This window comes from Mytilus californianus, unplaced genomic scaffold (genome assembly GCF_021869535.1).
Source record: "Mytilus californianus isolate M0D057914Y unplaced genomic scaffold, xbMytCali1.0.p SCAF_24, whole genome shotgun sequence".
Lineage (NCBI taxonomy): Eukaryota > Metazoa > Mollusca > Bivalvia > Mytilida > Mytilidae > Mytilus > Mytilus californianus.
The window spans coordinates 2,970,977-3,088,624 of record NW_026262673.1 but is presented as its reverse complement, the minus strand read 5'-3'; the positions used below and the strand labels follow the sequence as shown (position 1 = coordinate 3,088,624).

General features: G+C 33.8%; 9 protein-coding genes across 9 annotated transcripts; all 9 read right to left on the bottom strand.

Annotated features, from left to right (window-relative positions):
• Window positions 1-16,792: 16,792 nt before the first annotated feature.
• LOC127732370 (uncharacterized) lies at window positions 16,793-23,740 on the bottom strand. The gene is made up of 3 exons (XM_052241403.1): window positions 22,879-23,740; window positions 21,619-21,684; window positions 16,793-17,341 (listed from the first exon to the last, which is right to left on the bottom strand). The coding sequence occupies exons 1-3, from the start codon at window positions 23,738-23,740 to the stop codon at window positions 16,959-16,961; spliced, it is 1,311 nt and encodes a 436-aa protein (XP_052097363.1). The 3' UTR covers window positions 16,793-16,958.
• Window positions 23,741-28,217: 4,477 nt separating this feature from the next.
• Window positions 28,218-31,932, bottom strand: LOC127732369 (uncharacterized). Its single transcript, XM_052241402.1, has 3 exons — window positions 31,056-31,932; window positions 29,424-29,489; window positions 28,218-28,896 (listed from the first exon to the last, which is right to left on the bottom strand). The coding sequence occupies exons 1-3, from the start codon at window positions 31,930-31,932 to the stop codon at window positions 28,595-28,597; spliced, it is 1,245 nt and encodes a 414-aa protein (XP_052097362.1). The 3' UTR covers window positions 28,218-28,594.
• Window positions 31,933-37,415: 5,483 nt separating this feature from the next.
• Window positions 37,416-40,580, bottom strand: LOC127732386 (slit homolog 1 protein-like). Its single transcript, XM_052241419.1, has 3 exons — window positions 39,771-40,580; window positions 38,917-38,973; window positions 37,416-37,815 (listed from the first exon to the last, which is right to left on the bottom strand). Exons 1-3 carry the CDS (start codon window positions 40,300-40,302, stop codon window positions 37,565-37,567), a joined length of 840 nt encoding a protein of 279 aa, XP_052097379.1. The 5' UTR covers window positions 40,303-40,580; the 3' UTR covers window positions 37,416-37,564.
• A 2,556-nt stretch (window positions 40,581-43,136) lies between these two features.
• On the bottom strand, window positions 43,137-44,143 carry LOC127732368 (uncharacterized). The gene is made up of 2 exons (XM_052241401.1): window positions 43,255-44,143; window positions 43,137-43,156 (listed from the first exon to the last, which is right to left on the bottom strand). The coding sequence occupies exons 1-2, from the start codon at window positions 44,141-44,143 to the stop codon at window positions 43,137-43,139; spliced, it is 909 nt and encodes a 302-aa protein (XP_052097361.1).
• Window positions 44,144-50,321: 6,178 nt separating this feature from the next.
• Window positions 50,322-54,589, bottom strand: LOC127732428 (uncharacterized). The gene is made up of 2 exons (XM_052241464.1): window positions 54,512-54,589; window positions 50,322-52,083 (listed from the first exon to the last, which is right to left on the bottom strand). Exon 2 carries the CDS (start codon window positions 52,073-52,075, stop codon window positions 50,390-50,392), a length of 1,686 nt encoding a protein of 561 aa, XP_052097424.1. The 5' UTR covers window positions 52,076-52,083; window positions 54,512-54,589; the 3' UTR covers window positions 50,322-50,389.
• Window positions 54,590-69,685: 15,096 nt separating this feature from the next.
• Window positions 69,686-72,436, bottom strand: LOC127732385 (SLIT and NTRK-like protein 4). Its single transcript, XM_052241417.1, has 3 exons — window positions 71,448-72,436; window positions 70,635-70,700; window positions 69,686-70,114 (listed from the first exon to the last, which is right to left on the bottom strand). The coding sequence occupies exons 1-3, from the start codon at window positions 72,322-72,324 to the stop codon at window positions 69,858-69,860; spliced, it is 1,200 nt and encodes a 399-aa protein (XP_052097377.1). The 5' UTR covers window positions 72,325-72,436; the 3' UTR covers window positions 69,686-69,857.
• Window positions 72,437-79,551: 7,115 nt separating this feature from the next.
• Window positions 79,552-81,888, bottom strand: LOC127732367 (carboxypeptidase N subunit 2-like). The gene is made up of 3 exons (XM_052241399.1): window positions 81,411-81,888; window positions 80,604-80,669; window positions 79,552-79,837 (listed from the first exon to the last, which is right to left on the bottom strand). Exons 1-3 carry the CDS (start codon window positions 81,886-81,888, stop codon window positions 79,617-79,619), a joined length of 765 nt encoding a protein of 254 aa, XP_052097359.1. The 3' UTR covers window positions 79,552-79,616.
• Window positions 81,889-84,560: 2,672 nt separating this feature from the next.
• On the bottom strand, window positions 84,561-87,574 carry LOC127732366 (uncharacterized). The gene is made up of 3 exons (XM_052241398.1): window positions 86,695-87,574; window positions 86,182-86,250; window positions 84,561-84,919 (listed from the first exon to the last, which is right to left on the bottom strand). The coding sequence occupies exons 1-3, from the start codon at window positions 87,572-87,574 to the stop codon at window positions 84,663-84,665; spliced, it is 1,206 nt and encodes a 401-aa protein (XP_052097358.1). The 3' UTR covers window positions 84,561-84,662.
• Window positions 87,575-103,968: 16,394 nt separating this feature from the next.
• LOC127732384 (uncharacterized) lies at window positions 103,969-114,807 on the bottom strand. Its single transcript, XM_052241416.1, has 7 exons — window positions 114,708-114,807; window positions 110,436-110,651; window positions 109,199-109,305; window positions 107,283-107,391; window positions 106,595-106,706; window positions 105,276-105,356; window positions 103,969-104,245 (listed from the first exon to the last, which is right to left on the bottom strand). The coding sequence occupies exons 1-7, from the start codon at window positions 114,756-114,758 to the stop codon at window positions 104,115-104,117; spliced, it is 807 nt and encodes a 268-aa protein (XP_052097376.1). The 5' UTR covers window positions 114,759-114,807; the 3' UTR covers window positions 103,969-104,114.
• Between the last annotated feature and the right edge of the window lie 2,841 nt (window positions 114,808-117,648).

Below are 117,648 nucleotides of genomic sequence, written 5' to 3'. Positions count from 1 at the left end.
ATTTTCGTCTATTTCATTTAAATTTCTTGGCGTTTTTGGAGTGTCCGTTTTGTGTTGGTTTTCTTTAGTTTCCTCACTTGCCTTGGTTTTTTCGCGATAGACATCTATATTATCCTGAACAAACTCTTCGATTTTATTTATCTTATTTCGAAGGATACCTGCAAGTTTGTCAGCCATAACATTTCGGATGCCTCTGACTTTTTCGATTCTTTCCTCTTCATTTTTCTCTTTACAGTGAAGATATATGATAATTCCGAAACCAAATATTGTCAGGATCAAAATTAAGAACGCAGTTGCGAAGTTAACTACATCGAGAGCTGTAATACATATTTCCCCGATGTGGAAACCTGGAATTAGTTTTATTAAAAAGACATATGAAATGACAAATTTGAAAATACACATTTACATTTGTTTATCGACTATTGTTCAATTGATGAAGAATTATTCTATTTGTTTTAAAACATCATATCGTGTTAGTCATTCTTCATTGAAGAGCGTTGCCGGTTTGATTTATTTTCCTTTATTCTATGTCAAGTTAATTTTTACTTTTTGTTTTCCTTCTTTTGATACTTTTCTCGATACTTTGAATAAGTTTTTTTCTGTGACTGTGTGCCGGTTGGTAGGGGAGGCGTAATTTAGTACATGTTTTTATTCTTATGTATATTCTAATGTACATATGTATTTTTTTAATGCGTTACTGTTCTTGTTATTGTTAGATTGTTCATACATACTTAATGAACATCTTATAAAGTTAATAAGATATCTAATATACCGGTATTATAGATAACATGCAAATACATTTGCACGTAAAAATCATCACGTTTGCGCAGCTTTTGATTACGTTTGCGCGCATCCATTTTAGAGGTTAACACAGGTAAATTTACTTAAACACAAATAAATTATTCAAATCTATTTATTTATCTATTTACAAGTGCCCCTTCCGTTAGTATTTGCCCCCCTGTGCGGCTGTTGAATTATTCAGTAAAATTAGGAAACAAAATACTATTCGCTATCCAATATTCGGAATTAAGTTACATATAATTGTATATTCCTTAAGCGGTAACGGGGTTTTTCCTAATCACTTAATATATTTGTTTTAAACCAATATACAAGTATATAGTTTGAAATTATAAATATGTTCAAAATAATGACAGTCGGCATATTTATAATGAATTATCTTTATATCTATATGTATTACCTGTAACACGAATGCGTGCAAGTGCAATAAAAAGCTGCGCGCAAATGTAATGCGCTCGAAAGCATAGGTACACGTGAAAGAAGCCTACATAATATCCAAAAGATCAACAGCTGATATTTATTGATTAACATGTTCAAATCGTACGTAGCTTCAAAAAGGTTTAAAGAAACTTCACTTCGTTATATTACTCCTTCTAGTTTTTTTTATAATTAATGTTCTTACCTATTTTCCCATCACATGGAAATACACAGTTATTCTGATAAAATGACGAGGCTCTTGTATCTGGAATTATTTAACAACATATAACAAACGTTAATACAGTCAAATGATATAAGTGCCTGTCACAAGTCAGTAGCCTGTAATCCAATGGAGGTCGTTGGAGGCTGTTTACCATATTTGTTTTTCCATAAATCAGGCCTTTTGTTTTCTCGTTTGAATTTGTTATACATTTTGTTATGTCATGACCTTTTATAGCTTACAAAATTGGTAATTAAAAAAAAAACAAAGTACGTACATTTTAATTTGTAATAATTATTATAATTTTCATTTAATGCCCAATCATAGAAGATGTAAAAGATGTAAAATACTGTTTTAGGGGAACGCTTCTCTGAGCTGACGTTGGGTTGTTGTCTCATTGACATAAACCCCACAACTATAATTTAATTTTGGATATAACGCGTCTTCTGATTGGCTGACGTTGTTTTGTTTATCAGCTCATAGACATAATTTTGTCATGTGACCGTGACGTCATCAACGTTTTTTCATGGTTTACTCCGGTTTAAAATGGAATTTAGAATTAAATTATAAGAAATGACTGTAATATTTTTTCTGTCTATTCGAAATAACATAAAAAATGTGGTGCACACTTTAAAATAACCCGCTACGCGGATTATTCAGTGTGCACGACATTTTTGATGTTATTTCTTCATAGACAGAAAAAATATTACAGTCATTCCTTAAATGTTCGTAAAGAATCCCTGAATACACAAAAAATATGATTGTATAGAATGCACATATTGTAAGTTTGAAGCAATACGAATGCAACTGAATGTTTGTTAAGTAATCTTTTGCAGATTAGCTGACAAACTGTTAACTACGAACTTACTAGTATATCCTGCTGGTGTAGAACATACAATATCTCCGTTAAAAGTTATATTGTTGTTAGAGGCGTAAGTCAGAAACCAGAGATTACTACACTTGCAATCCCATTGTACTCCCCAAATGGTCACGTGTTCCAAAGCATGGAGGTTTTCGAATATAGATTCAGGAATGCTTGTAATGTCGTTATAACTAAGCGTAAGGTTATATAATTGTGGCACGCCCTGAAATGTATCCTTACCAATTGTTGTAATGTGGTTATTTTCGAGGATAATGGTTGTGGCATTGTTAATGTTAAACAGAGCACCAGGTGCTAGCTGTCCAGAAGTAATTTGGCTGTTTCGTATTGTAAATGATCCCTTCAGCGTAGGCGCACTTGTGATTTTCTTAACATTTAATCCTTGAAAGCTGTTTGCCACCATGTTAGTTATAGAGCCTCCTTCAATTGTAAAAGAGTTAACAACACCAAAATGAGCAAACACTTGGACAGGCAGAGACAATATGTTACAGTCTGTAATGATCACCTCGTCTATCCAATCAAAGTCGTCAAACGTGTCCATGAAAATGATCAAATCGCTATTTACAAAACACATTATCTGCAAAGACGGAGAGAATCTTCCGTCAAATAGTGCAGCACTTGTTGAACTAAACCCACTAAAAGTTGGTCCATTTGGTGCAGTGGCTGGTAGTTCCCCTGCAACGTCTTCCAATACAATTCGTTGTGGTTGTACGGTGAAGGCACTGTACACAAGAGGCAGAGACCAGTATCTAGCATTACACGTGTAAAGTACATTACTTGCATCATAGGAACAGCCGACGGGATTTGATAAAACACCAGGTAGATATAACAGTATCAAAATGCATCCAACATTCATTTCATTTCTTATACCATAAACAAAAAGATTCTAGTAGTCTTATGTACATAATGAAATGTAGGATGTACTTTAAGTTTCTCTTTAGAATTCTTTTGTAACCTGTTTCTGACCTATAAGTCGAATGTAGGGTAGCACCATAATCTTATGCATGCATATATCAGATTAAATTGGCCTTATTATAATCCAACATATAGTTTTGGATTATCGTTATTACCGATTTGATAATTAAAATTATAAGCAAATATAAACCATTTTAAATTATGCAGGTCGAACTAATTAAAATTAGGGCATATAAATGAAATATTTGCCACTGGACGTCAAGCAAAACCCCAATAAAATCTCAGAATTAGAACGAGCTATTTATAATATATCGTTAGCAAATCTACTTTTTCAACAATCATAAGGGTTTACAAGTTGCGCGTCAACTCAATACTCATTTAAGACAATCCTGCTTTAAAAAAAAAAACTGTGAATGTAAGTTATTTAACATTTTTTGAATAATTAGTTTAAAGCTTAAAACCGGAGAAACTACATAATGGTCTTAATTTTCTCAGTGTTTTGTTTTTATAATTGCTCGATGAATTTCTTACCCAATAAAGAGAGAACTACACTAATGGTGTGAGTCTAACCTTCCTGTGGCGGTGTTAAGAGTGTGTTCTGCATGTAGCTGGGGTTAGTGGAAGACACCATAAGGACAATCATACATCATACGTATAACAGGCAATGTCATGGCAAAAAAAAAAACGACGAAAGAAAAGCAAGTATACAAAATATTACACAGAAATCTTTTTCTGCCAGTTTCTGATAGCAAGACCAAAATACTCAGCTACTAAAATGAAATCATACCGGTTGCTTTACAAAAGATACGCAAGATGCAAGATGGTTTTGTTTCATACTTTTTATTAAAAAAGTGATCATGATGTCATTCCAGTAATTAATAATTTATATTTGTTTTAGCCTTATTACGTTCATTAAAATATAAACATCACGACAAAAACATGTATTTGTAACTTCATGTAAAGGGCAAGGACAAAAATAAATCTCCAAAAAAAAGCCAACGTAAAAAATTGAAAACAACACGTTTAATAATGTCATGCGTCCGAAGCGCTTTTCTGGATATACCTTCATCAGGAACGCTCAAGGCCAAACATTTGAAATCCGAGGGATGTATAAGTACCGAAACAGTTGAAGAGCTATATGACAAAAATACTTAAAACAAATAGCCAAATTCATCTAAGGTCAACTTTGCCTGAGGGAGTTGAAACCTTAGTTTCTTTATAATTTCAAAATTTATAAACAGACAATTTTAGAAAGGTTTGTTATAAATCATGTCAGTACCGAAGTACTGACTACTGAGCTGATGATACCCTCGGGGACTGATAATCCACCAGCAGAGGTATCGACCCAGTGATGTAAAAAATTGAAAACAACACGTTTAATAATTTCATACGTAACATACACATGAAGCATTGAACAAAGGGATACAAGAATAAAACATGTCAAATTGTACCATAGGTATCAAAGAGTACACGACTTCGTTACTGACAGACATATATGTTGAGTTTACTGACAGACATATATGTTGAGTTTACTGACAGACATATATGTTGAGTTTACTCATACAATGTGTTGTTCTTCCCGTCGGATTGTGACAGACATGTATGTTGAGTTTACTGACAGACATATATGTTGAGTTTACTGACAGACATATATGTTGAGTTTACTCATACAATGTGTTGTTCTTCTCGTCGGATTGTAACAGACATATATGTTGAGTTTACTCATACAATGTGTTGTTCTTCTCGTCGGATTGTAACAGACATATATGTTGAGTTTACTCATACAACGTGTTGTTCTTCTCGTTGGATTGTAACAGACATATATGTTGAGTTTACTCATACAATGTGTTGTTCTTCTCGTTGGATTGTAACAGACATATATGTTGAGTTTACTCATAAAATGTGTTGTTCTTCTCGTCGGATTGTAACAGACATATATGTTGAGTTTACTCATACAATGTGTTGTTCTTCTCGTCGGATTGTAACAGACATATATGTTGGGTTTACTCATACAATGTGTTGTTTTTCTCGTCGGATTGTAACAGACATATATGTTGAGTTTACTCATACAATGTGTTGTTCTTCTCGTCGGATTGTAACAGTATTCAAATAAGGCATTTATTATAAGACTTATAATATATTGAAGCTTTTATTTTCTATACTTCAAGTGAATTGGATGACCAGATATTCCACAATGAGCTGAATCAAATAAATTGCATAACACCAAGGCCAATATAATCATAGCTCTATTGGCACTAATAACCTTTATTTCATGTCATAAAGCATAAATACAGTTTGCAACAAAAACCATACACAATTTCAAACAAACTTATATCTTGTCTTCAGTTCTGAATGATTTTCTTAGTTTCATTTTTTGCATACCAGAAAGAGGTTTTTCTTAAACACGTATATATGGGGCGTATAAAAATCAGAAGTATGAAAAGTTTTACGTTCTAATTAAAATACCATTTCTATTTATTTACTGAATCTTTAAAAGTTGCATTTGGAAAAGTCAGATGGTTTTTGCATGTTTAGATTTTTGTTTTATATCTATCAGCATCGACTAGGTCTTATATTAAATTTTAGTTTATAATATTTTACAATCCTGAAAAGGTCAAAATCGCAAAACCTTGTAGGCATGATAGCCAAATTGATCGATTTATCGGTCGACAAACATTCAATTGAATCTAACGCCAACAACAAAGTTTTTTTGTAGTTTATAGTTAATATAATTTATTACAATATAGTAGTATATGTGACACATGTGAAACAGGATTTGCTTACCCATTAATGGCACCTGGAATGACCCACCCCTATTTTTTTGTTGGGTTTGTATTGCTCAATATTTAGTTTTCTATGGTGTTTTGTGTACAGTGACTGATGTTTGTACCGTCTTGTTTGGTTTTTTTTCCATGGCGTTTTCAGTTTGTTTTCGACTTATGAGTTTAAATATCACTTTTGGTATCGTGTGCTTCTCTTTTAAGTAAACAAAAGTTCTAAAAATCAACTTTACCTTTTTTATCATTTCCATTGGTTAACGATAATAATTTAATTTTCTGAAGTAGTTTATTTATAGATTTATTAGCAATCAATGAAGATTGGCATATAAGTATCAATAAATCAATGACGGTAATATCTTATTCAGATTTGAAACATTCCTAATGTTGATTGATTTTGTTGCTGTGTACGACCTTAAAACTCTAGTCCAGGTTTACTTCCCCTTGGAGCAGCAACCCATATACCCGAAACAACAGGAATATTCTCTAAATCTCTTAATATCTTTTCTTCCAGAGCTTGTGTAAGTCTTTCTCCTCGTAAAGCTGATAGATCCTGTAGTTCATAATCTTCATCATAATCTTCTAGATCTGATTCATTGTCACTATATATTTCTTGAGATGTTTCATTCCATTGTTTTGTATCCTCGGGTAACGGATTGTTTGATTGGTTGGTCCATTGCTTTGTATCCTCTGGTAAAGGATTATTTGATTGGTTAGCCGTAATCTGTTTCGATAAGGCTCTTGCTATCATAAGCTTCCGTTTTGCACCTAACCAGTTATGGGAATAGCTCTTGTTTTCCGTAGTTTCTTCATTTTTTGCAATTTTCGCCGCTAATGCTTTAGCAAACTTATCTTCTCGTGTATCGATGTTTGGAACTTCTATCATTTCACGTATATGTTGTTCATTTCTCTTTATATACAGTAACAACTGTATGAGAAATACTAAACTTATAACAGTGAAAGTTATGATAGGTACAGTCAGTATGTACGTTACCATGTCAACTGCCTTTACACACGTGTCAGACGAGGCAAAACCTGAAAAGGATTAATGTATAGAAACAAAAGAAGTTGGAGCGTACACACACGTCAATAATTCAGGAACTTAACATCGAACTAAATCTAAAGATGAGACATGCAGAAATAAACTTAAAGATTTTATTCGTTATGGTTTCATCGTACAACATGCCACGGGGATAATTACAGCATGATATGCTAACCTTTCTACCCCACAGGTAAAGTATGGTATAAATGTATTGGTACCTCCCATTCCCGACACTAATGAGGCGATCGGTTTGGCTGTGCAGGATCTACATTTAGATTTTATTTTACCTGCCATCCCGGTCAAACCATTATTTAAAACATCCAAAATGGATTCATTGCTAATTTTTCTTGTCCTGATTATACATGAAATATTTGTCATTAAATGTTTAGCATACAACATTCAATCAATTTTCCTTGTCTTGTTTGATGACACTTTCTCGGTCGACACACCTAGTAGATTTTCTACTTTTGGAGTTCATTTTATCTTCTCAGTTTTTTGTTGGTTTATTTTTTACATAGAATTGTATTCATTTTATGTATAGATGAGATTTGAAAAGTTTAATTCAAATTCGTCCACGTCTTCAGTTTCTTTCCCCCAATGAACGTTGCTCGCTAAGAATTGATGTGTTTTAAAACTTAACTATTGAGTCGTCGCTATGTTTTAGTTTAGTTTACTAACTCTTTCCTTTTATGCTCTCAAAATATTTATATTTTTGGCTTTCCAAATTTTTACGTGCGATCGTCCTGACCGAAAAATAATATCCAGAAACGCATGCTTTGAGCATGAAAATCAAAATCATTGAACTAAATCGTTATTAGCATCGGCATTGTTTGATGATCTTTAATTTTGTTAGGTTGCTGTCTCATCATTGTTTTATGCCGTTTGGTTTTTATTTTATGACGTTTACTGCATCTTTATGTTAATTAATTAAACTCATACATTTCTGCTCAATAACAAATCATTGCAACTTTCATCGAGTTGAGAATATTTTAACGCAGCACAATTAGGAATGGGAGCTTTAACATAGTAGATCAACGAAACTAAACAAACCTGTTTCTCCTTGACATACATCATAACTCAAACAATAGGCTGTATAATATGACCCCACTCTTCTATCTAAAATATACAAAACAAATCTGAATACTTATGTTCAAAAGAGGGACACATTATATGTTTGAATATAAGTGTTATCATTAATAAGAATCTAGAGTCTTTTACTAACCAAGCCCACAAGTGTGGGATATTGCCACGATTGCTTCGGTAACTTGTGTATTTTTATGAATTATATTCTCTTGAACTAATGAGTAACCCTGAGTCCGCTGAACTAATGAGTAACCCTGAGTCCGCTGAACTAATGAGTAACCCTGAGTCCGCTGAACTAATGAGTAACCCTGAGTCCGCTGAACTAATGAGTAACCCTGTGTCCGCTGAACTAATGAGTAACCTGTGTCCGCTGAACTAATGAGTAACCCTGAGTCCGCTGAACTAATGAGTAACCCTGAGTCCGTTGAACTAATGAGTAACCCTGAGTCCGCTGAACTAATGAGTAACCCTGTGTCCGCTGAACTAATGAGTAACCCTGAGTCCGCTGAACTAATGAGTAACCCTGTGTCCGCTGAACTAATGAGTAACCCTGAGTCCGCTGAACTAATGAGTAACCCTGTGTCCGCTGAACTAATGAGTAACCCTGAGTCCGCTGAACTAATGAGTAACCCTGTGTCCGCTTCTTTTCCCGCATTGAAGCCATATTGACCCAGGGGCGGATCCAGCCATTTTTTAAAGGGGGGTTCCAACCATAAGTCCCCATTCAAAAGCATTTATCGTCAAAAACTGAGGAGGGGTTTCAACCCCCGGAATCCCTCTAGATCCGCAAACATTTCGGTATAGTTATACTATACTTTTAAAATGTATTTGGTTTTGCAAACTTACATTCAGGAATTACATAAATTATAGAAAAAATCAGAAATACTTCAAGCAATCATCTATATATTAGGGCAACAACTCAAATTAAACGAAATTCAGACTCAATCTGTAAATTTTTACCATATGACCATCTAATTAATATCTATATAAACATAAGGAAATGTGGTATGATTGGCAATGAGACAACTATACACCAAAGTCTAAATGAAGTGGATGTAAATAGTTTATCTAGCCATTACATAAACATTTCAAAAAGTAGTTTCCTGTGAGAAACGGCCGCAACTTCTGCAGAAACCACTCGACCAAAATAAAACCCGTGCTTTGTCTATAATTGTAACGTTTTATTGATAACAAAAAAAAAAACTGCGGGAAATTTAAGTATGACAGACCGACAGACGGATTCCTAACTGGTAGGGCTTATAATTAAAGTGTTATATATAATCAGCTGTCGTCTACGGTGGGTTTAGTCAACGTATCTCGACTTTGTCTATTCAACACTCATATGTTAGTATGTTTTTATACTTGGCTGATAATTTTACTTACTAGCTTGAACTACGGGCGATGAACATATTATATCTCCGTCCAGGATTATATTGTTGTTGATGACGTAAGGGACAATCCAGAGATCGCTACAGGTACATATCCAGGGCATACCCCACAAAGACAGGAACTCCAAAGAATGCGATGATGCAAACAGTAGACTTGGAAGACTCGCCAAATTGTTGTTACTGATTGTTAAATTTGTCAAGTATGGATTAGAATAAAACGTATCTTTGGTAACTGACGTTATGTTGATGTTGTCGAGTACCAAAGTTGTTACATTGTATATATTATAGAAAACTCCAAATGGAAAATTTTGAGAAATAATCTGGGTATTTTGTAATACGAATTCTCCTTTTGGCGTCAGAGAAGCTGGCATTGGTTTTACGTCAAGTCCATTAAAACTATCTGCTACCATATTGTCTATTGACCCTCCTTGGATGATAAACGAGTTCACCTCACTAAAATACGAAAATACTTGCACCGGAAGTGATAAAATATTACAGTCCTGAATAATGACCTCGTCAATAAATCCTAAATCTTGGAATGTATCCTTAAATATTATCAGATTTGTGTTTGCATAGCACATGATGTGGAATGACGCTGGAAATCTGTTGTCAAATAATGAAGTGTCAATAGCACTAAATCCTGTAAATGTTGGACCGTTAGGGGCAGACGCCGGAAGTTCTCCATCAACATCTTTCAGCAAAAGTCGCTGTGGTTGATTTGTGAAGGAGGAAAAACCTAACGGAAGAGCCCAAAGTCTGGCATTACAAGTGTAAAGTACTGTGTCTGTGTTGTAAGTGCATCCTGTTGGATCTGAGAAAATTGTTGGTAGACATAGAACTATTAAAATGCACGACAATTCCATCATATATAAAACAGTATTAGTATTCTCAAAACTTCACAATGAATTATTATGTCACTGTGTATTTTTGTCCTCTTTCATATACAAATCTATTTTTGAAACGTTTAAATTTTAATCCAAAGAAATTTTGAAGACTCGAGAATGGGTTTTTGTAATTAGTTTAATGCGGATTATCTAGATATACATTCATAGGCAAATATTAACCTTAATTTTTATAACGTTATATTTGCACATATATCTAAACCTTTTTTTTTTCATTTGCTTTGTATATTTAAACAGACTAGCATCAAATTAAAATAATATAAAAATATCCCAACCCCAATAAAAAATATTACCAAATGCTACCGTAAAATTTCTTAAATAATACATTTAAGGTCCTCTGTGAGAATTGTGGATGATGGCCCAAACTGTTGTTAAACATTGCAGCCGGCATTAAACAAAAAAATTAGTAAACTTCTTAAATATCACTGCATGGAAGAACTAATTTTCAACTAATTCTGATTAACAGATTTTCCCCCTCGGTATGACCACCAGTGTTTGTTGATAACCCCATCACGATCAAATACGGCAGTCTTTGTTACTGGAAATAAAAAAAATGTTGAAAAACAAAATTCAGACTTAAGTTTTAATGTCAAGATTACCTTCTAGTTGATAGATAGTTGCTGCTTACAAGGAAGTAATCGAACCAAGTCTTCTATGTGATGAAGTTCAAATCATCCTTTCGAAACTTTTGCGGACTCCATCCCGACTTGGCATGAATTAACATGCAGTTACTAACATGCCAGCTCATGACTTAAATTAAATTGATTGAAAAATATTGAAAGATAATGTCTTCATCATATGAAAATCAACCACAATCCCTCCCGTTAGGGGTTTAGTATCTATACGAGAACATAACCCGTTTCATGTACATATTATGTACTTATTATCTACATACATGATATTGGAGTTATCGCCCTTACATCAAATATTCTTACATATAGCGGCCATGTATGAAATTTTTGTCACTTTTTTCTCTGGAACTACAAACTAAGGCTTTCTGAGATTCAGAATCAAGTTCAAGTTCATGTTATAAAAATACGGAGATGTGTTATGATTGCCAATGAGACAACTATACACCAAAGTTCAAAATAATTGGATGTAAGCAATTATAGGCAAACGTGTATATATGGCCTTCAACAATGAGAAAAACCCATACTGTATTGTACATTTATGTGGCAGAAGCCTCTAATTGTCGTCATATTTTTTTTTCGTTATTGTTAAGCTTTAAATTATGCCATTCTGTTTCTAGTCTAAATAGTGTCATATTTTTTCATGTCATGTCTTATAACACAAGAAATTTTCTCATTTAATTTCATCGTCATTGTAACCTTAAGTCTAATAGTATTGACCGTTAACTTATGTGGTATCTTTGCGGAAGGTGACTACGAACACCTTACACACCTTACACTTATACGCTTATAGTATATACAATCCTATCCCCTTTACCTCGGTCGTGACATTATTCACCAAAAGTTTACTTGTCAGGAATAACACGATGACAGTATCTGAGATCCATCATGGTTTTTGTCAGGCCTCGTTTTTATCTTTAGTTTGCTGTTGGATATTTTGTGAACTGTTATTTGTCTATCATCGTGTCTCGTTTTTCCATATTTTATATGTATTTGGATTTTCGTTTAGCCATGTTTTATATACATTCGTTATGGCCATGTTTTATATGTATTCGTTTGACCATTGTTTTATATGCATTTGTTTGACTATATTTTATATGTATTCGTTTGGCCATGTTTTATATGCGTTCGTTTGGCAATGTTTTATATGTATTCGTTTGGCCATGTTTTATATCTATTCGTTTTGGCCATGTTTTATATGTATTCGTTTGATCATGATTTATATGTATTCTTTTGGCCATGTTTTATATGCATTCGTTTGACTATATTTTATATGTATTCGTTTGGCCATGTTTTATATGCATTTGTTTGGCAATGTTTTATATGTATTCGTTTGGCCATGTTTTATATCTATTCGTTTTAGTCATGTTTTATATCTATTCGTTTTGGTCATGATTTATATGTATTCGTTTTGCCATGTTTTATATGTATTCGTTTGGTCATGTTTTATATGTATTCGTTTGGCCATGTTTTATATGCATTCGGTTGGCCATGTTTTATATGTATTCGTTTGGCCATGTTTTATATATATTCGTTTGGCCATGTTTTGTATGTATTCGTTTGGCCATGTTTTATATGTATTCGTTTGGACATGTTTTATATGTATTCGTTTGGCCATGTTTTTTTATGTATTTGTTTGGCCATGTTTTATATGTATTCGTTTGGCCATGTTTTATATGTATTCATTTGGCCATGTTTTATATGCATTCGTTTGACTATATTTTATATGTATTCGTTTGGCCATGTTTTATATGCATTTGTTTGGCAATGTTTTATATGTATTCGTTTGGCCATGTTTTATATCTATTCGTTTTAGTCATGTTTTATATCTATTCGTTTTGGTCATGATTTATATGTATTCGTTTTGCCATGTTTTATATGTATTCGTTTGGCCATGTTTTATATGTATTCATTTGGCCATGTTTTATATGCATTCGTTTGACTATATTTTATATCTATTCGTTTGGCCATGTTTTATATGCATTTGTTTGGCAATGTTTTATATGTATTCGTTTGGCCATGTTTTATATCTATTCGTTTTAGTCATGTTTTATATCTATTCGTTTTGTTCATGATTTATATGTATTCGTTTTGCCATGTTTTATATGTATTCGTTTGGTCATGTTTTATATGTATTCGTTTGGCCATGTTTTATATGTATTCGTTTGGCCATGCTTGTATGTATTCGTTTGGCCATGTTTTATATATATTCGTTTGGCCATGTTTTGTATGTATTCGTTTGGCCATTTTTATATGTATTCGTTTGGCCATGTTTTATATGTATTCGTTTGGCCATGTTTTTTATGTATTTATTTGGCCATGTTTTATATGTATTCGTTTGGCCATGTTTTATATGTATTCATTTGGCCATGTTTTATATGAATTCGTTTGGCCATGTTTTATATGTATTCGTTTGGCCATGCTTATATGTATTCGTTTGGCCATGTTTTATATGTATTCGGTTGGCCATGATTTATATGTATTCGTTTGGCCATGTTTTATATGTATTCGTTTGGCCATGTCTTATATGTATTCGTTTTGCCATGTTTTATATGTATTCGTTTGGCCATGTTTTATATGTATTCATTTGGCCATGTTTTATTTGCATTCGTTTGACTATATTTTATATCTATTCGTTTGGCCATGTTTTATATGCATTTGTTTGGCCATGTTTTATATCTGTTCGTTTTAGTCATGTTTTATATCTATTCGTTTTGGCCATGTTTTATATGTATTCGGTTGGCCATGTTTTGTATGTATTCGTTTGGCCATGTTTTATATGTATTCGTTTGGCCATGTCTTATATGTATTCGTTTTGCCATGTTTTATATGTATTCGTTTGGCCATGTTTTATATGTATTCATTTGGCCATTTTTTATATGCATTCGTTTGACTATATTTTATATCTATTCGTTTGGCCATGTTTTATATGCATTTGTTTGGCAATGTTTTATATGTATTCGTTTGGCCATGTTTTATATCTATTCGTTTTAGTCATGTTTTATATCTATTCGTTTTGGTCATGATTTATATGTATTCGTTTTGCCATGTTTTATATGTATTCGTTTGGTCATGTTTTATATGTATTCGTTTGGCCATGTTTTATATGTATTCGTTTGGCCATGCTTGTATGTATTCGTTTGGCCATGTTTTATATATATTCGTTTGGCCATGTTTTGTATGTATTCGTTTGGCCATTTTTATATGTATTCGTTTGGCCATGTTTTATATGTATTCGTTTGGCCATGTTTTTTATGTATTTGTTAGGCCATGTTTTATATGTATTCGTTTGGCCATGTTTTATATGTATTCATTTGGCCATGTTTTATATGAATTAGTTTGGCCATGTTTTATATGTATTCGTTTGGCCATGCTTATATGTATTCGTTTGGCCATATTTTATATGTATTCGGTTGGCCATGTTTTGTATGTATTCGTTTGGCCATGTTTTATATGTATTCGTTTGGCCATGTCTTATATGTATTCGTTTTGCCATGTTTTATATGTATTCTTTTGGCCATGTTTTATATGAATTCGGTTGGTCATGATTTATATGTATTCGTTTGGCAATGTTTTATATGTATTCATTTGGCCATGTTTTATATGTATTCGTTTGGCAATGTTTCGTATGTATTCGTTTGGCAATTTTATACATGTAATCGTTTGGCCATGTTTTTTATGTATTCGTTTGGCCACGTTTTATATGTATTCGTTTAGCTATGTTTTATATGTATTCGTTTGGCCATGTTTTAGATGTATTCGTTTGGCCATGTTTAAGATGTATTCGTATGGCCATGTTTTATATGTATATTGATTTCGGTTGATTTCCTATGTTTTTTCTACATTTTTCGCATGCTCTTTTTGTAAGACTTGTGTACAATACATTTGGTTGAATTTATTTGTATGTATATCTTAAGTCTGGATAATGGCTTAATGTTGCCTTTATGGATAATTTCTTTCAGAACTTCTTCATGGTGTTTTTATGCTAGTATTTTTTCAGAAACTTTTTCTTTTACTGTGTTGAACATTTTTCAAAAGAGGCGAAAGCTACAAACTTGAAAATCAAACTCATTAATCGAGAAAAAAAAACTGACAATGTCATGACAAAAAATCTCAACACGATCAAAAGACAAATAACATGATACAAAACTTAACATAGAAAATCGATGAATGTCGACTAGAAGATGAGGTATGATTGACAATGAGACAATTATCCACCAGAGACCAAATGACGTAGACGTTATCAACTATATGATTGCCAATGAGACAATTATCTCCCAGAGACCAAATGACGTAGATGCTATCAACTATACGATTTGCAAATGAGACAATTATCCACTAGAGACCAAATGACGTAGACGTTATCAACTATATGATTGCCAACGAGACAATTATCCCCCAGAGACCAAATGACGTAGATGCTATCAACTATATGATTGCAAATGAGACAATTATCCCCCAGAGACCAAATGACGTAGATGCTATCAACTATATGATTGCAAATGAGACAATTATCCCCCAGAGACCAAATGACGTAGATGCTATCAACTATATGATTGCAAATGAGACAATTATCCACCAGAGACCAAATGACGTAAATATTATCAATTATACGATTGTCAATGAGACAATTATCCCCCAGACCAAATGACGTAGATGCTATCAACTATATGATTGCCAATGAGACAATAATCCCCCAGAGACCAAATGACGTAGATGTTATCAACCATACGATTGCCAATGAGACAATTTTCCGCAAGAGACCAAATGACGTAGATGCTATCAACTATACGATTGCCAATGAGACAATTATCCACTAGAGACCAAATGACGTAGACATGATCAACTATACGATTGCCAATGAGACAATTATCCCCCAGAGACCAAATGAGGTAGACGTTATCATCTATACGATTGCCAATGATACAATTATCCCCCAGTGACCAAATGACGTAGATGCTATCAACTATACGATTGCCAATGAGACAATTATCCACTATAGACCAAATGACGTAGATGCTATCAACTATATGATTGCCAATGAGACAATTATCCACTATAGACCAATTGACGTAGATGTTATCAACTATACGATAGCCAATGAGACAATTATCGACCAGTGACAAAATGACGTAGACGTTATCAACTATACGATTGCCAATGAGACAATTATCTCCCACAGACCAAATGACGTAGATGCTATCAACTATATGATTGCCAATGAGACAATTATCCACTATAGACCAATTGACGTAGATGTTATCAACTATACGATAGCCAATGAGACAATTATCGACCAGTGACAAAATGACGTAGACGTTATCAACTATACGATTGCCAATGAGACAATTATCTCCCACAGACCAAATGACGTAGATGTTTTCATCTATATGATTGTAAATGAGACAATTATCCCCCAGAGACCAAATGACGTAGATGCTATCAACTATACGATTGCCAATGAGACAATTATCTCCCACAGACCAAATGACGTAGATGTTTTCATCTATATGATTGTAAATGAGACAATTATCTCCCAGAGACCAAATGACGTAGATGTTTTCATCTATATGATTGACAATGAGACAATTATCCACAATAGACCAAATGACGTAGACTCTATCAACTATAGGTCATAAGCATAGTTTTTGTACATTGTAGATGTCTTCTGACTATCTGTGTCGTTTATTTGCTATCTCATTAACTCAAGATATAAATTTTATTTTATTCATATGGTGATTAAAGAACGCAATGCCATATGATTCGTAATAGATTTATAAATATTTACTGAAACGAACATAGTTTATATGCATTAACTAAATAAAACAAAGGTTTTAGCGTAGCTAAATATCAAGCTTCAAATTCCAAGTATTATCTGTATTCAGTTGTTAAATTTTTAAGATAGAGCTAAAAATCAAAATTATGGATCGACGGATCCGACCTAGGTGATCTAAGGATATTCTGTGATACTCTTCGTTCTGAGGGATCAGACGGTTCGCGTGTTCGTCGGTCATGCCTTCGTTCTGATTGATTTTCACTCCGTCTCCTGTTTGGATCCCTGTTGGATTTCCTCTTTGATCCATCATCATCGATCTTGTTCCAAGTAGAACCACTTAACTTCCGGCCTTGTCTGGGTTCTTCGTTCTTTTCAAGCAGCCCGGCAGCTTTCGCTTTCCTGTATGAATGGACAGTCAAACCGAATGCTACACATGATAAAATACAAACAATCAGTGTGAAGCCATAGGTCAGCATGTGTACCAGTGTCATACAATTTCCTCCCATCGCTATACCTGAAGATACAACAATCGGATTTGTAAAACAACACTGTTTATGTAGCGGTACAAAATGTACGAAATGAATTAACATATGCTTTGAGCTCTCAATTAGTTTCAATCAGTTAGTATTGATACAAGAACTAGATATCACAATTTCATATTAAAATCAAATATGTAAACCGCTTGTCGGATTCACTATCCTCGAGTCATATCTATGTTCAGAATATAACGATCTGAACGAATAGTAATTGCCATATCTACTATCACTGAAAATCAAAAGATTCTCATTTTCAGTTGTTTAATATAGAATACCTGGTTTATCTATCTTTGGTTTTCTATTTCTTAACCTTCCCCTAACCTGGTTTGGTTACAGAATACTTATAAATTACAGAATACTTGGTTTATCTATCTTTTTCTTAACCTTCCCGTAACCTGGTTTGGTTACAGAATACTTATAAATTACAGAATACTTGGTTTATCTATCTTTTTCTTAACCTTTCCCTAACCTGGTTTGGTAACAGAATACTTATAAATTACAGAATACTTGGTTTATCTATCTTTTTCTTAACCTTCCCGTAACCTGGTTTGGTTACCTTAACCTTCCCCTAACCTGGTTTGGTTACCTTAACCTTCCCCTAACCTGGTTTGGTTACCTTAACCTTCCCCTAACCTGGTTTGGTTACCTTAACCTTCCACTAACCTGGTTTGGTTACCTTAACCTTCCCCTAACCTGGTTTGGTTACCTTCCCCTTCCCCTAACCTGGTTTGGTTACCTTCCCCTTCCCCTAACCTGGTTTGGTTACCTTAACCTTCCCCTAACCTGGTTTGGTTCCTTAAAGTAGTTTACATCCTCGTAGTTAAGACACTGGTGGATAGTTGGTAGATAGTTTTCTCATTGGCAATCATGCCACATCTTCTTACTTTATACAGCAGTACAACATTAGAACAAACCGTAAAAATCAAGTTGAAAACGTATCTTTTTCCACCTGTTTTACAGCAAAATAATATTTTATTAAGAACACTTCTTAAAAATTATGAAATTCAAAATTAATTATCACAATAGTAATTATAAAATTCATAATTAATTATCACAATAGTAATTATAAAATTCATAATTAATTATCACAATTATAGTAATTATAAAATTCATAATTTGTGACTCTCTTAATATAATGCAAAACTTAGGTGAACTTGTTTTCAAATATTGCACACACAAGAGAATAGTAGATTTTACATAGGAAATGAATTAATGGTCAACCTGCTAAAACAGATAGACCACTTTCTCTTTTTTACTTTAATTCTGAAAAAAAAATGTATTCTTACAAGAGCTATATCCCTTTGGGAAGTCTTAGTACCTTCAACAAGGGCAACAGAAATTAAACATCCGAATTATTTGCAAAGAATTCCGCTCAAACCGGTGCAAGGGGCCGTCTAAACTTGCTGTGATGTAAGTGTTTTTTTGCTCCGTGTTGAAATCTTACTGTGACTTTCAGATGAAGAACAGCAACAAAAGCGCTGTACGATTGCTGTTTGTGTGTTTTTTTTTTTGCTGTGCATGTACCGACTTTGTGTCATAGATGGATACCCTATATCGTTTGTTTTTCTATTATATTAATTTGACATTGTATGTACATATTTTAAACTTCGTTAACATTTTTGAAATGTTGTCAGAAATGTACAAACAAGTTGTTTTCTTTAAAAAAAGAAATGTTATCGTGAACCTAAATGGCTGTTTGGTATATAATATAAAAATAAGAAGATGTGGTATGATTGCCAATGAGGCAACTCTCCACAAGAGACCAAATTAACACAGACACTAACAACTATAGGTCACCGTACGGCCTTCAACATTACAAGGTTGAAGTTTGAAGGCGCGCCAACCCTCCCCCTAATCTGGGTCAGTGGTGTAACAGTACAACATAAGAACAAACTATAATTATATCTCTGTTTTGTGTATTTTTCCTTTGATCTTTTTTGTGATAATTTTTCATATCATGCTACTCGCTTGAGATAGAAAATTATCGTCAGAAACTAAGAGCGCACGTGTCAATTACACTGGTTTATATGGTTTGTTCATTGGCTATCATATTCAAGATATGATTGATCTCAATTTATTTATAACCAAGGCAACAACTCCAATCTAGTCTAAGAGTAGAAACAATTTGAAACCTCAACTTTATACTTAAACTAGTTTGTTTAAACAAATCTCACTTTTTCATTTCATAACTTGTCCTTTTGTTTATTAGCCTAAATATAATGAAGTTGTTGATTTGTTGTTTTATACGATTGTGTGACAAACAGAAGAAAACACGAATAACAATTCAGTATAGCTCATGTCCAGTACGTAATTTAAAAATCCTGTTTTTGCAATCGCATGACCGTTGAATACGGATATTCATTTTAAGATAAATAATTTGTTACTAAGATGTGCAATTTTTTGCTTATGAATACAAATGTTTTTGTATCGCCTAATTTTTAAAGATATCGTCATATTTTTTCGCTTAAAACGCTCTAGACCTCTTTGTGTTAGGGATGAGGGATCGATAAATACCCTGCCAAGTCCGGTCTGTGTTTTTGTTAAATGTTTTTCTGCTTTGTATCGATCTGATGAGTGAAGCATTTTTCAACTGATTTTTATAGTTTGTTCTTATGTTGTGCTGTAACACCACTGTCCCAGGTTAGGGGGGGATTGAGCGCTCTCAAACATCCCCGCCATATTCTTTATGTGCCTGTCCCAAGTCAGGAACCTGTAGTTCAGTGGTTGTCGTTGGTTCATGTCTGTCATATTTGTTTTTTGGTAAACTATTTTGTTATAAATTAGGCCGTTTTTTCTCATTTGAATTGTTTCATATTTTTCATGTCGGGGCCTTTTATAGCCGACTATACGGTATGGGTTTTTCTCATTGTTGAAGGCCGTACGGTTTCCTATAATTGATTACATATATATACAATTTCTTTTAACTTTGGTGGATAGTTGTTCCATTTGCAATCATGCCACATCTCCTTATTTTTATAAAGATCCTCTAAATTCGCTTATGAATACAGATTGCCTCAACTCCTTGAAAACAAATTTACGGAATCCCCAGAAACTAGCACTGATTCTTCTTCAGGTTGGACATGAAGTTGTGCACCTGCTACTTTAACTTTTAGTCTGATATTTTGTGTATGTGTTAGGTGTGTGTGTTGGGGTGGGGGGGGGGGGGGGGGGGGGGGGTCAAATACCACAAAGAATATCACTCATAGTGTCTGAAAATTGTTCATATTAATAGAATTATTATAAGGACTCCAACACATATTCATTTATGCACTGTTTCAATAAATTCTGTATTTTACACACCTTGCAAATTTTGTCGCAATGTCCAGGGTTAATTTGCATTTTTTTTTATAAGATTAAGTATGGTAATTTGTATATATAAAAAGAGGAAGATGTGTTATGATTGCCAATGAAACAACTCATGAAACTGCCTGTCATCGAGTTGTTGTTATTGCTTTTGCTCCTTATTTATATGTTGATAGAAAGATAAAGCTTTTTAAAATTACTAAAAATGGAAGTTCGTTATATCATCTATGACTCTAAAAAAAAATTTATAACTTAAAAATAAAATGTTTCATTGTAGCATCTTATATATATGCATTTTACACATCTCAACGATTCTAATTCAGTTTGTTTTTCTTTAATCTATTTTCTATTTAATTTGATTTGTATTTTGATAACGATAAAGGAGAGTTTGTTCCGATATTTTTCCAATTAAAGTAATGAACTTCTAATAATAATTCCATTTTTGCTATTTTAAATGAAAAAGGAACAATTTTAGAAACTTCTTGTTTGTTCGCATCTTTCCTGGGCGTAGAATTTTAACTGCTGCTTAAACATATTTTGCTCTTTTTTAATCACGCTAAAATGGCTCAGTTTTAAAACGCCCTCCCTATCCATTGACCGTGACTTAATCTGCAATGTGAACCCCATGCAGCTTGTAATTTAGAAAACTTAACATATGCGACGCTAATTTAATTAACTACTGATGTAGGATATTAGTCCGCCTCGATTAACACTTATCTCTATAGCAACTGTAAAACGCTAATGCATATTCATTAGATCAATTAATTACCTATTACGCAGGCGGCTATAGAAAGAACAGATGTATTTCGAAAAGACAGAAGGCATTTCCGGTATTCCGAAAGACTACAACATCAATTAATATATATGCGTGAACCCTCAGGGTTCACGAAAAAATGATCTTTTACAAAACGTAGGTTCTGGTCACATAGCATGAAGAACAAATAATATTTACCGATCTGACCATCACATACGATATACTCGACACACGTGCTCTGGTAGTATGTTGTAGCTCTCTTATCTGAAATAGAAAACTGATTGATAAACTATCGTTCACAGCCGAGTAGATATCCCTAATGTGTCACAAGTTGAGGCACTCAAATATAATATGTAGACAAAAATATCTTTGCTGTGTTATTCAACATGTTGCAATTTTAAACATGGCATAACTTTTAGTGTTAGATTAATATTGAAGAGCAGAGAATCATAGAATAAAGGCATTGTTGTCTCTTTGATACATTCCCCATTTCCAATTTTATTAGAACTATGGAGTTATTTAATGTATGCAAAGAACTGAATTTTCAAAGATTTTTGTGTGTGAAAGAAGGGATTTGTTTTTACCTCAAGAAACTGCACCACACAGGGCTTTTCAGGATATGAATCTCACTTCGTACCCAGAAAATTTTACCACATATGAGAAAAGGTCTCAGCTTTGAAACGAGCCATTATACATATCAAAGTTTACGATACGGACAGATGAATTGAGGAAAAGGCTATCATTGCCGTTAATTTATAATAACATAGTTACCCAACACGTGCAATATATCAAATAAGCTCTTGTTAATTATCAATAAATTTAAGCACAATTTAGAGAATCGACGAAAAAACACCCGGTTCGGTTTTGATGTTACGGGCCTTGTTTTAAAATTGGGTTGGAATGTGCCAATTCGTCATAAAGGTTAACATTATAAAAAAAAAAATTTGGGCCGAATTGTCTACATTTGACGAACTTTAAATATTTATTTGTAATTGCACACTTTTCTGAATTATGGAGTTATGTGTAACTATAATTATGAAAAAAAGCAACTTTAAGCAACGTATACTAAATAATATTTATTGTCTTTGACCAATTTACGTGAGATTACCACAGTAAAATAAAGAATTGATGGACAAAAGCTGACTTGCGATGTTTTCGATTTTTCATTTTGGAAACGAAATGATATTAAAAAAAACATGTGAATTTCAAAAAGGAGAATGTAAATTTCATATGATATACGATAATTCCAGATCGGTTTTATCAAATGGACAGAAATGTGCTACCGAAGATATCGCAACCTCATTTTGATGAGTTTATGGTTTATGGTTAGCGTGTTTAGTCAAACAATGATACACGTATATCATGACGTCACGTCAGGGCTCTTTTAAGATTACTTATATTATAGCATTTTTTTAATATACATCTACATAAAAAAAGAAGAATGAAATCAGAACTTACTTAAATAATCAGCTGGGTCTTGGCAAACGATATCCCCGCCAATGGTAATGTTATTTTCTTTGGAATACTCTATAAACCAGAGATACCCGCATGTGCAGAACCAGCTGATTCCATACAAATCCACTTGAGACAATGCATCTAGGCCTGTAAACATATTAGTCTCTAGTTTAGTCATTATGTTGTCATTTAGAGAGATGTACTTCAGCTTTTTTAGAGCAGAAAACATGTCGGCATGCAGCACCATTAAATGTGCACGTTCAAGGCGCACTCGTTCCACTTCAAGCAAATTAAACAGAGCCCCGGTTGCCATTGTGCTACCTACTACCTGTGAGTTTATGATGGCGAATTCTCCGAGTGGTTCACTGTATTGGGTCATCTTTTTCACATTTAGTCCCTTGAAACCATCAGGATGCATGTTAGTTATGGATCCACCGGTGATATGAAACAAATTAACATCGCCAAATCCGGAAAAAACGTCCGATGGAATCGATAGTAATCCACAATCGATAATCTTAACCTCGTCAATAAAGGAGAAATCAGTAAAAGCAGCACTATCTAGAATAATATCAGAGTTTGCATAACATATCATATAAAGACTTGGAACATATTTTGAATCGAAGTTTCCTGTGTTGATACTCGTGAATCCGGAAAACGTATTTGCTGCTATTGTTCCGGATAGTTCTTCCAAAACTATTCGCTGTGGTTCTACGCTGTCAAAGTCAGCGTAGGCCAAAGGCAGAGACCAACTTCTTGCACTACAAGTATAAAGAATTTGTGTTGAATCGTAAGTACAGCCAACAGGAAGTGCAGACAATGGTGTCAACACACAGAAACATAAAGACGCCACTATTGCGGAATACATCTTTTGTCTTTTTTACTTCCTGATAGTATTACTAATTACAACAGATCCACATCTTATCATTCAATTGTGGGGTAAATACTTAACATAAAGAATTCTTTATTGATTTGGTTTAGTGTAGATCTGGATTAAAGCTGTATCCGATTACTGTTTTAACTTACTATTTTAATCATTTGAACATGCCAAGATTAAATGGTGATACACAATATTACACCGGTAAATTGCTGTAACAACTTGTATAAGCTAGTGGGCGTCTTTCTATTTGCTGTTTTATATACAAACCAAAAAGAACTTGAAAAAACTTTCGTCCATTACAGACATTATTTCTTCATAGCCAAATAAAATCTGAGATATAAAAAGAGGACTTTTTACTTATTAAAAGAATCAAGTTTTAAAACCAAACAGTTAATATCTAAATTTAGGGTAGTGATCATAACCTAGAAGTTGAAACGGGAAGACATAAGAATATAGCCCGAGACCAAAGAGCTTATCGATCATATAGGACAAAAAGTAATCTTTAGAGTTACGAAAATGAACATGATGAAGTTACATATAAAATTAAGAAGATGTGGTATGATCGCCAATGAGACAACTCTCCACAAGAGAGCAATTGATATAGAAGTTAACAACTATAGGCCAACGTACGGCCTTTAACAATGAGGAAAACCCACACCGCATAGTCAGCTATAAAAGGCCCCAAAATGACAAATGTAAAAAATTCAAACGAGAAAACTAACGGCCCTATTTATGTACAAAATAGTGAGCGAAAAACAAATATGATATTCAGCAACAAACGGCAACCACTGAATTGCATGCTCCTAACTCGGGACAGACAAATACATAATGTGGCGGGGTTAAAATAGTTTGAAGACGCCAACCCTCCCCTATACTGGGACATTGGTGTAACAGTACAGCATAAGAACAAACCATGAAAATCACTTGAAAAGGGCGTAACTCATCAGAAAGATAGAAAGCAGAAAGACATCTAACAAAAACACAGAACGGACGGGTCAAGGTATTTTTACATCCTCACAACAACCATTAAAAGTTACTATCATGTTCTTTTTGATATGTCTAAACTTGTAATTCTTGACTGTTGTGTTTTTACTGTGTTATACATTGTGATTTTGCTTGACCCATTTGGGTGTAATTTGCGATTTATTTTTTAATTGACAGAATATTGAATTACAGCTTGTACTTATTTCATCCTATTATTTTGTTTAACAGAGTAGATCGCCAACAACGACACCACTTGTGTGTTAATCAGACAAATTTTACACAGTTCTCTGCAACTGAAACCGTTCTTATTCATTGCATATAAATCAGTCCTACTTCATCCTTCCGTTGTCTGCTTATTTTTCACTATCATTTTATTAGTTAAAGGGCTGCCGCGTTTGCGAAAGTACAAACAGTTCTGTACGGTTTAAAAACTAAATACTAGTAGTAGTAGAATTGAGATCAATACACTAATCAGTTTTCTTAAAGTTCAGTTGAATAAAACTTTGGCAACTTACTTTGAGGCGATAGTATCCTAAAAAACGTATCCTTTCGAGTGACGTAGAATTCTGGCCGTGATGTGGTCAATATACGTTATATTTCATTTAATTTGATTTCGAACAGGGATAGAGTTCATAATCGTTACGCCGGTGCATATATGATGAAAAACATCAAAAGACAAGCAAACTGGTACCATTAAAACGTTTAATCCCGCTGCAAATGTTTGCACCTGTCCAAAGTCAGGAATCTGATTACAGTAGTTGTCGTCTGTTTATGTAGTTCATACGTGTTTCTCGTTTCTCGTTTTTATATAGATTAGACCGTTGGTTTTCCCGTTTGAATGGTTTTACACTTAGTCTAGTAATTTTTTGGGGCCCTTTATAGCTTGCTGTTCGATGTGAGCCAATGCTCCGTGTTGAAGGCCGTACCTTGACCTATAATGGTTTACTTTTATAAATTGTAACTTGGATGGAGAGTTGTCTCATTGGCACTCATACCACATCTTCCTATATCTATGATTTAAGAAAATTCATCCCCTTTAAATGTCAAAAATCTATACCATGCACTTATCCTATGTTATAGATTCTAACATACTGTGGCCATCTGTTTGCAGCGCTTTTTCTTTATCATGTTTGGAGAAACGTTCAAAACTGAAAGAATGCAACAACTAATTTTTAAATATTGATAAATATAAATTATATTATTATGTGGATAAACCTTTTCATAGTGACTCCAACCTAACAGCATAAAAAGATCAACAATGGAAATATATATATATATCTTAGGTTACATAATGTATGATGATGATTGGTGGATGTTTAACGTTAAGTGTCATATTAAATAATACTTTTTCAGGTATGCAGGACGAGAATTAACATGTTATATGAATATGAACCCTGTTTTGTACTAGACAGACATGCTGACCGAGTTTTTACGTCCTAGTTTACAAGCTAAGTACCATCTTCAGTAAGAAATGTCACCTTACTCGCACGTATGGCTCCAAATGGATTCTTATCCTCGGCCTCCCATAATTAAAATCATTTCCTGGAATAAACCAGAAACCAGGAACATCATTTATATATATGTTAGCAAGAGTAGGGCTTAAAGAATCCACCTACCCAAACTCCTCTGTGTATACCAAATTAGTCAGTAAAACAGTTATTAATTTTCAGTACTGAATTTGCCTTATCAGTTATATCATTAATTTCGTAATAACTTACGACTAAAACGCAATTTTTAATATTTTCTATATGCGTTTTATCTTCAGGTTCTTTCAAAGTGCCTTGAAACTGGAAGTGTTCAATTTTGGGGTTCAAAATTATTGTTGCTACATGTACATGTACTAATGTTAGTATTGGCAAAATTATCATCTTCTTTCAACAATTGCTTGAATTCAATCTTGAGGGTTTTGATGTCCATAACCGAACAGCCATTTGAACAATTTTAGGATCAACGGTGCCAGAGGGTGTTGTAACCTCAACTTTTATCTTACCTCCAATACATTTATAGGAATATGATTGGTCAAAAGTAACCGCGTGGAGACCGTGTATATTTCATATTAGGTTAGTAGTCGGGGCTTATTTCAATCCACGGTTAATAGTGGTGTTACGTCCCTTTATAAAAACAAAACGGTGTTGAGGAAAAATCTGAAAGGTTTCAACAGACGAAGAAATTGATGATGAACGATTGGAATAAATTCATAAAACACATTTAAAGCTAACAAGTTGTTATTGTTGGCATTTGTTTTTGTATAGACCAGTGGAAGTAGGTTCTTAATACTAAGTATAGAAGACGTAATCACTTTGATAGGCCACTAGTCTAAATATCATATGTTAAAATAGTCGGTAAGATAAATTCGTTACACAGTGTGCTATTGACCTAATACGATATATATGGGGTCAGTAAGTTCCATGTGGGGATTCGAGCTTCGCTCTCACCTCATATGGAATTTACTGACCTTATATATACCGTATTAGGTCACTAGCACACTATGTAGCTAATAATACACAGGGATAAGCCAACCTCCTATTGGTTTTCAGAAATCGCTAGAACAATTAAGAATTAAGAATTACTCCTGAAAGACGATGATATGAGCATCCTTTAACCATAATCTGGTAGTCTTTTGGCTCGCCCAAAATATAACCCAAAATATATTATTGATAGTTTTTTGACAAGTTTCATATTTATATTAATGTTTGCTTACATGTATGTTTGAGAGAAGATGAAATCATCAACCATCGTAATTGAGAGGGGGCATAGCTGTTTCAAGAACCAATGTTTGGATATCACATGATTTTGGGGCATTCTTATCAAATGCTTTGTTTAAATGTGGCTCCATGTTTGAAAATATATGTAGTCATCATATTTAATTCCAAAACAAAATCACAAACCAATAAATCGACTAGAAGAAATTTGTTCTTCAAATTATTTTTAAGACTTTTTATTTAATTTTATATCATGTTTTATTTTCTTGTAATGGTGGCAACTGTACATATAGTGGCCTAAGTACTTCATCTACAGTAACGGTATTGTGAGTTCGAACCCTGCACGTGGCAGGAGCGTTCGATTCTAATTTTAATTGACTAGGATTGTAGGTTTTACTGCCAAAGGTCGTTGGTTATCGCCGAGCACTCCGGATTCCTCCACCAATAAAAACTGATCACCATGTTTTAGCTAAATAGTGGCGTTAATACCAACAATCAATCAATCGATCAATTAAAGTGATGTTAATTTGAAGACGGGTATCGCACAAAGCGTTTCAAAATTACCCCCAAAAGATTAAAACCAAGTATGTTTTTACTTAGTCATTGTGTTTCAGAGGAAAAGATTAACTATATTTACAACAGACTTATAAAGATACACGACAGGCGACATTGATGGAAAAACTTCACAAAAAAACTTAACTGAAGCTGCAATACATTTCACTATCAAACTTGTTAAAACTAGCATTTTCCTTGCCTTGAGAGAAGTAACAACACTAAAATTGCAAACAGAATATAATTATAAATAAAATCATACACATGAATTCGTCAATTAAAACAACAATTAATGGCAACGAACAGTAATACAAATAAAATGTTCACCTAGGATTAGAGGTTATTTCGAGAGTACTAAAATTCGTTGATTAAAGAATACATTTGTGATTTTAATGATCGTGAACACTTGGTTTAATGGTTTTGACGAAATCTGCATAAAAGTTAATAAGGAAAACTGTATTTTATTAAACTTTGAAATTCCGCTTTTTACCAAACAAAACCATGCAAATTATTACGCAACGAATGCATCAACAGTTAATAATCATTTTACATTAACATGTATTATCATTTAGTTCTTTATACATGTAGTTGTATATCACGTTGATTAAGCTTCCGTATCTATGGCATCCATGTTACTAATAGTAGCTCCAGATTGTTTCTTAGGCAACGGACCAGCCTGTAATTCTTCTAAAGACGGCGGCTCTCGTTGATTACCAGAAATTCTGTTTTGGCTCATGTTCCTGCTAGGCGATTGTTCAGGCTTGTTTGGTTCTATGGTATCACTGACTTGCCGCTTCGTGTGGATAATAAGACCAAGAGCTGCACAGGATATGACGAGCGTGATTAACAAGAGAATGTAGTTGATCAGCTCGAACATACTCACACACGTACTACCAATACCAATACCTATCATTAAAGAAAAATATTTCTAATAGTTTGCAGAAAATAATGTATTACAAGTACCGACTTAGTGCAACGTTGTTTAATATAATTATACAGGCGCGGACTCAGACCGGAGCACACCTGGTGCCTTCCCCCTAAAACAAGACAACAAATGTAACTTAAAGGTAAAATTTCAGCCATATTTTTTGTCAAAATATAGTTCTCTAACTTCTTATTCTTAGGAGCCCCCCACCCCCATCAAAACCAAATCCTGGATTCGCGTCTGTTATACATTTAACATGTTTATCATTTTCAATGTACCTCTGTTTGGCTGCTTAAAAAGCCTGATATTTTTCATCCTGTTATCTTTTTCTAGTTTAATTGTCAATGAAATAATTCTTAACTTGCTTTTAGTCTTGTAAGCAAAATTTTAGAATATAGACACTTGACCTTGTTATGTCATTGTGTTGTTGGGTTTCTGTCTCATTGGTGTATACCTTGAATCTGCTTTTATTAAAATTCACAGAACCCTAAATTTTACAGCGCTTTACCTGTTATACTACCACAGACCCCATCTGTCACACACGTGTCCAAGTTGTACTTTGTTGCACGTTTATCTGAAAGAGAAAAGTCGCAATTAAATATTATATCAACATTAGCAATGTATAAACAATATTGCATTACTGTGGAAAAAGGTCCTCGTTTTGACCTTAATTTAGTACCTGATTGATAATTTGTACCTTTATTAACATTTCAAATTATAGGTAAATCATTTCCTTAATGAATATAGGTTAATTTTTGCTATAAATTGTACTGAAAAGCAAATGTATGGAATAATACACAATAAGCTGTACAATACAATAAAGTACCAGAATGAGTATAACTTTGACAAATTACTTTCGTAATCAACTAAGGGATTGCTACAGACAATTACTTACGTTGGTAAACAACAGGAGTGCTACGGACAATGTTACTTATTTACTTAAAAAACAGGAGTGCTACAGACAATGTCACTTACTTTTGTAATCAACAGGAGTGCTACAGACAATGTCACTTACTTTTGTAATCAACAGGAGTGCTACAGACAATGTAACTTATTTTTGTAATCAACAGGAGTGCTACAGACAATTTAACTTACTTTTGTAATCAACAGGAGTACTACAGACAATGTAACTTACTTTTGTTATTAAAAAGAGTGCTACAGACAATGTCATTTACTTTCGTAATCAACAGGAGTGCTACAGACAAGGTTATTTACGTTGGTAATCAACAGGAGTACTACAGAAAATATCAGTTACCTTCGTAATCAACGGGAGTGCTACAGACAATGTCACCTACTTTCATAATCAAAAGTAGTGCTACAGACAATATCACTTACTTTTGTAAATCAACAGGAGTGCTACAGACAATGTAACTTACTTCCGCAATCAACAAGAGCGTATCAGACAATGGAACTTACGTTGGTAATCAACAAGAGTGCTACAAACAATGTCACTTACTTTCGTAATTATTATGAGTGCTATAGACAATATTACTTACCTTCGTAATGAACAGGAGTTCTACAGACAAGTTTATTTACGTTTGTTATCAACATGAGTGCTGCACAAAATATCACTAACCTTCTAATCAACAGGAGTGCTACAGACAATGTCACTTACTTTCGTAACCAATAGGAATGCTACAGACAATGTTACTTACTTTCGTAATCAAAAGGAGTGCTACAAACAATGTTACTTGCGTTGGTTATTAACAGGAATGCTACAGACAATATCATTTACTTTCATAATCAACAGGAGTGCTACAGATAATATCGCTTACTTTCGTAATCAACAGGAGTGCTACAGATAATGTCACTTACTTCCGTAATCAGCAAGAGTGCTACCGACAATGTAACTTTCTTTCGTAATCAACAGGAGTGCTACAGACAATGTAACTTTCTTTCGTAATCAACAGGAGTGCTACAGACAATGTAACTTACTTTCGTAATCAACAGGAGTGCTACAGACAATGTAACTTACTTCCGTAATCAACAGGAGTGCTAGAGACAATGTAACTCACTTTCGTAATCAACAGGAGTGCTACAGACAATTTAATGTCACTTACTTTCGTAATCAACAGGAGTGCTACAGACAATATCACTTACTTTCGTAATCAACAGGAGTGCTACAAACAATATCACTTACTTTCGTAATCAACGGGAGTGCTACAGACAATGTCACCGTTCATAGTGATATTGTTCTCTGTTAGATAGTCCAAGAACCAGAGGTTGTCGCAGGAACAGTCCCAGCTGATGCCATACATATCAACTGTGGCGAGGCCAAAGACATTGGCAAACATGTTGTTCGGGATGGTTGTAAATGTGTTATAGTTCAGGGAAGCATAATTCAACTTTGATAAAGCATAGAACATGTCGGATGTTACTGTTGATAGGTGCGCGTTTTCAATCATCACTCGTTCTATATTTGGCATATTAAACAAAGCTCCGAACGCCAATGCGCCGGAAGTCAGCTCTGAATTAATAATTGCGAACTCTCCTTTAGGATTCGGTACTGTTGTCATTCGATTTACGTTCAGATCTTTGAAACTATCAGCCACCATATTAGAAATGGATCCGCCTTCAATGTGGAACAAGTTGACATCTCCAAAGTAAGAGAATGCTTCAACAGGAATGGATAGAATATCACAGTTTAGGATTTTGACTTCTTCAATGTAACTGAAATCGGCAAACGCTTCTTTGTCCAAAATCAACTGCCCTCCGAAATAACACATGATATACAGGGCTGGCGCATAGTCTGGGTCAAAAGTAGCAGTGTTAATACTACTGAATCCCGAAAATGCAGGTCCATTTGGTGCACTTGATGAGATTTCACCATCAACATCTTTCAGCATCAGTCTTTGCGGCTGAGCTGTGGTAAAGTCAGAAAAAACAAGAGGCAAACTCCAACTTCTTGCGTTGCAGGTGAATAAGATTGTCGATGCATCATAGGTACAACCGGTAGGGTCCCCGGATGATGATGACAAAACAGATATTACAAAAAGAACATGAAAATGAAGACCCATTGTTTTTGTAGTGAAATTATCTTATTATCTTCTGACGAAATATTCCGCCATATTGAAAGCAATACATTAAAAATTCAACCCTTTAAAGGTTAGGATATAAAATACACATAATTCTAATTAAATCCGATTAAGTGAAATATTGGCACAGTGGTAAAATTACAGTAATTTTAAATAATAAGGTCAAAAGATAATATTTAATAAAAATACACCTTAATACGAGAGATTAAATAAACAATAGAATCGTGTTGATTCAGAAATAATGTTAAATAATTGTAGTGTTTCATGTACATTAACATGATTAAATAGATAAACCCCTTATGTCGAAATTGACCTGTTTAGATATACATTCTAGTTATAGCTAGGAGTTGTTATTTATTGTTACTAAATCACATTAAAGTTATTTAAAAAATATGTAAGGAATAACAGAACTGAGGTTGAAAAAGTTGGGGATTTAAAGATCGCAAATGTAGACGCTTCCTGTGTTCGTCACTTCGTCACACACAATTGTGGTCGTATTTATCCCAAGAAAAACGAATCTGAGCTTTCTGAAATTTGGTATTAAGATTCATGTGAGCATGCTACATGTATTATACTGTGGGATGCGTTGTCGCATCAATCGATTATATGTCATATATGTATTTAGTCAGGTAAATACTTTCTTATAGAGGGAACATAATAAATGAGTCAATAGCTGAAAGTACGTCCTATAGTAATTAGCTTCCACGTTAGCTTCGTCCGTCCGTTCATCACAAATCCTTTTCGCTCTTTAACTTTCAATCCCGTTGGAGTTTGGTACTGCAACTTGGCAATTCAATCCAGCACTTCTAGAAGGTGTGTTGCAAACACATATACAGTGAAGTTCAAGGTCAATACTTAGTTCCAACTAATTTTAAAATTATGTCTGCTCTCTAACATTCAAACCCATTGGAAATTTGTCATGAAACTTAAAACGAATATCAACCATTACTAGGACGTGTGTCACGTAGAAAGAAGAAATCCTTACAATGAAGGTCAAATTCAAAAACTTTAGTTCAACTTAGTCATCCTTGGACATTTTAAGAAAAGTCGTTTCCGGTTTAGAACCACTTGGAGATAGAAAATGAAACTTGGCATAATATAAACCCCTTATTAAAGATTAGTCGGTTGCATGGATAAACCATATAGAAAAGGCATGAACAATAATTTAGTTCAACTTAACCATCACATATGTACAAAACTTATTTCAGCTTTATATCTCATTGCAGTTTAATTTTGGGGTTGAAATAAGCGTGAGTAAGAAAATGTCTACCTCCCATAATATAAATATATTTAGATCAAACAACCCATCATAATATTAATTTATATGTTAACTCGAGCAGGGCCCTCTGTGGTGGCTCCAATCACTAACTCGAGCAGGGCCCTCTGTGGTGGCTCCAATCACTAACTCGAGCAGGGCCCTCTGTGGTGGCTCCAATCACTAACTCGAGCAGGGCCCTCTGTGGTGGCTCCAATCACTATCATGTCGTTATCATTTCTGTCATCTTTCTTTATTGTATCTTCTTCTGCATAAGAATAAGGAGATGTGGCATGATTACCCATGAGACAACTATCCACCAAGGTTAAAATGAAGTGAATGTAAGCTATCATAGGCAACCGTACGGCCTTCAACAATGAGAAATTCACATACCGCATAGTCGGCTTTAATAGGCCCCGACATGAAAAATATGAAATAATTCAATTCAGAAAACTAACGGTCTAATTTATAACAAAACAATTTACGAAAAACAAATATGAAAACCATACACCAACGACAACCACGGAACTACCGACTCCTGGCTTGGGGACAGGCATATAAAGAATGTTGCGGGTTTAACATGTTTGTACCTTTTAAAAAACTTATGTCCAGTGATTGAGATGAACAAGGGAAAGTTTGATAACAAAAAGAGTAACGTTACTATATAAAAGTCCTCATAAGCATACTGATGATTCATAAGCCGTTTGTGTGCGTATTGGTCCTTGTTGAGCAAAACATTACAATTAAGAATATAACCTACCGACTCATTCCACCGAAAATATCAGGTATACAAACAAACATAGTAGTTCATAAGTGTTTCTCGTTTCTCGTTTTTGTCGAGCCTTCGACTTTTGTCGAAAAAGCGAGACATAGCGATCCTACATTCCGTCGTCGTCGTCGTCGTCGTCGTCGTCGTCGTCGGCGGCGTCCACAAATATTCACTCTGTGGTTAAAGTTTTTGAAATTTTAATAACTTTCTTAAACTATCCTGGATTTCTACCAAACTTTGACAGAAGCTTGTTTATGATCATAAGATAATATTCAAAAGTAAATTTTGTAAAAAAAAAATTCCATTTTTTCCGTATTTTACTTATAAATGGACTTAGTTTTTCTGCCAAGAAACATTACATTCACTCTGTGGTTAAAGTTTTTGAAATTTTAATAACTTTCTTAAACTATCCTGGATTTCTACCAAACTTGGAAAGAAGCTTGTTTATGATCATAAGATAGTATCCAGAAGTAAATTTTGTAAAAAAAAAAATCCATTTTTTCCGTATTTTACTTATAAATGGACTTAGTTTTTCTGCCAAGAAACATTACATTCACTCTGTGGTTGAAGTTTTTGAAATTTTAATAACTTTCTTAAACTATCCTGGATTTCTACCAAACATGGAAAGAAGCTTGTTTATGATCATAAGATAGTATCCAGAAGTAAATTTTGTAAAAAAAAAAATCCATTTTTTCCGTATTTTACTTATAAATGGACTTAGTTTTTCTGCCAGTTAACATTACATTCACTCAGTGGTTAAAGTTTTTAAAATTTGAACAACTTTCTTAAACTATCCTGGATTTGTACCAAACTTGGACAGAAGCTTGTTTATGATTAAAAGCTAGTATCTAGAAGGAAATTTTGTTAAAATTTTGTTTGATTTTTTCCGTATTTTACTTATAAATGGACTTTGTTTTTCTTCCAGTTAACATTACATACAGTCTGCAGTTTAAGTTTTTAAAACATTTATTAGATTCATAAACTATCCTGGATTTTTACCAAACTTGGACAGAAGCTACTAACAATCAAAAGATAGTATAGAGAGGAATATTTTTATTTATTTTTTTCCTCATTTTTGTTGAGCCTGCGATTAACAGCAAAAGTAGGCGAGACACTGGGTTCCGCGGAACCCTTACGAATTTTTATATAGATTAGACCGTTGGTTTTTCCGTTTGAATGGTTTTACACTAGTAATTTTTTGGGGCCCTTTATAGCTTGCTGTTCGGTGTGAGCCAATGCTCCGTGTTGAAGGCCATACCTTGACCTATAATGGATTACTTTTATAAATTGTAACTTGGATGGAGAGTTGTCTCATTGGCACTCATACCACATCTTCCTATATCTATAGACCAGATATATAGACTTGATACAGACACAAAGACTAAACGTTTTGAATGTTGGCCGACAAGGAGAAATGCACAGGCTCTTTATGATATTCATGATATTTGAACGAAACAATAGAACGACATATGGACTCGATATTTGCAAAACAAGGAGACATTTCAAGCTTTTTACAGACAATATCATTACATTGTTTTATCTTAAAAGTAGATCGACAATAGATAGATACATGTCATATTTGACATGAGGAGCAGGAGCCGTCGTTCATTTTTAACAAATCTAACGCCTCCTTATTTTTTTGACTGTATCAAATAAAGCTATCTAGGTCATGTGCATTTAGTATTTTTGTCTTTCATATAAAATAAGCAGATTTGGTATGATTGCTAATAGAAACTATTCAAAATAGTCCAAATGAAGCGGATTTAAGCAAATTTGCATGTCTATCTTTTCAGAATGTTAGGAATACTGACTTTCCGTGATGATATTGGACCAACAAGCACAACGATACAAACTGTTTGTCTTGATATATATGCCTACAAATAGAACGAATTTGGTTTTTTTTCCTGACAACTGTCGTCTCATTACTTGTTTTGAGTTGTTGTAGATGTCATTACCTCATTTTGTTTTTCTCTGTCTGGGTTTGATTCAAATGTCATGTTTCCGCTTTTTTTCTAGATTTCAGAATTGGTAAAATTTTCCGGTGAGCGCTCGTCTTAAGACCATATCATAGTGGAGTGTCAGTGATATAAACTGTATGTTTTATTAATATTAGTTCATTCACATGTTTTGGAGTTTAGTGTCCATTTTCACTGAACTAGTGCATGTATATATTTTTGTTTAGGGGCCAGCTGAAGCCCGCCTCCGGCTGCGGGATTTTCTCGCTGTGTTGAAGACCCATTGGTATCCTTGGGCTGTTTTCTGCTCTTTGATCGGGTTGTTGTTTCTCTAGTTTATGCCATATGTTTTTTAGAATATGATAATGTCTGATCAGGTATTCCACACGACAGTCGTTTTTGTTATCCTTCCACATTATTTTTATCTACGCAAAGCTTTGGATATTTCAACATTTATATTACTAGAGACCAGTTTTATCTTTCTTAAACCCTTTAAAACTAATAAATGGTATACAAAGGTAGAGAAAATGTCAAGGAGAAAAGTGATATTGCAAGGTTATTTTTAAAAAAGTGATATTACCAAGTTATTTTTAGAATAGTAATATTGCACGGTTATTTTGTGAATATCTGACACAATCGAAGCAACCAATCAAATATAGGGCGCACTACTTCTGGCTTATTGGCAATACTAATATAACAATTGTAGCATTTGTATGTAGTCGATACGAGGATATATATCGACCTAAAGAAGTATATCGACCTAGGACTTCGTCCTCAGTCAATTTACTTCTTTCATGTCGATATATTCTCGTATCGACCTCGTACAAAGGCAATAATTGTATAATATCACACTTCGTGTATGTACTTAAAGGTTGTGACACAATTTGTCGTCTTACTCTGAAAAGTACCAAAATTAAAGCTTATTAGATAAACTAATTTTGAAAGATGTTTGCTCGATTTTGAAGTAATTTCATAAACAAATAATCATTGTTTAGTTGTCACATTGGCAATCATACCACATTTCCTTATTTTATACCAGTAGATATATTACCAGACTTCCATTGGGTGTGGTAGTAGAGTACCATTTAATTCAGTTGGCCTAACAATGGATTACTTTGTCAGAAGTCTCGATTTGAACTTCGGCTGATACAGTGGTAATTTGGAATGCAAAGCATGCTTTACTGTTTAAGCTGAATAATGTATTAATTTTTTTTTAGATATATGTATAATTATGTAAAGTTGTGGAAATGTCAAATGAAAAGTGTATTATTGTATACTGCTGTTTGCCTTTTTGGTTTTTTTCTTTTTTGCCATGACGTTGTCAGTTTGTTTTCGACTTTTGAGTTTGAAAGTCCCTTTGGTATCTTTCACCTCTCTTTAATGTTAAGATTCAATATGTTCATTAACTTTTGGATCTTGACTACTAGTGAGACTTGTATATTCCTATATGACGGTTATAAATGGAAACAGAAATCTATCACGGGTATTTACATTTGGAAACATACTTATATAATTATATATAGTTAAAATACATGTTTTTTTTCCATTTACATTATAACAAAATAAATATATAGTTTCCAGTAGTCCATGTCCAGCCACGAACAGCAATCGATCTATCTATTAAAGTTTAAGATATCATGCCCAACCATGTACAGCTTGCGATCCTTTCATTGGAGGTTTGACTGATCTATTTGTACCCATAACGTCCTTGGCTTTAGACCATCCACTGTTTCTGTTCTTTTCCAAGTTAGAGGTTGCTGTCATGAGCTGACGTCGGGTGTGGCAAATGATAACCAGTGCTATTGCCGCTATCACTAAGGTAACAAAGCTCAGAACACTACCAACAAGCTCATACACAGTCATACAGGTTGATCCAATGGCTATATCTAAACAGAGAAGTTACACTTATATTATACTATATATATTATTCTGAACAATCTGACTGCATTTAAGTTTCTAAAAAATCATATAATTAGGTCCAACAGCTATATATATATATATAGGCATTAAATGTATATAAAATTATATTTGAATCGATATTTTGCAGTTGCCTCATGCATATAAAGTAGCCATCAGAAGGAAATAGTCGTCATGTGCACTCAATGCATATAATGTAGCTATAAGAAGGCAATATTTGTTAAAATAGCAAGAAATAACAATATGATTAAAACACAGGTCTTGTGTCTAAGCTATTCTTACAAGGATCTGAAAATAATCCGTTATATTTTCAGTTTTTTTAAGACCTTTCGGGATTCTCTGGTCTTACCAGATTCATACACACCTTCAACAATTTGAAGACTGAAACTTCATTGGCTGTTATAATCATTACCAGAACAGAAAGTAAAATCGAGTGTTGTCAGATCCTTGCTACCTTAGCTTGGACACATGATTTGCATTTTAGTCTACACAAAGTACTTTCTCTCTCATTATCTTATATAAATAAATAAATATTCGTTTTAATATAATGTCACATATTGATTGACAAAATATTTACATATCACAGTATTCAATAATACAACCACTACCCAGTCAAAATTTGACTTATGAGACACTTAACACATGCTATATGTACATATCAATATAGTTTCACAATAAAATTCATAAAATTATCATCAAAAAAGTTAAAACATGTTTATATATATATATATATATATATATAGATTATTATTTTGTTTACTTAACAGAACAGTTTCATCTTTTAAATAGTTTATCCGAAGAAACCGTATAAATTAAAAAAAAACAACATTGGTTTACTGAAACAATTTATCAGTATATTTATTTTAAAAACATGGGGCTTTATAAATTCAAAGACTTTGAACATATCGAATATATTACTGTTTATATACTAACCTACTAACCTGTACAACTCATATCGACTCATGTTACTGCTTATATACTAACCTGTTTTGGTCATATCGACTCATGTTACTGCTTATATACTAACCTGTACAGCTCATATCGACTCATGTTACTGTGTATATACTAACCTGCACAGCTCACACTAGTAGCACAAGAATCTGTATAGTATTTTGTCGCTTTCTTGTCTGAAATAACAATTACAATTACACTTTAGATGCATCCAAGGTCTTAATTTGAAGACAACTGAATGAAGAAAGAGTAAACAATCTCACATCAAATAGACCATCTCAAAAAAGGCATCACACTATCAGTTACAATGGAAACAGTGACGAACAAAAAACTTTAAAACGTCCAGAATCACTGTTCGGTTACTGTTTTAAATATTTTTCAGATCGGGACGATATCTTGTTAACACACATGTCTATTGTTTAAGACCATTACTTTGACCTCTAGAAGTCGTTTGGTTTAAGTTGTTGTTGGATTTCTGTCGCATTGGCGTATACCTTATATCCCCCTTTATACATTGGTTTTCTAGGATGGAGCATAATTTGATTCTATAAGATTCCTTAGAGAATAAAACATCATAATTTATCTTTATTGCGCAAGTTAAACTGGTTTAACCAACCTCATGCTATGCATGGTAGCACGCCAGGTTATCAGTTTATTGTTTAGATGAGTGTTGATGGTTGTTGATGTCAGATAATTCAAAAATACATTTTATGGATTTTTAAAACTGGATTTCGTGTCGTGACCATCTTTTTTAACTTTATCTTGTAAATTTGTATATATAATCAAATATTAAATTAATGTTTAATCAGAAGAACTTTAATAAAACAACATTGTATATTTTTTGCAAACATTTTGATCTTTTCCAATTTTAGCTTTTGTACAAATACTTGTACTGTTATTAATTATAGTATCATTTTGACTTAAAAAAAACCCCTTAGAATTTAAAAAAAGATGTTTATGCAATGTTACTTACTTTGATAGGCAGCTGGTGAATTACAGATGGGACCTGCCGATCGAATAGAGTTCTGAGACACGGCCTGTAGAAATGCTAGGGAGGTACAAGAACAATCATACGGTATCCCGTCAAGGTTTATATCAGATAGACCCTTCAGGCTGCTAAAAATAGCACTGTCTAGAGTGGTGATAGAGTTATCCGCAAGAGATAAGTCGTCTACAGCCACTGCCAGATTGTAAAGTGAACTGTCAATAGCTGTTACGCCGGCGTTCTCTACACGAATCGACTTTACTGTTGTCAAAGCGTCAAATGTCCCGGCTGGTATGGAAGTCGGGGTAATCGTACAATCTTTAATGACAAGTTCTCCTTTCGGTTCTGGAGTTGTTGTCACGGGTTCCACTATGAGTCCAGTTAGAAAGTCACTTGAATATGAAGCAATGGAACCCCCTTCAAATCGCAAAGAATTGAGTGTTCCGAAAGGAGACAGCATACCGGAAGTCAACGATACTATGTTGCAGAAACTGAATGTCACCTCCTGGAGATAACCCATATCTGTGAAGGATACACTTGATAGCGTTAACGAATTTGACGAAGAACATTCCAGTTCGAGGCTTGCTGGATAATTGGCGTCAAAAGAACCAGTCGAGAAGCTGGAGAATCCTGACAATTGAGAGGTGAATGTTCCTGTAACACTTGTGATCTTCAATCTCTGTGGCAGAGGACTGGAGAAAGAACTATAGGCTAGAGGTGCAGTGTAGCTTCCTACAACACAAGTATATAGTCCGGTTGATGTCAATGTGCCATCGTAGGAACAGCCGGTGGGTTGAGCACTCGATGAATATTTGACAAGTAGAAGAAACAGTAGTACTTTCATTAAATTGTTGTTTGTTTTCATCGTGTAAAACTAAAAACGCAAGTTGGTACTACAAAAACTGACTTCAACTTTCAAAGAATGTACAGAAACATTTATGAATCCATATTTTAAATATGTCAATGGCTGCTCAGTATAAAAGTTGGATCTTAAAACTTGTGGAATATTATAGAAAGGTTTAGTCAGATTAACAAGGATTATCGTAAACTCATTATTCTAAATATATGTTATGAATTAGTTTGTTGTGTTTATCTTACAGTAAAAATGTTTGTCAATTTAAATATCGCGTTTATTGTTTTGTACATAAATTATGTCGTTAGTTTTCTCCTTTTAATTGTTTTGCATTTTTCTTTTCGAGCCCTTTATAGCTTGCTATGCGATATAGGTTTCGCACTTTGTTGAATTTGGTAACCTATAGATGTTAACTTCTAGGTCATTTGGTCTCTGGTATAGAGTTGATTCATTGGCAATCAAACCACATCTTCTTAATTTTGTAGCATATATTACATTTTATCAACAAAAAAAAAAAAAAAAACAAAAAAAAAAAAAACCGGATAAACACAAAATTAGTATCGTGTTTATCCAAAATGTAAAAAAATGAATTTTCCGTAAAACACAGTAAAAGGTGAATTGATTTTTATCTGACGTTAATTATGGCTTTATATTTATTTCGAGGTCACTTGATGAAACCGGTTTATTCCAGAGACGTATCGGTTTCAAATGAAGATGTATCAAAGTTTCTTTTGTTCATTATGTTGTTCTATTAAATAGTACTCTTTGGATGTTATCATCGACGACTCATCGCCTCTTATTCATACTACTTAATATATAACCAACAAAAAACCGGCATTTTGATAGGCATGAAAGAAACAAACAAACATTAAAAATAAGTATTCGTGATTTTTTTTTATATATTGTTCCCATGGATATATGCATCAATATGCTTATATTACTTTATGCAAGTAACAATCATAATCAGAAAATTTCCGTGAATCCATCCGTTTTCATAAAACCTCAATATTTGGATTTCATTGGAGGTTTTTCTCCTCGGCGACCACGATTTGTAGCCCTCATAGCAGTTTTCATTTTTGACCATCTATTCGGTTGTCTTCTCCTTGATGTTATTGCAGCAGTAGTAATTTGTCGTTTTGAATGACATATCATTGCCAAGGCAACACATGCGACGATCAGTGCCAGGCCTAGTAAAACGAATCCTACGATTTCTATTGCAGTATAACAAGACAGACCTACAATTAAATTTAAAGTAAATAATAAAAGTCTGCCACCCAATTTTATTGATTGCAATTTGAAGCATTAAATCGAAGATAACATTTTTCTAAAACTAAGAATTAAACACAACAGTTAAATCGCACCAGTATACATTGTATATTACTTTATTTGTTCATTGCTTTTTCCTTAACGTCCAGTGGCAAACATTTCATTCTTTCACGAAGAGAAAATATCTATCAGATACGTAAACCTTTTCATCAGTATGAAGAGCGGACAATTTGGACGACCACTGAAAAAATGGATTTTTGGGTAGAACAAAGAGGAGTAAGTTCGGTAAGGGCCTTTTTTATCTCGAATTTTATGTCCATTGTTTCAAAATATTAAGCGTTTCAAGTTGATGAATATACATGTACAAAGTGAGAAAAAATCCTAGGTCTATTTTTATGTTTTTTTTTTATATAATGCTTTGACTTTACACAACAAATAGGTCAAATAGAGATTTGGGGGAACGTTGACAAAAAGAGGCGGATGATACCAAAGGGAAATATATGGGGGCCTCGGTGGCCAAGTGGTCTATATATTGATCTACTTTATCACAAGCCTGTCAACACTTAGGATATGAGATCGAACCCCGTACATGGCATGTGCGTTCGACTCAAATCTTCCTTGAAAAGAATTGCTAGTTTTCCTGCCAAAGGTTAGAGAGTATCTCCGGTTACTCTGGCTTCTTGCAACAATACAACTCAAAGGTCTATATGATATAGTAAATAGTGATTAAAGTGGGGTTAAACACTAACAATCAATGAATCAGTAAACCGAACGAATATTCTTATAAGTCAAAGACAAACTGATGATTGCGGGGTCTAAAAATTTTGTGCGCATTCAATCCTCAATCTAACCTTGGGTAGTAGTGTAACAGTTCAGCATAAAATCAAACTGTGAAATTCAGTTGATCCCTCAGATCAGCACAGATCACAAAAAACAATTGAATGTGAAGGAAAACGAAATTTAGATTTACCTGAACAACTTGACACAGTAGCACAGGTCTCAGCGTAAAACTTTGTTGCCTTTTTATCTACAAAAATATAGAGCATTCTCTTTTATATACAACTTAAGATATTGATGTAATTTACCTCATTTTCTGATCAATAGTTTATGTTTTAAAAGATAATATATATAATTGCGAGTAGCAAGGCAACCTCAGTAAGAATCCAAACAGATAACTGGATATGAGACCAGTCTATTTAAAGTAAAATATATTTTTGTCAGTTAAAGCTCCATCACTATTTCAAAAGCTTATTTTCTAAAATTTTACGAATGCTTTTAAAAGATAAGAATTCAAAACTAACACTCGAATGATTTTACTAACGAATTTCCTTTTTTTTTTGGAATATAACGTACCTTGGTAACTAGCTGGTGTGTTACAAATCAAGTCAGACGGCAGTTTCACAGAGTTTTCATTAGAATACGTTAGAACGTCTAAATTTGAACAGGAACAGTCATATGCAAGTCCACCTAGGTCAATGGACGACAGACTTTTTATACTTGTGAAGAGGTTACTCTCCAATGACGTAATAGAGTTGTCAACCAGGGATATATAATTGAGCTGAGTTGTTAGACTAAAGGCTGAAGCATCAATAGCTGTAACACCAGCTTTATCTAATTTTATTGTTCGTATTGACGTTTGTCCGTCGAACACACCTGCGGGTATTGTAGTTGGAGTAATCGAACAATCCTTTATAATAAGTTCTCCCGTAGGTTCTGCAACAGCAAGTGGTTCTATTGTAACAGATGTCAAAAAGTCTGCCGAATAAGAAGCTATGGACCCGTGTTCAAATATCAATGAGTTCAGACTTCCGAATGGTCCCAGCATGCCATTTGATAAGGAAACTATGTTACAATAAGAAAATTTAACTTCTTGTAGATAACTCATATCGGTGAAGGTACTTGTTGTAAGAGTTATCGAACCTGACGTTGTACAGACTAGGTCGAGGTAAGCTGGGTAATTTTTGTCGAACAAACCAGAGGTAAAGCTAGAAAATCCAGAAAACGCACTTCCACTGGCTGGTAAGTTTCCGTTTAAATTCGTTATCATCAGTCTTTGTGGAAGAGGACTTGAAAATCCTGAGTAAGTCAAAGGTTCGGTGTAGCTTCCAAATACACAAGTATAAATCCCCGTTGATGAAAAGGCGCTGTCATAACTGCAACCGGTTGGAGATGTTCCATTTATTATTTGAAACAATAACGTAAAGTAGAAAGTAAATGGAAAGAGTTTCCAATGCCTGATCATTTTAGACAACAACACAGATATAATAAAGAATAACATTATAAAATGTAAACTTATAGGTTTAATCTCTTTTGTCCAGTCTGCAATTTATTTTGCACTTTAATGCGATTAAACAAAACAAATAAATTTAGGATTAAGTATAAACGCCGTTTATGCATTTGGTTTGAATAATTTTTTTTATACCATTAGATACATGCCTGTCTTACCATATAATTAGATACATATAAAAATAAGAAGATGTGGTATGATTGCCAATGAGACATCTATCCACTAAAGTTCAAATGAAGTTGATGTAAGCAATGTCTTACCATTAGATACATGCCTGTCTTACCATTAGATAAATGCCTGTCTTAGAAAAAATACGAAATTTAAAAATCAAAAATGGATGATAACAATTACTGTATAAAATAAAATTGAAAATGGAAATGGGGAATATGTCAAAGAGACAACAACCCGGCCAAAGAGCAGAAAACAACCGAAGGCCACCAATGGGTCCTCAACGCAGCGAGAAAATCCCGCACCCGGAGGTGGTCCTCAGCTGGCCCCTAAATAAAAATGTGTACTAGTTCAGTGAAAATGGACGTCATACTAAACTCCAAGACATATAAATGAACTAAAATTAAAAAAACATACAATACTAACAAAGGTAAGAGGCTCCTGACTTGGGACAGGCGCAAAAATGCGGCGGGGTTAAACATGTTTTGTGAGATCTCAACCCTCCCCCTATACCTCTAGCCAATGTAGAATAAAAAAAAAAACACACAGCGATACAAACAGTAAAACTCAGTTCAAAAGAAGTCCGAGTCCGATGTCAAAATAGGTAACAAAAGAAACAAAGCAAAATGACAATGATACATTAATTAACAAAGGACTACTAGCAGTTACTGACATGCCAGCTTCAGACCTCAATTAAACTGGTTGAAAGATTATGTCTTCATCATATGAAAATCAAGTACAATCCCTCCCGTGAGGGGTTTAGTATCATACTATCATAAAATATATGAGAAGAACATAACCCGTATCATGCCAACAACTGGTTTTAGAATAAATGTGTTTATTTCCGATGCAAAGACCCTATGAGTGAATCAATATTAATACCAAAATATGCAATCCTTAATGACTTGACAACAGTATCGTAACTGTATCCCTTCCGAATAATTCTGTTTAAGGGTTTGGTTAGCTTTTGAGGTGAATGCCGACATTTTTGGGCTTTGTATAGAATATTACCATAAAAGATTGGATGTGAAATACCTGAACGTATAAGATGTCTGCATGTTAATTCATATTTACATTTTTAATTTTGGATGTAACACGTCTTCTGATTGGTTGAAAGTTTGTTGTCTTCGCGGGTTATTCAGTGTGCACCACATTTTTGATGTTATTTCTTCACAGACAGAAAAAGATATTACAGTCATTCCTTGAATAAAATATATTTCTCATAAAAGTATCTATTATAATTTATGAATAAAAAGTAATATTGGGTATTTGCAAATGAGGCAGCAATCCAACAACTCAACATACATAATTTAAGACATCTAGTGTTATAAAAGCTGTTAATCCCCACGAGTCTAGAAAAGAACTGAATAAGAGTAAACTATCAAAGATATGCCGTCAACACTAAATTACCAAAAAATGAAAAGAAAACCCCAAAATCATAAGATATGACACTAGAAGACGACAGACACTGACGTAGTTCCTGACTAGATTTTCACTTTAAATCACAATTAGAGATTGATGACTATTGAAATCACGTTTATCCCACTCGGACCTTGGATACCACTTATGCAGTTGAGCTTGCTTTATATATCAACTTACATTTAGACAAAGAGTTCACCCTTATTTTTTGTGCTGTTTGTGATACTCAGTATTCAGTTTTATGTAGAGTGCTTTGTCGTTTTGACAATGGGATTGTGTGTTTAGAATTTCCCTGTATATCCATTTTACATCATATTGTCTATTTTGTTAACGTGAGCTTTTGCCTCTTCATCCGTTTTCAAAACTCTTCTTCTCTGAACCTAAATCTAGACAGAACAATTCTTAAAGAGAGGCGAAAGAAACCAAAGAGACATTCAAACCTATAAGTTGAAATAGATTGACAACGCCATGGAAAAAAAAGAAAAAGATCAAAATACAAACAACAAGGATTTTTTTGTAATTTTTATATAAAGGCAATAGTAGTATACCGCTGTTCAATAGTCATGAAACAAATCCGGGTCACAAACCAAAACTGAGGGAAACACATCAACTATAAGAGAAAACAACACGGAAAACAGAAACACTGAACTGCTACAAAAACAAACGCCAACATACATAGAAACGGACTATGTGATAATAACTGCCATATTCCTGACTTGGTACAGGACATTTTAAGAAAAAATGGTGGGTTGAACCTGGTTTTATGGCTAGCCAAACCTCCCGCTTATATGGCAATATTAAAAATACCGCTAAAATGACATATTACGTGATAAGAATACAGTACGAATAAATGCAAGAACATTCCGGACAGAGAAATACATAAATAAATAATATAACAGTACATTTCAACATGTAAACCACAGAATAACAACGAACACCTAAAATTAATTTACGACAGAACACAAATACAGCACAATAGAATAATGAACTGTGCGTCACACGAATGTATCAACGCCACAAAAAGTGACGTCACAGGTAAATTTCTAAAAATAGAATATAAAATTTATGTTTTGGTATGAGCGTTCCTAATGAAGCCAAACCCAGAAAAACGCTTCGGACGCATCAAATTTATGGAGAGTTATTTTTGTTTTTGTATAAAGTTTCTGGGTGTTGTGTTCTCTGACCACCTAACCTGGTCGCTCGTGAAAAATAGAAAGTTATAGAGAAATGCAAATAATTATCTTTATTTTGATATGTGTAAAACCGTATGCAGGTGTAAAAAAAATCCAGAATGTTAAGATCTGTTTACATTTTCTATCAATCTAACTTTTAAGACGACTCCATATTTAAGTTTTTGCTAGTAAATGACAATTTTAGACCAATGTTAGCTAATCATTTTGAATACTATCACTGACATACAGAAACCGGTAAAAGAATAAATATATCAAGCTAAACAACCACAAAATTCCCTCAAAATTTATTGTTCTTAAATGTTGTTTGTATAATAAAAATCTTAGCATTTTTCTGATCTGATTTATCTAATGAAAAAAATTAAAACAGTTTGGAATTTGGAAAAAAACTAAAAATAATACATTGAATTGACAACAATAGATAGCAGAAAAGTGCGCTTCTACACAAAGTTGAGTTAAATTTTAACAAACAGCAAAGAGTTGTCTCATTGGCAATAATACCACATCTTTTAATAGGAAATCTTACTAGCATCTCAAGATAGGCGAAATCGGAATAGACGAATATGCAAGTACTCTCAGCTTCTGTACTTTGTGTCTTTTGCGTTTTTGTTAAGTTTTCTTTTGTGCGTTATATCGATATGGTGAGTTTAGCAATTTTCTACTGGTTTTAACAGTTTGTTCTGATGTTGTATTGTTACACCACCTTCCAGCTTAAGGATGGTTGGCGCCAGCAAAAAAAAAAAGCCCGCATCATTTTGTATGTGCCTGTCCCAAGTCGGGAGCCTGTTAATCAATGGTTGTTGTTTGTTGCTGTATAGCATATTAGGTTTTCGTTTATTGTTTTATTCATAAATCAGGCCCTTAGTTTTCTTCTTTTAATTGTTTTAGATTTGTCATTTCGTGGTCTTATACAGGTTACCATGCGGTATGGGTTTTGCTCCTTGTTGACAGCCGTGCGATGACCTATAGTTGTTAACATCGACGTCATTTGGTCTCTGATGGATAGTTGTCTCATTTGCAATCATAGCACATCTTCTTATTTTTATATCGTTATTGCTTGTTGATGCGTTAGGTTTCAAAGATATCAAACGCAACATTTCCGACATATATTTGTACTAAATGTTTATTCAATATATGAATAATATTTTGAGGCTCTGAAATTTACGAGTTCTCAATAATAATCGTAATTGCACTTTGGGGATGATACTGTAGAGAGACTTTAACAGAGATCTTTCCCGATACTTTTGGACAGGAAAGTTGAATAGACGTTACCCATATAAGTATACAACTAGATCTGGGAATTTTCTTTAACTTGATGTGAAGATTTCATTTTTGATCCATGTTGAAGGCCCTACTGTAACTATTAGGCAAGGATCAGCAAACAAAACCTTTGGTCTTTTTTTTTTTTTTTTTTTGCAACGTAACTGCAGGCATTCTGTGTGTTAGTTTAGTACATCAATTCCTACTTTCATTCCTTTTTATCAGGTCTTTATTGGTTCTATAAAGTTGTATAGCTTCAATTTTATCTGAAAGGTCTGTGTTTAAAATAGTTTTCTTTTTAAACGATGTAGAACCAGTCTTCTAATTTTATATCGTATTGACCTTACGTGAAATATTTGCTACTGGACATTAAGCAAACATCAGTCAATTAATCAATCGAAAAAGATATGTAAGCTGTAATAGATCAGTGGCTATGATGTTGAGCATTTTAATACTCTTTACTTTGTCTGAAGAAGTCAAATCTGGAAAACAATAAAGACTGAAGTTGCATTAAACTAAACAATTGTACGTCGAAATGACGTCGTAGTTCTCTGTTTTATGTCAATTTTAGATGTTTTAAAATCATTGCAACAATTACAATCATCATTTTTACTGTAATTTAACTTGGATAAAAACAGAAAGTTTTACCTTGCAACAGGCCTCCTACGGACCCAGATGATGTTGCAATGGGTCTTTTACGTACATGCCTCGTGTAAAGAGAGTGAAAAGCCCGTTGCAAACCCAAATTTCTTTCCCTATCCAATATAACTTCATTTTCCAGTGGCAGTTATACTTTCATTTCGGACGGCCTATGATACAGGACCTACCTATTGTATTCATTTTTAATTTTCATGAGCTATTTGCCACTGGACTTTAAGTAGCTAACAATCAATCAATTTACGAGGAATCGGATATAACGTCTCATTCCTAACGGACGTGGCTGCGTATTTATACATTCCGCGCAGTCAAACGAATGCTTAGCTTTAGCAAGGGTTATCCAGAAGACCAGATTTCTATGCGTAGGCAATGACCCTGTTGACATTATCGATGTTCAGTATATAAATTGCGTGATTAAATAAATGTAAAAAGACCAGCAGTAAAACCATTGACAAAATGGGATGTCCGTTTTGTCTGTGCCGGATGTTTGAATTCGCAGCCACGTCGTTCAAAATGATGACGTAAAATCCGATGCCTCTTGAAAGAGAGACTCTTTGCACTTGAAGAACACTTACTACAACGTTTTATATATTCTTTCCCTATCCAGTATATCCTCATTTTCCAGTAGCATTCCAAATTTCGAACCTTTTACTTTGGCTTTCTAATGTTACTGTAAAAATAAATACTTTTTTTAGAAATATTTCATAGATTAATGAGGCGTCGGACTATGGAGTTGTTGGACTATTGGGGTGTCGGAATATCGGGCCTGCCCTTTCTTATATTTCCTGTACAGATAATGTACACAAACTTTGTCTTGCGAATACCCTTTATATTGTATATGCATACCATGCAAATAAACTCATCAAAGATGCCAGGATTGAAATTTTGTATTTGCGCCAGACGCGCGTTTCGTCTACAAAAGACTCATCAGTGACGCTCGAATCAATAAAAGTTAAAAAGGCCAAATAAAGTACGCAGTTTTTATTAACCAATCTCAATGATTAGATATTTGTCGATTTATACCTACATTTGTATTTCGTTCGAAGCATGACACCGAATACAGTCCCCATATGTAGCATTGGTCACGGTGAATAACGTAGTTGGTTTTCTCGTTTGAATCGTTTCATTTTGTCAGCCAAGTGCCATTGATAATCTATATTATGTCATGTCGTCGTAATTTTTAGCTTTCTATGCGGATTGGGGTTTGCTCATTGTTAAAGGCCATATAGTGACCCTTACTTTCATTCATTTCATTTAATTCTGTTTGATGTTTTGGCAATCATACCACATCTTCTTATTTTTATATTTGCAATAAGAAACAATTCTTTCAAAGTAACATTTAAATCCCCTCAGCTTTCTTTTAGAAATTTCAGTTATTTGTTCATAATTGTTTGCATGCCGTTTGGGTGTAAACTGTTAAATAAAGTATAAACTAAGTATAAAATAAAATTGCATTTTATTCAGAACTTTTATGTCATGTCCGTGATTTATATTTATTCAATTGTCTTTACGTAACACTGTAAAGGAAGGCAGTGTTGTTGATATTTGCCACAAGAAGTTTCCTTTTCAGTTTATCAAAGAAGATAGCAGAGGGCTGACAGAGACCATCCTTTGTAGTCAGGATTTCCTTGTGGTGTTTTCGATCGTTTGCTATGATGACCACGTTACTCGATCGTTCTCCAACAACGTACACGTTTCCATCATTATCTACAGTGATGCCTGTTGGACAGTTTAAAATAGAATCATCTTTAAAAGTCCAAACACGTGTTCCATTGAGATCACAACAAACTACACTGTCACCGTCGGTAAAGTATATATTATCGGTAAATACAGATACGTAGGAATAAGGCGGTAAGTAACAACTGATCACTAGAGAAGTAGTATCATCCAGAGTATTTACTTTATATATACCATGTCCTAGAACACAGACAAACAACGAGTCGCTATCACGTGCTATACCGTATGGATAACTAGGAAGTTTGATGAATTTTATTTTACTTTGGTTCTCTATGTCTATCATATTAATACCGGTTTCGTTCTGTGAATATCCAGATGTAATAGCGACAGTTGTCTCATCGGTAAATGTTAAGTCAAACCCATGACTGGGTTTAAGAGACATGTTATATTTGAGATTACCGTCTGACGAAATAACTATCAGCCTTTTATGACAGACATGCTCAGTGAAGAAAAAATCGCCATTTAATGACATACTGCAACCTCTTATTCTAATATTCTCACGTGTTGTAACTTTCTTCTGTAGAATTAACTTAACATTTTCAATGGATTTTGACGCCGTTACTACTTGTAACTGTGCTTGATTGTCTTTCATTCTGCTAAAACCGATGTTGCTAGCCCGCTTCTCTATTTCAATTGATCCAAAATTCTTCAAACTGTTCAAAATACTATTCACCCCGGTGTCTACATTACAGAATAGGTAGAGTTGATCAAAACTTTTTGCATCTATCAAAGACTGCAGGTATTGCTCATTTTCAAAAACCTTCTCCTCAATTTCTCTCATTCCAAGAAATGTTTGAAGGTCGGAAGCATACTGTTTGATGCTTTTGACATTGGCCTGACATTCAGTTATCCTGGTTTCCTTTTCTGTGACCGATGACAAAATCTTCTCAATATTCTTCTTACACTGACTTCCCTTATCTTCGATATCTTTAATAATTTGTTTTTCAAGTTTATCTAAATGTTTGTTTATTTGAATACGTATCTGCCTAATTTCTGCAACATGTTTTTTCTTCATTTCTTGAATACTAGCCACATTAGCCTTTCTGTCTTTCTTTATTCTGTCAATGTTTTTCATTAAGTCTTCCAATCTGATCTCTAAATCTTGAAATTGCTCGGATGTTCTGGCATTATTAGTGACGTCCTCAAGTGGAATGACCGTGCATTTCTGATGGTCTGTGATGCATTTGAAACAAATCGGTAACACGTGTTCAACACAGTATTGTAAATACTTTTCATTGTGATAGACACATGATTGCTGTATATCAGTTATGAATGCCGGAAGTGACCTGTAGTTTGAAATTGGTATGGGTTCGTGAGTTCGGGTGGCTTTCAGTAATTCATGATGTTCTTTACACTCATCACAAATGGCTTCTTCACAATCCGGGCACCAGTGATTTGATCTTTTCGTTATCTGTCGAAGTGAACATATACCACAAATATTTGTATTAGTGGCCATGGTGATATCTGAAAAAAATATATATTTGAATTGAAAAGATTTGTATCACAATTTGTTTTCAAAATTAGTGTAAATTATAATACTCCACTTATTTGTTTTCTGTTTAATGCAAAAAAATGTTGTACGATTGATTATGAAATAATTATCCACCAGAGTCCATATGACGTGGATGTAAACAACTATAGTCATCGACCGTACGACCTTCATCAATGAGCAGAACCCATAATGTATAGTCAATAATACTGTCTTGACATAAAAAAATGTTAAATGAGATAACCAACTTAAACAGAAAGTACCAACGACAACAATTGAATTACAGGCCCTTGAGTTGAGACAGACACATTAAGAAGCATGTTTATGAGCGCTCTATATCCCCCTCTAGAACTGGGATAGTGTTGTGCATTTACTGATTTTGTGTCATGGATGGATACCCCATATCCTTTGTTTTTCTTTTATAACATCATAACATACGAACAAACTGTAACTTGAAGCTCTAAAGAACTTGCGTCGATGAACTGGATATATTTGCATCTTCGACAATGGACGCTCATAGTAAACTAGGATATGTTTCATGACTAAAAGCCCTTTTGTTTATCTTGTATTTGTGGTTTTATACTAAATGTAGGTCATTATTTTAAATCAATGAATATTTCTCCCTCATGCAAAGCTCCGATTCCTTGTCTGAATTGTTTTGTCCTATTTGTTTTTATAAGGACTTAATTCTTTCAATTGGTTTTGGATGAGTTTGGCCTCTCGCATCACTGAGGACTCATTTGTTGTCTAAATATGCATTTAGACAACAACAGATGAGGCTTCAGTGATGGACGCAATCATTTTTGATATTTAAAGTTTCTGTTTATCTTTTATGACCTTTAATATGATTGTGAAACATGCTACAAAATCTGTTTGAGAAAAACAGCTTAACTTAGCAGATTGTTAGCGGAAGTACATAATAACAACTAGCATAAAAACAAAAGACACAAAAGATGTAAGAGTATTCACAGTCAGAGATAATTAGTTCAAAGCCAAAAACATATAATAAATAACTCATGTTCTCGTTGACGTAAATATCAATCAGTATTCATCCAAAAGATTTAGTATAAAACCGTCAGAAACAGCCTAATGAAAGTGACCATGTGCATTTAGGTTGTTTTACTTGTTTTTAGAAATTTTGGGGCTTAGTTTGTGTGTATGCGTTCGTGTTAATCTATTTAGGTTTTGTTTTAGGATGGAAGGACGGTTTGTTTTGTATAATATGTTTTATTTAATTATTTGTGGGTGTTTTCAGGAGTTTGTATTCCCGGTGGGATGTAAGTATTCCGTTTAAAAACCATGGCAATAAATATAACGACAAAAAGACAAACAACAGTTAACAAAACACAACAGACAAAACTAAAGAATGAGCAACCAAATCAATATCGGGGTTAAACGCATGTGCTCCAGAAGGATAATCATATCCTGATCCATATGTAACACTGTTGTATTACTCAGGATAAATCCCTTTCGATGATGTCACACTGGAGTCAAAGGGGACGGGATTGTGACTACGAAAAATGGAAGATATATCAGTGGTCATCTATGATATTGATATCCAATAGCGGTTAACCAACTCATGATGGTGTCTGTAAAAGTTTCGAAGGTATGCAAATAGTTATTGCTTCTTTTTACGGGAAACATTATCTAAATACATGTGGAACTAGATGACCAAAAATGACCTATTATTTCTTCTTACTTCAACATTAAGGGAAGTTGACATACGATAAAATTATAGGTCATTTTTATCAAATAGCTCCACACGTATTTAGTTATGTATTCGTCAATGGCTTGCAAGCATTTGAGTTAGGTCGTTCCTATCGAAGGTAAATTAAGAAAATTACTTCGAAAGAAAGCAATTTATAAAGTCAAATGCATAATTTTTGCAGTTTTCTATAGTCCATGTAAATACCAGTGGCGGATCCAGGGGGTTTTCGGGGGTTGGAACCCCCTTTTTTGACGAGCAATGCTTTTGAATGGAGCCATATGGATGGAACTCCCCCTTTTTATCTTGGGTTGGAATCCATTCTTGTAAAAATGTCGTAAACCAAGACAATCTCTTAACTTATGAAATTGTGCATTACTTGAGTTATTCAGTATACTTTTATTATTTGACATATTCCCATAGAATCATAAATATAAATTGAGGATTTGTTTATCAATTGTGAGATTAAGAGGAAATTGTCAATTATCTGAGTTGAAATATATATGCATTTGTTATTTCTGTCAGAAATATGAGTTGTTTCAACTTTGTACTATTTGTATAGCATGTTGTAACCCGTTTTTGTTACATTCGGTAAACATTTTAGTCAAATATTTTTTTAAAATACTGAAATTTTGTGACACATTTGCTTTCAAAAGTAGTAAAATGATATATATAGGTATCAACATGTATAATCTTACCTGAAATCACTAGTAATACATTTTTCTAAGTAGTAAAAATAGACACAGATATTCATAACCAGGAAGAAAAAAGGTCACATGATACAATAATATACAAGTAATAGCTTTTCTAAAAAGCTTGTTTTATAGCTTATTATGTTGAAAATTGTTTTTGGGTGTTGTGATTTTTAATCGCTTAATTTTTAAAAATCATTTGCGTGTTTGCCTGTATTAATTTCAGTAAACTTTTTTAATGGATTAATTTTTCAGCAGACATGTCAATTGTTTACTCTCTGTTTGTTTGTTTGTTTGTTTGTGTTTGAGCAAAGTGTCATCAATATTTTTATTATTATCACGAAAAACCAACTCGCAAAGTTTTAGATCCTGATGAATTTTTATAATACAGGAACTAATTGTCCCTATGTCCTACTTGATCATGTTCAAGTAGTGTATAAGGGTACATAGTTTCTGCAGAAAAAAATTCAAGGAGTAAATCGGCTTAAAGTCCGTTTTAAAAAAATCGACAGTTTGGCAAGTGATGAAATTAAGTAAATACATGTGTGACTTCTGATTATCGTTTCTTTCTGTCTTTGTTTTGGTCTTCGATGAGTCAACCCTTTCAGCCAGATTTTGCAGTTAGTTCTTAAATGTACGTTGTGTTTTAACACCACTGTCCCATGTTAGGGGTAGGTTGTGCGACCGCCATCTTATTTTACCTCTCTAAGTTCGCTGTGTGCTTGTACCAAAATTATGAGCCTTAATGTCATGTTACCTTACCTGTATTATTCGTATTAAGTCTTATTATTTTCCCCTTTTAGATGTTGACAGTTTTTTCATCATGACTTCACTGTATCGTGATGGGAATTTGTGTGATAAGGAATTCGACACATTTCTAAATCAACCCATCCCGCTTCTATATTATCCTTTAGACCTTTATATCTGTTAGTCCCAGTTTAGACCCGGGATAAATGAACATTAAAATTAATGGGAATTAAGTCATTTGAAGATACCCGTTTTCAGATTTTGTTTCTGCTTTTGAATTGTACCGATTAAAAGATACTTCTTAATTTGTTTTTAATTGTTGTTAATAACAGACAGAAACATACGCGATCCTACCAACAAATGTTTTTTATGAACGCAACATTTGAAAATATTCACGACAGTAAGTGACTTGACATAGCTTAAGGATGTTCGCTTCTCTGTTTAAAAAAAACAAGCTTTTTAAAAGACTGTTATGAATTGATAGTATATAAATAACGGAACATAAAAAGAAGAGAAAATTACAGGTTCGTGTTTTAATATTTTTATTTTTTACACCATAAGATGTATACTTGTCAAAAATGCATCATAACAGTTACTGTAGCCAATATATTTTTAATATATATATTTCTTATAAAAGTCATGATTTCATTTAATTATGAATAAATAAGATTTTGGGTATTTGCAAATGAGACAGCAATTTAACAACTCAACACACATAATTTAAAAAACATTTAGCTCTTTACATATGGGAACGCTTTGAATATTTATTTATTTATTGTCGTTCATGTTCAGGTCTTCGAGAAAACATTTCTACATCAACCCATCCCGCTTCTATTTTATCCTTTAGACCTTTATATCTGTTAGTCCCTGTTTAGACCCGAGATAAACGAACATTACAATTAATAGGAATTAAGTCATTTGAAGATACCCGTTTTCAGATTTTGTTTCTGCTTTTGAATTATGCCGATTAAAAGACTATCAAAGATCTATCATCAACTGTAAATTTCCACAACATGAAAAGAACCTCCCCCCCCCCCCATGTCAGATATGACATAAGTAGACGACAGGTACTGGCGTAGTTCCTGACTAGGTACTAGATTTTGACTGTACATCACCACCAGTGTTTGGTGACACTATGGCACAGATATAGTTAGGCTTGCTTTTTATATCGACCTTCATTAAGTCAACGACAAAGAGTTCACCTTAAGTTTTTGTGCTGTTGGTGATGCTCAGTATTCAGTTTTATGTAGAGTATTTAGTAGTGTACAAAGGGGAATTCTGCGGAACTTTCAATTATAAAGTAGAAAATCACCAAAAAGTGAAAATGAAAGTAGAAAACGTCAATTCCAGTCGTTGAAAAAGTGAAAGTGAAAAAAAAAAAAAATAATGACGTCACTTCCGGTCGTTATAAAAGTGAAAGTGAAAGTAGATCATTTGAATCATAATGACGGCACTTCCGGTCGTTTGAAAATCACGCATACGTCAAACATGGCTCAAATAGGAGAAAGAGCGGAAATACGAAAGTAAAAGTAGGAAAGGGGTGGTTCTCTCAAATAGGAGTTAGAGATAGTGAAACAGGTAAGAAAGTAGAAAATTGAAAAAATACCTTAAAGAGATGTGTTAGTATAAGTAAGAATACGATTGCTTTTTTACAAGTAGATCTTATGAGTGACAATGTGTTTGAGGATAAGGTAAAGGAGCAAAATCAAGAGACTCTAAAATGGAAAGACCTCCCCACCGGTGTCATTTACCAAATTTAAGAGAGTATTGAAGTAGATGGTAAATTTGGCAAAAATTGTATACTCACCTTGAAAACTATTGAAGGGGACACGACAAAGGTGTGCGCTTGCAGTGGGTTAAACAGAGAGAAGTAACCTTTGGAAGAAGCCTTCGTGAGAAGTACAGATTTTGAAATAAGTAAAAAGAGTAAACTAAAGTTTTTCTCATACGATCTTGTTAGAAAGTAAATCTCTTACTCCTAGTCGAGAGAACAATCAATTATCTACTTTCACTTTCACACCTCTTACTCCTAGTCAAGACAAACAAAAACATTTAATTTTTAATCCAGCTAAACACTAAATTAAAAATTTTTATGATTGTGGTGGTGTGAAAAAAAATCCATCATTACGAAGTGGAGTAATGTGTGTGTAGTGAGTGATGATGGAACTGTTTTTCCTTACGGCGCATGCGCAGTAAGGTCTTTCCTAGATTGTCGTAATGTTTGCTTTTCATCGTAGTAAGAGTCTAAGCATGTAACAATACCTGTAACAAAGTTGAAAATTGAAAAACAATACCTTAAAGAGAGATGTTGGTATAAGTAACAACTGATGTCACGGAAGATGCATTTCTACGGGTAGATGGTTAATGACCCTTGCCACTATGGAAAAACTGAGATTTCTTAGATCCACATACAACACAGATTCCACCTCTCCGTCGTCGTCCGTTGCTAGTCGTATTTTCGGAGAGACTTTTCGTTTCCGTTGTCCTCTTACATTTCAAACAATAGAGTGTCATTTTATTTAAATAAATGGACATTGAAGATATCTCATACAATGAAACGTCTACGAACAGAAGGAATCCCGTTTTCCTTCCGCAGCGATTGATTAGAGGATTGATTATAGGAAAGTCAGACTGTGGTAAGACGACATTACTCAACAACTTTCTCCTTAAAGATGAATGGTTAGATTACGTTGTTTGTATGTGTTTGGAAAATCTCTTCACCAACCCATCTATCAACTGTTGCAAAAAGCATTGGGAAAAGGGTTCTAAAAAAAGGATATACGTCATCTCTTATCCGGTAAAGAAAAATGTCCTTACTCTTTAATTGATGCCGTAGAAAGTTTACTTCCACCTGAACAACGATCTTGTATTGATGCCTATTTCTATGAACAAAGAAAAGATGTACAGCCCTTGGATGGTGTAAACTTCTCAAAAAAACGTGTATGGTGTAATGGTGTATGGCATATGGTGCAATGGTAGAAGGTGTAATGGTGTAACGTGCGATCGGGAATGGTGTGAATGAATGGTGTACGACATTTAAAACTATTCAAAATATTGATAAGAACTGATTTTTAATTTTATACATTAACTTACAATACTGTGATCAAAATTCGTTTTTTAAAATAAATAAATAATTTTGTAGTAGCACACTTTCTTTGAAATTAAATTGCATTATGGTGTAATGTGTGAGGTGTATGGTGCTAAGGTGTAACGTGTATGGTGTAATGGCACAGGGTGCATGGTGTAATGGTGTATGGTGAATGGTGAAATGGTGTATGGTGTTAGTGGGAAGTTTACACCATCCAAAGACTGTACCAGACCATAGAAAACTTGATCCCTATCGTAAGAACTTAATGGTGTTTGATAATTTGATGTTGAGTAAAAAAACAAGTGTGAAAATTACTACATTAGAGGTCGATAAAACAAAATGGCTTGTTTCTATCTATGTCAAAATTACTTTATACGTCTACGTCAAACGATTCGTGAAAATAGTAATTCCATCTGCTTATTCCCACAAGACGCTAAAAATCTTCAATACAATCATCGTGATCATTGCTCAGATCTCACCTTTGAGAAGTTTAAGACATTGTGCAATCACTGTTGGCCTGTACCGTACGGATTTGTTACCATCGATCTGACTAGTCCTAAGGAAAATAGAAAATACAGATTTAAATTAAAACAGTTTTATGTCGTTTAATACTAAAGAATGGACCTAGATTTTAAACCTTACTTTGAAATGTTTAGTCATAACAGCGATAGTAGTAGTAGCGATGGTGTTAATTTAAGATATTGTCGTAAACATAATTTTGAACGTTTTAACGATAGAGTAAACAAATGTTTAACATGTGGTGTTGAACAAATCTACCAACGATTTGTTGATGCTGATGATGATGTCGACAATTGGAATCTAGAAAAAAACCTATCATCGACAGAAACCTCAACAACCACAATGTAGTGCAAAGACGACCAGAAGACATCAATGCACTCATGAGTGTCAACCAAACCAAGATCTATGTCTCAGACATGTGTGATGTTAAATTTGATGTATGCCTTTTGTGCTTCTTCGTTACATTTGTTTGTTTTTATAGTGATTGAGATGATAACACAATGTTGACTGTTGTACCCCTATTTTTGACATGTTTACCTATTGTGTCTGTTTGTTTTGTTCACGCATCGTTGTCAATATAATGGAAATTGATGCGACTGTCATACAAGTGAGAGGTTTAGCTAGCTATCAAACCAGGTTCAATCCACCATTTTCTACATAGAAAATGCCTGTACCAAGTCAGGAATATGACAGTTGTTATCCATTCGTTTGATGTGTTTGAACTTTTGATTTTGCCATTTGCTTGGGGACTTTCCTTTTTTAATTTTCCTCGGAGTTCAGTGATTTGACTTTTTACTGTTCAGGTGTCCCCTCCAAAGCTTGAACAACCCAAATGCAGTGATATTTTAAACAGAGGACACCAGTGTGTGAATTCATGTCATCAAAACCAAGACATTTGCCTTTAACACTTGGATTATAAGAAGATAGAAATTTATCCCGTTGTTTCATCAACTCATCAATCGGACATGATTGATAACGATGAAGTGCTTTCGATGCATCACGATAGGGTACAACACTTGTCCAAAGTCAGGAGAGTTCAATATTTTACACCATTTTATTTTTTAAAATGATTGATAATTTAAATCAGTCTTAATTTTACTCAATTTTGCCTCTGAAATTCCTGCGGATAGACCATTTTAGCCACTGTTGAAACTTTCACATTGATTGAGCCTTTTTTAACATAACATCGTTAGAAAATTGCGAAAAGGTGAGGCTAACACAGGCCTAATAATCACTAATCTATTCTTAGATATAAGAAGATGTGGTATGAGTGCCAATGAGACAACTCTCCATCCAAGTCAAAATTTATAAAAGTAAACCATTATAGGTCACAGTACGGTCTTTAACACGGAGCCTTGGCTCACACCGAACAGTAAGCTATAAAGGGCCCCAAAAAATTACTAGTGTAAAACCATTCAAACGGGAAAACCAACGGTCTAATCTATATAAAAAACGAGAAACGAGAAACACTTATGAACCATATCAACAAACGACAACTACTGAACATCAGATTCCTGACTTAGGACAGGTGCAAACAAATGCAGCGGGTTTAAACGTTTTAATGGTACCAAACCTTCACCCTTTTTCTGAAACAATAGTGTAACATAACAACATAGAAAGTCACACTATAAAATATCAACTGAAATAGCTTAACTCAATCAAAGGACATATTAACACCATTGAACATATACTGAACAAATAAATTTGACCTATGACACAATGTAAATACAAAATAAATAAACTAAGGGTAGAATAATAAGAGTAACATGTTATATCGGTAAGAAATGTTAGAATGTATAAAATAAATAGTAAAAAAAAACAATTAGAAGAGCTTATCAATCCTTTTCCTTGATTAAAAAAAAAAACAATTTCTAGCAACTATATAGATAAGAAGATGTGGTATGAGTGCCAATGAGAAAATTCTCCATCCAAATCACAATTTATAAAAAAGTTAACAATTATAGGTCAAAGTACGGTCTTCAACACGGAGCCTTGGCTCACACCGGACAGCATACTATAAATGGCCCCAAAATGACTAGTGTAAAACAATTCAAACATGAAAACCAACGATCTAGTTTATGTTGATGTACGGATACATAATATCTTCCAATCTATGTCAACCTCAACATATATGGTTTAGTCCATTCTACATTATAGGAGATACCAAACATAAATTTATAAAAGAGTTACACAATGGCACTAATGAGCCCAAACGAGCATTTAAACCTCTCCACATTCTTTCTGTACAGGTCCGATTCGTCTGTTTAGTGGCTGCCGTTGTGTACTGTCTTTCATATTCGTTTTTCGTAAATTGTTTTAGCAATAGAATTAATAATTTTTTGATAAAAGTGTAAAATTAGGTGACACTGAAACAATTTTCCTTGGAATGTGCTAGTTGTCGTTAAATAGTTGGCACAAACTATTGAACACAACATGACCTGACATGAGCCTAATACTGTTATAGTGTGCAAGTTGCACTTTTGAAGGAAACCATGATGCATTGCGAAAGTGTTCTACTACTTCCTCTACACACAATGTATGCAAACTTGTTCTTGCAAATACCCTTTTTAACTGTACATTCCGAGCAAAACTTTTATTAACTCAAACGAAATAGATAATAAGATGTTTAACCTTTTGTACTGACCTATCTTGTTCGAAGGACACAGTTTGCTGTCCCGCATGACATCAGACACAGTCCCCATGTGTCGTTCGACACAGTGAATAATGTCGTTAAATTTTCTCGTTTGAATCGTTTCATTTTTGTCAGCCTATATAGCTAGTGCCATTTATATTATGTCATGTCGGTTCTTTTTATAGCTTTCTATGCGAGATGAGTTTAGCTCATTGCTGAAGGCCATACAGTGTGACCTATAGATGCTTTCAATCACTTCAGTTAAACTCTGTTTGATAGTTTTGACAATCATACCACATCTTCTTACTTTTAATTGTGCAATTAGACAAAATTCTTTCGAAATGAAATTTATAGCCCCTCAGCTTTTTTATCATGACTTACAGTTGTTTGTTTATGTTTGTCTGTAACCAAATAGGCGTAAAGTGCTTTTCAATAAAGTATAAAATAAAATTCTATAAGATCTTTTATGTCATGTTCGTCATTTTGATTTTTCAATTGTTTTTACATTACATTGTAAAGGAAAGCAACGTCGTTTGAATTTGCCACGAGAAGTTTCCTGTTCTGTTTATCGAAGAAAATAGCAGTTGGTTCACAGAGACCATCCCCTTTGGTCAGGATTTCCTTGTGATGTTTTCCGTCGTTTGATATGATGACCATGTTCCACGAATCTTTTCCAACAACGTACACGTTTCCGTCATTATCTGCAGAGATGCCACTTACATATTTTAAAATTGAAAAATTACTAAAAGTCCAAACACGTGATCCATTGCGATCACAACAAACAACACATTCACGGTGAGTATAGTATATTTTGTCGGTAAATACAGATACGTAGGAACAAATCTCTAATGGACGCCTTATCACAAGAGATTTAGCATAATTCATAGTATTTACTTTATATATACCATGTTCTGCAACACAGACCAACAGCGACTCGCCATCACGTGTTATTCCATATGGACAATTGGGAAGACTTATGAACTCTATTTTACTTTGTCTCTCTATGTCTATAATATCAATACCAGTCTCCTACCACGAATCTCCAGATGTAATAGCGACAGTTTTCTCATCGATAAATGTTATGTCATTTCCATGACTAGGTATTAGAGACATGTAATATTTGGGAGTACCACTGAACGTAACAGCTATAAGCATTTTCTTTTTGTAATGATCAGTGAAGAAAGAATCGCCATTTATAGACCTGCAGCAACCTCTGATAGTGTATCCACTTGTTGTAAACTTCTTCTGTAGAATCAACTTCACAGTGTTAATGGTCTTTGTCGTCGGTCTTATTTGTAACTGTGCTTGTTTGTCTTTCGTTCTGGCAAAATCGATGCTGCTAGCCCGCGTTTCTATTTCAATTGATCCAAAACTCTTCAAACTATTCCAAATACATGCACTATGCACCCCTGCATCTACATTACATGTGAGTTCGAGTTGGTCAAAACTGTTCATGTCAATCAACGACTGCATATATTGTTCATGTTTAAAAACCTTCGTCTCAATTTCTCTTATTCCAAGAAATGTTTGAAGATCGGATGCATATTGTTTGATGCTTTGGAAATTGGCCTGACATTGATTTATCATGGTTTCCTCTTCTTTGACCGCTGATAAACTCTTCTCAATATTCGCCTTACATTGGCATTCTTTCTCTTCGAGATCTTCATTAATTTGTTTTTCAAGTTAATCTAAATGTTTGTGTATTTGAATTCTTATCTGCTGAATTTCTACAACATGACGCTTCTTCGTTTGTTCAATACTGACCAAATTAATCTGTCTGTCCTTCTTTATTGTATCAATGTTTTGCAATAAGTCTACCAGCCTGATCTCTAAATCTCGAAACTGCTCGGAGGTCCTGACAGTATTAGTGACTTCTTCCAGTGGAATGACCGTACATTTATGATGATCTTTAATGCATTTGAAACAGATTGGCAACGCGTGTTCAACACAGTATTGTTGATACTTTTCATAGTGATAGATACAGAATTGTTGTATATCAGTTATAAACGACGGAAGTGACCTGTAGTTCGAAATTGGTATGGGTTCGTGAGTTCGGGTGGCTTTCAGTAATTCATGATGCTCTTTACACTCATCACAAATGGCTTCCTCACATTCCGGGCACCAGTGATTTGATATTTTCGTAATCTGTCGAAGTGAACATATGCCACAAATATTTGTATTAGTGGCCATGGTGATATCTGAAAAAAATATATATCGAAATTCAAATATGTGTATTCCAATTTGTTTCCAAATTCGTGAAAATGATAATACACCACTTTTAAAAATCCTTTCTGCTTGATACACATAATTTTTATATGTGGTATAATTGCCAATGCGATATAGGGTTGTTTGGAAGTTTTAGATAAGACGTATGGTAGTATAACTTATTTGTCATACACGGTAGAAACATATGGCTTTTTGATTTGAGGCCTTTGCCTTTTAACCTTAACATCAAAGGTTTATTTGACGATCAAGATTTTGACATTGCTATAATTTGATAATTAATACATAATACATGGGGTTTGAAAGACATATGACATTGAAAGGTCAACCTGGAAATGACCTTGGGTAAACTGAAAGAAGCCATTTATACTACTATTAACACGAAAGACACCTATAACCATACGCTTTTGGAAAACGTTTAAAGTAAGTTGACCCTATCATTTAAAACCGAACAATGGCATTGTAAAATTAGAAGGAGCAGCTTATCTCCCGTATTTCCAGCAAAAGTATATATTAGACACCATATATTTTTGTAAAGTGTAAAGTAAAATTAAAAAACAAAACTAGTCATGAAATATTTTAAACCGGAATTGAAAAGTTTCCGATACAAATATTGGCGGAATGACCTTAAACTATTCTCTGAATAATTGTGTTTTTTAATAAGTTTAGGATTTTTAAATAATTTGGCGCCCGTATCACTGATAAGACATTTATCATCTAAATGCGCATCTGGTGCAGTAAATTGGTAGCGTTTATGTTATTGCCTATCATTTTTTTTCTGCTTAAATGCTCCTGAAAATGGCATAAAGGGCCTAGTGAGTTTTTCTCATCACTTGGCGTCCGTCGTTCGTCGTCCGTTAACTTTCACAAAAATCTGCTCCTCTGAATCTAATAGGCCAAATTTAACCAAACTTGGCCACAACCATCATTGGGGTACTTAGTTTAAAAAATGTGTTCCATGACCCCGCTTTCCAAACAATATGGCGTCATGACTATAAATAGAACATAGGGTTAAAATGCAAGTGTTGTCTATTATTGTGAAAACCGCTATGAATAGAGAAAATCTGGCTCTCAGAAATGTTCAGAATGTTCAGTCTTTCAATCTACATAAAAACTGTCAGACGACTTCTTATTGGAGTTATTGCCCTTAAATGACAAATTTTACCATTATGTTTTATTTTTGTCTATTATCTTGAAAACCATAATATATAAAAGAAACTGAAATCTCCTTATAAGAGTTATTGCCCTTAAATGACGATATTTACCACTTTTTGCGTTTTTGCTAAATATCTTAAAAACTAAAGAAAAGATAGATAGAAACTTTAAAAAGCCACAATGATCAGCGAGACAAGGTCTACAAAAAAGTCTAACGACCGAATTCTTCAGTCGACTCGTTATTGGAGTTATTCTCTTTAATGACGATTTTTACCATTTTAAAAAGTTTTTGTCCGTTATGTGTATCCTTAAAACTATAATAGATAGACACTAACTTTATGTAGCAAAAATGATCATCAAGAAAAGATCTACTGTACAATAAATCAATATGGTCAAAATCGTTTGACGATTAATGACAATTTTTCAACAAATTTTGGCGCTTTTGCTTATTATCTTGAAAACTCTAAATGATCGATAGCAACTTTAAAAAAACAAAAATGATCAGCAAGACAATAGTTAGTAGACTCTTTATATGTGTGGTTGCCCTAACAAGACGATTTTGTGTACCCTCTTTTGTGTTTTGGGCAAACACTAAAGAAGATAGAGAGAAAACAGAAAAAAATTATCAGCAATACAATTGCACCTGTCTTCACCTGTTGTTCAGTGGTTGTCGTTTGTTGATGTGGTTCATAAGTGATTCTCGTTTCTCGTTGTTTATATAGATTAGACCTTTGGTTTTTCTGTTTGAATTGTTTTACACTAGTCATTTTGGGGCCCTTTACAGTTTGCTGTTCGGTGTGAGCCAAGGCTCCGTGTTGAAGGCCGTACTTTGACCTATAATGGTTTACTTTTAACAAATTGTGACTTGGATGGAGAGCTGTCTCATTGGCAATCATACCACATTTTCTTATATCTATATAAGATCAGCAGAAAGAGATTTTAGTCATGAAATCTATTTTTGTCTACTGCTGAAGATGTACATAGACCTACCCTTACATAACTGTAATGCTTGCAGCAGACCTTTAGCACATGTGCAGCAAACACGCTGCAAATACAGACTCTGTGTTTGCTGCAGACTTGCAGCAAATATTTGCAGGAGGCTGATTTTTTCAGTATAAGGGTAGGTGAGCGACACATGCTCTTTAGAGTCTCTATTACTAATTACAGTTATTTTCAGTAGTGTTTGCACAGGACACAAACATTTTCTGTCTGTCTATTATAGTTTCCGTATAATACGCAAAAATCATTGGTAAAAATCTTCATTTAAGAACAACAACATTGAGAACTCTTATAAAATTTAGACTGACCAATTTTGCCCATGTTTGCTTATTTGATGTTCTATTCTTGCTAAGCATATCATTTTTGCTATTTATAGTTAAGAAGAAGCACAAAATAACAACTACGTGTAGCATACAACTACAGACATAATATACCAATATGAGAGTAACGGAAAGCTAGTTCAACATCTTTTGAATAGGAGCAACACAATACCAATAAAAACGGGATTGAACTAAGCATCTTATTCCACATGTAACACCTGCCGTGACGCTCATGTTAAGTACAAAAATGATGTCAAAATGGAGAAACAACTACGACAATCTGAAAATATCAGTGGTTATTTGTGATACAGATATCCCATAACGGTCAACCAACTTATGATAGCGTCCGCAGCGTTAAAAGGTGTGAAAATAGTTATTGTATATAATATGAATAGAATTATTAACATGTTCAATCTTACCTGAATTAAAAAGTTAAAATAAACAATCACAATCAAATAGCCATATCAAGAAGATAAAATCATTACATTATACAATAAGATATACTAGACTTTAAAACTTACAAACATCCTGATTTAACCATTTAAAGTTAAAGATACTGTTATATCAGTTACTTCAACTTGAATTTTAACCTTCTTAAAATATTTGCCAACGTGACGAAAACTTTTGATAAGGGTATTCATCATAAGTTTATTGTTATCTTGTTTGACGAGGACATCATCTTTATCTAAAGGTTATGATTGGACAAGACTTGTCTGTGTAACAAGAAGACTGTTAGTGTCATAAATACACTACATGTATATGCAGTAAATTCTGATTTATAAATCTTATGTTTACAGTTAGGACTGATCTAGAAGATTAAAGTGAAAAATATCTCTAGTTGCAGGGTTTTTTTGTTGTTGATTTAATACTTAATAGATATAAGAAGATGTGGTATGAGTGCCAATGAGACAACTCTCCATCCAAGTCAAAATTTATAAAAGTAAACCATTATGGGTCACAGTACGGTCTTCAACACGGAGCCTTGGCTCACACCGAACAGTAAGCTATAAAGGGCCCCAAAAAATTACTAGTGTAAAACCATTCAAACGGGAAAACCAACGGTCTAATCTATATAAAAAACGAGAAACGAGAAACACTTATGAACCACATCAACAAACGACAACTACTGAACATCAGATTCCTGACTTAGGACAGGTGCAAACAAGTGCAGCGGGTTTAAACGTTTTAATGGTACCAAACCTTCACCCTTTTTCTGAAACAATAGTGTAACATCACAACATAGAAAGACACACTATAAAATATCAACTGAAATAGCTTAACTCAATCAAAGGACATATTAACACCATTGAACATACACTGAACAAATAAATTTGACCTATGACACAATGTAAATACAAAATAAATAAACTAAGGGAAGAATAATAAAAGTAACATGTATATCGGTAAGAAATGTTAAACAATTAAAGAAAAACAATATGCTCGAACACAAATATCATCCATTTGCAATAACTTAAAACACAGGTAAATGAAAATAATTTTGTTGTTAGGTATACGTGTGTAGTACCAATGGAGAAAGGAAATATTTTTACAAAATAAATAATTTTGATGTTCATAGTACGAAGTGAAAATTTATAGTTATACCAAACACTTATCAAAGCTGGTATATAGACCAGATAAAACCCTGAATACTATTAAATAACAAAAAAGCAATACAATTAGTATCAACAGGTCAGATAAACAAGAAAGTACGATTTGAGAGTACTAGCAGTTACTGACAGCTAGTTAAAAGCCAAAACAATTAATAATAAAAAATCATGCATCAGACACTAAAATCAACTAAAACACATCCCAGGGATTTAGTATTTTAACGTCATGGACAGTCAAAGAAGACATGACTAGTGCAATGCCAAAAATAAATCTATCGACAGACAGTAGGATAGTTAGGAGTTTAACCTCTTTATAGATCTAAACGAACGTTGACTTTTAATGCATTTAATAATTGTAGATGAATAAATCTGATATATTTCTATGTTCAATAAAATTGATAATTTGGCCCTGACGTATATTTAACGGGTTACAGATGTTTTGTCTTATTTTCAAAATACGGTTGTTAATCAGAGTATTATTTTACTTTTTCACCTCCAACCACCCCTGTAATTTATGCACTTATCATCAACAAGAATGATTTTAAACTGAATCTTTTTATGTGTCGTAAATACTCACTGTTTACCGCAACAGTAAAAGTCACAATAAGAGTAGATACCAGCAATAAAAAAATTATTCCGAAAAGTAAAATCTGCTTACTGTAATATATTCCGGAGTTAATATTTACCAGGATCGTATATCAAAGATGTTTTGTGTTGGCTATTAGACGTGTTTGTGTTGGGTATAAAATGTGCTTGTGTTGGTTATTATGTGTTTTTATAGGATATCAGAAGTGCATATGTTGGATATAATATGTGTTTGTGTTGAATATCAGATGTGTTTGAGTTTGATATTATATTTCTTTGTGCTGAATATCAGAGGTGTTCGTGTTGGATATTAAATGTGTGTGTATGTTGAATATCATATGTGTTTATGTTGGTTATCAAAGGTGCATATGTTGGATATCAGATATGTGTGTGCCAGATATCAGATGTGTTTGTGTTGGAAATCATGTGTTTGTGTAAAATATAAGACGAGTTAGTGTTGGATATCAGACGTGTTTGTAATTTTTGCTGAATGTCATATTTTATTGTTTTGTTTGTCAGACATGTTTGTGTTGGATATCACACGTGCTTGTGTTTTTTGTTTTTGGATATCAGACTTGTTCTGGTTGGATACCAGAGGTGTTTGTGATGTTTTTCAGACGTGTTAATGTTGGATATCAGACGTGTTTGCGTTGATTATCAGTCATATTTGCATTGTTTATCAGACTTGTTTATGTTTGATAGCAGACGTGTTTATGTTGGATATTTATGGTTTTGTGTTGGATATTAGACTTGTGTTTGTTGATATTAGACTTGTTATCGTTAGATTTCAGAAGTGTTTATGTTGGACATCAGACGTATTTGTGTTGGATATCAGACGAGTTTGTGTTGGATATCAGACGTGTTTTTGTTTGATGTCACACGTGTTTGTATTGGATATCAAAAACGAGTTTGTGTTGGATATCAGACATGTTTGTATAGGATATCAGAGACGAGTTTATGTTGGATATCAGACGTGTTTGTGTTTGATATCAGACGAGTTTGTGTTGGATATCAGACGTGTTTTTGTTTGATATAAAAAGTGTTTGCTTTTGATATTGACGTGTTTGTGTTTCATATCAGACGTGTTTGTGTTGGATATCACATGTGTTTGTATTGGATATCAGAGACGAGTTTGTGTTATATATCAGATGTGTTTGTGTTGGATATCAGACGAGCTTGTGTTTGATATCTGATTTGTTTGTGTTGCATATCAAACTTGTTTGTGGGAGCTAAACCAAACAAACATGTACAACAATGGATAATCATATGACTTCTTAATTCAGTTATATGAATGTATAATGATTTTATTATATTCAAACATATTCCATGAATATATATTAAAATTTGTTTAAGTTACATATTTCAAGTATCTTTCCGTTTTAACAATTATATGCAGTGTATATGTTTGTCAAACAATTTAGGAAAGGCTGCATAGTTCAGGCAGCAAACAAAGATATCTATCGGTACTCAGTCTTCGTTACACCCATCCATCTACTTGAGACGATCTCAATGGTGGTTTCTGGCCAGATGCTCCGCCCTTCTTCAGCGCATTCTGAACACGTGCCCACGAACTATTTCTCTTTTTCTCCAGATTTTCCTTGGCAATCACCAGTTTCCTTCTGACGTAACATATGATAACAAGTGCTACTATAGCTATCACCATGGTTACAGCTAGGATACAGTAACTGACAATCTCGAAAACAGTCATGCATATCGTAGGACCCAAGGTTATACCTGCAATATATTTGATTTGTGGTATTATTTCATTTTAATAATGCATTATGAGGTTTTATGCCACTTTGTATTCCTTGAATTAGTCTATTGTCAGTAGAAGACAAATTTCAGGAAGTTAATTTACTTTTTAATTGCAAACAAAAATTTCAACAAATTTATGACACAATATGTCCAACGCGATCAAATGCAAATTTTCGGAATACAGAAGATGGTTTAAAAATTATGATTTAATATAAAGAGGTTATTTAATTAAACGGAAGTAATCCATACACACTTACACACTAGAAAAATATCGATAATATAAGCATACTAGTGAGGTCCACAATATGATATTTTAAATTCATGGTTTAGTAGACCAGAGATCATCCCAGGTTTTATGTTGGTGTTCTAGTTGTCTATGTTAAGTTTTCATGTAGAGTTATGTATAATTTTGAAGGTCTTGTCGTCGTTTTTCTTCGCCTTATGAATTTGGATTGTTCCTTTGGTATATTCCAGTTTGATATTAAAACGTCCTACTCACCTGGTAAATCTCCACAAGCGTTTGCAGTGTTACACATCTCATCATAATACTTGGAGGCTTTCTTGTCTGAATAAAATATGACCATGCCAATCAGAAAGGAATAGTACAGTAGCATTCGATTTTTCAGCATACACATGAGAGTTTTGTTTTTATTTTTGTTTTTTTATTTCCGAAATAAGCCATTTCTGTCGACAATGAGCTAGTGTCGCCCTTTTGTAGCAATGTAACCAGTATTAAATGTAATAAAGCCAATGCTAGGGGCCGTCTTGACCTTGCAGTGAGGTGAAAGGTTTTTGTTGCTCCTTGTTGAAGGCTTCACTGTGACTTTGAGATGAAGAACAACAATAAAAGCGCTGTTTCTTTGCTTTGTGTGTGTTTTTAGCTGAGCATGTCCTGGTTTTGTGTCATGGATGGATACCCCCATATCACTTGTTTATCTATTAAATTTGAACTGTTAAGTTCTCTTTATGAGGAGCAAGCGAACAACCGGTAATATCCTAGTACTACTTAGCAAAGCAAAATTCTTATTTACACTGTATACACAAAGTCTTCAAATGTAATTATATTTATAGTTAATTAGGTTAATATCTTAAATCATTATCTTTTTACTATTTTGATTAATACCGTTTTCCTTGTATGTCCTTCAAATGAATGCTTATGAAAATAAACAAAAAACGATTTTATAAAATGTTTGAAAGGATATCGATCTTTAAATAGATAATAAACTGTTATTTTTTTTATTTTTTTTAGCAGAGATATACTTGTTTAGACATATTATATATATATACACTAGCCGTTATAACATATACGTACTCTGATATTCAGCAGGTGTGCTGCAAATGATTCCTGATGGTAGTGCTATACCATTCGTTGTCGCATGAGTGAGGATCCATAAGTTATCGCACGTGCAATCAAACGGGAGACCATCTAGATCAAGAGAAGACAACCCCTCCAGGGCGCTAATCATAGCAATTTCTATCTTTGTTATCCCAACATTGTTAGCTAGTGACAAAGACGTCAAAGCTGTATTCAGACTAAAAAGTGCATCATCAACAGAAGTCAGTCCGATGTTGTCGAATCTAATTGATTTGACATCAGTCAGTCCATCAAGCATACCAACCGGGATTTGATTACCGGAAACCACAGTGTTTTTTATTACAAATTCGGCGGTCGGGACGGGAACATCAAGTTTTTCTATAGATAAACCGGTAAGAATATTAGATGCTAGTGTGTTAACTGAACCTCCTTCAATCCAGAGAGAATTGAGTGTTACTAAGTTTGAGAAAACACTCGAAGGAAGCGACTGAATGTCACAGTTACTTATTTTCAGTTCTTGTAGATAACTCATGCTCGAAAATAAAGCTTGTGAAATCGTAAGTGTTCCTCCAGAACTACAAATAATCTTTAAGCTTGCCGCATAATCAAGATCAATCAAATTAGCGACAAACGATGAAAAGCCTGAGAAAGTGTTTGTTGGTAAAGTGCCGCTTACAGCATTGATGATAAGACGCTGTGGATACGGATCAGTGAACCCGGTAAAAGTAAGTGGTGCTGTGTAACCTCCGAATGTACACGTATAGATACCTGTTGATGAATCTGTACCGTCGTATGTACATCCGGTAGGCTGTACACAATACACAAATCCAGTGTACGTTGTACAGAAGTACACAATCACTTCTACAATTCTCATCTTGTTTTAAAGTTCAAACGTAATCATGTAAATAAAATCTGCAGCAGGAATCAGACTATGATGGTCTACATTTTAACGAAAACAATCACATTTCTTATTTCCGCTGGGGCAAAAAATTATGGTGAACTTTTAATTTCCAATTTTTCGATTTAATCTTTTGATCGTTATAAATGTTACCAACCGTGACTAATATGTATTACATGTTCAAATATTAGTATATTGCAAAATATGGATTAGAACTTAATAAGGTATAAGATCTTACGAAAATAAATATTAAATCATTTAGGGACTAAAGATGTCCTACATTCGAAGTTAGAAAATACAGTTTAACAAAAAGTAATAGGATTATATATAAGTAAGATAAAATAATAAAGTGTTAACTTAAAGGTATTAATAAGAAACATACAAAAATATGATTGAGTTAAAGATATTTACACTTGTTAGTGGGTCTCATTGGGGTTTAAGCGCGTGACGCGGGTTTGACCAATTTCTTGTAAGCGTGACTCGTGAAAGTCAAATTATTGTGCGTGAAAACGGGAAACGAAGTCCGACGGGACACGTGAAATTACAAGCGTTATTACTACAGTGATAAATGGGATCCGGGTTCAGATCCCGTTGTTATTCCTGGAGGACAACTAATAAAATAGTACTCTGACTTATAGTTACTGATAATACTACAAATGTTTTTTACATTTTTGTACATTGCAGAATTTTATCTAGAAAAATAATCGTGACTAGCCTTCGGTAAAACAGTATTGTTTTAAAAAATGTTTTAAAAACATCGCCAGCATTTTATCACATCAATGGTCATTTTGAATAGACATTGCAATACATTTTGATTAGAAATAATCAGTTACGAAAACTAAAACGTCTGACTCCCTCTTATTGGGTAAATTGCCGTTTATTGACGATTTTTACCATTTTGTTTTTCATTTTTGCCTAATATCTGAAAAACTGTAATAGATAGACAGAAACTTAAATTAGCAAAAAATGATCACCAAGACAAGATCTACAAATTATGTAAAATTTTATAGAAAAACAAATCGTTAACTCACTCCTTATTGGAGACAAGATCTGCAAATAAATCAAATTATGCAGAAATTGTTAGACTCTTGATATAAATGATTGCTTTTAAATTGCAATTTGTTTCCCTTTTTGTGCTTTGGCCAAAAACTTAAAAGCTAGAGATAAACTGTAAACAGAAACAATGATCAGCAATACAAGATCAACATAAACAAGAGATTTTTGAAATTATATTCGAGTCCCCAATGTTGAAGATGCACATATACCTAGGTTAGCGACACAAGCTCTTTAGAGCCTTTAGTTATCTTGATTGTCGATACCTATATCTTGTCATTGCACAAGATCATGTCTTTTTCCTGACTGTTAATTACGTGTTTACACTAAATCTATTGGATGTTGAATGTGTACTGGGTGATATTTAAGTCGTTTAAGGCTTATACACATGTTTTTTTTATTAGTTGTTATTGACCTTGAACTAGCTGTCAGTGACGGCGAGTACTCTCAGATCTGTACTTTGTGTCTTTTTTTGTTGTGAGGAATTCATACATTCCCTGTCACGTCCGGTCTGTTCTTTAAGATGTCTTTCTACTTTGTGTAGATCGGGAAATTTGAGCCCTTTTCAACTGAGTTCATAGTTTGTTCTTATTGTGTATTGCTACAACACTGTCCCAGGTTAGGGGAGGATTGGCGCCTTTTAAACATGTCTAACCCCGCCACATTCTTTGTGTGCCTTTTCCAAGTCAGAAGCCTGTAGTTCAATGGTTGTCATTGGTTTATGTCTGTCATATTTGTCCATTAGTTTTCACAATTGAAATGTTTCATATTTTTTATGTCGGGGACTTTATAGACGACTATGCGGTATTGGGTTTTCTCATTGTTGAAGATCATACGGTTGCCTATAATTACTTACATCCACTTCTTTTGAACTTTGGTGGGTAGTTGTCTCATTGGCAATCATGCCAAATCTCCTTATTTTTTATATATGGTCTTCGATTGATAATTGTGTGACTGATACCTTGACATTAACAAATTAAGGTGAGACACGGGGTTCAGTAATTCATTGGTTGTTGGTGGTTGCTGTCTGTAACTTTTTTTTTCTTATTTTAATTGCATTGTTATAAATCATACCGTTGGTTGTCTCGTTTGAACTATTACACATTAACCCTCTTAGTGCGTATCGAAATTTCAAAACATTGTCCAGAAACGGGACAATTTCAGTAAAAAATGCCACAAACAGTAAATTGTTATTCAGCCTTGAATCACAACATGTTAACTTAAATAATTGAATAATTACTAAGATATAAAATCAAGATGTTTATTTTTTCAAAAAATAACGTTATTTATTTGACATTACATAACGTCATAATGGTGTTCACGTCACGTTCTTAGCAAGTTTCGCGCTTTTCAATTAGCTAACGTCAAGCACTTTGCAGTGGTTGGAAGAAAACGTTCAGTTTTTGCAAAACAGCACTATACTTTACAAAATTTCATGTCAGTTTTACATATTTTCGGTTGGTTATCTTAAATCAAATCAAATATTTTATTGGATAAAGCACATGTATATATATAAAATATGACATTGCGTAATCCAAGTGTACAACATACATGTGTCAAAAAATGTAAATAAAACATAATGCATAATAAGAAAAAATTAACTATATGCTGTAAATATAACTACAAGTCTATTTTCTTGTACGGTACTTCCATTACTTATGCTAGCCTAACTGACACTAAGCATAGTTTTTAACTTCAAATTGGGTTTTTCTCATTGTTGAAGGCCGTTCGATTGCCTGTAATTGTTTACATCCACTTCATTTGAACCTTGGTGGATAGTTGTCTCATTGGCAATCATACCACATCTCCTTTTTTTATATTCAAAGGCTTATCTCATATTTTTACAAATTTGGTTGGCATCAGCCAACTTATTTTGATTAATTAAATATAATTTAAATTTGGATGAAACGCGTCTCCTGAGTGGCTGCCAATGTTTGTCTATCAGCTCATAGACATAATTTTGTCATGTGACCGTGATGACCGCGATGTCATCAACGTGATTTACTGCGGCTTAAAATGGAAATTAGAATTAAATTATAAGTTATGACTAATATTTTTTCTGTCTATTCGAAATAACATGAAAAATGTGGTGCACACTTTAAAATAACCCGCTACGCTGGTTATTGGGTGTGTCACATTTTTGATGTTATTTCTTCATAGACAGAAAACATTACAGTCATTCCTTAAATGTTACTGATTTCATAACCTCATCTTTAACCAATTTTTGAAAACTTAAATTCTCTCAAAGGTTTTTTATATAGGGGACATTATAAAAGGAAGTGCACACCATATTCTGCTTTATCTCCGCAAAATTTGCAGAAACTTTCAGTTGCTAAAGTTTTTGGTAAACTGGATAACCCCGTTTAAATAGCAAGTGATTGTGCACTTATTCTTATTTTTGTGAGAAGTGATCGCTCATATTTTGGAATATCAAAGCATAATAAAGCTTTTAAGTCAAACGATGAGCAAGTTTTACAATATAATCTGAGTTTAACAGTGTTGTGTTATTAGATTTAATGTGCTCAAATTGATATAATATTTAATAATTTATAAAAGTTTGTAAATGACTCTCCAAACGCAGTATATAATTAGGGAGCTACCATTTGTGATTTTTGTGGTGTTGGTGGTGGTGGTGGTGGTGGTGGGGTTGGGTGCTAGGATGAAAAATCTTGTCCTGTATTTTTTTTTAGTTGTAATCTCTGTTCTGCCTTTTTTATTTTTTCACTCTGTTTGGTCCTGCCTTTTTTGTATTAGTTTATCCTGACTTTTTTTTACATAAATTGTCATCCTGCCTTCTTTTTTTTACCAAGTTGCTCATCCTGCCTTTTTTTTTTAACTCAAAACTCCTGTCCTGCTTTTTTTCAAATTTCACTCCCCCTCCCCCCCCCCCCGGCCAATAAAAATCAAATGATAGCTCCCTTATAACCTATACAATACACGTTTCTTTTGTTTTAATTGTGTTTTCTATGTACATGCACCTGTACATGTATTTTCATAGCACGCTTATATTAAAATTAATCTGAACTGTCAAAATAAGATTTTTTACATTATTGGTTTAGGGGCCAGCTGCGTTGGAGACCCATTGGTTGCATTGTGGTGTTTTCTGCCTTTTGGTCGGGTTGTATCTTTTTGACACATTCCCCGTTTCCATTGTCTACTAGTATTCAGATTTAAAGGATGCATGTGTCCTAAAATAAATATCGTCACACCTAAAAAAGGCCAACATTTTATTGGTTTAACTATGATGCAATTAATTTTAAGCCTTGATTTCTTAACAAAGACCCATTTAAGATTAATGGTGTTTACACATGCACACAAGCACAAGCATGCACAATTTACATCCTTTACTTTAATAGAAATGTTTAAAGATGCCAAAAATATATCAATGCTGTGAAATGTTTTGCTATATATACTGTAAAATGTATCTTTCTCCGGAAATATCCTCCCCCAGTGAAACATTGCAGAGGCGGAACAAAGGGGGGGGGGGGGGGGGGGGGGCAGGGGGCCCGCCCCCCTTTTGTGGAAAAAATTGGTTGATTATATAAGGAATCACTGAAGCATGAACGGAGCGGGCCCCTTCTTAGGCAGTCAGTGGGCCCCCACTTATGAAAATTTCTGGATCCGCCACTGCATTGTAATCGTCTTGTTCCCTTTTCTTTGTAGACGATGGTTGCACCGACGCTAGTGTCATCACATGAAATATTTCTTGTGTTTATTATGGTTATTATTTTCTATGTTATACATGTATTCATATCATATTATTTCATATGTCAAATTTATTATCATATCACATTGACGCTTGACGAATGATAAATCCAAATCGAGCACACCTTTTTACCTGCATGATTTCTAGTTACCGCCAAAAATGTGGATGGGTTGCGCTACTAGCTATATATTTACATGTTTGTTTTTTTCTGTTTCTTGGTTTTTAGGTTCGGTTCTAATATTTTCGTTAATAACTGCTTAATTTCTTTGATTACTACTGGTCGATGGTATATTTATACTATTTGTAACTATCATTATATATATATATATTTACAGAATAAATAATAACAGGGCCCTTCCGAATTTATATAACTATACGGGGAAATATAACTCACGAAAACTTATTCCAAAATAATACCGTATGTGTTAATTTATATGTGTATATCAATGTAATATTTACACATATTTAGAAAAGATCTTTTATTACATCCTTCTTTTATTTTTTTCTCCAACTTGGCATTTTACACTCAATATATATAACACATGAAGTATAAGGAAAATATAGATCTTTGTTTGAAGCATCGTATTCAGTATCAGCATGATATGAGTTAAAAAATTATACTTGTCTAAAATTTAACCATCGTAAGGTGTTACTTCATTGAATAAATGTGAAGGAATTTCAAAATTTGCCGTTTTTAAAGATAGTACACTCTTTTGTTCACGTCCCAAGTCAGGAGTCAGAGCCTGTAATTCAGTGGTTGTCGTTGGTTCATGCCTGTCAAATGTTCTTCATAAATTGTATTGTTATAAATTATGCCGTTAGTTTTCATGTTAGAATTGTTTTACATTTTTTCATGTCGGGGCCTTCTTTAGCTGACTATACGGTATAATGGCTTTTCTCATTGTTTGGCTGATTCCTGCTACTAACGGGTTTCGAATAACTGCATAGTATCTATTCATTTTTGCACATAAACTAAACCTATAATAGCTAATAAAACATAAAAAAATATTCAGAATACTGAATGCTTTTTTATGCCAATTTAACAATTCGTATCAATAAATTAATTGTAGACTTATTTATCTATATACCAACGTAGACTTTTTCGTTGTTTAATTCATTTGTTTTTAAACAAGTAAGAAAACCAAGGCAAGCACTAAGTTCAACACTTAGCATATATCAGTGTCCCTCCCAATCTAAAAGAGTTGAGGACATTTGTTTGAAATATTTATAATTGTTGGATACAAGAATTAAAACCAAATAGCAAATATTTTTGTTTGTACTTTTCAATGATTATTTGTTCATGTTGATTTTGTTTTCTGATTCTATGTTATCTTATCAATACGAAGCATTTAAAAGGTTCATTCTAAAAGATAGCGCTATTTAGCCTTCAACTCAATTACGACATAAAATGACGTCAAATAATACTATGACATAATGATGACGTTTTATGAAAAAGATGGATAAAAAAAAACAACAACAAAAATAACAACCACATAATGAATAAAATATATAAAATGTATTCAATAAATGAAGGAAAGGGTATTTTTTAGAAATATTAAAAAGTGAAAAATTAATCGATTTTTTTTTACACAAAGGACATATATGTCCTTCACGCAGTAAGACAGGGGAAGACATATATGTCCCTGCCGCAGTAAGAGGGTTAAGCCATGTTGGGTCAGTACTGTGACTATACAGTTTGTGTTTTGTTCATTATTGAAGGCCGTACATGTACGATATTCTATAGCTGCTTAAATCCGCGGTACTTGGACTCTTGTCTATACTTTGTTCAGTCACAAACGACACACCTCCTACTTTTATATCAAATAACGATTGTAATGTTACAAGTGTTCCACCCATACCGAACAAGGACAGTGTCAAAGTCTCTATAATTGCTGTCTTTTTTTTGGTTTCTAAGCTCTTCATTTTTTTTATTCGTTTTGGATTTTCAAATATTTTGGCCTCTAGCATCACTGAAGAGACATGTCGAAATGCGCATCTAGCACAGATATATTGATACCGTAAATGTTATAAATTAACATCTTATCGGATTATTCTGACATATGATCTTACGTGACAAAGGCCTACACGAAACCAAAGTCAAATGAAACAAAACACCCAATAAAATTACAAACAAAAGCATTCTATTTTTATGATTACAATTGATGCTACAACCATGAAATTACGAATTATAGCAAATTTTTCGGTTTGTTTTCTTTTGCATTGTTGTGACGTCATCGTCATAATAAGCACGTACTGTCGTGAATTTTATTGAGAAATGAAATTTGATATTGGAATGCCACGTGATTGCTTTCATGCAATCAAAAGTACGGATTGTTATAAACTAGACTTCTAAATCATGATACAACATTTAAAATTTCACCTTTTAATATTTAATGAAAAAGAAAAGATAAGTTAACAATTAAATACACAAATTAAGTTTCGGCATGCATAATGGAGATTCTGAACCGTCTGTATATTTTACAGTTGTCATTGCACACAAGTTTTATATTTAAGTCCATGCATTTGAATCTCTTTTCTCCCGTCTTCCCCCTTTTCTCTTCTCTTTCCTCTGGTTTCCCTTACTGCCATTGTCTTGTTTTGCTCTCAGTGTACTGCGACGTAAATATATTACCAATATAAGGGCAACAATACCAAATATCAGACAAACAAATGTCACACAGTAACAGATTAACTGAAATAAACCAATGCAAGAGCCGCCGACTACTATTCCTAAAAAATATAAACCAATAATCCCAATGTTAAGTCATATTTCATTGGTGGACGTCGTGACAACAAAAACATGTATACGTGTATGAACCTGATTTATTACCCCACGCGAATCAATTCCTACATGAACTCAGACGAAATAGTTGTATTATTATAATATATGTTACTTAAATTTGTTTTTAGGACATACATTTAGTGCATTTAATTGCATTCAGTCTCCAAGTCGTTGGTGCAAATGTTCAATTTCGGTTCCGATTATCTACAGAATGAAGTGCATGAACTTTATTTCTAAAAATCATACCAGGGAGTTTACTTTGTAGCATGTAACATGTAACACGATTAGCAATTAATTTAAACAAGAAGCATCCTCCGCCTGTTGAATATGCAATGTAGCGTGAACGAAACAAAGCAAAATATACAACTTACACCTGTGGGCCTCCTTGAATATAAAACGTTATGAGATCTATTGATGCGTGTTGAAGTCTCACTGTGAATTACGATGACAAAAAATTAATACATTTTGATGTTTGTTTTGTTAAATGCGTGTACAGTGTCGGATTTTGCGCCATGAATTAATAATCGTTTTCATTCTTTCCATTAAAAAAGCAGAAATGAAGCAAACAAATATATGATAAATTCATTCGTTTAATATAATAGATTTAGAGGCAGACAAGTTCACAAAAAAAAAAACGAAATAAAGAAATCAACATTTTGTATTAAAGATGAAAATGATATATATATATATATATGAAATAAAATGGAGTCTTACCCATTTCCCCGTTGCATTCATCAGTTGAGGTTGCAAACGCCTGTGCCCAAACTGCTAAACTTTTATCTGAAAGTAGTAATCACACATCTTGAATATTCTATAATAATTGTTTTGTTTTATTCTATTCTGAAGTACTTTACTATGTCATAATGACCTTGATTTCAATATTGATCATGTACACTGTGATTGATTGATTGAGTGTTGCTTGTATACTGATTGTTTGAGAGATCTGAAGGACATGAAACAACTGATTACTTTCGTTATTCTATAGGTTTGAATGACATGAAACAATTGATTACTTTCTTTGTTCGACAGATTCGAATGACATGAAACAACTGATTACTAATGTTGTTCAACAAATTTGATAATTCCTTTACTTACGCTGTTCGAAAGATTTTAATGACATGAACCAACTGATTAATAAAACGACAGACTACTTTAAAAGAAATTGAGAGATAATATGAATGACATACACTACCTGAATACCATCATTGCTCGAATAACATCAAAAACCAAAAACTTATTACTTACATTGTTCAGCAGTTGGAGTGGAACATACAGCTGCTCCATCAAAAGTGATGTTGTTGGCTACAGTGTAGTCATAATACCAAGTGATAACTTACATTGTTCAGCAGCTGGGGTGGAACAGACAGCTGCTCCATCAAAAGCGATGTAGTTGGATACAGTGTAATCATAATACCCAGTGATAACTTACATTGTTCAGCAGCCGGAATGGAACATACAGCTGCTCCATCAAATTGGATATTGTTGGCTACAGTGTAATCATAATACCAAGTGATAACTTACATTGCTCGGCAGCTGGAGTTGAACAGACAGCTGCTCCTTCGAAAGTGATGTTATTGGCTACAGTGTAATCATAATACCAAGCTGTGCTGGTATCTGTACAATCCAATGGAGCACCGTGTAAATTGATGTACATTAACGCCAATGTTGTATCAAACATAGTGCTTGGAAGTGTTGTGATCTGATTGTTAGCCAGAGACAGATACACGAGAGCTGTGTTGCTACTAAACCACGCTGCATCAACAGATGTCAGACCTAGATTCTCTAAGTAAATGAATTTAATATTCGTCAGTGGATCAAAGAATGTCGAGGGAAATGTTCCTGGCGTTAGTACTACGTTCTTGATGCTCAATTCTCCTCTTGGACTTGCTGTTGTCGAAATTGGTAAGATGTCCAAGCTTGTGAAGGTGCCAGCATCAATGGTTGAAAGTGTACCGCCACTGATAGATACCTTGTTTGCCGTTCCAAGACTATTAAACATACTGGCAATCAAAGAGGTAGTACAATCTTTGATAAAAACTTCCTCAAAATAACCGAGGTCAGCGAACGTCCCTGTAGAAAATGTAAGTGATCCTGTACAAAGAAACTGAAGTGTTGCCGGGTAATCAGAATTTACACCACTAAATGCGCTAAAACCGCTGAATGTTCCTGCAGAAACTGTGCCACTAGCGCTGTAGATGGTTAACCTCTGTGGCTCAGAATCCGTGAATCCAGCGAAACTGATAGAACCACCAATACTTGTCATGTCACATGTGTAGTGAATGATAGAACTGTCGGAACTATCCCCTGTACATCCAGTAGGTGTCGCTGCATCACCACTGTAGATACAAAACAGCAGAATGGTTAAAAGTAGTGTCATATTCCTCATTGTCTCTCTAATTTTCTTATTTTCTTTCCGCCATTTTATTTTTCAAATAACAACGATCTTAATTCCTAATCTTTGATCCTATAAAACTGGTTAATATTATAGACATATAACGGTTGTACTTTAATGTAACATTTTACAGATTAACAAAAATACATTTAATCTTGATTAATAAGAATTAGGGTTTTTATTCTCGAATCGTGACAAGTTATTATTTGCTCTATTTAAGATTAAATCCTGGTATGCACTAATTTATTGATTTATTGTTAGATGCTCAACATCTAGTGGCAAATATTACATGTTTATTCAAAACGGTACGATTAAAATACTTTGAAAGATTCATGAAAATTAAAAAGTAAACAAACAAAAATTAATGATAATTAACCTATAAATATAACTCGTTTTGCCTCGTTAAATCTTTATTCTTACAAAACTCAGAGGAAAGACATGAATTTTGTAGATACAATTGAAGAACAATGTTTGAGCCAAATAAAAACAGACAAAAGTTTACAAAACACTACACAAGAAACCTAAACATCGATCAAGAACTGTGGACTTCTTACGGTAAGACAGTACCTCAGCTTGTTGACTTTACATATGACAGTATCCTAGCAACACATTACTCTGCCAATGACAGTTCCAAAACTGGCTCTGCTAATGACTGTTCCCTGAGAGTTAATGCCTCTGCAAATGACAGAAGCCTAAAAACAAATGACTGCGCATGATTGTACCCCAGCAAGAAATATTGTTGTTACAATGTAATATAAAAATATGAAGACTTAAATAAATTTAGTCTACAAGCTCTGATCATTATTTCCGGAGCAAGCGATTAATTTCACGATGCCATTTTTTTTCTTTGACTGTTTATGACCTTTTTTCTAAATTCATTGGAAGTTGGATATGAACTGATTGAAATTTTAGTCTTAGACACATGATTATTATTAGCTCTTATTGGTTTTGAACTAGCTTTCTGTAACTGCAAATACTCTCAGATCTGTACTTAGTGTATTTTTGTTGTTGGGATGTACAAGTACCTGTCCACGTCTTCTCTGTGTTTTGTTAGATGTATTTCTATCTGTATCCATCTGATGAGTTAAGCCTTTTCTCAACCGATTTTTATAAATTGTTATTATGTTGTACTGTTACACCACTGTCCAAGGTCATAGGGTGAGCGGAAATTGGCGCCAGAAAACATGTTTAATATCCCCTCTTATTGTACGTGCCTGTCTCAATTCTGCAGCTTGTAACTTAGTGGTTGTCATTTGTTGCTATAAACCATTTTTGTTTTTCGTTTATTGTTTTGTACATAAAACAGACCGTTAGATTTTTCGTTTGAATTGTTTTCTATTTTTCATTTCAGAGTCTTTTATGGTTTGCAGTGCAGTGTGGACTTAAAGTTTGTTCATTGTTGGAGGTCGTATGGTGACCTATATTTGTTAACTTTTATTTCGTTTAGTCTCTGGTGGAAAAATGTCTCACTGCCAATCATACCATTCTTATTTTTATATATAACTCTCTGTGTATACGTGTTTGTCGGTCTGTCCAGCTACGAATATTTCAACAGTATCATCATTGCGAGAAAAAATTAGAATGTTGTTTTTTGAGATTTTCTTTTCAAAAGCAAAATACGCTTTTTTATTTTCTATCTTAATTGATATCCAGACGAGTTAGGATTTGCTGTCCTTAATTTTTAATTCATTTCTCGATTACCATGATTGCAATTACACATTTTGCTTTGATTCGACGTGAACCAATCCTTCAGATAACTTGTACTGCTCACCCACCCTTCCATCCATCCCGGATTTCAGTGGCAATCGTTAACTAACTTATCTTTAGTTAACTAAATTTTTATCATTTTTCGTAGACATTGTTTTTTGTTCTTTCTAACAAATGAACTCCTTGACTTTCTATATCAGGTTTTACTTTTGTCTGAGATGAATATACTGACTTATTATGGCGGCCATGTTTTATTGATGAAGGGAACCAGAGTGAGTGTGTGAGATAACCGACGACCTTCGGCGGGAAAACTGTCAATTCCACAGGGACTCGATTAGCAGATTAAACTTTTGTTAATCAATGTTTTTTAAATCTGTTTTCGTATTTCCTGTTTAGTTGTATTACATCATTAACGTTTTCAACATTGGCATCAACATTTCTTTGTTTTCTAGCAATGTGCAGTTTACTATCCATATCCGCATACTGAAAAATCGTCAGTACAATCGTTATTGTTTCTCTATATATGTGAGTTGGTGTGTGTGTGTGTTGCTATAGGGAGAATATATTTCAAACTACGTTCAAAATTTATTAACATTTTTTTGTCACAATCAATTGTATACTTTTAACGAGAATAATATATTGTTTTAATAATGCAGGTCAAAGATAAGTCTCCGTTACCATCCCTTACGCATAGGCGGAGCTGTCGACGCAGGGGGTCTTTGACCACCCCCACCTCCGTGTAGAAGAGCTTGTTGAACTTTCATCCATGCAATATTCCTCTTCTTCATAAGTCTTTCTCTGTCAGTAATTAAATCTCGTCTGACATGACATACGATTGCTAAAGCTATAGCGCCAATAATTAAGGTAAATAACAGTACTGCATACGCTATTATATTGTATAAAATAAAACATTCCACTCCCCACCGGAAACCTGCAATACACAATTTAGATCCATGGCCAACAAATACATTTTACCAGGAAAAAACCGTGCAATGAATATAATAATTTAACTGAAAATGTCTTTTTTTTAACTTATAATATGTATTATTTTTTAATAATTGCACACTGACAAATTTAAAGTCTGTTGATGTTCTCTGTGGAAGAGATGTATGTTCTTCTATACATACACGTAGGTTTTGTGTTTTAGGTTTGTGTTTAAATAAAGTATCTCTCCTTATTTTTGATTTTTACCATTTGCTGTCTCATTGATGTTATATTATGCACCTCATTTTATATATACAAAGATATATAATTCAGACGAGAAAGTTTAATTCTTATTTCCAGACAAAATTAAATGTTTGGCTACTACTTTGATGGGGTTTATATGTTAATAAAAATAGGTTACCACATACTTGTAAAAAATGTACAATTTGAAAGATATATGTCTACACATTGGACCAAACCCTTAAAAAGATCAAGTTTTAACATTTCGCTTTTAAAGGAAAAGGCAAAAAAGTATGTTAAGTTTGATTAGTCTGCTTTCTCTTATACATGTTATACTCACGTATTTACTCCTTCCTCTTATACTCAGGGATTTACTCCTTTCTCTTATACACACGTTTTACTCATTTCTCTTATACTCACGGATTTACTCCTTTCTCTTAAACTCACGGATTTACTCATTTCTCTTATACTCACGGATTTACTCCTTTCACTTATACTCACGGATTTACTCCTTAGTCTTATATACTCACGGATGTACTCTTTTATCTTTGCTTTTTTTTTATATTACTTTGATGAGGGATTAAAATATCTACCTTTGCCGACCAGGAGCAGTGGCTCGAAGTTTATCCTTCTGCCCTATGTAATTCAAAGATCAGGGATTTTAAGCGTTTCCTTTGCTCCCCGAATATAATGCACAGGGGTTCAACGTTTTAACGATGCCCTACGTGTGAAAAGATTCTGGGATTTGAACTTTCACCTGTGTCCTCTGTGGTACAAAGATGGGGGGTGGGGTGTAAACTTTTACCTGTTCCCTCTGTAATACAAGGGTCGGGGATTTAGTCGTTTACCTTTGCCCCCCGTGATACAAGTAGCGGGGATTAAGACTTTTACCTTTGCCCTCCGTGATCATGGTGATACAAGGATCTAGGATTTAAATGTTTACCTTTGCCCTCCGTGATACAAGGATCAGGGATTTAAATGTTTACCTTTGCCCTCCGTGATACAAGGATCAGGGATTTACATGTTTACCTTTGCCCTCCGTGATACAAGGATCAGGGATTTCACATTCTTTGATGTAGTATTCTTTTCCTGTCCTTTCTGTCAATAAAGAAATATACATTTACTTATATATAGTGTTACGTTGACTTTAACAAATTGATCAACTCAAATTGAATTACATATCTCAGTTGTGTTACAGTTTAGTTTAGTTGTTGTTGTTTTTGTTTGTTTTTTGTTTTTTTTGTCAAAGAAAGAGAGAAAGAGATAACCATAAAGATTAGAGGTCAGTTAGGTGTTTTAGTATCAAAAACGAGTGTTGGATTTTAGAACGCATGTAATTAACTTTGTAGAACGTTTCAATAAAAATATTTACATGTGCTTGCCATCATCAAAATACTCTTGGTGCACACAACGTTTCACTTAAAAAATTGTTCTGGTACAGTTCTTAAAGGAGAGAAAAGCCATAGATCTTAATGTATATTGGTACCTCCCCCCCCCCCCCCCCCCCCCCAAAAAAAAAAAAACCAAAATAAATATATTTACTTTCATACAGCGCTGGTGTGGTACATGTATATCCTGTCTCTATCTCGTATCCGCTCGCATTCGCCGTATTTACGATCCATATGTTTTCACACGTACAATTCCATTCAGTTCCCATCAAGTTTACACTCAATAGTAGGTCAAGGCCATCAAAGATCGTGGAGGAAATCTCGGTAAATGCATTGTACTGAAGCGATATCTTCTCTAATAAAGTATTCTGAGAAAAATCATCCGCTCTTACGACGGTTAGTCCGAGGTTGTCCAATACTACACTGACTAAATTAGTCTGTGAGTACAAAAGTCCTTGTGGTAAAGTTGTACTAGGTAACGTAACACCAATCATAGCTAGTTCACCTTTCGGATCCGGAACGCTGCTTAGCTTCTGTATATCGAGGCCTGTAAACGCGTCATTAGCCAGAGTGGCCAAGGAGCCACCGTACACCAAGAAGTAATTGAGTGAACCGATTGCCGAGAAAGCTGATGACGTAAATCCACTGCTGATAACACAGTTGATAATTGATAGTTCCTGGAGGTACGACATACCGGTAAATGTTCCGGCAAATAAAAGTAACGTGCCCCCTGCGGAACATCGTATTTCTAGAGATGCTGGATAATCGGGATCAAGTGTTCCCATTCCTGAAAATCCTGAAAATGTGGATGTTGGGTTACTGGCAGGAAGTTGCCCATGTACATTATAAATCTTCATCCTTTGAGGTATTGGACTGGAGAAGGATGAATACGTCAAAGGAAGAGAGACAGATGGATAATCACATTCGTATACCCCTCGAGCTGATCCATCTGTATCAACGTAAGTACATCCAGATTGTGCTGCGCCATCCACCTTCACAGCGCCACACAACAACACAACTAATAAAATCAACATTCCGAATTGTCCTGATTTCGTGTACGGAATAATTTTACATTCGAACCTCCATTTTCCAGAATTGGCTGATGTCGGATCTATGCTGTAAATATTGAACCCTGTCTATTAAAAAATATGTTAATCCTTTATTATCGCCTTAATTCGTTAATCCATAAGTGTAAGTAAGTTTTTAAATTATAGAAACAAGTAATTTAATTCAGATATGTATCATGTTTAGGACATTTTATTAATAAATATGAACAAAACCTGAAATATAATAGAAATATGTGCATTACGCCTATGGGTCGCACACCATTCTTTGATATTTTTTCCTGTAAAAATCTATTAATTTGAATCAACTAATTTGAAAGCTTTATATAAAATTGGTCCGAGGACACAGTTATCGGCTTTTAATTGTCGGTACAAATAGTGTCCTTAGTGTGGACAGTGTATACCTTGCAAATGTGTTTTTACGCTTTCCAAATTAATTTCTTTATAATTTTTGCATTAAATATTAAGTCGGGATAATTTTTTTTTAGCTTTTCGACGCTATCAATAAATTTTTTTTTCCAAAATTTAACACTATAAGGTATGAGGAAAATCTGGATTCAGAATTTAGTTTTTTTTGTCATCTGCTTGATCACAAACAATTTTTTCGTCGAATTGGGGATCAGGATATTTTTTTAGGAAAAAAAAAAAACTCCTCCTTGAAGTTAAATGATCGTTCCCTAACATGGGCACAATGGGCACAATGGTAGAGTTCAAATGAAGATTTGTTTTAGGCTATTGTTTTAAGTAATAAGCCACATTGAAGCAATGATGGTTCAGGCCTTTGAAAAGCTATCGAAAATACCTGTTTTCTGTTTGAAGACTTCGTCACTAAAAGCTTAATGAAAAGAGTATAACACACACACATATAGAACATAACAGTTTTTCTACAGACGGGAGACGCAAAGTGATGAGGATAGCTCACTTGACCCTTCCAGTCAGATGAACTAAAAATCAGGGAGATGGTTTGATTGATAATGAGACAACTTGCCACCATGGACCAAATGACGTAAAAGTAAGAAATTATATGTCACCCTACGGCCTTAAACAATGAACAAACCAATACCACAAAGCATAAATCAAATACAAACTCCAACAACGGTCCTGTCCTTGATTTAGATATTTCAGTTTCACACAGGAAACTTTATACATAATACTGGTACAATTCTTCGTTCCCTTTTGTTAATTTTCCTATTTTGAAAGGGGATGTTCCTTTGAACCCATCTTACGGTTTTTATATATCACAATTCGTTTGTTATTACAGTGTCTATAGTGACGTCATAGAATTCAATGAACCTTATATATAATATATTAATAATACTTTTTGTGATACTCTTGCATTAGCAGAAAAATGTCCTTTTGAGAAGGTTCATTCTAAATTTTGTAAAGCAGTTTTAGGACTGAAAAAGACAGCCACTAACATAGGTGCTAGATCAGAATTAGGTAGATTTTCTTTGGACTCTTATATAAAAACTCAAACACTCATGTATTTTTATACAATAAACTGTAATGATATTAATCCCCTGGTTAAAGAAACTCTACAAACAAACATAAATTTACATTCCGCAGGAATTTATTCTTGGTACTCATTTGCAGATAAAATTTTTAAAAACATGAAAATAAACCCAGAAAATTACTCTAATATTAATGTACCTTTTAGACAATCAAAAAACGTGTTAAAATGTAACATTAAAAAGTGTGTTTCAGAGGAATATGAAAAAACTACTTTAAATAAACTTTCAAAATTAGATTCCTCATCCAAACTTTGTCTCTATGGGAAATTAAAAACTAATTGTCAGTCTGAGGAATATTTAAATTGCAATTATTTTTTACATAGGCAGTTTCTCTCAAAATTTAGACTCAGTGATCATTCCCTAGGCATTGAATTGGGAAGGTACAGAAACATTCCAAGAGCACAAAGATTATGTAAAAAAATGTGGAGTCCTAGATGACGAATTTCATTTCTTTTTGTATTGTGACATTAACATATCATTGCGTTCTAATTTTTTTGCTTATCTAAAAGACTATGTACCATTATTTCAACATCTTGATGCATTTAATAAACTAAAACACATTCTAAACCCCATCCCTGAACTTGTTTGTCATATTGGAGTCTTTATTAAGCAGTCTTTAGAACTGAGGGGGTCAGACCTATGTCAGACAAGCTTATGATTGTGTTTTTTACATAAATTTATAATTGAACTCTTAAAATATGTTCTATTATATTGTATTGTATTACATTGTATTGCATTGTATTTAAAATGTATAATTGTTTGTTTGTATTGCTTGACCCTTATGGGTGTAATTTTGCAATAAAGATTATAATGATAAATTATTAAGTCAGATTTCGTTTGGCGTCTTCTTCCTTATCTTATTAACATGTAACCACTCCCCCTTTTTAGTAGTTCATGGTTCCACTACTGATTAAACTTGGCGGACTTAAATAAGCTTCTTTGATATACCTCTTTCGTTTGAACAATTAATCAAGACAAATAAAACAACTGCTATTATAAACATGTAAGGATTTCGTTACCACAAATCACTTAAAACCTTTACTAAATGCTTTCATTAATTAAAAATATTTGGTTTGGAAATTTGGCTATAGAAATATTATCACAATATAATTTTTACTTTGATGTTGTTTATAGAGTCCGCAAATTTAAATTACGACCAGTGTTAACTTATCGAACCTTTAAATAAACTTATTGTAAAATGTTATCACTTTACCACTGTGATTAGATCTTGGAATGTTGTGTCTATCGGTACAAACATTAATTTCGTAATCAATAAATTAAAGCACAACTAAATAGTATTGCTATACTACTATAAACATTTACTGTACTACATTTTGTCTCTACTTATATCTTGCCATTGCACAAAATCCTGTTTTCTCTGACTGTTTATGACGTCTTTACACTAAATTTATTGGATGTGTACAGATTGGTATTTTAGTCTTGGATACATGTATTTTTTAGTTGTTATTGGCGTTTAAGATTTCAGTTACTGCGAGTACTCTCAGATCGGTACTCTGTGTTTTAATATTCTTGTAAGATGCTTTTTTGTGTGTTATGTGTCGATCTGATGAGTGAAACCTTTTTCAAATGATTTTAACCGGCTTAAAGAGAAGCACAGTTGATTCCCATGGGAATGCCGATTGTTGGTTGAAAAGCCGACAAATGTTTAAACATACCACTACGCCATGTTAAAATATTATAATTCTTTATCTGTTATTATCATTCTGAATGAAACTTTAAAACAAAAGTTTAGAGGTGAAAATAATTATGAGGGTCTGGATTGGGTTAACAGAATAGAGAATAATGGGATCCAGAATTGTAAAGAATAGATTGATTGAGTGTTGTTGATTTATTCCACTTTCATTACCCTGGTTACACCAGTTTTTATTGTTTGAGGAAGCCGGAGTATCCGGAGAAAACCATCGACTTTCTGCAGGAAAACTATCAATCATAGCCAATAAGGAATTATGTGCAAAATACAGAATAGAGATAAAAAGAAGATAACAATACAGATATCGGACTCCTCAACGAGACCCTCAACAGTTACAATTGACTACTAGTATGAAATATGTTACTCATTTATTTCCTTTTCAAAAGGGTTTTCTATATTTTTCGTGGTCTTATTTGAATGATTTGGTTTCGTCTTTCGTATTCCTTGATACGTCATTGTCTTCGCTTGAAATACCTTCATGTACATGTATATAATCATTGTCCATTTGCCATGGACACTTCTAAATCCGTTTTGGATTGGTCACTTTCTTCATTGGTCGTTTGATTATTTCCAAAAGGAGCAATATTGTCTTCTTTACTTTCTTTTGCCAAATTATCTTTTTCCAGATCAGAATTGTTCGGAAGATCAAAAGGCTGTATCTCGTTTAGGGATAAAAATCTTTTCCGCATCGCTTTCCTAATTGGAGGCAATTTTCCTCCGTTTACTCCTGTTGAAGCTGGTGGAATCATATTGACCACGCCTTTGTAAAGTGAGTCTTGTACTTTTATCCAAGCGTTTTTCTTCTTCTGTTCTAGTCGGAATTTTGGCATAGCAATATGAAGTCGGGTGTTAAGGTACAGATAAATGGCCGTCAATGCCACGAGTAAACTACAACATGTAACAACATATCCAAACACTTGGAAAATCGTATGACATCGTGGATCTGCATTTATACCTGAAAACATAGAGTTTGAAAAATTTCATCAGTAACACGCGTGGTCTAAGTCTGGAAAAACATACTACGTATATATACAGTGTAAATATAACGTACATATACAGTGTAAATACTACGTACATATACAGTGTAAATACTACGTATATATACAGTGTACATACTCCGTATATATACAGTGTAAATACTACGTACATATACAGTGTAAATACTACGTATATATACAGTGTACATACTCCGTATATATACAGTGTAAATACTACGTACATATACAGTGTAAATACTACGTATATATGCAGTGTACATACTACGTATATATACAGGGTAAATACTACGTACATGTACATATACAGTGTATATACTACGTATATATACAGTGCACATACTACGTATGTATACAGTGTACATACTACGTATATATACAGTGTAAATACTACGTATGTATACAGTGTACATACTACGTATATATACAGTGTAAATACTACGTATATATACAGTGTACATACTACGTACATGTACATATACAGTGTATATACTACGTATATATACAGTGAACATACTACGTACATGTACATATACAGTGTATATGCTACGTATATATACAGTGTACATACTACGTATATATACAGTGTACATACTACGTACATGTACATATACAGTGTATATACTACGTATATATACAATGTACATACTACGTATGTATACAATGTACATACTACGTATATATACAGTGTAAATACTACGTATGTATACAGTGTACATACTACGTATATATACAGTGTAAATACTACGTATATATACAGTGTACATACTACGTACATGTACATATACAGTGTATATACTACGTATATATACAGTGAACATACTACGTACATGTACATATACAGTGTATATACTACGTATATATACAGTGTACATACTACGTATATATACAGTGTACATACTACGTACATGTACATATACAGTGTATATACTACGTATATATACAATGTACATACTACGTATGTATACAGTGTACATACTACGTATATATACAGTGTAAATACTACAAACATATATAGTGTACATACTACGTATATATACAGTGTAAATACTACGTATATATACAGTGTAAATACTACGTACATATACAGTGTACATACTACGTACATATACAGTGTTCATACTAAGTACATATACAGTGTACATACGACTACATATATATACAGTGTACATACTACGTATATATACAATGTACATACTACATATATATACAGTGTACATACAACGTACATATACAGTGTACATACTACGTATATATAATGTAAATACTACGTACATATACAGTGTAAATACTACGATAGGTTGTGTGTCATGTTCTCGTGATATCAAGATTCCTAATCATAGTCAATGACCACAATTATTTGTTCACACAAAATTTAGTATCATCTTAGTAAGTATACTTTTCAACATTTCATTAAAGAACAAACTTTCTTACAACACCTACCAAAATTATTTTGTGTTTGAATCAAATAAATGTAGCTGTCTTTTCTTCCTTATGTTTAGAGACCTATTGACCTGGAATCTCTCATACATTGTTTATAGACCTACTGACCTGGAATCTTCCATATGTTTAGAGATCTACTGACCTGACATTTTTCCACAAGGGTCATAAGGACAGTTTTCATCTTGGAATATTGTCGCTCTTTGTACTGTAATGATACAAATAATATAAATGATATAAAATATGGAAAATATATATATATTGTTCAACACGTACTACAAGCCTACTTAAAACGTTTAATCCCTCTGCATGTTATGCACCTATATATACTAACTTAAAGTCAGAAGCCTGTTGTTCAGTGGTTGTCGTTTGTTGGTATGGTTCATATGTGTTTCTCGTTGTTTCTCTCTTTTTATATAAATAAGACCGTTGGTTTTCCTGATTGAATTGTTTTACACTACTGTCGGTAGTCTTTTTGAGGCCCTTTATAGCTTGCTGTTCGGTGTGAGTCAAGGCTCCGTGTTGAAGGCCGTACTTTAACCTATAATTGTTTACTTTTTACACATTGTGACTTAGATGGAGAGATGTTTCATTGGCACTCATACCACATCTTCTTATTTATTTTGATTTGATTATAATTATATATAATTATCTATTATCATTAGTTATTAATATTAATATCATACATCATCACTCACATCTTCTCTGAAAAATACTATTAGTGTTTGACATGACGAAGGTATGCTATTTGACATTTTTCTTTTAAGATCATGAGTTTCTAATTTTGTATATAGAATAAATTCTTTGTACTCTATGTTTGTCAAAAAATATGTTTGTAGAAAATAAAAATGAAAATTTTTACAAAGAAAAAAATAAAAGAAATAAATAGGAGCCACCAAAAGCCGGAACAGGAGAAAAGCTAGGCCATGCAAACGGCAGTGAGCGACAGCAACGTTGTCCTGGTACACCAGCAGCCAAGTAAAGAGCGGAGAAATTTGTTAAGCAAAATTGTGTATGTGAATTTAGTTGCCAAATATTTTGTATAAACCGAAATAGGCCTAAATATGTATATGTGAATTTACGAAAAATAATTAGTATAAGGTTTTATAGTAATAAAATAGAAGACAATAAAAGAAAACCAAAGGGTTATGTATAATTTTGACTGATTTGTGCTAGCCTACTGTTATTACAGGACTTTAAAGTGCTAGTACACCGGAACGCTGTCCACAGGAAGACAAACGCCCCATGCTAATTGAAAATGGGTTAGCGCAAACCAGATCTTGAGAAGTACCATTTTTTAAGTCTTTGATTTGACATGCAGCTTTAATAAATAAATGGTAAAATAAAAACTAAAAAGGAAAAGTCCAGAAAGGTAAACACAATTAATAAATGATGCGTAATTCCTAATTTCTACCTTTTTGACACAGGCCAAACATATGTACTTGTTTCCTGTCCCCTTTTAATATTTTTAATAACACATTACATAGACTATATAGGGAAACGTTCAAAATACCTGAAAACTATAATAGGTTTTAATTAAAAGAAATGTCCCTAAAATATGGGATGTTAGGGTTGCCATGAACAATAACAGTACAGATGTAGGTTCATCAATATGAAAACATAAATATTGATTTTGGGGTCCATAACTTTGTCTAAAACCGAGACGTCTTTTATGACTATAGCATCTTGTCAAAACACTGAAATTTGATATATGTACCATGTTTTGTATTAAGATACAGAATAGTTATCACCGTATGTTGCATATACATCATATACTCGCTTGTTGTAAAAGAATATTCTGCAAAATCAAAATAGCACCCCCCACCCCCATCACTTTCTGAAACAACACCGTTGTGGGCATAATCTCGAAAACGTACCTTACGTTTATTTATTTTCATGACACAAATTGCCAACAATTGAATTCATAGTTAGGCCTTCAACCAAGTTAAATTCGGTCCCTAGCATCAGTTTATATTAAATGTTGAAGACGCTACTAAATATAACTTCTGAAGAAGTTTATCTGAGAAAGTGGAAGAAGTACTTACAATTATATAAAGAAGGCTCGCTACAGACAGCTGCTCCAACTATACTGATATTATGTTCAACTAAATAATCAAGAAACCAAACATTAGAACAACTACATTTAAAGGGGACATCAATCATGTCTAGAAACATTAACGCATCTAATCCAGAAAATATATTGTTAGGAAGCTCTTGAAAATTGTTTCCTGCAATACTTAAGTTACGGACTAATGTATTTTGGGAGAACATATTGGCTTCTATAGAATTCAAGCCAATGTTCTTCAACATAATTGTTGTGACTGTGGTCAAAGGATTTAGGAAGCCAGATGCAAGCGTTCCAGTATTCATGGGAGAGTTATAAATTATGAATGTTCCGAGTGGAGAAGGTGAACTAGATCTGGCTACATTTAATCCATTCAGACTGTTGGTTTGTGTAGATCCAATAGAGCCTCCTTCAATCTTGAAATAATTCAGCGTTCCTAAATCGGCGAAACCGTTGTCAGGCAAGTCGGATATAACACAATTTGAGATATAGAATTCCTGGATGTAATCCATACCAGTAAACGTTCCGGCACTTATATCCAATGTTCCGCCATTAACACATTCGATTTCTAGTAACGTTGGATAGTCAGTATCGATCGTTCCTGTATTGAATGAACTGAATCCAGAAAACGAAGGAGAACTTAATGTTCCGGAAACATTGTACACCCGGATTCTTTGTGGATCGGGAGAGGAGAAATCTGTCATTACAAGGGGAAAAGATACAGAATTAAACTCGCAATCAAAACGACCTATCAAACTGGCCGTGTCGTCCAACGCACATCCAGTTGGTGCTGCACTTGATGAAAATTTAAATAAGTTCAAAAAATGAAAAATCAAACAGAAAAAAATCCTGCATACATTTTTTGAACACATTATAGAAAAGTTTGAATAACGCTTTTGACGAATATACATTGAATTGTCTTTTTCAAACTGAACAATAAAACTGTTATGAGGTTTTAAATATCTTTCAATAAAATGGTTGAAAAGGTCTCTATTCATGAAAGTTGATAATTATTTTTATCCCAGATAATATTTCTTATCTATCAAAATATTTTGAAAGCAGATCGAAACTCTCTATTTATTTCTAACAAACTGAACATTAGGATTAAATTACTAGTATTATACACATTAGAAATATGTACAGTTATACGTTGTCCTTAGCTGCTGTATGTCATATTTATGATCGTGTATTGTTTTAGCCTAAATGAGACCGTCTATTTTCTCGTTTTTTGTTATGTCGATGGATTGTATAGCTTACTCCACAGTATGGGTTTTGCTCATTGTTGAAAAAAGATTGTTCTTACAGTGTCTAACATCTACATCATTTGGTATCTGGTGGACAGTTGTTTCATTTGGGAATCATACCAAACCGTCATTCTTTTATATATTTCATATGAAAAGGTCAAGTATTATTTTTTCATTACTTTAATTCACGAAACAATTGTTAGCCTTAAAGACCAAAAACAAACAGCAATTAATGATCCTGAGCGAAGTACGTCTTTTGTTAGACCAGTATTTCTATTTTAAAGAGGAACAGAAAAATTATTTTAGAATTATATTGTCCATTTAAAAAAAAAGTAGACCATTATCCATATCCAGCAGAGACCAAAGAACATGGTTGTCTAAGAAGATGTGGAATGATTGGCAATGAGACAACTATCCATCAGAAACCAAAGAACATGGTTGTCTAAGAAGATGTGGAATGATTGGCAATGAGACAACTATCCATCAGACTGAGACCAAACGACGTAGTTGTGTAAGAAGATGTGGAATGATTGACAATGAGACAACTATCCATCAGACTGAGACCAAACGACGTAGATGTGTAAGAAGATGTGGAATGATTGACAATGAGACAACTATCCATCAGAGACCAAAGGACGTAGTTGTGTAATAAGATGTGGAATGATTGACAATGAGACAACTATCCATCAGAGACCAAAGGACGTAGTTGTGTAATAAGATGTGGAATAATTGACAATGAGACAACTATCCATCAGAGAACAAATGACGTAGTTGTGTAAGAAGATGTGGAATGATTGACAATGAGACAACTATCCATCAGAGACCAAATGACGTAGTTGTCTAAGAAGATGTGGTATGATTGGCAATGAGACAACTATCCATCAGAAACCAAACGACGTAGTTGTTTTAGGCGATGTGGTATGATTACCAATGATACAACTATCCTTTAGAGACCAAAGGGCGTAGTTGTCTTAAAGGATGTGGTATGTATGCCAATGAGACTTCGTTCCACCAGAGACCAAAATGACGTATATGTAAGCAGCTATAGGTCACCTTACGACATTCTGATGAACTGAGAGTCCCCCAACAGTTGTCTCGACCCTCTGAAAAGTAATTAACCATACTGCATCTAAACTAAGAGATTATTGTAATATTTCTTTGTCCGATATAAAGTAGAATATGTTGATATTACCCCACTCCAGTGTTCTTTGGTGGACTGATGTAGAGTATTGTTTATAGAATTCCACTAAAGTCGATGAAAGAAGTCATCTTGATCTTGCAGTCAGATGAAAGCGTTTGCTCCATGTCGAAAGCCTTACTGTTAGTCTTAGATGGATAATGTTTAATCTGTATTTTTTGTTATTCTTTATTCGGATTGATTTATTGTCGCTTGCTCAAGTCCATTGGGGAATATTTCATGTATATTAAAGACGATCTTTATTCTAGATATACAGTGAGTTACTAAATTTTGTTTTGTTATATCCATGACTGATATATGCAAATGAAGAAAACAGACATTATTATATAGTACATAAACACTCACTCAGCATAAACATTGGAAGGTTATGTGATCGTTGAATTAGTATGTTGCAAGGGATACAACTCTTGTCTGTTTATATTTTCTTTATGTGTTATCCAATTTTTCGTTAAGCGGTTTATATTCTTTTATATGTTAAAAACAAATATTGAAATTATGTATTATTGACATTGAGATATTGAGATAACCTATTTATCAATGACAAAGATCGACAAACTGAATCGACAGTAACTGTTGACAGGTACCAATATGAAATGTGCATTCTGCCCGAAGTGAATTAAGTTAAACAAAGTTAATGTTTATTGATGTTTGTTGTTGAAGATATAGTTTTTAGTGTTAATATTTAAGTGTATAACCTCAACCTGGATCTTTTAAATACACAATCCACGGTACACAATCCACGGCATAGTTAACATGCCAATATTTATAATATGTTGTCACGCGCTTTATATAAGTTTAAGTCAATATATTAAATATTATGGCCAAAAGATTAAGTATAATATTGGGTCAGTGAAGAATTAAATGATCAAGCAGCTTTAACTTGATTAAAAATTCAGGCCATTATATAAAGTGCACGATAAGTTTATTAAAGAATATTCATTTAATCTGATTTATATATTAACCTATAAACATACATATTTCACAATTAAAATTTTCGTAATCAAATTTTGATTTTTCACCTTTATTCTGGATTTATTTTTACAATTTATGCACAATAGATCGCTTAAAATTAAATTTGGTTTCTTGTCTTCAAGAATCAAATTGTGTTGACAGTGCATAAAGTTCCGCGACATAGAAGAACTGTGTTCCAATACTGACATAGTCACAAGAACTGTGTTCCAATACTGACATAGTCACAACAAATGTGTTCCAATACAGACATAGTCACCACAACTGTAGTCCAATACAGACACAGTCACCAGAACTGTGTTCCCATACTGACACAGTCACCAGAACTGTGTTCCCATACAGAAACAGTCACCAGAACTGTGCTCCCATACAGACACAGTCACTAGAAGTGTGTTTCCATACTGACACAGTCACCAGAACTGTGTTCCCATACAGACACAGTCACCAGAACTGTGTTCCCATACAGACAGTCACCAGAACTGTGTTCCCTTACAGACACAGTCACCAGAACTGTGTTCCAATACAGACACAGTCACAAGAACTGTGTTCCAAAACAGACATAGTCACAAGAACTGTGTTTCGCTGCAAAAATGTTTACAATTATTCTATTGGCGCTTTAGACATGTTCTTCAAAATTCTCTTCTGCTAAAGTCATGGTCATATATATAAAATATATATAAATAATAGAAAAACAATGGATATGGGGTATCCATCCATGACACAAAATCTGTACATGCACAGCAAAGGAACAGCGCTTTTATTGCTGTTCTTCATCTCAAAGTCACAGTGAGGACTGTATAAGAACTCTGTATTCCGCTTCAGACATCTGTGGTCCGATGAAGACATTTTATAAGAACTCTTATACTCTGCTGCAGACATGTTCATAAGAGTTCTGTGTTCTGCTGCAGACATATGAAATTAACAATATTTGGTAATAACCATGATTGCCAATGAGACAACTCTCCAGCCGAGACTAAACGACATAGAAGTTCATAAAATCTATGTGGTCCGATGCAGATATGTTTACAACTAGAGATTTGTGTGGACCCTTCTTTATAAAACTTTTTATTGTGCACCTCGATTAAACAAACACGGAAAAGTAAGACGGAAATAGAATACAAAATAAATATCAATAAATCATTTCATAAAAATATATCAATCTACCTACATATTTTATTCTCTCTGTCCTTCTCAATTAAACTACCGTCAAGTTTTGTATATTGCTATACAGAATAGTTTGAACCATGTTAGTGAAAAAAAATTCTAATATTGTTATAAAAAGAAATAATAATAACTGGTTTCGACCTGGCTATCATTGAAATACTGTCTGCTGGTATTGTGCAAAAACATCAATCAGTCAAACAACAAATAGTTGATCAATCAAAAACTAGTAAAAGTAGATAAATGTAGTGATGACGTTGTCAAAAACGATTATTTTCTGAACCCATTTATATTTATCAAAGTTGGAGATAAATTCTTACATGAGAAATTAAAATAAGCTTTAGCCAGGAGCCTTTAATTCAGGGGTTATCTTTTGTTGCTGTCTGTTATAATATTTTATTCATTTAATGTTATGTCATAAATCAGTCCGTTAGTTGTCTAGATCTTATATGAGAAGCTTACCCCGTCGACGCACCATGTCTAGCTCCTTTAAGTGTTTTGTTACCTTGGTGTGTCTATTTCTAATCGACTTCCGAGATTTGAACGCCTCAATATTTTAATTATTTCACATTTTACCATTATTTCAAATTCATTCACCAACAATTTAGGCTTCTGTCATTTTTGACGTCATCTTGACTTCATATAATACAAATGGTTCAATTACAGAGAGTATTACTTGTTTCATAATACATTCAAGTAAAACCATGAAGGCCGTACGGTGACCTATAATAGCTGTTAACTTTTATGTCATAATACATTCAAGTAAAACTACGAAGGCCGTACGGTGACCTATTACAGCTGTTAAGTTCTACGTCATAAAACATTCAAGTAAAACTACGAAGACCGTACGGTGACGTATTATAGCTGTTAACTTCTATGTCATAATACATTCGGACAAGTAAAACAATGAAGGCCGTACGGTGACCTATTATAGCTGTTAACTTTTATGTCATAATGCATTCAAGTAAATCTACGAAGGCCGTACGGTGACCTATTATAGCTGTTAAGTTCTACGTCATAATACATTCAAGTAAAACTACGAAGGCCGTACGGTGACCTATTATAGCTGTTAACTTTTACATTATAATATATTCAAGTAAAACCACGAAGAACGTACGGTGACCTATTATAGCTGTTAACTTCTACGTCATAATACATTCAAGTAAAACAATGAAGGCCGTACGGTAACCTATTATAGCTGTTAACTTCTACTCCATAATACATTCAAGTAAAACTACGAAGGCCGTACGGTGACCTATAATAGCTGTTAACTTCTACATCATAATACATTCAAGTAAAACTACGAAGGCCGTACGGTGACCTATTATAGCTGTTAACTTTGACATCATAATACATTCAAGTAAAACTACGAAGGCCGTACGGTGACCTATTATAGCTGTTATCTTCTACGTCATAATACAAGTAAAACTACGAAGGCCGTACGGTGACCTATTATAGCTGTTAACTTCTACGTCATAATACAAGTAAAACCATGAAGGCCGTACGGTGACCTATTATAGCTGTTAACTTCTACGTCATAATACATTCAAGTAAAACCATGAAGGCCGTACGGTGACCTATTAAAGCTGTTAACTTCAACGTCATAATACATTCAAGTAAAACCATGAAGGTCGTACGGTGACCTATTATAGCTGTTAACTTCTACGTCATTTGGTCGCTAATAGACTAGTGGAGAGTTATTTCATTGGCTAGCATACCACATCTTCTTATTTTTATATGGTGGTTAGATTTGATATGAGTGAATTAGTTGATATAGTTATCATTATAGCCAATGAGTGCAACTCTCTTTGTGCGATACAGAATCCTTGGAAAAACTCTACGAGGGGTCCGTAGGCAGCCTGTTACAAGGAAAACATGTGAACTCTCTCCAAGTTATCCTAGTTTTCCAGTGAGAGTCTAAATTCCTTAGATGAATTTCGACCTATTAACCTTGCAAAACATATACTTATTGTATTAATTGTTAAATTGTTCTCGTGTCATTAAGTATTAGATACAATACAAAGGTAACAAAGAAACAGGCCGGTAACAAACGTTGCCGGATAGTTTTTCTGCACGAGTAGTCAGGTGGAGGTCCGAGGCGAAAGCCGAGGACCTTGACCTGACTACAAGTGCAGAAGAACTATACGGTAATTTGTTTCCGGCCTGTTATTTTGTTACCTTTGTTTTGTATCTGACTTGTACGACGTTTCAAGAAAGAAGTAGTACATTTTGCATTTAGAAGAGGTAGCAAAATTAAACAGATTAGAAACTTAAATGGCCATATACCAGTTAATGTAAGTTACAGATTAAACAATTTTTTTTTCACTTCCCTTCAGCCGAGAGTTTTTTTTCTCAAAAAATTCAAGAATCTGATAATTTTATAAAAAAAAAACCAACCATGTCAAGTAAAAGATGAATGTCGTACACATTTGAGACTTTTTAAAATGTAATTTCGCAAGTAAGTAATGTATGAAAAACATTTCAGAGGTAAGCAAGCTAACATTTTTTTTTTATTTGGGGAAAACGGAAAAGGGGGGGTGGGGGTTAAAATAAATTTAAAATAAACAGGCTTGATCCTTTCTTTGTTGAAAAAATGCAGGATGTGCCATTCCATTCCCCCCTTAAAAAATAATAAAAATCGTATGTTTGCTCCCAAATATATGAATTCATTATATATTAATTCAATAACAATATAAATGTATGAAAATAATGAATTTCCTTTTTCATTAGTGTATGGAATGTTATTAAAAAATGGATTTTGTCTTGTTATTAGATATATATTAGAATATAGGCATAAATTTTGGATTTATTTTTAAAATTTCATGCTTATAGGTTTTTATATGTCTTTAATGGTGTTGATCAGAATTAGACACGTGTCACAATATGATCCAATCGCAGCTTACCGTCCCTCAATTGGTGAAATAAGTTGAATGATTTTCTTCAAGATTCGCTACCTATTTGAACATGTATTACACGGACGCTTTTTATTTATAGGATCAAGCGTGCATTGGTGAGTTGATAGGGATTTTATATTTTGATGAGATTTGATTTTTTTTATATATATTTTCTGTCTTTTTTTATTGAAATATAAACGTCGGTACCAGCATTTCTTTTCTTTCGGCATTGTCCTGAATACTATTCATGTCCATATATTGAAAAAAATACATTTACGGACCGACCATTTAGCTTCAAAAGGGGGTATGTTTTTTTCTGAGTAAGAGAATTATTTAGTTTTTCAACGCTATCACCCAAATATTTTTTTTGTCGAAATTAGCACTATTATATACGGTATTCGAACAATCAGGAATCAGAACAATATTTTGTCATCTGCTTGACCACAATATATTTTTTCTCATAAAATTTGGGATCAGAATATTTTTTTTAGGGAAAAACCATAACACCCCTTTTGAAGTTAAATGGTCAATCCCTTAGTGTACTGATATGAATGGTAATATACAGGAATTGTTTGAAAAAATATTATAGTTATTGATGCCAACGTAAATATTTTAATAAAAAAGACAGGGAATATGTCGGTGAAACAAAAAGTTCAAATCTAATTGAAATTTAAAGTGCCCATGAACTCACTGATCATGCACGAGTGATTCTATTCATAAAAAGTGTCCGTGTAACAACTAAAAAGTGTCCGTGTATCATCTAAAAAGTGTCCATGTAACACCCGTTAATGTACTGTTTTTCTATAGCTCTGCTGGGGGCAAAGTCGTACAATATACACAAAATATTAGTCATTGGACATGCCACAAACGGTTATTTAATCTGGCCATGTTGTGTAGTGTGAAGAGTCTGAAGGTGGGAATGTGTAACGGGATTGGTTCCCTTGAGAAGATACATCTACGTCATTTGGTCTCTGGTGGAGAGTAGTCTCAATGGCATTTATACCACATCTTCTTATTTTTATTTTAGCCAGTCGTAATCGAGTGTAGTAGAGAGTACTTCTTTATCTCATTCGGCAAAAGTTCTGATTTCAGGATGTGGTGTGTTGTAAATCTTGTACTTCTTCTACAAGTGATATCAAGTATAAAAAATTTCAAGTTTAGACTGGTGTAAGTATTTTAATATCAGTATGCATATCATTCTGTACAGGTTAATACATTATTTGATGATATTTTCAAGCTCATGGGAATGTATTATGGGTACACGGTTTTCAAAAAAAAAAAAAAAAAACGCTAGTTGTACATTAACTTTATTCCCCAAAACACTAAGAAATTAAATCTAATGATTCTAGGCTGCTAAATATTCCCCATCTTTTCTTTCCTATAAAATATTTCCTGTACCATCCAAAGCCAACTGTCCTGGCTAAAAGCCATAGCTTACATTTTACACTGACATCTGAAAAAAATAATAAATATATACAATTTAAGGTCAATGTCAGAAAAATATAAACTTTTTTGTATGAGGCTGAGAAACTAGGGAAAGGCGAGGTTTTACCGAGCTCTTCCACAGTTTTGTGCCGAATACAAAAAAGTTTATATTTTTCTGACATTGACCTAATATTGTTTTATACTGCAACTTAAATTAATACATTGCCAGCTATTTGAATTGTAACACAAATTTCAAACTTATTTTCATCCCCAAATGAACCTCTGATTGTGGAAAAAGTGATCAATGATGAAATTGACATTGTACCAAATATTGCTTTGTTACTATATTTAGGAAATAAACATAACTAGTTGCACTATAACAAGTTTTAATTGTCATAGATCTAAGTATACATAATTATACTTGTGACACGTGATTATTGCAACAATCATACATTATAACACAAACTCTGGTGGTTTATGTATATATAGTGTCGAAAACTTCACGTATATCATTTTTAATTGATTTTAAGAAAACAAAGATGAAAAAACAAAAGACAAAATTAGATAACCATCATGTTATAGTTAGACTTATCAACTATCGTTATAGTATGTCGTAATACAGATGGCGGTTGAAAGCAAGTCGCAGATATGATGACGTCCGGTAAGAATTGGGACGTTTAATCTGATGACTCGTGTAAAGAGTGTGTCATGCTCTCGGCAAGTTAAGAAGCCTTGTCACAACTCTCTGTGGGCCGTTGCAAGGCAAAATTTCGGTTCCTATCCAATATACCCTCACTTTCCAGTGGCAGTCCAAATTTCCTTGGCCTTCATCCCGGACAGCCTCTATTACAGGACCTACCTATTGTTTTAATTGTTATTTTGCTCTCACCTGAACATGCATGGAATATTTGCCACTGGACGTTAAGCAAACATCAATCGATCAATCAATCAGAAATAAGGAACAAATGAAAAGTACAAGTGTTTGCCTTGAAAGAAATTTAAAACAGCATGTTAAATAAGTACCACAAAAATTAGAACTTGTATATAAGCCATGATACCTTGCTTCTCTTTAATAAATCCTTTTTCCTGTAACTTGTAACTTAATTGGTGTTTACAGTTTGATGAAGGGAAAAGCCGTCCTAAAAATAAATCGTATATGAGTAAGAATAAAGCATATTACTAATATTTCAATTTAGATGTTCATTGGTGTGAATAATTATATCAGTTTTGTGTCATACCGGTACCTTCTACCTCCTGCAGGCGAAACGCTTAACTAGTTTTAACTTAAACAAGAATGTGTCCATAGTACACGGATGCCCCACTCGCACTATCATTTTCTATGTTCAGTGGACCGTGAAATTGGAGTAAAAACTCTAATTTGGCATTAAAATTAGAAAGATCATAGCATAGGGAACATGTGTACTAAGTTTCAAGTAGACTGGACATCAACTTCATCAAAAACTACCTTGACCAAAAACTTTAACCTGAAGCGGGACAGACGGACGGACGGACGGACGGACGGACGAATGGACGGACGAACGAACGAACGGAAGGCCGGACGGACGAATGGACGCACAGACCGAAAAACATAATGCCTCTCTACTATCGTAGGTGGGGCATAAAAATTGAAATAGGTTTTTATCATAAAATCTAATATACATCTGGTATAATTTGTGTTTTGTTTTATGTTTAAAAGAGGCTGGGCTGATTTCCCTTGTATATTTTAACACACAGGGTCAAAATTTGAAAATCTTTAAAACTTTTGTTAATTGAATATAATAGAGGGTATATAAAATTCTTACACAAATTATCAACAGATTTTTGAAGTTCTCCATAAAGATATGCGATTACTATCATTACTGCTCCACTCTGGCACCGGTCCAGCTGCTCGCGGTAAATGTCCGATAATAAGGAACAAAGTAAAACAACACGGACGGGATCAGACAGAATGCTATCAATCCAGGCTATAAATAGACGGTCTTAGTCAATTCAACCGATGTTCAATCATATATTTAAAGCCATTATACATCTGAATTGGTCAATTCTTCAGGCCAGTTTGTTAAAGCTGTTCAGTAAATAAATGTTTTTTCAACTTTAAATATAGGTAAAAGGAGCTGCGGGGTATTCGCCAAATAGACAGCAATCCAAACGACAAAAATAAACAAGAGATCAACATAGCAACACGCAATGTTAAGCAAAAGACATGTGTTCATGCAGTTATATGTCAACATCTAAATCATTAAATATGACATAAGACAACCATTGTTTCCTAAATACAAGTCTTTGTACAGCAGCTTACAAAAAGATACATATCAAAATTAGAGTTGACAAACATCAAATTAATCTGGGGACATTACAGTTCAAGTAAATTGCTTACCATAGCTAGAGTTCTGGAATATAATTTCAATTTTGTCGTCACTTCTGAGTTTACAATATAATATGGTTGGTGGTTGAAGATGAATCAGGTATCCCAACTTTGTAAAAGTCGTCTGAAACAGTGAAGAAGGTTAGATTGTAAGACCTCATTACATAATACGAAATAATACAATACCTCAAATCATGTAAGACCTCATTACATAATACGAAATAAGACAATACCTCAAATCATGCAAATTATGGTTTTTGTGTCATCTTAAGAGATCTGATTCGACATTTATAAGTCAGTAAGGTGAAATACAGTGCACAGTCATGTTGAATTGCTAACCTAGGTCTATCCGTTCAAACGGTCCTTAAGCGTATTGTTTTGTTCATTTTCATGTAAAACGATTTTTGATTTACGTTTTCATGACAACACTCGAACGAAAACAAAAACATAACAAGATAACAAAACAAATCCGAAATGCACAATACTGATTTTCGTCAAAAATACGTGTTCCTCGAATAAGGCTCATAAACTTCGGAACAATAGAGAATATAAAACAGTAAAGTTAATACCGTGTGGACAGCTTTTCTTGCAAAAGGGCCTTATATAAATCCGTCTTGGGTCAGTAAACCTGACGACAATGATATGTATGTGTAGGAAATAGAAAGCAAATACTCATAAAATTATACCAATAAATTCTAACCATGGATTTTATGACAGGAAATTCATACATGTCGCTGTAATATTTGTAGATTTTATCTGATATATCTCCTTTCCAATATGACTTGAGCGTATTGTCTACGATCTCGTACCTGCAAAATAAATCACAAGACAAGATACACATGTACATTTTTATCCTACAAAACTTTTGCTTTATTGACCACGAACATCAGTACTAAGTCTTATACAAATCAAGTAATCTTACTTCAGTCCTGATGGAACTGTTAACACTACTGTTATAGTAACTGGTACCTCTCCGCGGTAACGCGTTCAACATGTCGATTTCCAAAAATAACAAAAACAAAGACAACAATTTGGAATTAAAATAACTTAACGCAAAATTACAATGTTTATATAGCAGGATTCAAAATAATATATGCTAATTGACGGAAAATATTTGAAAAGATTGTACTCGCTACCAAAAGGAATAAAACCTTGTCTAGTCTCGTTTTTCGTCCTGTTTCGCAAAGCGCTCCCAAGTAAAATTGATATATCCCGACAATATATCTATGTATTGTATATATAATGGGCGACCAGAACATTTAACGCAACGGATAAATTATGTAATAACATAAAAATTGAAGAACCGAAATCGCGGTGTCTCAGTCTTCATAATGTGCTTTCTAGAGACGCCAATTACGTAAAATATGTGGACACACAAAAATCAATCTTTCTGCTTTGGTGATTATTACATCAGCCAAACTTTTAAAAGTAGGATCTCGAGGAACAGAAGGTAGAACGAAGCATTGTCAGATTCATGTACTGTAAATAATGCCTGGACATAGAACTTGTATTTTAATCATATTGCATAAAAATAGACTTATGGGAACAGTCAATTCAAAGAAAGTTTATGAGAACAGTCAACTCAAACTAGATTTATGAGAACAGTCAACTCAAACTAAGTGTATGAAAACAGCCAATTCAAACTAGGACTATGAGAACAGTCAACTCAAACTTAGTTTACGAGAACAGTCAACTCAAACTTATTTTACGAGAACAGTCAACTCAAACTAAGTTTGCGAGAACAGTCAACTCAAACTAGGTTTATGAGAACAGTCAACTCAAACTATGTCTATGAGAACAGTCAACTCAAACTATGTCTATGAGAACAGACAATTCAAACTAGGTCTATGAGAACAGCCAACTCAAACTTAGTTTATGAGAACAGCCAATTCAAACTAGGTCTATGAGAACAGTTAACTCAAACTAAGTTTACGAGAACAGTCAACTCAAACTAAGTTTGCGAGAACAGTCAACTCAAACTAGGTCTATGAGAACAGCCAATTCAAACTAGGTCTATGAGAACATTCAACTCAAACTACGTCTATGAGAACAGCCAATTCAAACTAGGTCTATGAGAACAGTCAACTCAAACTAAGTTTGCGAGAACAGTTAACTCAAACTAGGTCTATGAGAACAGTAAACTCAAACTAAGTCTATGAGAACAGTAAACTCAAACTAAGTCTATGAGAACAGTCAACTCAAACTAGGACTATGAGAACAGTAAAGTCAAACAAGGTCGGCTTTAACTTATTTTAGTTCGTTTACGTATTTTGTTTTATAGTGCAGAAGCGCTTGTTACTAGGCGAACGGTAAGATATACGCCTTGAGTTCTTATATAAAAACATATAGCTGAGCGGCGGCATATAGCGCAGATTGTTACAAAGATAAAACTAGAGTCAACAAAGCCTTTATCCCCTCTCAGCTATGTATTATTTTATTTATTACACTGATTACTCCTTTAACAATGGAGTTTGGTTTGCTAGTATTTCTCAATACTAGAAGTTAACATCACAATAGTGTTACCCGCTGAGTCATGTGTTGAAATATATTATTAGAGTATCATTCAAGAAAGAATTGGCCTTTTAACATGAATGATATATAAGAGATGTTATGTACCTGTTGTCAAATTTGCAGGTATACAGTAGAGTTTTGAAGTTGTTATAAATACTGTTAATTTGATCTTTCGTTCTTCTTAGAATCTGTTCTTGTATAATGTTAGCGAGCTGCAAAGAGAAACGTCAATTACTCACATATAACTAACTATTTAGTTGAAATTAAAACGTCAATTACTCACATGTAACTTACTATGTAGTTGAAATTAAAACGTCAATTACTCACATGTAACTTACTATTTAGTTGAAATCAAAACTCAATTACTCACATGTAACTTACTATTTAGTTGAAATTAAAACTCAATTACTCACATGTAACTTACTATTTAGTTGAAATTAAAAACTCAATTACTCACGCGTAACTTACTATTTAGTTGAAATTAAAACTCATCACAGGAAACAATTACACGTAAAAGTTATATTTCTTTTTATTCCCTGTTAATAAATATTCAGTTTACCGTATTCCTTTTTCTTTCAAAGGATCTTAATAACATTTTTTTCATAAATAAAAAGACATATACCATAATGTCCTTGAGGGATTTATCGCCTCTCTTTGATTATACTTAAATTGTAAGTAGGCTTTCAATCAACAGATGACTTTCGCGTATTTTAAGAGTTATCTATAAATGTCCATATTCGTTTTCTTTTAAACAGCAAGTTTGAACCATCAACTGTCAACTATAATTATAGAGTTATCTCTCTTTATGTATAAAGCTATAGATCACTATTGTGCATTTTTCATTGTATTATATCTCAATGCCTAAATCAGAGTGAGCGGAGCGAGACAGTGGTGTATGGAAATGTGATGAAATTCTTCCTAGGTAATTGGATCCAGATTTTACTTCCCCAGCGTTACAAACTTTTTTTCATTAATTGCTCCCCGGGATTCGGACCCCTCCCTGGTTTCGGATCGGGACACCCGGTGTGAGGAAGGAGAAAAAGACGATAATGAAAGACACGATTAACAAATTATCGGGATTTCTGTGTTTAGATATCGTATAATTACAACCGCTCGACAGTATGTGAAGTTTTTTTGCTTTTTCGATGCGCTCACTCGCCAAAAAAGATTTTACAATGTGGCTCACGGCTCCACCACCTAACCATGTGTGGAAAACCCGATAGTCTATACAAACGTTCGATTTTTCACCACCTAACCATGTGTGGAAAACCCGATAGTCTATACGAACGTTCGATATTTCACCACCTAACCATGTGTGGAAAACCCGATAGTCTATACGAACCTTCGATATTTCACCGCCTAACTCTTCAAACTCCGACACAACTTTCTCCATATTCTTCAATTCTTTGCTGTCTTTTGATTTCAATGTTTTTAATTTTTTGGCGAGAAATCTTTCTTCTACTGCTTTGTTCACGTTTAATCCAGGGTCTTCACTATTTCCGAGAGTTAGTATACCTTCCTCACATAAATCCAACTCCCTCCGTACACCGCCAAATTTCTGTGGTAAAAAAATAGAGATTAAACTTATTGGTTCAATAGTTTAATAATATTTTTTCCCAATAACCAATCAAAAGGATTAGACACAAGTTGTCATGACTGATATTACATGTAAGTCATCTCTTTACATGAACAATACACATCTTATACGTTCAGGTATTTCACATTCCATCTTTTATGGTAATATTCTATAAAAAAGCACAAAAATGTCGTCATTTACCTCAAAAGCTAACCAAACCTTAAACTGACTTATTCACAAGATAAATATTTACAATACTGTTGCCAAGACATTAAAGATGACATTTTTGGAATTAATATTGATCACTCGTAGGGTCTTTGCAACGGAACAAAAAACCACATTTATTTTAAAACCAGTTGTTGGCATCATGATACGGGTTATATTCTTTTCTCGTATAAAACTATAATGTATGATGACATGAAGGGATTGTGTTTGATTCTCACATGATGAGGATATAATCTTTCGTTCAGTTTACTCGAAGTCTGGAGCTGGTATGTCAGTAACTGCTAGTAGTCCTTTCTTTCTATATGTTGATCATTGTCATTTTCATTAGTTTTTTCTGTTGTCTATTTCAACATTGGACTCGGACTTCTTTTAAACCGGTATTTACTCTTCGTTCTGCTGTGTGTTTTATTCCACATTGGCTGGAGGTATAAGGGGAGGGTTGAGATCTTTCAAAACATGTTTAACCCCGATGCATTTTTGCTCCTGTCCCAAGTCAGAAACCTCTAGCCTTTGTTAGTCTGTGTGTGTGTGTTTTTTTTAAAATTTTGGTTCATTTGTTTGCTTCGAAGTTTAGTGTGGTGTCCATTTCGCTGAACTAGTATATATACATAAGTGTTTAGAGGCTAGCTGAAGCCCGCCTCCGGGTGCGTGATTTATCTAGGCCCATTGGTCGCCGTGAGCTGTTTTTTCTGCTCTTTGGTCGGGTTGTTGTCTCTTTGACACATTCCCCGTTTCCATTCTCTATTCTACATATACATGTATGATGAGAGCAAATTTTAAACATGAACAACAGATCATAAGTATCAGTATCGAGCAAAGGAAGGCGTCACAGATTGATGAAACAAAGTGAAAGAAAATAAAACCACTAATTCAAATAAACAGCGAGATAACAAAGAAAAAATAACGAAAATAAAGATCAATTTGGTGATGCATAAGTGAAGCGACAATGCAAACTGACAATAATAGAAAAGAAAGCATATGGGGTATCCATCCATTACACAAAGTCAGTTCATGCACAGTAAAAACACAAAAGTCAAAGGAACAGCGCTTTTATTGCTGTTTTTTATCTCAAAGTTGCTGTCTCATAATATTTATCCTCCAACTTGTTTAGTCATGATTAGTTCTTCCTGTTGGTTCTTAGTAAATGACTATAGTTTTTGTATGTATAATGGTAAACGACCACTTACCACCTTGGCACACAGAAGTTTGGGAAAAAGATCAGTATGTATAATGGTAAACAAACACATACCACCTTGGCACACAGAAGTTTGGGAAAAAGATCAGTATGTATAATGGTAAAGGAACACTTACCACCTTGGCACACAGAAGTTTGGGAAAAAGATCAGTATGTATAATGGTAAAGGAACACTTACCACCTTGGCACACAGAAGTTTGGGAAAAAGATCAGTATGTATAATGGTAAACGAACACTTACCACCTTGGCACACAGACGTTTTGGAAAAAGATCAGTATGTATAATGGTAAACGAACACTTACCACCTTGGCACACAGAAGTTTGGGAAAAAGATCAGTATGTATAATGGTAAACAAACACATACCACCTTGGCACACAGAAGTTTGGGAAAAAGATCAGTATGTATAATGGTAAACGAACACTTACCACCTTGGCACACAGAAGTTTGGGAAAAAGATCAGTATGTATAATGGTAAACGAACACTTACCACCTTGGCACACAGACGTTTGGGAAAAAGATCAGTATGTATAATGGTAAACAAACACATACCACCTTGGCACACAGAAGTTTGGGAAAAAGATCAGTATGTATAATGGTAAACGAACACTTACCACCTTGGCACACAGAAGTTTGGGAAAAAGATCAGTATGTATAATGGTAAACGAACACTTACCACCTTGGCACACAGAAGTTTGGGGAAAAGATCAGTATGTATAATGGTAAACGAACACTTACCACCTTGGCACACAGAAGTTTGGGGAAAAGATCAGAATGTATAATGGTAAACGAACACTTACCACCTTGGCACACAGAGTTTGGGGAAAAGATCAATATGTATAATGGTAAACGAACACTTACCACCTTGGCACACAGAAGTTTGGGGAAAAGATCAGAATGTATAATGGTAAACGAACACTTACCACCTTGGCACACAGAAGTTTGGGAAAAAGATCAGTATGTATAATGGTAAACGAACACTTACCACCTTGGCACACAGAAGTTTGGGGAAAAGATCAGTATGTATGATGGTAAACGAACACTTACCACCTTGGCACACAGAAGTTTGGAGAGAGGATCAGTATGTATAATGGTAAACGAACACTTACCACCTTGGCACACAGAAGTTTCGGAAAAAGATCAGTATGTATAATGGAAATGAACACTTACCACCTTGGCACACAGACTTTTGGGAAAAAGATCAGTATGTATAATGGTAAACGAACACTTACCACCTTGGCACACAGAAGTTTGGGAAAAAAAATCAGTATGTATAATGGTAAACGAACACTTACCACCTTGGCACACAGAAGTTTGGGGAAAAGATCAGTATGTATAATGGTAAACGAACACTTACCACCTTGGCACACAGAAGTTTGGGAAAAAGATCAGTATGTATAATGGTAAACGAACACTTACCACCTTGGCACACATAAGTTTGGGAAAAAGATCAGTATGTATAATGGTAAACGAACACTTACCACCTTGGCACACAGAAGTTTGGGGAGAGGATCAGTATGTATAATGGTAAACGAACACTTACCACCTTGGCACACAGAAGTTTGGGAAAAAGATCAGTATGTATAATGGTAAAGGAACACTTACCACCTTGGCACACAGAAGTTTGGGAAAAAGACCAGTATGTATAATGGTAAAGGAACACTTACCACCTTGGCACACAGAAGTTTGGGAAAAAGATCAGTATGTATAATGGTAAACGAACACTTACCACCTTGGCACACAGAAGTTTGGGGAAAAGATCAGTATGTATAATGGTAAGCGAACACTTACCACCTTGGCACACAGAAGTTTGGGGAAAAGATCAGTATGTATAATGGTAAGCGATCACTTACCACCTTGGCACACAGACGTTTGGGAAAAAGATCAGTATGTATAATGGTAAACAAACACTTACCACCTTGGCACACAGAATTTTGGGAAAAAGATCAGTATGTAAAATGGTAAACGAACACTTACCACCTTGGCACACAGAAGTTTGGGAAAAAGATCAGTATGTATAATGGTAAACGAACACTTACCACCTTGGCACACAGAATTTTGGGAAAAAGATCAGTATGTATAATGGTAAACGAACACTTACCACCTTGGCACACAGAAGTTTGGGAAAAAGATCAGTATGTATAATGGTAAACGAACACTTACCACCTTGGCACACAGAATTTTGGGAAAAAGATCAGTATGTATAATGGTAAACGAACACTTACCACCTTGGCACACAGAAGTTTGGGGAGAGGATCAGTATGTATAATGGTAAACGAACACTTACCACCTTGGCACACAGAATTTTGGGGAAAAGATCAGTATGTATAATGGTAAACGAACACTTTCCACCTTGGCACACAGAAGTTTGGGAAAAAGATCAGTATGTATAATGGTAAACGAACACTTACCACCTTGGCACACAGAAGTTTGGGAAAAAGATCAGTATGTATAATGGTAAACGAACACTTACCACCTTGGCACACAGAAGTTTGGGAAAAAAATCAGTATGTATAATGGTAAACGAACACTTACCACCTTGGCACACAGAATTTTGGGAAAAAGATCAGTATGTATAATGGTAAACGAACACTTACCACATCTTCTTATATCTACTTACCACCTTGGCACACAGAAGTTTGGGGAAAAGATCAGTATGGTTCTTTATCATTTTCAGTAGATTTGATTTATTCTTATTCTGACCGTTAAGAAATGTTCCTTCCAACCTAAAAACAGTACAAATGTTTAATAGAATTTTTTTTTTGTGTTCGTAAATTTTGAGTGTAACGGTTGTGAACATGAAAATACGGATATAGGTTTTGAGGAATAATTCGCTGTCGAAACTTTAAATCGATGCATTACATTTGCGCACATTCATGACATTACCATCATATTCGCGCGTAAAAATCATTACATTTGGCAATGCGCGCATTCATGGTACAGGTTACATTTGTTACATTCCACGTAGAGAAAGAGGGACATGAATTGAAAGTTTAAACATAACAGTACTAAAATTCTCCACTGCATATTTTATAAATGAAAGAAGCACAATGAGACAGCAATACAGTTTGTAGGCATGTATAGACAAGAATTATCAAGAAAGCGTCAGCAGTCGTGCTGGAGTGCAATCTGATAAAATTCAGATCTATCTTAACTCGCATGTTCGCACATATATGAGAATAACCAAGTCAGAGATCTATATTTTAATTAGATTGGATAAAGTGATAAGATGCACGGATTGAAGCGCACGTTCGAACCCCAATTTGAAAAGTGCATCCATATATATATATATATATATAAGTTACAAATTAAGAGTTGAATTATAAGTTTATCATATTGTCAGTTGATTCTAAAAAAATAATCTACGTAAGAACAATTATGGACTGACGTCAGATTTATGCGTTACTATCACTGATTTGCATCTCGAAGATTTTTGTTTTTAATTCTTTTGTTCTTGTGTTATAGATAATTTGATTTCACGGTTTTATCGGTCTGGATGGACTTTTGAATGACCTTTGAAATGTGGCAAAATAAGGTGCTAGACTAAATATATATATATATAATATATATTATTATTACAAAAAAAAAAAACCCAAAGTTCTACAAACAAATTTTGCTTGTGTCGATTTGTATATCGTAGTGATTGAAGAGTGTGGTAAAAGTACAAATACTTCATTACTTGTATTGCGTTCTGCTTATGACTATTCTTAAACAATTTATTAACTTACGACGATTTTTTCTGTTGTTGCGGTTTACACAGATGTACATCTTCTATTTCATTGTTTAAGTGAACAGCGCATGCTACGTCACATAAACAGGAAATAATGTCTATAATCTCAGGAATTCCTAGTCGTAAAATAAAATTATAAATTGTTAATAGCACAGGTCGTACAGTTAAAAATAAAGGCTGTGTCTTTCCCTCGCGTAATCGACATGCAGTTATTCGGGGGGAGATAGAAGTTTAAAGCCGTTAAAAATGTCCCCTTTTCTTTAAATTGTGTATCATAAAAAGTATCACCGTACGGCCTTCAACAATGAGCAAAGCCCATACCGCATAGTCAGTAATAAAAGGCCCCGAAATGACAAATGTAAAACAATTCAAACGAGAAAACTAACGGCCTAATTTATGTACAAAATAATGAACGAAAAACAAATATGAAACACAGCAACAAACGACAACCACTGAATTACAGGTTCCTGACTTGGGACAGGCACATACAGAATGTGGCGGGGTTAAACTGGTTTGAAGGCGCCAACCCTCCCCCTAACCTGGGACAGTGGTGTAACAGTACAACATAAGAACAAACTATAAAAATGAGTTGAAAAAGGCTTTAGTTAACTCATCAGATGGATACAAATAGAAATACATCCAACAAAAGGCGGATGGAGGATGTGCCATTAAAGAATTTTGTGCTACATAGTCATTGAAGGAAAAACTTTTTCTTAGAATATAAAAACTATTTATGTAATTACATGTTCATTTGCAAGAAAAATGATATTTTACATACGTGATTCTCTCAACCGTTCCTTCATACCAGGCATATCTTTCAACACATACAGTGACAAGGGCAGTCCATGTAGATGACCAGGTTTTGTTACATGTTCTAATAGAAGCCGAGTATACCATTCTAGAATATCAATACTGAAATAATTTGGAAGATTATATTACGAAATGCCAGTTGTATTTCAGAAAGTAAAAACTTTTAGTTGTCTTTTGTTTTTTTTGTATGTCATTGGGTTTCTGTCTCATTGACGTTTGACCTCCGATCTTTCATTAGTTATACCCAATATATAGCTGCATGGAAGTCAGTCATTTATACAAACTCGAGAATTTCGCCAGTAGTTGTCATATGTCTTATGATATCTTATCTTCATGTTTTTTTTTCTACATATATTGAATGTAGATCTTTTCATGGGCGTAGCTACCTTCCTAATGAAGTGGAATCACAAACTAAAGGGCGAGGGGTCTGGGGGCCGTCTAAGGCCCCCAGTAGGTCCAGGGCAAAGCCCTGGTAGGGGACCAGGGGGGCGAAGCCCCCCGGAAGATCCGAATTTAAAGCGTTTCAAAACAATCTCAACCGTAATAAAACTTGTACATTTTTGTTGTGGTTTTTTGGTCAACTAATTTGTTTAACTTCGAGTCGAATGAAGACTAAACATTGCCGTTTGCGTTTTTTTTTGTACGCTTTTTGTGAGAGCTTTTTAAAATCATGGAGATTTGTTCCATATGCTGTTTGTATTGAGCAAAGTAGATGTATAAAAAAAACAAACAATAAACAAAACACAATACTATATGTGGAGTTTCTGTAAGAATAATCATCTTTGGATACCAAATACTTGGTGGACATATTCTCCAATTTTTTGCTGAACATATGGATTTAGATGTTTAAAAATTCCGTGGGTAAACTCTACAAGAGAGAGATAGGAATTTCTTATTTTACGCAGTTAGAAATTCTCGAAGTTGAAATTAATGAAATTTTTCATAGGGAATGGTACTTTGATCACGATCTTTTCATGATCTGCGTTTGTTAATTATCCAGCATTATTGCATTCGACATGTT

Bases quoted from the DNA above. Each gene is read 5' to 3' on its own strand.
- LOC127732370 (XM_052241403.1), bottom strand. From the start codon at position 23,740: ATGTATTCCGCAATAGTGGCGTCTTTATGTTTCTGTGTGTTGACACCA. The intron at 21,685-22,878 runs GTAAGTTCTGAT...TTTCTATTTCAG, and splicing joins AGACCCAGCTGATTATTTAA to ATAAGAGAGCTACAACATAC. The intron at 17,342-21,618 runs GTAAATATTATT...TTGTATCTTCAG, and splicing joins CGTATGTGATGGTCAGATCG to GTATAGCGATGGGAGGAAAT.
- LOC127732369 (XM_052241402.1), bottom strand. From the start codon at position 31,932: ATGGGTCTTCATTTTCATGTTCTTTTTGTAATATCTGTTTTGTCATCA. The intron at 29,490-31,055 runs GTAAGTGATATT...TTTCTCTTTCAG, and splicing joins CACTCCCGTTGATTACGAAA to ATAAACGTGCAACAAAGTAC. The intron at 28,897-29,423 runs GTAAAGCGCTGT...CTTTAATGATAG, and splicing joins GGTCTGTGGTAGTATAACAG to GTATTGGTATTGGTAGTACG.
- LOC127732386 (XM_052241419.1), bottom strand. From the start codon at position 40,302: ATGGGTTATCTCCAGGAGGTGACATTCAGTTTCTGCAACATAGTATCG. The intron at 38,974-39,770 runs GTAAGTAACATT...TTGTTATTTCAG, and splicing joins TTCACCAGCTGCCTATCAAA to ACAAGAAAGCGACAAAATAC. The intron at 37,816-38,916 runs GTTAGTATATAC...TTCTCTGTTTAG, and splicing joins TACTAGTGTGAGCTGTGCAG to ATATAGCCATTGGATCAACC.
- LOC127732368 (XM_052241401.1), bottom strand. From the start codon at position 44,143: ATGATCAGGCATTGGAAACTCTTTCCATTTACTTTCTACTTTACGTTA. The intron at 43,157-43,254 runs GTACGTTATATT...GTAAAATTTTAG, and splicing joins CACACCAGCTAGTTACCAAG to AAAATAAGCTTTTGAAATAG.
- LOC127732428 (XM_052241464.1), bottom strand. From the start codon at position 52,075: ATGGCCACTAATACAAATATTTGTGGTATATGTTCACTTCGACAGATA.
- LOC127732385 (XM_052241417.1), bottom strand. From the start codon at position 72,324: ATGAGAATTGTAGAAGTGATTGTGTACTTCTGTACAACGTACACTGGA. The intron at 70,701-71,447 runs GTACGTATATGT...TATTTTATTCAG, and splicing joins CACACCTGCTGAATATCAGA to ACAAGAAAGCCTCCAAGTAT. The intron at 70,115-70,634 runs GTGAGTAGGACG...AATATATTGCAG, and splicing joins CGCTTGTGGAGATTTACCAG to GTATAACCTTGGGTCCTACG.
- LOC127732367 (XM_052241399.1), bottom strand. From the start codon at position 81,888: ATGTTTAATAGTCTTGGAACGGCAAACAAGGTATCTATCAGTGGCGGT. The intron at 80,670-81,410 runs GTAAGTTATCAC...TACTACTTTCAG, and splicing joins AACTCCAGCTGCCGAGCAAT to ATAAAAGTTTAGCAGTTTGG. The intron at 79,838-80,603 runs GTAAGACTCCAT...TATATTTTTTAG, and splicing joins TGAATGCAACGGGGAAATGG to GAATAGTAGTCGGCGGCTCT.
- LOC127732366 (XM_052241398.1), bottom strand. From the start codon at position 87,574: ATGTTGATTTTATTAGTTGTGTTGTTGTGTGGCGCTGTGAAGGTGGAT. The intron at 86,251-86,694 runs GTAAATATATTT...CTTTATTGACAG, and splicing joins CACACCAGCGCTGTATGAAA to AAAGGACAGGAAAAGAATAC. The intron at 84,920-86,181 runs GTAAACATGTAA...TGTGTATTGCAG, and splicing joins TTGTATCACGGAGGGCAAAG to GTTTCCGGTGGGGAGTGGAA.
- LOC127732384 (XM_052241416.1), bottom strand. From the start codon at position 114,758: ATGATAAAGAACCATACTGATCTTTTCCCCAAACTTCTGTGTGCCAAG. The intron at 106,707-107,282 runs GTTAGAATTTAT...TCACTGTTTCAG, and splicing joins TTCCTGTCATAAAATCCATG to ACGACTTTTACAAAGTTGGG. The intron at 104,246-105,275 runs GTATCATGGCTT...TATTTTTTTCAG, and splicing joins ATTTATTAAAGAGAAGCAAG to ATGTCAGTGTAAAATGTAAG.